This window comes from Ranitomeya imitator, chromosome 8 (assembly GCF_032444005.1).
Source record: "Ranitomeya imitator isolate aRanImi1 chromosome 8, aRanImi1.pri, whole genome shotgun sequence".
Classification (NCBI taxonomy): domain Eukaryota; kingdom Metazoa; phylum Chordata; class Amphibia; order Anura; family Dendrobatidae; genus Ranitomeya; species Ranitomeya imitator.
This window is the reverse complement of record NC_091289.1, coordinates 37836834-37981012: the sequence shown is the minus strand read 5'-3', so window position 1 is coordinate 37981012 and position 144179 is coordinate 37836834.

The following is a 144179-nucleotide window of genomic DNA, read 5'->3' as shown; positions in this document are numbered from 1 at the left end:
TATTGATCAGAAATCTATGTTAGAACCAAGAATTCCTATTCCTGATTTGTTTTTTGGAGATAGAACTAAGTTTCTGAGTTTCAAAAATAATTGTAAACTATTTCTGGCCTTGAAACCTCGCTCCTCTGTTGATCCAGTTCAACAGGTTTTGATTATTATTTCTTTTTTGCGCGGCAACCCTCAGGACTGGGCATTTTCTCTTGCGCCAGGAGATCCTGCATTAAGTAATATCGATGCGTTTTTCCTGGCGCTCGGATTGCTGTACGATGAACCTAATTCAGTGGATCAGGCAGAGAAAAATTTGCTGGCTCTTTGTCAGGGTCAGGATGAGATAGAGGTATATTGTCAGAAATTTAGAAAGTGGTCCGTGCTCACTCAATGGAATGAATCTGCGCTGAAGCCCTTAAGGATGTCATGGTGGGATTTCCTATGCCTGCTGGTTTGAATGAGTCTATGTCTTTGGCCATTCAGATCGGTTGACGCTTGCGTGAGCGTAAATCTGTGCACCATTTGGCGGTATTACCTGAGCTTAAACCTGAGCCTATGCAGTGCGATAGGACTTTGACCAGAGTTGAACGGCAAGAACACAGACGTCTGAATGGGCTGTGTTTCTACTGTGGTGATTCCACTCATGCTATCTCTGATTGTCCTAAGCGCACTAAGCGGTTCGCTAGGTTTGCCACCATTGGTACGGTACAGTCAAAATTTCTTCTGTCCGTTACCTTGATCTGTTCTTTGTCATCGTATTCTGTCATGGCATTTGTGGATTCGGGCGCTGCCCTGAATTTGATGGACTTGGAGTATGCTAAGCGTTGTGGGTTTCTCTTAGAGCCCTTGCAGTGTCCTATTCCATTGAGAGGAATTGATGCTACGCCTTTGGCCAAGAATAAGCCTCAATACTGGACCCAGCTGACCATGTGCATGGCTCCTGCACATCAGGAGGTTATTCGCTTTCTGGTGTTGCATAATCTGCATGATGTGGTTGTGTTGGGGTTGCCATGGCTACAAGCCCATAATCCAGTATTAGATTGGAAATCCATGTCAGTGTCCAGCTGGGGTTGTCAGGGGGTACATGGTGATGTTCCATTTCTGTCAATTTCGTCATCCACCCCTTCTGAGGTTCCAGAGTTCTTGTCTGATTACCGGGATGTATTTGATGAGCCCAAGTCCGATGCCCTACCTCCGCATAGGGATTGTGATTGTGCTATTAATTTCATTCCTGGTAGTAAATTCCCAAAAGGTCGACTGTTTAATTTATCCGTGCCTGAGCATGCCGCTATGCGCAGTTATGTGAAGGAATCCCTGGAGAAGGAGCATATTCGCCCGTCATCGTCACCATTAGGAGCAGGGTTCTTTTTTGTAGCCAAGAAGGATGGTTCACTGAGACCTTGTATAGATTACCGCCTTCTAAATAAGATCACGGTTAAATTTCAGTACCCCTTGCCATTGTTATCTGATTTGTTTGCTCGGATTAAGGGGGCTAGTTGGTTCACCAAGATAGATCTTCGAGGTGCGTATAATCTGGTGCGAATCAGGCGAGGAGATGAATGGAAAACTGCATTTAATATGCCCGAGGGTCATTTTGAGTATCTAGTGATGCCATTCGGACTTGCCAATGCTCCGTCAGTGTTTCAGTCCTTTATGCATGACATCTTCCGAGAGTACCTGGATAAATTCCTGATTGTGTACTTGGATGACATTTTGATCTTCTCGGATGATTGGGAGTCTCATGTGAAGCAGGTCAGAACAGTTTTTCAGGTCCTGCGTGTTAATTCTTTGTTTGTGAAGGGATCAAAGTGTCTCTTTGGTGTGCAGAAGGTTTCATTTTTGGGGTTCATCTTTTCCCCTTCTACTATCGAGATGGATCCTGTTAAGGTCCAAGCCATCCATGATTGGACTCAGCCGACATCTCTGAAAAGTCTGCAAAAGTTCCTGGGCTTTGCTAATTTTTATCGTCGCTTCATCTGCAATTTTTCTAGTATTGCCAAACCATTGACCGATTTGACCAAGAAGGGTGCTGATGTGGTCAATTGGTCCTCTGCTGCTGTGGAAGCTTTTCAAGAGTTGAAGCGTCGTTTTTCTTCTGCCCCTGTGTTGTGTCAACCAGATGTTTCTCTTCCGTTCCAGGTCGAGGTTGATGCTTCTGAGATTGGAGCAGGGGCTGTTTTGTCACAGAGAGGTTCTGACTGCTCAGTGATGAAACCATGCGCTTTTTTTTTCCAGGAAGTTTTCGCCTGCTGAGCGAAATTATGATGTGGGCAACCGAGAGTTGCTGGCCATGAAGTGGGCATTCGAGGAGTGGCGTCATTGGCTTGAAGAAGCTAAGCATCGCGTGGTGGTATTGACTGATCATAAGAACTTGACTTATCTTGAGTCTGCTAAGCGGTTGAATCCTAGACAGGCTCGTTGGTCGCTGTTTTTTGCCCGTTTTGACTTTGTGATTTCGTACCTTCCGGGCTCTAAAAATGTGAAGGCGGATGCTCTGTCTAGGAGTTTTGTGCCCGACTCTCCGGGTTTGTCTGAGCCGGCGGGTATCCTCAAGGAAGGAGTAATTGTGTCTGCCATCTCCCCTGATTTGCGGCGAGTGCTGCAAAAATTTCAGGCTAATAAACCTGATCGTTGTCCAGCGGAGAGACTGTTTGTCCCTGATAGGTGGACCAATAAAGTTATCTCTGAGGTTCATTGTTCGGTGTTGGCTGGTCATCCTGGAATCTTTGGTACCAGAGAGTTAGTGGCTAGATCCTTTTGGTGGCCGTCTCTGTCGCGGGATGTGCGTGCTTTTGTGCAGTCCTGTGGGATTTGTGCTCGGGCTAAGCCCTGCTGTTCTCGTGCCAGTGGGTTGCTTTTGCCCTTGCCGGTCCCGAAGAGGCCTTGGACACATATCTCTATGGATTTTATTTCAGATCTTCCCGTTTCTCAAAAGATGTCAGTATTTGGGTGGTCTGTGATCGCTTTTCTAAGATGGTCCATCTGGTACCCTTGTCTAAATTGCCTTCCTCCTCTGATTTGGTGCCATTGTTCTTCCAGCATGTGGTTCGTTTACATGGCATTCCAGAGAACATCGTTTCTGACAGAGGTTCCCAGTTTGTTTCGAGGTTTTGGTGAGCCTTTTGTGCTAGGATGGGCATTGACTTGTCTTTTTCCTCGGCTTTCCATCCTCAGACTAATGGCCAGACCGAACGAACCAATCAGACCTTGGAAACATATCTGAGATGCTTTGTTTCTGCCGATCAGGATGACTGGGTGTCCTTTTTGCCTTTGGCTGAGTTCGCCCTTAATAATCGGGCCAGCTCGGCTACCTTGGTTTCGCCATTTTTCTGCAATTCTGGGTTCCATCCTCGTTTCTCTTCAGGGCAGGTTGAGTCTTCGGACTGTCCTGGTGTGGATACTGTGGTGGACAGGTTGCAGCAGATTTGGACTCATGTAGTGGACAATTTGACCTTGTCCCAGGAGAAGGCTCAACGTTTCGCTAATCGCAGACGTCGTGTGGGTCTCCGACTTCGTGTTGGGGATCTGGTTTGGTTATCTTCTCGTCATATTCCTATGAAGGTTTCCTCTCCTAAGTTTAAACCTCGTTTCATTGGTCCGTATAGGATTTCTGAGGTTCTTAATCCTGTGTCTTTTCGTCTGACCCTTCCAGATTCTTTTTCCATACATAACGTATTCCATAGGTCATTGTTGCGGAGATACGTGGCACCTATGGTTCCATCTGTTGACCCTCCTGCCCCGGTTTTGGTGGAGGGGGAATTGGAGTATATTGTGGAGAAGATTTTGGATTCTCGTGTTTCTAGACGGAAACTCCAGTATCTGGTTAAATGGAAGGGTTATGCTCAGGAAGATAATTCCTGGGTTTTTGCCTCTGATGTCCATGCTCCCGATCTTGTTCGTGCCTTTCATGTGGCTCATCCTGGTCGGCCTGGGGGCTCTGGTGAGGGTTCGGTGACCCCTCCTCAAGGTGGGGTACTGTTGTGAATTCTGTGGCAGAGCTCCCTCCTGTGGTCACAAGTGGTACTTCGGCTGATTCTCTCTGTGAGCTTCTGTTGGTGGAGGGAAGTGGTACTGCGGCTTCTGAGTTTCCTCCCTCAGGTGATCTGGTGAGGTCGTTAGGTGCTTCTCTACTTAACTCCACCTAATGCTTTGATCCTGGCTTCCTGTCAATGTTCCAGTGTTGGACTTGCTTTTCCCTGGATCATTCCTGTGGCCTGCTTCTCTGCATAGCTAAGTTCTTCTTTGCTATTTGTTTGCTATTTTTTCTGTCCAGCTTGTCTAATTTGTTGCTGGAAGCTCTGGGACGCAAAAGGTGTACCTCCGTGCCATTAGTTCGGTACGGAGGGTCTTTTTGCCCCCTTTGCGTGGTTTTCTTTAGGGTTTTGTGTAGACCGCAAAGTTATCTTTCCTATCCTCGCTCTGTTAAGAAAGTCGGGCCTCACTTTGCTGAATCTATTTCATCTCTACGTTTGTCTTTTTATCTTAACTCACAGTCATTATATGTGGGGGGCTGCCTTTTCCTTTGGGGTATTTCTCTGAGGCAAGGTAGGCTTATTTTCTATCTTCAGGCTAGTTAGTTTCTCAGGCTGTGCCGAGTTGCATAGGCAGAGTTAGGCGCAATCCACGGCTGCCTCTAGTGTTGTTTGGAGAGGATTAGGGATTGCGGTCTGCAGAGTTCCCACGTCTCAGAGCTTGTTCTATGATTTTGAGTTATTGTCAGATCACTGTATGTGCTCTGATCGCTATGTCCATTGTGGTGCTGAATTGCCTTTCATAACACTACAGGTTCCCCAGAGGGCAGATTTGGAGACCGGGACAGGAAGGAAGCCGGGCAGAGAGCGGGAAAGGCGCGCGCATAAGGGTCAGAGCAGCAGTCAGAGCAGCGTGAGCAGTGGTCAGAGCAGGACGCAGCTGCACTCCGGAAAAAAGAGAGAGAGCTCCCGGCCAGAGGACAAATACAGAGAGATTGTCCAAAAAGACTGCATCTTGTGAGTGCATGAAAGCGGGCTCTGCTGTGACTGGAGAGGGGGGCTTTGACACCCGTGCAGAGACAGTGGCCCGTGCAGAGACTGTGACCCCTGGTACCCACGGTACCAGTGCAGAGCCTTTCATTTCTTTTGAGAGACTTAATAATAGACTGACCATTGTTTTCCTGGGATAGGCTGTGCTGTAAAAGCTAAAGACTGAGAGCAGGTGTATATCACATTAACTCCCGAAACCCCAGGCAGCGGGTTCCTACAGACTACTCAGCCCACGGACAACGGAGGGACGACAAGTGCCGCTGTTTCTCGGCGCCTACGTTGGAGAAGACGACCCTTCAAGCAAGTCCTCATCAGACTGATAAGTGTTTTTGCCAAGAAATTCCATTTTCTACTGTTACATTGTTTGACTCCCATATTTTTACACTGTTATATTGTTAGTTATATTCCATTGCTTCCTCCCTGCGAGGAGAACCTGATTCCTGTTAATAAACCCCTCAACTGTTGGTCTGTCTGTTCCGTGGTGACACACTCAGTACCTGCATACTATTACATGTTCAATAGCGATTCTTCCGTAGATAAAGAAGTGTAACTTGCAAAATGAGAATGTGCGCAGAAATAAATATTTATAATGTGACATTTTTTGTTATATATTTAATTATTTATTCATTTATTTATGTATCATTTTTCTATTTGGAGATAAACTCTTTTAATCTAACCATGTCAAAGACTTGACCCATTTTAAAGAGATTGTCCATAAGCGAGCAGCGCTACGGTCTGCACACTTTCGGTGGTAATTTCAGTAGGTAAGCAGCAATGTGGACACAGTGGCTCTCTGTTGGATTTCTACGTGTTTGTTCTATAATTCTTACACTGTGCCTGGTTACTGTCCTCCATGCTACTCCATGATATATTTTAGATCTTTTCAAGGATTTTTGTAGTTTTTTTAGTCCCTTTTTAACAGAACATTACTTGGCAGAAACTTCTGCGTGTTATGTCTCCTCCTAGTGGACAAATGTAAACGCTACAATCAAAATGAGCAGATTTGGTAGCTATTAGGTCAGGTTAAAGAGTTCCTGTCAGCTCTCTCTTACCCCAGTCGAAATGGTGCAATTTATGTTTGCCAGCATTGATTAGACATAGACAGTGTCAGAGAGTACAGGGACAACTTCGACTGGTAACAGCTATTTTTACCACGACTTTTACCACCCAGCTCATTCATATACAGTATGTCTAGGAGGACTGATAGAGGAACAGAACAATGCAGAGTTCCATGAAAAGAAGGTTCAGAAATGTTATTTTATGAGGAATGTCTAAAATAGATATATCAGGAGGGATGACAGGTCTTGTTTGACTCATGGTCCTTTTGTTTCAAAGGGTCTTCTGTTCCTGTAGTTATATTAATTGGCAAATTTGCTCACATACCTATAAATGAAATATGCTGCCATGGTGTTAAAACACTATTTTTCTCCAGGTTGTTGTTTGCAGACCGTTAAATTCATTTACTACTTGCAGAAAGCTACTGATATAATGGAAACTTGTAAAAGTGTAGAATCGAGAAGTCGTTCCACCACCCTTCACAATAGCCTCGTCGTATTGTTGAGTTGGTGAGTCTAAAATAACTGCAAAACTAGAGTCATCTTCTATCGCCTAATTGAGTGATCGCACAAGCCTGCATGCCCGAAGATCTGGTGAGACAGTATGAGACAGCAACAGAGACTGTGGGCTGTGTGTGAAGTGAGTTGTGGTCTGAGACAGATAAAGAACCTGTATCCTAGATGATGAGATGGACTGTTACCTGAGTCAGTAGGTGAAACTGTAGCTGGCGGTGGTGAACCCTCCTTGCCTTGGACCCTCTATGGCAGGGATCCACAACCTGAGGCTTGAAAGCCACATGTGGCTCATGATGAGTAGCTAGCGGCTGTCTACCAACTTGGTGCATTGCATTGCTCGCATAGCTTTTATTCCCACACTAAACCACTTTCGTGGTTATCTGACATTAACTTTGGAGAGGAACACCTGAGATTTTCTGTACTCATAATGCATCAGTTATTTACGTACTGCATTTCCTATGGCAGTACCTATGGTCTCATGCATCACACTAAAAAAAACACACCCCATACAACCTAAATCAAAAAAACCTACACAGACAGACTTTAGCCACTGTATATTATAATAAGGGAGGATATTGTATATAGTAAAGGAGGGCACTATATTCAATAGATGTCCCAATAGCAGAGAGAAAAAGTCTGATGTGAGCAAGTGATAGGAACAATTTGGCGCAACTCACAAGGCATGGCAGACACATTTCTCAACCGTATGCCATCTCTGAGGAATCTTTAATTTTGGCACGCATCTTAAAGGGAATCTGTCAGCAAGTTTTTGCTATTTATTCTGAGAGCCAGTAGCGTAATTAGAGTCTGATGGGTCCTGGAGCAAATTTTGGACATGGGCCCCACTTTAGATGCATGGGCCCTTGTAGTGTTCTAGATCTTATAAAGACATGTGTGTTCGCTATCCATGTAATAATGTCTCCGATTGTCTGTTCGTGGTGTAATGTCCCCCATCGTGGTTTAATGTCCACCATTCTGGTATAATACCCACATCCTGATAAAATGTCCCAAATCCGGGTCCTTTCCAGTAATAATGCCCCCCATCCAGGGCCCCATGCTATAATATTTTCTCTCATCCTGTGTCCCTTCATAGTATAATGTACCCCATTCTGGTATAATGACACAATTCTGGTATAATGTCCCCAATTCTGGTTTAATGCTCCCATCCTGGTATAACGTCCCTACTCACCGTCTACTGCTCCGATGCTGTCTGGCATCCTCTTCTGTAGCCGATACAGCAGTTGGCAGCTGATACAGAGAACATAGACACTTGTCTTCACCCTGTGGCAGAGCCCGGGAACCACCGCTCTTATGCCTCTTTGATTTGAATACATTTCTTCCCATCGGCGTGTGGGTCAGCGATTGGAGCAGCAACCATTCATTCTTACATATGTGGAGTTGTGCCAGGTCGTAACCCAGGCAGGTGAACAAGTACAATGCCTTGATCCATTGGGGGGTAACACACTTGGAGCTCTTTTTCTCTTTTTCTTTTCACTTTGTAAAGCAGAGGCAGGGAATGCAGCAGCCATTTTGTGGTGAATCGGGTTAGTGAATGGACATCACAGCTTAGCAATAGAAATAGGGAGAGAAAGCTATAAAACACTGAATTATCCTTACATCTACTATCCATCTCCCCATAGACGTATGCTGAGATTGCTTTGACATTACTAGGGCTGTGGTTGTGTTACAGAGCTTGAAAGACGCCTCAAAGAAGCCCTAAGAGAACTCACAGTGTTACAATCATGTTTTTAGGGCACTTGGAGGGCAGCGCTGAGCTCTCGTCTCTCAAGATCTTGGTGCCAAGATCTCCATCTGCGCATGCGCTGCCCCCGGCCGGCAGCCGTTTTCCCGGAGTCCAGTCCACCACATAGGAAACCATGTCACTGCGGGGGCTCTGGGATTTCACAAGATGTCGGCAGAGCCCCCGCATCCCCGGACACCAGCAGCACCGAACACCCACAGCGGCGCGCCACATCGCACATCTGAACACCCCATCATCCCAGCCTGCGGCCGGGTACGGTATATCCACATTATAAGACGCACCCCCATTTTCCCCAAAAAATTTTTGGGAAAAAAGTGCTTCTTATAATCTGAAAAATACTGGTTTTTGCATCTGTCTGAGTATAGGTCTTTTTACTCTTTATCATGAAAAGTTAGGTTTTATATTAAAAGGTTGAAGGTAGACTTAAGGCCATCAAGTTCAACCTATAGTTTAACATGTAAATCCAGAGGATGGGGCAGGCCCTAATAGCTTCATATAGCTGATAAATTCCTACCCAACTCCAGATCCAACTCCAATCAATTCCAATTTTGGGGAAAAATTCATCGAAGCTGTCAAATTCGAATCTCAAAAGATTTGCTCATCTCTTGTTTATTTCCTTGTCGTTGTGTGCAGTTTAGCGACTCCTTTTGAGACGAGATAGATGAAGTTCACTATTATCATAACTCTCTCTGGATGACTCAGATGAGTTTATTTTCATTAGAGTGGCTTGTGCTAAAGCTGGCGAAACACCAAGAACATTACTAAAATAATATTGTCAGTCACTGTAGGTGTTCCTCGCTGATTAGACCACAAGTAACTAAATCCTGATTGCAGACTATGATAGGTTAACGACAAGTGAAATGTGGCACATTCATGTCGCTCAAGACTAATCACTCCGGACTGGGAAATTACACAACTAAATTGAGTTATTCAACCTGTTAAGGCTGATGATCGTTTTCTGAGAGATCTTAAGGAAATTGAGTTGAACGCAGTCCAGAATACATACCGCATCGCACAGTGTCTGAGCGTGTCAAGGATGTTACAATTAAACCTTCACTTATCCTTATTGAAAACTTTCAAGATCTGTGCGTTTATTTTGTCAAGAAATATACCCATTTCTCCCTCCGCACGGACTGACTCAGGATTCATGCTTGATGGATGAACGGAGGAACTATTTCAGAAGACATAAGCAGTGAAGTAGGAGACCTTAGGTTATGTAGACCCTGGAATCTGCAAAAGCTGGTGCTGGTTTAAAGGTGGAGAACAGCATATAAAAGAGACAAACAATCGTAGAAGAAACAAACATACCGGTGTCCCTTGTGCTTCCATTTTGATGTATGGACACATTTTTTACTTGGGAGAAGACAAAGCCATAATGTTGGGTAAGGAATGTAAACTTTGTTCAAGGCTGTTCAAATGGAAGGGAAATAGAGCGAATAAAAACAATCTACAAGACAAAGAGATAAACGAAAGCTGCAAATTTAAATAACTCATTATTATTTTGTTGATTTAACCTATATTTTACTGTATTTTACCCATTGCTGATTTAAAACTGTCACCGAGCTCCTGTTAAAGAGGTTATTTTGGACATTAACATTAATGGATAGGTCATTAATGTCTGGTTTTTGGTGGTCCGACACCCAGAACCCCACCAATCAGCTGTTCCTGTTTTCTGTATAGTGGCCACGGCTGAGTACTGCACATCTGCCACCTATTCAAATCAATAGGGGGCAGATGTGCAGTACCCGCACGTGGACACTACTCCGTTGACATAGCTGTGTTGTGCAGCTCAATAATTAAGCTGTACGGTCCGCCGCCAACATTGAGAAAATCTGTTATTCTTGTCATTGTCTTTTAATTGCTTTGAAAAGATAAAGGTGTACTTCTGTAAATGCACATATGAAATAATAAGGGTAATATCACCTTAAGGACTCCTTCACACGTCCTTGTGATTCCTGTACAGGGAAAACCAGTACTGGTGAGATCCATGGTCCGTGTCCGTGTACCATCCGTATGTCGTGCCTCCGCTACAAAAATGCCATGAGGCCCATCTACAGACTGTGACACCCATCAGTCTCATCAAGCCAGATATACTCAAAATAGAGTAACGTGAAGTCTAGCAGGGTGTAGGGTATGCACAGCATGATGCTGGCTGACCTATGGACTGTAAGGGTGAAGTCATTCCAGAGTCAGACCAGTAAGGCGACATTGGGATAGGCCGACACCTGAAGACCGGTAATGACATGACCACAGAGATTATACATAGCAAAAAGACTTTAAAAACAAAAGACTTTGTTTTTGACAACAAAAAGACTTTGATTAAGATCCAAGAAAGAAGAAGAAGGTGTACTCTGTGGATAGAGATGTGGGTTACGGTGAACAGCAGGGAAGAACTGATGGCAGTGTGGATGATGTCTAGGTATCTAAGTGCAGAATTATGCTTCATTCCACCCTGAACTGTCACTAGTTATAAATGGGGTTGAGTAGGCAAATAAATCCCAGCACAAAGCGTCCCTCAAATTTCATTGTCGTGTTCTCGACAACAGGGGGAATGTAGAAGGGGAGTGCTCCAAAACATATATCTTTACGTAGAGATGTGTTTAGTGATATATAATTCCCCTACATGTACTCAGTAGCCCCCTCCTCAAGCTGGTATATCAGGTTTCATTTAGGACTTAGGCCAGTGGACAATAGATTTGTGACCTCATCCCCACACACCTGGGGCTGGACACACCTCTTCTAGCTGGACATAAAAGGCTCAAGACACATGTGCTCAAGATTGCCTTGTGCAGGCATGTACTATGGAGGACAGAGAATGAACTTCAATCCAATATTGCAGCCAGCATGCAGCCAGCGGGTAAGGAAAGGGTGAATCAAACACCCAAAAAAACCCGCCCCTGTGGCAGAAGATTGTTCCCTCCAAATTCAGGTGACAGAGTCCCTTTAAGTATACTCTATATCCCCTTTTCTTAATAGGCCCAGTACTATTCATTAGGGTTAGCTAGCCATAGGTGGGAGGACTGATATTGTATGTGTGATTTGGGTAATCGGGCAGTTAATTGATTGTTGTGATATTACTGGGTATTGTGGGTTATTACTGTGTGATATTGTTGGGATATCACTGTATACTGTAGTGATATTACTGTAATAGAGTTGTAATATCCGTATATTGTGTATATATATATATATATATATATATATATATATATATATATTTATAGTTGCCAGCTTGGGTATAAATATATATGTACGTTATAGACTGCAGATGTGTGTGAGTAATAAATACCCTTTATAGATACACGGTTTTGTCTCAGTTAGTATATAGTATAAGGAATAGATAACAGTTAGTGTATAGTATAAGGTAAAGATAACGTTTTGGTATTAAGTGGATATTATTAGTAGTCAATTTTGGCATTAATAGTTGATATCGGACCTCAATAGAGGTGTAGGGAGAGTTCCTCCTTTGGTAACTATAAGTTTAGTAAATTGTGGAGGAAAACCCTGTCCTTTTACACACAACGAGGCAACAATGATGGGAGTTTTATGCTGATAAAAAACTGACATGTCTGTGGGTTTTTCACACAAACACATGGTCCGTGTGTAAAATCTGACATGTGCACACCACCATTGAATACAATGGGTGTGGGTGTGTCCGTATTGGACCACACAAGGACACAAAAAACAGATGTGTGAAGGGGACTTAAAGAGAATCTGTCAGCTGTTTTTTGCTATGGAATCTGAGAACATCATTGTGTAGGGTCAGAGAGCCTGATTCCAAGTATGTGTCAATTTACTGGACTCCTTGGTGTCATTTTCATACAATCCCTGTTTCTATAGATGCACCAGTTCTCTGAATGCTGAACTATGCATAACCCCGCCCACGCCACTGATTGACAGCTTCCTGTGTACACTGTCGGCAAGCTGACAATCAGTGCTGGGGGTGAGGTTACACAGATAAGCTGGACTGCCTGGCACATGACAGTCCTCTAATAAATATCTCCTGCTGATAAAACACTGATTGTATTGAAACCACAGCAAGGACACATCACTGGAATCAGGGTCTCTGCTTTTACCCTCAGATTAAATAGCAAACACCTGCTGAAAGTTTCCCTCTAAGGGTGCCTTTACACACAGTATTTTTAGTAAAATGTTATAACCTGGCGTTTTTTCCACTTTACAAAAAAGTGTTGTCTGGAAGTCGACAGCGAGATACGAAAAACACTTTTGTGGGTTTTTTGTCGTCCTTATGCTTTTTAGCTTTGTAGTTAAAAGAAGCGACTTCCAATATTGTGGCCCTTGTTGATTAAAACTGGCACTGTGTACACCACAGCATTACAATAGATGCTCCAATTCTGGCGCTTAGCCTTGGTAACATTTTTGGGTTTGATGGCGAAGTGTACGTATTAGTATTGGAGAGGCGTGCATTTTTCGTGCTTTTTTTTACCTGTTTTTTGAATGACGCAGTGTACACATATCCTAATACCGGCTTCCAAGCAGTGTTATGTGCTAGGCTTGGGATGAATGTTCGCTGAGCTGCTTCGCGCTACTTTGTCCCCACCTTTCTTGGTGGTGTGTGAACATGATCATACAGACTTGTTCACTGTGCAAGTAGCCCATGTGTTCCTGTTTCCATGATTGTTCTCTTGTGTCTACAAGACTGGGGAGTTCCATCACTCCTCTTGGGCTATCTGCACAAAAGCTGTTCTACCCTGTATGCACACATGGATTTTTCCTCTCTGAACCCTGTTCACACAGGTTATATACAGATGATCAGGTTTTTAAATACATCAGATAGGGATTGCATACATTAGTTAGGACTGCTCTGATAAGGGTATACCGTGAAGATTGGTAGAGCAGCTTAGTATACATTTTTTGCAAAAAACGTATCAACCAAATACCCTGTTTTTTACATCTTTTACTAGCACTTGCGGATTACTGCAACATTTTTTCAAACTGAGTGTTTTTGGTTTTACTATTCTCTTTTGTGTCTTTTGTCCCCACCTATCAAAGAGACTGAGCTTAGGCTAGTTTCACATTTGCGTTTAAAAACGCAGCGTTTAAAACACAAACGCAGGTGGTGAAAAAAACGCATGTAAACGCATGCAAACGCTGCGTTTTTTAGACTCATGCGTTTTTGCATGTGGTAAAAAAAGTGGTGTTTTGACGCGTTTACATGCGTTTTTTCCTGCGTTTCTGTGTTTGAAATGCATGATGAGAAGTGTGTGACAGATGCCAATCATCAAAATCAACTAGAAAACCCACTATAAACAGAAATAGCTAGGGTTAGGGTTAGGGTTAGGATCCCTAGGGTTAGGGTTAGGATCCCTAGGGTTAGGGTTAGGATCCCTAGAGTTAGGGTTAGGATCCCTAGGGTTAGGGTTAGGATCCCTAGGGTTAGGGTTAGGATCCCTAGGGTTAGGGTTAGGGTTAGGATCCCTAGGGTTAGGGTTAGGATCCCTAGGGTTAGGGTTAGGGTTTGGATCCCTTTATCACCTTTATGGTGGGGGGTGGCTTATCAGTGTGTATTCTTGTTTTTTTCTAGTGAAACGCATGCGTTTAAAAACGCAAGCAAACGCATGTGCTTAAAAACGCATGCGTTTACATAGACAGCAATACGTTTTTTTTGCCGCAAAAAAAGCATGCATTTCTTTGCGGCAAAAAAAAGCCTCTAGAAATTACTACATGTTGCATTTCCGCAACAAAACGCAAGCATAGAAACGACGCATGGGTTGTCAAATGCGGCAAAACGCATGCAAAAAAAAGCATGCGTTTTTAATGTTAAGTATAGGAAAAAAACGCATGTGTTTTTTTGCGCTAAAACGCAGCGGCAAAAAACGCAAATGTGAAACCAGCCTTAGTGGGGAAGCAACCCTTTGGACATTTCTTACTGAGAACAGTATGTAATTCTAGTGCATAAAAATCATACATTACAAAACGCTTTTAATAGCATCATGGGACCTACCACTAAGTCCTTGCTGACATGTTCCCTTTATGCACAGGACTGTCCAGTTTTGATAGCATTTCATTTTTAAAAAAATGTATAAAACTCTATATTGGGTATATAAATGGATTAATATAACTGCTAAGATTAAAGTCACTTTTCATAAGAGCATAGGAGAATAATAATCTCTGTGTACATTTGCATTCTCCCATCAAATTTCAATGCGCACTAATTATACTCTTTCATCTCAGAACATCTAATGAGCAAATTATAACCACAAACTCCTTTGAAATATAACTGGTTATTCAGACTAACATTAATCGGCGTGTTTTTATTGCTATTAAGGACATGATGTCCAGAAAGGTGCATCGTATTTCACATTGAATAACCTACCAGCAGCACTGCGTCATCACTGCTGCTATGTGCAGAAATTATACAGAACTGTTAATGCTGCCATTATTTTGACCCTCAGCCCACTAATGATTAAAGTTTTTGTAGTCTGTTATTTTTCACTTGTTGCATAAGTTAGAAACGCTGCAGGAAATGGGTGACAACTCCTGAGCGACTTCTTTTGGTATGTCTGAAACCTGCAGAAGTTTTTTTTTTTTTTTTAACTATATCGTCAATACGTTTTCTTTTCCAGAACAGAATTAAATAGGATATAGAAACGTAAATACACTCCTCAACATTATGTACAATGACAAGTTATATTGGGGTACCGTGTTAGCCAGAAAAAAATGATGTAAACACTTTTATACCCAATGATGACAAAAGTATTGTCGGAATGATTTATTGGCTAACCAGAAAAAGTTATATGTTTGCAAGATTTCAGAGCACAGAAGCTCGTTCTTCAGGCAGGATTACAAATGAATTAATAAGACAAAAGCACAACATTTAAGAGATATTACAGCAGGACATTTGTTCATGAGGTGGAAGGGGTGATGCCTCCTAAATATAAGCCAAAGAAATCAAATTAGGCATTATGTTACAAATGGAGAGGCGGTGGGAATGTTCCCTTAGGTATCTGGAGTCTGTCTGGTGGAGCTGTGAATTGTTTCCATGTAGTGAGTCATAAATCCAGGTGTTAAATTATTATTATTTGTTTATATAGCACTATTGATTCCATGGTGCTGTACATGAGAAGGGGTTAAATAAAAATACAAATATCACTTACAGTAGACAAACTAACAAAGGTAGTCTGGTACAGAGGGAAGAGGACCCTGCCCTTGCGGGCTTACATTCTACAGGATGATGAGGAAGGAGACAGTAGGTCGGAGGTTGCAGCATGCGGCATCGGTGGTGTTGAGGTGGCCGTGTGGTCATTGCAAGTTGTAAGCTTTCTTGAAGGGATGGATTTTCAGGTTCTGTCTGAAGGATCCAAATGTGGTGGATAGTCAGACGTGTTGGGGCACAGAGTTCCAGAGGATAGGGGATATTCAGGAGAAGTCTTGGAGGCGATTAGGTGAGGAGCGAATAAGTGTGGAGAGAACGGGGTCTTGGGAGGACAGGAGATTACGTGAGGGAAGATGTTGGGAGATTAGTTTGGACATATACGGAGGAGAAAGGTTATGGATAGCTTTGTAGGTCAGTGTTAGTAGTTTTAATTGGATACGCTGGGAAATTGGGAGCCAGTGAAGGGCAAAGGGAGGAAGCAGGAGTGTAGCAAGGAAAGCGATTAATTAGTCTGGCAGCAGAGTTAAGGATGGACTGGAGAGGGGTGAGAGTGTTAGAAGATAAGACACAGAGGAAGATGGTGCAGTAGACAAGGCGGGAGATGATTAGGGCACTCACAAGCATTTTGGTAGAGTGAGGGTTGAGGAAAGGACGGATTCTGGAAAAAATTTTGAGCAGAAGGTGGCGAGAGCTTTGATGTGAAGTTTGAAGGACAGGCCAGGTCAAGTTTTACTCCGAGGCAGTGGATTTTCAGAACAGGGGAAAGCGTGATGTCATTTATTGTGATCGATAGATCAGGTAGGGAAGATATGTGAGATGGAGGAAAGAGAATTATTTCAGATTTGTCCACATTGAGCTTGTGAGGAAGTGAGAGGAGAAGGAGGATATGGCTCATAGACACTTTGGGATTCTGGACAACAGAGAAGCGACATCTGGGCCAGAGAGGTAGATCTGAGTGTCATCAGCATATAGATGGTACATGAAGCCATATGACATTATTAGTTGTCCCAGGCCAATGGTGTGGATAAAGAATAGTAGGGGTCCTAGGACAGAGCCTTTGAGGGACACAGAGAGAGGGCAAAATGAGGAGGTAGTGTGGGAGTGGAAAATGCTAAATGTGTGGTTGGTAAGGTATGAGGAGATCAGGCCAAGGTCTTTGATGCCAAAGTAAGAGAGGATCTGTAGTAGGAGGCAGTAGTCAACTGTATCGAAGGCAGAGGACAGGTCTAGAAGGAGGAGTATAGAGAATTGTCTGCTAGCTTTGGCTGTAAGTAAGTAGTTAGTAATTTTGGTCAGGACAGTTTCAATGGAATGGTGGGGATGGAAGCCAGATTGTAGGTTGTAAAAGAGTGAGTTAGATGCAAAGTGAGAGGAACGTTCAGCATGGATGTGCTGCTCAAGGAGTTTGGAAGCAAATGGGAGCAGCAATATGGAGTGATAGCTGGACATAACGTTTGAGTCAAGGGATGGCTTTTTGAGGACAGATTTGATTGTGGCATGTTTGAAAGCAGTGGGGAAGGTACCAGAAGTTAGTGATAAATTGAAGAGATAGGTTAGGGATGGGATAAGTGTGGTGGTGAGGTTGGGGAGGAGGTGGGATGGGGTCAACTACACAAGTGGTGAGGTGTGATTTGGAGAAGAGATGAGTAAACTCTCCTTCAGTGATTTTGGAAAGGGAAGTTATGGGTTTAGAGCATTGGTCTGGTACACAAAAGAATTGTGGAGATCAAACAATAAAGACGTGCCTAGCTTGGTCTACCTTATTTTTGAAGTTTGTGGCAAAGTACTCGGCAGAGATTAGGGAAGTCGGAGGGGGTAGTGGCAGGTGGAGGAGGGAGTTGAAAGTATTGAATAACTGTTTGAGTTGTAGGATAAGGAAGATACGAGGGATGTAAAGTATGCCTGTTTAGCAGAGGTGATCACTGATTTGAATGCGTGTGTTGCTTGTTTGAATGCAGTGAAGTCGTCTTGCAAATTAGTTTTTTTCCAACGCCACTTTGCAATTCTTGATACTTGTCGAAGCTTTTTAGTGATATTATTGTGCCATGGTTGTCTATTGATTAGTCGCACTCTGCTATGCATGAGAGGGGCAACTGAGTCGATAGCCGATGCGAGAGTGGCATTGTTGAAACTAGTGGCAGTGTCTGTGTTGTGGAGTGAAGATATGGAAGACAGTGGTAGAATAGAGTCAGAGAGTGTGTGAGTGTCTAGCTGTGCGAGGTTTCTGCAGGGATGTGCTGGTTGTTGGACATGGGTAACAGGTGAGGAGAACAGTGATGAGAACGTAAGTAGATGGTGGTCAGATAGTGGGAGAGGAGAGGTTGTGAAGTTAGATAGGGAGTAGAGACAGGTGAAGACCAGGTCTAATGTATGTCTGACTGTTGGTGGTTGAGGAGGACCTCTGAGTAAGTCCAAAAGATGAAGTGAAAGACAGGAGTTTGGAGGCTGCTGACTGGCAGGTGTCAATGGGGATGTTGAAGTCACCCATGATGATGGAGGGAATGTCAGCAGAGAGAAAGTGGAGAAGCCAGGTGGAGAACTGGTCAATAAATAGAGTGGTCGGACCTGGAGGTCGGTATACAACAGCCACTTGGAGGTTGCAGGGATAATAGGTGCGGACAGAGTGGACTTCAAAAGAAGAGATAATGAGGGAGGGAAGAGGTGGGATTGGGTTATAGGTACAGTTGGCAGAAAGGAGAAGGCCCACTCTTTCACCATGTCTGTTGCCAGTGCGAAGAGTGTGGTTGAAGTGGAAGCTGCAGTAACATAGTGCAGTACTATTGTCAAAGAACTGAACACCTTTATATGCGACCTGCCTCTACATTCTTTTCTAACTGGCCCACACAGATAGAGTAGTTAAAGGGGTTGTCTGGTGAAAAATTACCGTCCTCAGAATCGGTTTGGGTCGAACCGCTGGGTCTCCATTCATCAGAATTGAGAATTTGTATCCCCGATGGAGCACTTTTATCCCCATTACAAAACGGAGCTGCAAGTCGGATGCCCACACTCTAATCATTTGTAAGGGGTTGAGAGCCTTACCCCCTTAAATCCCCATGCTGCTACTGTACATATATATTTACCGTATACTGTATTACCAATGTATATTCCATGTTGCACCATGTATTTAATAGGGACACTACTGTTTTGGTTATGACCAATAGATGGGGACATAGAGGTCATTACTCTGTATTTAGCACTGTAGGAGTTAACTGTAGGAGGGATTAGCTGGGAATAAGCCAGGAAGGTCTTCCTGTATTAGTGAGTCAGGGGTGAGACCCCTTAGTGCTCGGGTGGGCTACATGCCCAAGCTGCCAAATAACCTCGTAACGTTCAAGTGTGTGCCCAGCCATCCAGGGTACATAGAGGAGAGCATAGTACAGCAGATCCTACAGTAGAGGAAGGAAGGAAGCAGAGGAAGACAAAGAGGTCACCGTAAAAGTGTAAGGGCAGGTCACTCCAGAAAGTGGCGGATAACTTTCCATGGTGAAACAGGCAGACGGATGCTTCACCGAAGTAACCCTTTACAGGGGGGACACTGAGGGGTTGTCTGAAGTGCCCCGACCTGTGGAAACACTTAGTGACGCAGGAAACAGAAGGGAAAGATGAAGTGATATGCTGTATCATCTGTGATGGAATTGCTGAAGACTACTTGGATGAGCTGTGTTCTGAAGTAAATAAATTTGTTCAGTTGAGAGTCGCCCTGGACTGTGTCTCTATTCATTGTGATCCAGAAGCAGCCGTTTGCCAGCTTAGCAAAGGGGACACCGACAGCACAGTTAGTACTGAGCACAAGATGCAACATAAGGAACACCTTTTCCCTGTAGAGGTAGGCCAGGGTACCAGACACCCGAAAAGTTCAGCCACGACTACTGCCCTGTCCTACCTTTACAATTCAACCCCTTACACATTCTCTATGAGATCGCAGAAAAAAGCTGAGCACTGTGCTCTATAGCCCCATAGGAAATGAATGGAGCAGAGGTCGGGCTTGTGCAATGTCACTTCATTCTAATTGGGATGAAAGTGCCCACGAAAGTGTAAAATGGTGCCATGGGTAAGGTGATTGTCTCCTGTTCCCTGGCACATTCCATGAAAGTGAAGGTCACCCTGACCGAATACCACAGGTGGCGTCACGAACACTATCCCTTTAAAGATCTTTCCCCCATTAATCAACGGACGTCCCCTAGGGCCACGGACCGGGTCAGCCACCGTGACATCCCCACTGAGAACAGAATGGCCCGGATCCGAGTACCCCACTGCCCTACTGGAGTGCGATCCATTACCCCGCCACCAACACGCCATGGATTAGACCTCATGGAAGTGCCTGACACATGAGCGCCTTGTTGCTGCACTATCTTCAACACTATGCCGGTATTCTTAGGGTTAGAAATAGTGCTAACTACTGGGATGCCACTCTGTTATATCCACGGTACAAGAGTAAATTTAGCCAGAGGGATGCATGCATGCTGGAGTATCGAAACACACTTGAAACAATCTTAAGAGTAGTTTTCCTCAAGACAGCAGTGAGGTACACAGTGTGCATCCCAGTTCTAGACTTCCAACCCTGGGAATGTCAAGGCGTCATCTCAAAAACATTAGCAGCAGCAGTGTAAGTGGCATAAGCAATTTCTGTCAGTCATTTCACAGATTTTATTAGCACAGCCCATGCACCAGCAGAACAGAGTACAAGTCTGACACATTGTGAACTGGAGAGGATGGTGCAGGAGTATCTGGAGCTCAATATCAATGCCATCCAGGGGGTTTGGACTCTTTTGCATTTTGGTCTTCAAAAATGGAAGAATGGTCTGAGCTCGCCTGTCATGCCTTAGAGGTTTTGTCATGCTCAGCAGCCAGCGTTCTCTCAGAACGTGTCTTAAGTACTGCTGGTGGTGTCTTGATTGATAAGTGCATCCGACTGTCCTCTGAAAGTGTAGACTGCCTAACTTTCATCAAAATGAACAAGTCATGGATCTCTAATGACTTTTGCACCCCAGTCACAGACTTGGCAGACTAGGCGATGGTGTAGTATTTAGTGTCATGCATTGATCTCGCATTATTGCAGTCTGTGCCACCTTTGTGGTGTCTTGTGTGGCTGCTGTTTTTACTGCTCCTGATGTTACAAACTATTTTTTGAAAAGTGAAGACTCCAAATTGGGTTTCCATCTGGTGGGTTGTCTGTAGTGGAAAGTGTGTGTCGTGCTCACGCCCTGACTGGTAGGGCGTGAGCTCGGGGGGTATGTGTCCCACTGTGCTACAAACCAGACTACCCTGGAAGGGGCGTGACTATGACAGCTGCCTGGGTTTTCACTGGAGCCTCTGATGGTGAGGACAGGCTTGTGCAGCAGGCAGCTGCCAGGTGCTACTCCAGGGTGGTGTCTGGCTGTGGCTGCTGATCCCACTTGGGAGACAGGAACACCAGGATTGGTGCAGGCATCAGGCAGGACTGGCAGAAGAGCACGGCTGAAACTAAGATGAGTAGGTTGGTACGGCTGAAACAGGGTTGGCAGAGACACGGCAGAGAACACAGTGCTGGCAGAGACACGGCAGAAAACAGGGCTGGCAGAGAACACAGGGCTGGCAGGAACACGGCAGAGAACACAGGGCTGGCTACGACGGCAGGAAACACAGGACTGGAAGGAACGGCAGGCCTGGCAGGAACACTGGATTGGAAGGCACGGTAGAGAACTCAGGACTGGTTGATGTGGTGTATGAAGGAACAGGTAGGGGCCTGTTCACACTGGAGGTTCAGGTACGGATATGTAGTTAGGAGGAACAGGTAGGGACCTGTTCACACTGGAGGTGCTGGTACAGAAATGTAATATGGAGGAACAGGTAGGGACCTGTTCACACAGGAGGTGCAGATACGGAAATTTAGTATGAAAGAAGTAAGAGGGAACAGGTTGGGACCTGTTCAGACTGAAAGGCTGCAAATAGGAGCGGTAGAGCAGCAAGAGATAGCACAGCAATAAAAGCTAAGCAGAGCAGAGCCACAAGGAATGTGGAGAGGAGCTGCAGCAAGAGATACTGCAGAAGCTAAGCAGAGTGGAACCGCAAGAATTGCGGAGAGGAACTGCAGCAAGAGTTTAGTGCAGCAACGGGAGCGGAGCAGAGCAGAATGGAGCAGAACCGCAGGAGTGCGGAGTAGAGATCAAGCCACAAAGGTACAGAGCAGGCAGAGCCGCAAGAGTGCGGAGCGTAAGCTGACTGAGAACACAAGGAAGACACAGCAGGGAAGGAAGCCACAGACAAGGAGACCGAGATAGGACAAAGTACAGACATGGCACTGGAACAAGACACAGGGACAAAGACACAGGGACCAGGATATTCTGCCTCCTGGAGGGCGGACTACAAGAACAAGGCAAAAGCACAGAGAAAAGCCTCCAGAGAGGGAGTAACTCAGAGCAAGGCCTGGCAAACTCAGAAGCTAAACAGTAACTGAGCTAACACATTGCACAGGCCCAGACCACAGGGTGGAGCTGCACTATATACAGGAGGCCTCTTGGTAATTGGTCAGGAACAGATTAGACAGATGCACCTGATTCCTATAAGAACCAGAGAGTTCAGGCGCCGGCCCCCTATACACATAGCCATGAGGCATGCAGAGAGCAGAGACACAGAACATGGAGCTGGCATGAAACAGAAACCACATCATGGCCTGGAGCAGTGGGTAAGATTGTGTGAGAAATGAGAGGCCATGCCGTGATGCCAGCAGAGTTGTTACAGTGTGTCAGAGGTCTATTATAATATTTCTTCTCTGTGGAAATTGATACCACTTTAGTGGTGTGTGACAATTATTTTTTGAAATTTGGAGACTCCAAGTTGGGTCTCCATTGTGTTGCCTGTAGTACTATTTCTACTCTGTGGAAATTGATGCCAATCTAGTAGTGTGTGACAATTATTTTTTGAAATATGGAGACTCTAAGCTGGGTCTCCATCTGGTGGGTTGTCTGTAGTGGAAGGTGTGTCAGAGTCCTATTATACTGTTTCTACTCTGTGGAAATTGATGCCACTTTAGTGGTGTGTGATAATAATTTTTTGAAATGTGAAGACTACAATTTGGGTCCCCATCTGGTGGGCTGCCTTTGTAAGTAGGGCTCATAGACAGGCAGGCTTGCACTCACTTTCAGTCAACTACCTATGTTACTTTCCTTACATTTTTGTACCAATAATACAGTATGAAACTAATGTTTGTGCCATCTGAGCGTGGCTGAAAAAAAACAACAGGTTTTGCATGAGGTATCAGGGCTCCCAGATAAGAAGGTTTACACTGCTCCCTTAAGGTACCTTCACACATAACGATATTGTTAACGATATCGTTGCTATTTGTGACGTAGCAACGATATCGTTAATGAAATCGTTCTGTGTGACAGCGACCAACGATCAGGCCCCTGCTGGGAGATCGTTGGTCGCTGAATAAAGTCCAGAACTTTATTTCGTCACTGGACTCCCTGGAGACATCGCTGGATCGGCGTGTGTGACACCAATCCAGCGATGTCTTCACTGGTAACCAGGGTAAACATCGGGTAACTAAGCGCAGGGCCGCGCTTAGTAACCCGATGTTTACCCTGGTTACCATGCTAAAAGTAAAAAAAAAACAAACACTAGATACTTACCTACCGCTGTCTGTCCTCCAGCGCTGTGCTCTGCTCTCCTCCTGCACTGGCTGTGAGCCGGAAAGCAGAGCGGTGACGTCACCGCTCTGCTTTCCGGCTCCCAGACAGTACAGGAGGAGAGCAGAGAAGCAGAGCGCAGCGCTGGAGGACAGACAGCTGTAGGTAAGTATCTAGTGTTTGTTTTTTTTTACTTTTAGCATGGTATCCAGGGTAAACATCGGGTTACTAAGCGCGGCCCTGCGCTTAGTTACCCGATGTTTACCCTGGTTACCAGCATCGTTGGTCGCTGGAGAGCGGTCTGTGTGACAGCTCTCCAGCGACCAAACAGCGACGCTGCAGCGATCCGGATCGTTGTCGGTATCGCTGCAGCGTCGCTTAATGTGAAGGGGCCTTTAGTCACCACGTCATAATTGAAACCTAAATTCAAAGCGCTAAATGCTGGCCCAGACCCTGATACCTCATTCATATCACATGGCTGACTTCTGCTGTGCCATTATCAAATTTCAAATTTCTGTTGTAGGTAAATTGATGCCAATTCCTGTTCTCTGCCCCTAATTTTGGGAAATACTTGTACTCTAAGTTGGGTCTCCTTCATGTGTGGTGCCTACTGCAGTATGGCTCCCAGACCGGCAGGCCTGCACTTTTAGTCAACTACTAGTGTTACTATCCAGGCTCGGACTGGCCCACCGGAGAACCGGAGGATCCTCCGGTGGGCCCTGGCACTGACACCTGCTGGCAGGGCCCCCACTGCTCCAGGGCCCCCCCCCGAACGCCCGCCCCTACCCACCCTCCTTGAAGACGATACTCACCCTGCTCCAGCGATGGTCTCGGCGTCTGGTCCTGAATGAGCGGTCATGTGGTACCGCTCATTAAGGTCATGAATATGCCCATATTCATGACCTTAATGAGCGGTGTCACATGACCGCTCAAGCAGGAAGAAGGTGCTGGGCCACCGCCTGGAGTCGGGACAGAGCGCGAGGGATGTCGGCACGGCCGTGCAGTGGGACAGGTGAGTATGAGGGACGGGGGGATGAAGGATGAAGGAGGACATAAGCCGGCGCGCCGTGCAAGATGGGAGCAGGAGCGGGTGCGGAGAGATAAGCCATGCATGCAGGGGCGGACTATGAGCCATGCATACAGGGGGGAATATAAGCCATGCATACAGGGGCGGACTATGAGCCATGCATACAGGGGCGGACTATGAGCCATGCATACAGGGGCGGACTATGAGCCATGCATACAGGGCGGACTATGAGCCATGCATACAGGGGCGGACTATGAGCCATGCATACAGGGGTGGACTATGAGCCATGCATACAGGGGCGGACTATGAGCCATGCATACAGGGGGGAATATAAGCCATGCATACAGGGGGGAATATGAGCCATGCATATGCAGTGCCCCAGAGATCTGGTCGTTGCAGTATGACACTCTGCCACTAAGGGGAGTGATGGTACATCTGATGGCACTGAAGGAATTCTACTGACCAGGTATCACCAGCACACATTACACTTCACACTCCGGCCACTAGGGGGAGAAAAAGGCTTTATTTATTGGGCCACTCCTCACACTGGTAAAACTAGGGGTTGGATAGGAAGTTAGTCAGAAGCTGAATGGGTTGGATTCAGGCAACATCCCGTGGCAAGGGGTGTTGCAGGGAGAAGACACAGGGGGGTCCCTGTCAGGCGTGGGAACCTGGCAGGTGCATAGCGAACAGAGCAGAACGTTATGGAACCGCGCCTGCACACCCCGCGGCGGTATCCTAAGAAAGCGACACGAAGGGAAGGATATTGTGGAACAGTGAGAAACGAGATCAAGCACAAAGGAGAGCCAGTAGGAGTCGTGCCGTGAGACCGAGGCAACATCCTACTGAGGCGCGTAGCCGGTGGCCGGAACACCGCGGGAGTAACTGACTCTAGGCCTTACTTCGAACTCTGCAGGACAGTTAATTATAGGTTGGCTGTCTACCTTAAATTTCCTATGAAGACATAGGGGGCAACGCGTGGAGAGGGGCGTCTCTAGGGTCCCGAAAGAGCTCCGAGCCTTCCCGTCATACGGGTGCGTCCTAGCCATAACATACTGGGGGAAGAGAAACTAGTAACATCTGGAACAAGCGAGAGAGAATTAGAAAGAACGAACGAGAACAGCAGTTGTGAGGACTATTCCGAATGCTCAGCAGGGTAGCACTACAACACACAGGCGCTAGTGGTAGGCAACGATTTCCACCTGCAAAGGGAACTCTGGATGTGCCCATCGGACCGGCCGGTCTCAGACAGCCCTGTTAAGCCTGCTCTGGATTGAGGATCCTGAAGTCTTCAGTAAAGAGGTAAAGAGACTGCAACCTTGGGTCCTCATTATTACCTGCACCTCACACCATCACCATCTACCTTACTGGGAAGCCCTGGGGACATACTTCACCTGTGGGAAGGTATACCATCCAGCTGCCATTCCATCAACCCAGCGGACCCCACAGCAGCATCGGTCACCCTGACCGAACACCACAGGTGGCATCACGAATCCCTGACAGACTGTACCACCTTTATGGGACGCCCCTTAGCAGGGTCGCGGACCGGGTCTAGCCACCGTGACAGCCTCAGAACCGAACAAGAGAGGCCTGGTACCGAGAACTCGTGGCCCTGTGTCTGGGGGCGCTCCACATACAGGGGCGGACTATGAGCCATGCATATAGGGGCGGACTATGAGCCATGCATACAGGGGCGGACTATGAGCCATGCATACAGGGGCGGACTATGAGCCATGCATAAAGGGGGGAATATAAGCCATGCACACAGGGGCGGACTATGAGCCATGTATACATTGGGGAATATGAGCCATGCATACAGGGGCGGAATATGAGCCATGCATACAGGGGGGGATATGAGCCATGCATACAGGAGGGGGATATGAGCCATGCATACGGGGGGGGGGGGGGGAATATGAGCCATGCATACAGGAGGGGGGAATATGAGCCATGCATACATGTGGGGGATATGAGCCATGCATGGGGGGGGGGGAAATATGAGCCACACATACGGGGGGAATATGAGCCATGCATACAGGAGGGGGGAATATGAGCCATGCATACAGGAGGTGGGAATATGAGCCATGCATACAGGTGGGGGGATATGAGCCATGTATACGGGGGGGAATATGAGCCATGCATACAGGAGGGGGGAATATGAGCCATGCATACAGGTGGGGGGGATATGAGCCATGCATAGGGGGGGATATGAGCCATACATACAGGGGTGAATATGAGCCATGCATACAGGTGGGGGGGATATGAGCCATGCATAGGGGGGGAATATGAGCCATACATACAGGGGGGAATATGAGCCATCCATACAGGAGGGGGGAATATGAGCCATGCATACAGAAGGGGGGAATATGAGTCATGCATACAGGTGGGGGGGATATGAGCCATACATACAGGAGGGGGAATATGAGCCATGCATACAGGGGGAGATATGAGTCATGCATACAGGAGGGGTAATATGAGCCATGTATATGGGATGGGAGGGAGATGAGCCATGCATACAGGAGGGGGGTCATTATACAGTATTGAGCATCATGTGGGATCATTATACAGTATGGAGAATTGTGTGTGGCCGTTATACAGTATGGAGCATCATATGTGGCCAATGGACATTATACAGTATGGAGCATCATGTGTGGCCGTTATACAGTATGGAGCATCATTTGTGGCCATTATACAGTTTTGAGCATTATGTGGGATCATTATACAGTATGGAGAACTGTGTGGCCGTTATACAGTATAGAGCACTATGTGTGGGTGGTCATTATACAGTATGGAGCACTGTCTGGCCATTATAGAGTATGGAGCATTGTGTGGCCATTATACACTATGGAGCATCATGTGTGGCCATTATACACTATGGAGCATCATGTGTGGCCAGTATACAGTATTGAGCATCATGTGTGGCCATTATACAGTATGGAGATCTGTGTGTGGCCATTATACAGTATGGAGCATCATGTGTGGTGGCCGTTATACAGTATTGAGCATCATGTGTGGCCATTATACAGTATGGAGCACTGTGTGGCCATATTTTTGTTTGCTTATAATTATTGTATATAAAACAGTGTGATCAGCAGTGCTAAATGGCTGTGGTTGGGACGTGGATATGGGTGTGACTAGTTCTGAAATGGGTGTGGTCAGAGGCGTGGCCTAAAATTTGCCGCGGCGCACTATGCGCGCCGCAAACTTTATACCTCCTTCCCTTTTTCAAAAGTTGGGAGGTATGGTACCGCATTTGCCAGATCACGGCAAGTGCCGCAAATCCCATAGGGAATAAATGAGGCCGAACGCAGTGTTGCCATAAGTGATCCGTTACGCGGCAGATGCAGAAAAACTGCTGAATCTGCTGCAAAAGGCGACTTTCACATCAGCGATTCTTGCCAAAGTTACTGCCGATAGTGTCATACTCACCAAAGAGGGAGGCAGCGCTAAAAGTGCCTAGGGCAGCAGAAACTCTAAATACGGCCCTGGGGGGATACATTATATTTTGTGGGGGGACTGCATTATACTCAGGGTACTACATTATATTATGGGGGGGCTACATCATACTATATGAGGGGTTACAGTATACTCTATGGGGGGCTGCATTATATTTTGTGGTGGGGCTGCATTCTCTCAGGGGACTACATAATATTATGGGGGCTAAATCATACTATATGAGGGGGCTACAGTATACTCTATGGGGGGGCTGCATTATATTCTGTGGTGGAACTGCATTCTCTCAGGGGACTACATTATATTCTGTGGTGGGTTGCATTATACTATATGAGGGGGGCTGCATTATACCCTATGGGGTGCTACATTATATTCTATGGTGGGGACTGCATCATACCTGAGAGGGTTGCATTATATTTTGTGGGGTGCTGCATTATATTCTATGAGAGGGGACTGCATTATATTTTATGAGGGGGCTACATTATATTCTGTGAGGGGGCTACCCCAACCCTTGCTACATTATTAAAACGTGAACTACCTTATATTATACCCTGGTATTAGCGCTTTTTACCTCACAATTGGTGGTCTTGTATCTATTTCTATGTAGCTACATAGTGGGCCCCAAGAATGATTTTCTCTGGTGGGCCCAAGGTGCTCCAGTCCGACGCTGCTACTATCCTTACATTTTTCTAACATTAGTTTTCTACCAAGCTGATATTTGTGCCACCTGAGTCTGGCTGGGAAAAAAATTGAGCTGTTGCATCAGGTATCAGGGCTCCTAGCAAAGAAGGCTTACACCAGTCCTTTAGCCACCTTGTATTAATTGAAACTTCAATTACTTCTTCTAAATGCTGACCCTGAGCCTGATACAACAAGCATGGCCTATTGCTGACTGCATCTGTGCCATTATAAAATGTTCTACTGAGGGTCAATTAATCAGTCACCTACCTGTGTTACTATCCTTACATTTTTCTACCAATATTAGTCTATGAAACTGATGTTTGTGCCACCTGAGTGTGACTGGGGAAATAAAAAAAATTGAGCTGTTGCATCATGAGGTATCTGGGCTCCTGTGGCACCCCAGGAGTCCGGTTGCCACAGTGGCATTGCCTCCCTCACAGGGGGTGATGTCATGCCTGGAAGCAAGGAGGAGTTCCCTTACCATGTAACACCAGCATACTCCAAACCAGAAGGGGGAGCTCTAACACCCGGTTTTAGGGGAGCTTCCCTATAAGTTATGGCCTGGAGGCAGAGTTAGTCAGTAGTCTGAGTCTGAGAGGAGAGGAGGGAAGTCGAGGAGAGCCTGGGGAGTTTAGCTGTGACCAAGCTCACCCCCGAGCTGAGCACCAGAAACCTGACACTGGAGTCTGTGATTGTGCGGGTACAGAAGTCCCGGTAGCTAAATCCAGAGGGCAGGAGACTGCAGGGCTCCTGGCCCATCTATCATGCAGCAGCACAGCAGCATATCAGAGCCCGGAGCCGCCACCAAGGAGCGACACCTGGAATAGGCTCAAGCGGCATGCCATGCGGGTAACGTTTTACATAAATTGACAGTCAGTGAGAGGGACTTGTGCAGAGTTTCAGTCAGCAAGAACCTAAGAGAAGAGCGCAGAAGGAAGGCCTCCAAACCCACCTGGCTAGGTGGATCCTAAACTGCTTCCAGGCTGCCTGGACCCCCTATCATCACCTGTTACCCATGCCCCGGACTGCACCTTCTACTACCAAGTAAAGGTAAAGAAAACTACAATCCTTGTGTTCTCCAGTTTTTTCACCCTCAGTCCTGCATCCCAACGGTCACGATTCCTTACAAAACTATACCGGCAGCCCTGGCGCCCCGCTCCACCTGTGGGGAGCAGAACCATCCCAGCTGCATCACCATTGACCCCAGCGGTCTCCCTAAGCAGCGTCAGCCATTCATTGCTGAACATTACAGGTGGCGTCACGTTAAATCCCCTACAACTTTCCCTCATCATTTTTATTGGACGCCCAGGGCCACGGACCGGGTCACAGCTGCTGTGACAACCCCCCTGAAGAACCGTTGGACCCAGGACGAGAACCCCACGGCCCTAGCGGATGCTCCATTTTGGTGTCATGTACAAGATTTCGCTACCCGGTGCCACCAAGTCCTGTGTACCATAGACTTTATTGAATTATGGTAGCCACGTGGTGTGCGAGAAGTGGAGTAGGGGGGTTGTCATGGGCAGAGCCCAAGAAAGGGTTCGTAAGAGAAGCCCTGCCACACACTGTGAAGTCAGCCGGCGGGGAGCAGGCGGGGAGGCCCCGACTTGGACACCCTCGGGAGCTCAATCCACCCTGCCTGTGGAACAGCCGCTTACTACTTTAATGATGAAGACACAAAAGAGCACAGTGAGGTCAAAAATACTCTGTTGTAAAAAAAATCACAGTAATAAGCAAGTGCTAGTCAAAAGATGGAAAAAACAGGGTATTTAGTTGATACTTTTTTTTCTAAAAAAAATGTATACTAAGCTGCTCCACCAATCGTCAAGGTATACCCATATAGAGCAGTCCTAACTAATGTATATAATCCCTATCCGATGTATTTAAAAACCTGATCACATCTGTATAGTACCTGTATAAGCAGGGTTCAGAGAGGGAATATCCATGTGGACATGCTGGATGGAACAGCTTTGATGCAAATGACCCATAATAAGTGGTGGACTCCCTAGTCTTGTAGAAACAAGAGAACATTTACAGAACCAGAAACACATGGGCTACTTGCACATTGAACAAGTCTGTAGGAACCTGTTCACACACCACCAATAAACTTGAAGACACAAAAGAGCACAGTGAGGTCAAAAATACTCTGTTGTAAAAAAAATCACAGTAATAAGCACGTGCTAGTCAAAAGATGGAAAAAACAGGGTATACTCAGAGCCTGGCTGAGGTTCACTAGGGGGGAAGAAAGTGTCCAACCCAGGTGAAGATCCAGCGGCGGCCACAGCTGCAGCTCCCGTAATGCCACTATCAATGTCGTACATACCGGGAGCGGCCTGGTTGCCACAGTAATCAGGGGAGTCGCACACCCTTAGCGATTTCAAGGAGAGACTGTGTAGTTTGTTTGAAGTGTACCCTCTGAGACTAAGCTACGCTGCAGCGATATAGACAACGAGCCGATCGCTGCAGCGTCGTTGTTTAGGTCACTAGGAGACGTCAAACACGGCAACACCAGAACGATGCAGGAGCAATCCAGTGACGTACTTATCGTTCTCGCTGGTTGTTAGCTCCATGTAAAAACATTGCTGGCATCATTGCTTTTGCTGTCAAACATGACGAATCACGCCGACCTGATGACCAAATAAAGTTCTGGACTTCTTGTTCCGACCAGCGATGGCACAGCAGGATCCAGATCACTGCTGCGTGTCAAACACAACGAGATCGCTATCCAGGACGCTGCAACGTCACGGATCGTTGTCGTTCTTGTTTTAAAGTTGCTCAGTGTGAAGGTATCTATACTGGCCAGTTAACTGGTGTGGCCCAGAGGGAGGTAAAGTCCTGGCAGGACACTGATAAAAGAACTGTCAAGCAAATCTTGGCCAGGCTAAAGACACCTTTAACACTCGCACTGCAGCAGAGATAAAAATGAGATTCTTTGGGTGCAAACAAAGGGTGCAGGACAGTATACGGGACTATGTCCTTAATCTTCATGAGGCACTGCGGGACATTAAGCCGGTTGACCCCGACAGCGTGCAAGATGAGGATAGATTGCTAAAGGAGCAGTTTATTGAGGGACTCCAGTCCAAGACCCACAGGACACAGCTGCGCATCATGGCCCTACAAAACCCTGAGCTGGACTTTGCGCACTTTAAAGATAGGGCCATCCGGGTGCTGCGTGAACCAAATTCCAGTGGCACAGTGCCCCCTAGGTATCCAGCAATTACATACCACCAAGAAGTGGTGTCCTTTCCCCATACCCTCGTTGAGGCCAATGCGCAGACCCTAGATAATAACTCCTCTGGAGACCCACATCTCCAGGTCCAGGAGTTGACCAAAAGTTTGGCGGCACTAACCAAAACCGTGCAGTCCATGCAAGTGTCTCCAAAGGAGAAGATTTAGCTGGCCTCCAATCCAGATGATGTTCCATGGCGACGACAGCAGAGAATCCCACCGACCAGAGGAAGAGACAGCGATCGATATGACGAGGACAGACAGCCCATCTGTCGCCGCTGCAACAAGGTAGGGCACATGATTCTGCAATTTAAACGAGCAACCCCTGGGGCAGAGGGCCAACCCCCGGGAGTAAGATGACCAGGCCCACAAAGCTGGCGAGACAAGTACGTGAAAGGACGGCTGGTCCTGCCCGTCGTGATTGATGGCATCCTGATGAACGCTTTACTGAACACCAGCTCCCAGGCGACGACTATGCCATATATTCTTTACAAACGGTACTGGGCTGACTCTGATATTACCTGCAGCCCAGATAATGATCTGATAATAGTCGACAGTAATGGTTAGCCTTTGTCACAAGTGGGGTATAAGGAGGTGACCATTAAGGTGGGGCGAGTAGAGTTGAAAGCCCAAGGTCTGATAATTGTAGATATTGATCAGCGAAAATGTGACCCAATGTGATAGAAAATTGTCTTGGTGAGGTTATTGTTTAATTGCAACAGGTAGCCGAGACCGCCAGTTCCAGTCAGCACCATCCAAGTACCACCTGTTGAAGCCCAGGGTGCAGTACGTAGGCCACGTAGTAAGCACAGAAGGTGTGGCACCAGATCCTGACAAAGTCACCGTTATCAGGGAATGGCCAAAACCAAACACCATTCATGAAGTATGGCAGTTCCTCGGGTTGGTAGGCTACTATCGGAGATTCATCAAGGGCTTCACCAAGATAGCCGCACCCCTGCAAGACCTTCTAGTGGGCCAATCCAAGAAGGCCAAGAACAAGAATCCTCCGTTCGAGTGAAACAGCAGAGAAAACACAGATGGCTAGCACTTGACTGGTGTGAATGTGACGGTGCTAGTTAACGGAGCCCATGGTTCCAGCAGTCATAAGGTTATGTAATCACTGCACTTGTACTATGAGATGTTCTTGATTCAAGTGAAAAGTTTATTCAAATAACATAGTAGTGGAGCGATAGGCGTATCGCTCCACTACTTCTATGTTATTTGAATAAACTTTTCAATTGAATCAAGAACTTCTCATAGTATGAGTGCAATGATTACATAACTTTACGAGTGGAACAGCAGGCTGGAAGAATCCTTCACCAGGTTGAAGTTGGCTCTCAATGGAGTTGAAGTCCTGGCCTATTCTGACTATGACCAACCATTCATACTTTATGCAGCGCCCCAGAGTCCTGGTCGTTGCAGTAATGTCGCTCTGCCACTAAGGGGAGTGATGTTATGTCTGATTGCACTAAAGGAGTTCACCTGACCAGGTATCACAGTCACACATTACACTTCACACTCCGGCCACCAGGGGGAGCAAAAGGCACTATGTATTAGGCCACTCCTCACACTCTGGTAAAACTGGGGGTTGGATAGGAAGTTAGGCAGAAAGCAGCCTGGGAGAGCTCCAGGGAGGACCTGTCAGAAGTGGGTTCCTGGCAGGTACCTAGCAGAAAGGACAGATCATTGCGGAGCCACGCCTGCACTACCTTGCGGCGGCATCTTAAAAAAGGACACGAAGCGAAGTATATTGTGGAGAAGTGAGAAACGGGATCAGAGTACGAAGGAGATAGAACCAGAAGGAGTCGTGCCCCTAAGACCACGGCAACATCCTTCTGAGGCGCGTAGCCGGTGGCTGGAGCACCGAGGAAGTAACAGACTCTACGCATTACTTCAAACAGCGGCAGGACAGTTAATTATAGGTTGGCTGTCTGACCTAATTCACCTGAACAGACATAGGAGGCAACCGTGGGAGAGGGGCATCTCTAGGGTCCCAGAATAACTCCAGGCCTAACTGTCATACGGGTGCGTCCTAGCCATATCATACTGGGGGACGGAGAGCGAGAAAGAACGGATACGACAGTTGTGAGGACTATCCCGTGGTGCTCAGCAGGGAAGGACTACAACACACAGGCGCTAGAAGGTAGGAAAAACAAAATCCAGCTCACCATACCGACATTCCCAGGAGAAATGATTAAGGGTGCTTAGTCACCGGAAACGCGTTGACCTTGTTTTTATAATTTTTTCTGTATGCTGATGTTTTGTCCTTTCACTATATTTTAAGTGAAATAAATTATGGATTTTTCACTATTTCGTTGAGCTGGATCTCCTTCTCTTTCCTGCTAGAAGGTAGACACTGATTTCCACCTGCAAAGGGAACTCTGGATGTGCCTTCGGACCGGCATGTCTCAGCCAGCCCTGTTAGCAGTGCTCTGGATTGCGGACCCCGAAGCCTTCAGTAAAAAGGTAAAAAGACTGCAACCCTGCGTCCTTGTTATTCCTCGTGTTCTGCACCACGCATTATCACCTTTCATTGGACACCCCTTAGCAGGGTCACGGACCGGGTCTAGCCACCGTGACAACCCTGGACCGAGTACCCTGCGTCTGGGGGCGCTCCACTTTACACTGACACCAGCAATGTTGGATTGGGAGCAGTGCTGTCACAAGTAGGGTTGAGCGACTTTTCTTTTTATAGGATCGGGTCGGGTTTCACGAAACCCGACTTTTTCAAAAGTCGGGTCGAGTGAAATTGGCCGATCCTATAGAAAAGTCGGGGTCGGGGTCAGCCGAAACACGAAACCCAATGCAGTGCATTGGGTTTCTAATGGTTCCCAGGGTCTGAAGGAGAGGAAACTCTCCTTCAGGCCCTGGGATCCATATTTAAGTGTAAAATAAAGAATCAAAATAAAAAATATTGATATACTTACTCTCGGACGCGCCCTGGTTCTAACCCGTAGCCTTCCTTCCTAAGAATCAGCGCCTGAAGGACCTTAGATGACGTCGCGGCTTGTGATTGGTCGCGTGAGCGGTCACATGGGCGTCACGCGACCAATCACAAGCCGCGACGTCATCTAAGGTCCTTCAGGCGCTGATTCTTAGGAAGGAAGGCTACGGGTTAGAACCAGGGCGCGTCCGAGGGTGAGTATATACCTATTAGGAATATACTCACCCTCGGACGCGCCCTCGGACGCTTCTTTCCTAAGAATTAGCGCCTGAAGGACCTTCTAAGGTCCTTCAGGCGCTGATTCTTAGGAAGGAAGGCTGCGGGTTAGAACTAGGGCGCGTCCGAGGGTGAGTATATACCTATTAGGAATATACTCACCCTCGGACGCGCCCTCGGACGCTTCCTTCCTAAGAATTAGCGCCTGAAGGACCTTAGATGACATCACGGCTTGTGATTGGTCGCGTGACGCCCATGTGACCGCTCACGTAACCAATCACAAGCCGCGACGTCATCGAAGGTCCTTCAGGCGCTCATTCTTAGGAAGGAAGGCTGCCGGTTAGTACCAGGGCGCGTCCGAGGGTGAGTATATCAATATTTTTTTATTTTTAGTCTTTATTTTACACTTAAATATGAATTCCGATACTGATTCCCGATATCTTAAACATATCGGAATTCCGATTCCAGATCAGAAGATCGCCGACCTCATGGCCGACCCCACACAGGGGTCGGGTCGGGTTTCATGAAACCCGACTTTGCCAAAAGTCGGCGACTTCTGAATCTGGCCGACCCGTTTCGCTCAACCCTAGTCACAAGTACAGAAAAGCAGAGAGAAAGTGATTGCCTATGCCATCAGAAAGCTTCGTCCCGCTGAAAGGAACCCCGACAACTATAGTTCCTTCAAATTGGAGTTTCTCACCTTAGTCTGGGCTGTGACTGAGCGATTCAAACACTACCTGGCTTCAGCGAAGTTTACCGTCTTCATGCAAAATAATCTGCTGACTCACTTGGAAACCACAAGTCTAGGTGAATTGGAACAGCGATGCATGGCCTGGCTGTCCAACTACGAGTTTACCATCAAGTACCGAGTGGGGCACAAGAATGCTAATGCTGATGCGCTGTCCAGGATGCCCAATTTACAAGATGGGGAGAAGAAACGGAAGTACCAGAAGAAATTGAGTTACTAGCCTTCCACCGCCATGAGGGGACCCAGTGCTCCCATTGCATGAGGAACAAGCGCTATGTTGTGCAAGAGGCCACATTTAACCCGTTGCCCCACCATGGATGGGCAGAGACGCAGGATAGTGACCTGGCAGTCCACTTAGTAAAGGAGTTGCTGATACAAGCTGACTCACACCCTGGCTTAGATGCTCCACAGGAAATGCAACAGTTGTGGAAGGAGAAGGGCAAGCAAGCTGTTCATCTATGAGGGTAAGCTGCATCAGAGGAACATCAACTTGCGCACACCCGAACTGGTCTGGCAAGTGGTAGTCCTGAAGCAGGATGCGCCAATGGTCTTAGAGGCATACCACGATGGAGCAGGACACTTCAGGTGGAAGAAGCTGGAGGTCCTACTTTGTGAGAGATTCTACTGGATTGGCATGAGGAAAGCCATTGAGAGGTGGTGCCAAGAATGTGGCCCATGCAACCTGCGCAGGAAAGACCATAACAGCCAGCGGGCCCCATTACAGCTGATCATCACAAAGCAGCCGCTTGATCTGGTAGCTTTTTATCACATGAAGTTGACTTCGAGTAGGACTGGCTACACCTACACTCTGACCATAGTGGACCATTACTCAAGGTTCCTGGTAGTCATGCCTGTCAAGGACCAAACCGCAAAGACAGCAGCCAACGCATTTCAAGAACATTTTTGTCAACCGCACGGTGACCTTGAACAAGTGCTCACCGACCAAAGCCCAGTCTTGGGGCCGAAGTGTTCCAGGAGTTCTGTAACCTTTACGGCTGCAAGAAAATCAAGATGACGCGGGACCATCTGCAGACAAATTGCATGTGTGAGAAAATGAACCAGGTGATAATTGATCTGTTGAAGACCTTGCCCCTGTAAGAGCGAAACCTGTGGCCAGAGAAGTTGCTGGACTAGGTAGATCTATACAACCATACCTTGGGAAACTCCACCAACTGCACTCCGGCCTACCTGATGAGAGCGAGACCTGGCAAGTTACTCATTGACTTGAACATGAGGGCCTTAATACCTGAAACGACATCACCAGATGCAGACTGGGATACAGAGCAGCAGCAGCAATACCACAAAGTGCAAGAGTGCGTGGAACAAAGCTTGTCCCAAGGCAGGCAGAGACAGGAAAAGAGCAACAACCAACAAGCTCTGGCTACTCCTTTAGTACCGGGAGAACAGGTCCTCAAAAGGAAGAGGAGGATGCACAAACTGGATGATCAGTGGGAGGCTGAGCCATACACCATTTTACCTTCAGACATTGATAACACCAAGGTGTGCCTCATCAGTAAAGATGGAGGAGAAACCTTTGCGGAAGTGTCGAGGGATAATCTAAAACCATGCCCTGACCAACTTAAGGAGAGGATTGAAGGTCAAGAGATTCCTCAACTAGTAGAAGAAGTGGAGGGAAAGATTAGCACAGTACTCGGCGAGTTCTCTCCAAATTGGACAAAAGTGAACCAGGCCATAGTCATACCCGTTTTGACGTTTCCCCAGCTAGTAGTGTCAGAAAGAGTTGTGACTCAAGACCAGCCTGAAGACCAGTGGGCTCAAGCAGCAGATGCCACCCCAGCAGTGGAGCAAGAGAATCCACCCCCTGCCAGCGGTGAATCTGTCATTTCCACAGTGAGCAGGAGTAGTCCTAGAAAATCAGGTATACCTGTGCTACGTAGAGTCACCCGTAGCGTAGCTAATAGAGAGTGCACTACACCAGTGGTAGCAAGCACAGTGAATCTGGTTAGGTCACTACCAGTACCAGCGCTATGAAGATCCACCCGCAGAACGAGCAGTCAGGTCCCAGCCTGGTATTGGGACTAATATGTAAATAAGTTAATAAAATGTGTGTAATTGCAACCGTTAAGCATGAGAGCCTACAGAGACTTGCTATATGAACTTTTAAATATTCATAATTTCCTCTTGAAGGACAATTGAGCCACAGGACTATGTGTGGCCAGCACCCTACTTGTACATAATTGCCCCAATTTGTACATAATTGGCCAAAAACCAGGCCCACCAATAGAGTGCCCTGTAGCCTCGCCCAGAGATGATGCACAAAGTGGGTTAAGGCGGTTCCCACCAACCAAACTCCAGGTACGCGGACAAAGACAATTCCTGGACAGCAGCGTAAGGACTAGGCGCTGCAGTAACTATATTGTTGTTTTTTGTTTTTGTGATTTTTACATTTTATTAATTGTTTACTTATTAATGTTTATGTTTCCTCAGTCCGAGAGTACTGAATTTCACTAGGGGGAATGTGGCACCCCAGGAGTCGGGTTGCCACAGTGGCATTGCCTCCCTCACAGGGGGAGATGTCATGCCTGGAAGCAAGGAGGGGCTCCCTTACCAGGTAACACCAGCATCTAACACTTTCCTACTCCAGACCAGAAGATTTCCTATAAGTTATGGCCTGGAGGCGGAGTTAGTCAGTAGTCTGAGTCTGGGAGGAGAGGAGGGAAATCGAGGAGAGCCTGGGGAGTGGAGCTGTGACCAAGCTCACCCCCGAGCTGAGCGCAAGAAACCGGACACCGGAGTCCGTGGTTGCGCGGGTACAGAAGTCCCAGCAGCTAAATCCGGAGGGCAGGAGACAGCAGGTGTCCTGGCCCATCTAACACCTAGCAGCACAGCAGCATATCAGAGCTTGGAGCCGCCACCAAGGAGCGACACCTGGAAAAGGCTCAAGCGGCCTGCCATGTGGGTATCGTTTTACGCAAATTGACAGACAGTGAGAGGGACTTGTGCAGAGTTTCAGGCAGCAAGAACCAAAGAGAACAGCGCAGAAGGAAGGCCTTTGAACTCTCCTGGCTAGGTGGATCCTAAATTGCTTCCAGGCTGCCCGGACCCCCATCATCAACTGTTACCCATGCCCCGGACTGCACCTTCTACTACCAAGTAAAGGTAAAGAAAACTACAATCCTTGTGTCCTCCAGTTATTTCCCGCACCCTCAGGCTTGCATCCCAACGGTCACGATTCCTTACAAAACTATACCGGCAGCCCTGGGGCCCCGCTGCACCTGTGGGGAGCAGAACCATCCCAGCTGCGTCACCATCGGCCCCAGCGGTCTCCTTAAGCTGCGTCGGCCACTCATTGCCAATCAACACTGATGGCGTCACGTTAAATCCCCTACAAACTTTCCCTCATCATTTTTATTGGATGCCCAGGACCACGGGTCAGGTCACAACTGCCGTAACAACCCCCGAAAAACCGTCGGACCTATCCCGAATACCCCACGCCCTAGCGGTCGCTCTACTCCCAGCAAAGAAGGCTTACACCGCTCCTTTAGCCAACATGTCTTAATTGAAACTTCAATTCAAAGCTTTAAATTCTGGGCCAGACTCATGCCCCATGGCTGACTGCTTCTGTGCATTATAAAAGGTTCTACTGTGGGTCAATTGATCAGTCAGCTACCTGTGTTACTTTCCTTACATTTTTCTACCAATAGTACTGGATGAAAGTTATGTTTGTGCCATCTGAGTGTGGATGGAATAAAAAAAAAAAATTGGAGCTGTTGCATGAGGTATCAGGTCTCACAGCTAAGAAGGCTTCACCGCTCCTTTAACCACCAGTCATCATTGAAACTTTAATTCCAAGTTGTAAATGCTGAGCCAGGTCCTGATACCTCATGCATGGCCCATGTCTGACTGCTGCTGTGCCATTTGCAAATTTCCTCTGTAGGACACATTTTATGGTGTCTTCCCCTAATTTTAGCTGTTTGGGAAGCTTTTGTCACCCCTTAGGGTGTTGTGTATACATTTGGTCTTGCCTCACATTGAATCTAGTGGGGTTCGTTGAACATGTTCGGCGAATGTCTAAACATTCGGCAAATCGAAACGAAACGAATCTTGAAAGGTCCACTCATCTCTTCTCTCAGATAGGTTTTCTGGGGGACAGGATAAATTTGTTGTATTCCATGAAGCCTGCAAGGTTTATTTTAAGCTTCATCCTCATTCATCTGGGAGTGAGGAGCAATGGGTTTGGATTGCTATTTCTCTCCTTCAAGGAGATACTCAATCCTGGGCCTTTCTCTCAGACTCACTGTATCTCCGGTTCGGTTGATGGTTTTTTTGAGGCTCTAGTCCTTGTATATTATGACCTGGACCATGTTTTTCTTGCTGAGTCTAAGCTACGTAAGCTCCAGCAGGGAGACAACCAGGCAGAGGAATTCTGCACTGAGTTCTGTAGATGGGCCATTGACACCTGGTGGAAGGATCCCGCTCTTCATATTGTCAGAGCCTGTCTGAAAGATTAAAAGACGCACTAGCGCTTTACGAAACTCCTGAGTCTTTGGAGGCCGCCATGGATAGATAGATGCCTCAGGGATAGATCTGTTGTGACTCTGCCCCCATGGTACTCCCTAAAGCCGAGGTTTTCCCTGTGTGCCCTGTGAGTCTCTTGCGGTTTGCCGCAAAACGGGGTTGTGTTTTTTCTGTGGTCAAAAGGGGCATTTCATTGGAGTCAGTACTTCTTTACCAAAGCACAAAAGGACCGTTGGAAAACATCTAACTCCAAGTTGCGTGAAGGATAAGAACCTGAATGTATATATTTCCTCCGCTTGTGTATCTTAACAAACAAACTACAAGAAAACTGGTACCTTCCTTGTATTTTTCACGATCCATCTTTCTCTCAACTCACACCATTTTCACTGTTCCTGCTGCTGAAAAACATCCCCTGGCAGCATGATGCTGCCACCACCAAATTTCACTGTGGGGATGTTGTTCCTGTTGTTCCCACTCAGATGGGTTTTGTGCCCTCTGTGTAAGGCCCCTTTCACACATCAGTTTTTTGCCGTCAGTCACAATCCGTTGGCTAGATGGATCAATGGATCCATTGCAGATTGTGAAAACTGATGCGACGGATTTGTTTTTTCGATGGATCCGACTAGAGGATCTGGCTAATTGGATCCTAAAAAAATTAGAGCATGCTCAGTTAAAAAACCATAATCCATCGCCAGATTCCGTCATTTGACCAATCCGGCGCCATAGGCTTCCATTCGAGCAAATGACGGACGGTGATGGATCCGTTGCTGTCCGTTTTTTCAACGGACACAAAAAAACATTACTTTGTCCGTTGTCTCCGGCCGCCGGACAAACAATTTTCGAAAGGATCTGGCGAACTGTGGATGAAATGTGAGGCCATCCGTCACAATCCATCGCTCATACAAGTCTATGAGAATAAAAAACGGATCCGACGGCATGAGTCGCTGGATTCGTTTTTTTCAAAATTCGACGGATTGCGACTGATAGCAGAAAACTGATGTGTGAAAGGGGCCTTAGACTTCTACCTATGATTTTATTATGGATAAAAGATAATTTAGGTTACATAAGATTTCCTTGTATGTAATAATAATAATCTTTATTTATATAGCGCCAACATATTCCGCAGCGCTTTACAGTTTAACAGTTTATGTAGAAAAACACATCTAAGGATATCAACTACATACACTGCATATTCTATGAATTCAACTGCATTGTTCATATTTTATTAAAAATGACAAGATGAAAAAGCTTCTCAAGAAACAACCAGCAAGCAAATGCCTGTTATTTAGGGGTCATTATTTACTTATACCACAAGAGGGCACAACGTGACTAATCAATGAAGGATCAAATACTGCGGAAGGGTTTCTTTGCTGGTTTTCTGCTTGGCAGTTCTGCTGACAGATTGTACAGTAGTTTTTACTTGAGATTGACCAGCAAAGTCGGTTATGGTGCATGATATTATGGTTCATTTGGGAGAACAAAAAATCAAGATATATTCTAGTTTCGCAAAATAAAACTTTTTTCATCACATAATTAAAAATTTTTTAATATACATTGCCATTTTATTCTTTTCTATTTTCAATCTCTCTACTTGGTATAAATGAATGCAAACTTTTTTCTTTCCATGCATAGACTGAAAAATGTGTCCTGATCAAGTGTAACCAACATATATAGGGTCTGTTAAAAGGATTCTCTACTTTGGACAATACCTACTTGTTCAAAAAGTGCCTAAAAGCTGTGTGCCCACGATAAGTTTTTGCCGCTGTATATTTTTGCTGCATCAAAACGCAGCATCTTACAGTTCCGGCAAAATTGATGGGATTTATAGAAATCTCGTGCCCATTGTGCTTTCTTTTTAACCCCTTAACAACTGCCGATATGCCTTTTAATGGTGACAGTTAAGAGGCTTTATTCCACTTTTTAACGGCACTGAGAAATAAGGGTATAGAGCCCCCAGCTTAGGAAAATCTCTTGGGGCTTGGCTACTGGGGGTAGCTGAGACCCTGGAGAACATGATTTGGGGCGGTTTTCATCATCCCCAGTGTTGTGATCGCCGTTAATCACCATATAACGGCGACCGCAAAAAAAAGTCAGATTTCCCATTTCTCCTCTGATATGATCTAGTATACCAGAGGAGAGAAAACTGGGGTCACACGAACCCCCCCCATTACCTCCGGCATCCCCGTACCCTCTTGCTCTGTCCCACCGCCCTCCAAGTCATCTTCCCGGAAGAAAATGGCAGGTGCATGCGCAGTGCGTTCATCGAGATCTGCCGGCCGGTACCCAGCAACAATAGGAGATTTTTCCTATTGGTTAATTTTGATTAATGTGATAGACCCTATCACAGTGATCAAAATAAAAAAATAGTAAATCAAACCTCCCTTTATCATCCCCTTAGTTGGGCAAAAATAATAAAATAAAATAAAAAATGTTTTCTTTTCATTAGGGTTAGGGTTGGGGTTAGAGCTAGTGTTAGGGTTGGGCTAGGGTTAGGGTTGGGGTTAGAGCTAGGAGGGTTAGGGATGGGCTAAGGTTAGGGTTGAGGCTAAAGTTAGAGCTAGGTTTAGGGTTGGGCTAGGGTTAGGGTTGGGGCTATAGTTAAGGTTGGGGCTAGGGTTGGGGCTAGGGTTGAGGTTAGGGTTTATTGCTTGGAAATTCGGAAACATGTCAGAAGTTTATAGAATAAAAGAACAATTTACATTTTGCTCAAAAATATACCTATAAAGAGAAAAATCAGAAAATCAGATAAACTGAACATTTTGCAGTGGTCTCTTAATTTTTGCCTGAGCTGTATATTATACATAAATAACATGTAATTTTTTTGGGGTGTAAATGCTGCTGCTCTATGGCTATGCTGGAAAGATAAAATAATGATAATTCTTAGAAGAGGGAAGGAAGAGGATGATGAAGGTACAAAAACAAAAAATGGCTCGCGTGAGTCTCTCGCCTCAATTCCTGGCATTGCCGCCAGCACTCAGGACCGGAGTGTGCGGCTACATGTATTTCTATGCAGCATGTATTTCTATGCAGCTTCACTCTCTGGTCTGAGCCGCCGGTGGCAGTGCCAGGAAGAGACTCGCGAGAGTTTCTCGCATTGCACTCGCAAGTGTGTCACCGGCCTTACCCATAGACTATACTGGTGGACATTTTTACATAGACACCATATTTTGGAACTCTCCATCCCTGCAAGCGTTGTAGTATTCAGCAATACATTATAGTAAAGGACAGCTTCAGGTCTCTGCCATTGGTATAAAATGGAAATGGAATATTTTAAGCCCTATTTCCATTTGCAAGAAAAATCAATGGAATAGTAAACTTATTACAGAATGTTTTTTTTTATTATTGATGTGCATTACACATTGCACACTGATGTCAGACTCAGACACTTCGTGCACCGTCCTGCACCGTTCATACCCAGACAGGGAAACATTGTATTGAAAGTTCACTATCCGGCTCAGGGAGTTGGTCAGCAACAATATTATGGTAATGCCATTTCTATACTGCATTTTTGTGCTATGCTGGAAGGGAAAAGCAACTTGATGGTCAATATATGCGATTCAGCCCTAAGAAAAAACATTTACTAATTGATATGTGTCAAAATTCTGTCTCAAATTGATCTAGATTTTTTCTGCACCTGTTCCACATTTATTAACCCCTTTACACCCCTCCCCCCAGCCTGTTTTCACTTTCCAGATCAGTCCAATTTTTTCAATTCTGACCAGCATCGCTTTATGTGGTAATACCTCATATCACAGTGATGTTGTACTTCATGTTAGTGGTAAATTTTGGTTGATATTTTTTGGATTTATTTTTGAAAATATCAAAAATTTGACAAAAAAATAGAAAATGTTTGAAATTTTCAAACTTTACATTTTTTTACACCCTTAAACCAGATAGTTATGTCACACAAAACAGATAACAAATAACATTTCCCACATGTCTACTTTACATCAGCATCATTTTTTTTAAACATACTTTATCTTTGTTAGGAAGTTATAAAGGTTAAAATTTTACCAGCAATTTCTCTTTTTTTCCAACAAAATTTGCAAAACCAAAGAGACCACATCCCCTTTGATGTGACTTTGAAGGCCCTATGTGACAGAAAATACCCAAAAGTGACATCATTTTAAAAAAAGCACCCCTCAAGGTGCTCAAAAGCACATTCAATAAGTTTATTAACCCTTTAAGGGCTTCCTCAGAATTACAGCAATGCAGAATGAAAAAATGAAAATGTTACTTTTTTCCCACCAAAATTTTGATTTAGCCCCAAATTTTGCATTATCACAAGGGTTACAGGAGAAAGTGGACCATACAATTTGTTGTGCAGTTTCTCCTGTGTATGCAGATACCCCATATGTGGTGGAAAACTACTGTTTTGGGACACAGCAGGGCTCAGAAGGGAAGGAGCACCATTTGAGTTTTGGAGTGCAAAATTGGCTGAAATCGATAGCAAACACCATGTTGTGATTGTAAAGTCCCTGATGTGCCTAAACAATGGAAACCCTCCACAAGTTACACCATTATGGAAACTACACCCCCTCATAGAACTTATCTAGAGGTGTGATGACCATCTTGAACCCACAGGTGGTTCACCGAATTTTAGAACGTTGAGTCGTGTAAATGAAAAATAATTTTTTCCTGCAAAATTGTTGGTTTTGCCCTAAATTTTTCATTTTATTTTCACAAGAGTAAAGGAAGAAAATGGACCATACAGTTTGTTGTGCAATTTCTCCTGAGTAACCCGATACCCCATATGTAATGGAAAACTACTGTTTGGGCGCACAGCAGAGCTTGAAAAGGGAAGAAGCACCATTTGACTTTTGGAGTGCAAAATTGGCTGGAATCGATAGCAGATGCCATGTTGTGTTTGCAGAGCCCCTGATGTGCCTAAACAGTAGAAGCCCACAAAAGCCACTTCATTTTCGTAACTACATCCATCAAAGAACTTCTCTAGATGTGTGATAAGTATCTTGATCTTGCAGGTGCTTTGCAGTATTTTATAACATTGAGTTATGAAAATGAAAAACTTTTTTTTCCTGCAAAAATGTTGCTTTAGCCCCCAGATTTTTCCTTTTCATAAGGGTAACAGAAGAATATGGGTCACAAAATATGTTTGATTTCTCCTAAGGTCAACGGTACTCTATATTTGGTAGAAAACTACTGTTTGGTCACACGGCAGGGCTCAAAGGGAGGTAGTGCCAATTGAATTCTGGAGTGCAATTTTTGCTGGAATAGATTTTGGATGCCATGTAACATTTGAAGAAAGGAATGTCCAGCTTCACCGAGTCCGTAAAAAAGAGTTTTCTTTATTCACAAACTTTTTTTGGACCTTGTATGCCTGGACACAGCGGGTCCGTGCTCCCGAGGTTTGGTTCTTGCATCATGGGTGAGCTGGTTTATGTTCCTTCTTGCAACATTTGAAGAACCCCTGAGGTGCCAAAACAGCAGAAATACCCACAAATGACCCGATTTTGGAAACCACGCCTCTTCAGGAATTCATCTGGGTGTGTAGTGAGCATTTTTAACCCTCAGACGATTCACAGAATTGTATAACATTGGGCTGAGTAAAGAGGAAAATTATCATACCACTAAAATGTTGCTTAGCCCAAAGTTTTTAATTTTCAAAAGGGATAATAGGAGAAATAAACAATACAAGTTGTTATGCAATTTAACTGGAGTACGCAAATACATATGTGTTCGGAAACTAACTTTGAGGCACTATGGAAAGCTCAGAAGGGAAGGAGCCCCATATTTGAGTTCATATTTTGCTGCAATGGTTTGAGGGGTCATGTCCTATTAGCAGAGCCCCTGAGGTGCCAGAACAGCAGAACCCCTGATAAGTGACCCCATTTTACTACACCTCTCAATGGATTAATTTAAGAGTGCAGTGGGCATATTAACACCACATGTGCCTCACAGAATTTTAAACCATTGGGCGGTGAAGAAAGAATAATTACATTTTTACCACTGAAATGTTTTAGCCCCAAGTTTTTAATTTTCATAAGTGCTAATAGGTGAAAATGGACCTCACAGTTTGCTGTGCAGTTTTCGTTTTTTGAGTGCACCAATATTCTACATGTATTCGGGAACTACTTTTCAGTCACAGACTTGCACTGGGAAACCAAGGACCCACCAGTCGCCAACTTCAGGGCCTCACTTTTCAGCTTCACGCAAAGTAACATCCTCAATCACAAATATATATAACAATGAACTGGGTAGATTGTTAAATGCATAAGATGTTGCCGTTTTTCTGTACATAGTGATTTGTGTATTGTGCCAAGTACTGCTCATGTAAGAGGGTGGTGGTCAACGCTTGCATAGGGGGCAAACTGAAAGATTCTCCTGTTCTCCTATGGGCCAGTCCAAGCCTGGCACAGTGGAAAGCTTAGAAGGGAACATTCGCAATATTGTAGTTCTGAATTTTACTCTTATGCTTTTCAAATGTCATGACCCACTAGAAGAACCCCTGAGGTGCCAGAACAGCAGAACCCCCCATAAGTGACCTCAATTTATAATCTACACCTCTCAATGAAGCCATCTAGGGGTGCAGTGATCATATTGACACCACGGATGTGTCAGAGAATTTTGTACCATTGAGCGGTGAATACAGAATGATTACATTTTTACCACAAAAATTTTGTCTCAGCCCCAGATTTTACATTTTCACATGGGGTAATGAGTAAACCTAGCAACAAAATTTGTCACACAATTTGTGCTGACCGTAGCAATACCCAATATATGGCTGTACAGTACTGCTTAGCCACAAGGCAAGACTCGGGAGTGATGGAGCACTGTTTGACTCTCGAAAAACAGAATAGTTTGCAGACTCCGTATACAGAACCCCTAAGTGCCAGAAGAGCAGAATCCCCCCTCAAGTGACTCCATTTTGGAAATTACGACCCTCTGGGAATTTATTTTCAGATGCATTGAGGATTTTGATTCCATGGGTGTTTGGCAGAAACAAGCAGCAGTCGATGTTGGTAAGTGAAAATTGCAAATCTTCCACTGTAGTGCTTGTACATAAATTAGGTGGTCTCTCATCGCTACAGAAATGCCAAACATGTGGGCACTAAATATGGGTTAGGCACAATGTGGGGCTCAGAAGAGAGGGGATAATTTGGATTTGGGAGTGCATAATTAGCTGGATTTCTTTTGGGATTTGAAGACTCACAGCGCTTTTCCAGAGTCTTTGCGATACCAGTAACGTGGAAACCCATTATATTTACGCTAACAGATAACAGACGTGAGTGGGGACTTGCTTTTTTCCTAGATTAAGTTGACGCTTTTGTTGGGAACAATTTTACATAACATTTTGGATCATGCTTATCCTGTGCTCTACGCTGAGCGCTTACAGTGGAGTTTCCATCTAAATCTCCGAGTGACGTGAAACGTGAGAGTGATATAAAAAGTGTAAAAAAAATATCCAAAGTCTAAAAAAAAAAGTTAAACATAAAAACCTGTAGTAGTTTTCTAATTAAACATTCCCATTAACAGTTTTAGACAGCTTCTCTGCATCACTATGCCATGGGCACAAAGTCGCTTAAAAGTGTCTAATCATTTAGGGCCCAAATACTGGGTCGTTAAAGGGGTAATTCACTGATATATCAGTGTCATTTTATACCTTAAGATCTTATATGACATATAAACGATTTTTCCATTTGTTTTTAAAGAAAAAAGTGAAAAGTTGAAAAGCAGATTCATCGGTAGCGGTAATATGTCACCCATCCCTTATATGTTATCACACATCAAAGAAAAATTACAGACACTTTTAACATATCTTGGTATGTGTGATTATGTGCTTTCGCAATAACATTTAACTATTTTGCAGTATTTCTTTTAGAAATCTATTTGTTTTAGATATTTGCCTTATTTAAATATAAATTGAATCAATTAAAGAGCAGTTATATATTGTGTAAAAGTATGGTCATTATTAGTGTTGAGCGATACCTACCGATATTTGAAAGTATCGGTATCGGATTGTATCGGCCGATATCCAAAAAATATCGGATATCGCCGATACCGATATCCGATACCAATAGAAGTCAATGGGACGCAAATATCGGAAGGTATCCTGTAATGGTTTCCAGGGTCTGAAGGAGAGGAAACTCTCCTTCAGGCCCTGAGATCCATATTCATGTAAACAATAAAGAATAAAAAAAAAAAATATCGATATACTCACCTCTCCGACGGCCCCTGGCTATAAGCGGTGTAACCGGCAACCTCCATTCCTAAGAATGCAGGGTGAAGGACCTTCGATGACATCGTGGCTTGTGATTGGTCGCGTGACCGCTCACGCGACCAATCACAAGCCGCGACGTCATCGCAGGTCCTACACTCGCTCATTCTAAGGAAGGGAGACTGCCGGTTACAGCAGTTTCAACCAGGGCGCGTCCGAGGGTGAGTATATCAATATTTTTTACTTTTATTCTTTATTTTACACATGAATATGGATCCCGATACCGATTCCCGATATCGCAAAAATATCAGAACTCGGTATCGGAATTCCGATACCGCAAATATCGGCCGATACCCGATACTTGCGATATCGGAATGCTTAACACTAGTCATTATTGAATTTTGGACTTATAAGGCATGTGGAAGAATGAATGTAATCTATCCAAAAGTAGTGCACATGCAACTTTCTAAAAGTTGCTGATTTTTTAAATTTTTAAATTTTTTAATTAATTTAAAAAAAAAATAAACATAAATATATATAATTATTTTAAAATTATTAGATTAGTTAATATTTATAACGATTATACCAATATATATATGCATATATATATATATATATATATATATATATATATATATATATACACAGTATATATAAATAAATATATATTTCTTAATCTATATAAATATATATATATAGTTTTTGTTTGTGCAATGATTTAGTAATTTTGGTGTATATATATATATTTATATATATGTATATTTAGCATCTATATATAAATATATTTTCTGTAATCAATATATTTATATATATATATATATATATATATATATAAAATCAGATAATCAGATGCAGAATGACGAAACCATAGCACAAGCAAAAAACTAACTTATTGCAAGAGAAGGAAAAGAAATGTAGCATTTGGCACATTTTTGCTTGAGAATGAAAGTAAATACTTTTCCGAGAACGATCCTATATATCATATCACTGTGTGTAAGGCGACTTGATGCATCTGTACTATGTAAATCTTGTTTAACACGGTCTTTACGACTCAATCCGCTGTTCTTCCCAAAACATTAATGTTCCATTCATACAAATGTTGCTGTCACTTTTTCCAAACACCTTGCACCTCCAAGCGAAAGGTTTCCTGAGTTTCACATGCTCTCATCTAGAAACTGAACACAGGCCTGATTTTCGAAAGGAGCTACAAGAAGAGAGAGAGAAAAGCCAAAAAAAAAAGCCCAGGAAGATTTTAAGCAAATTTAACAAGAAACAAAATTGTTAAAAAAAAAAAAAAGTGTCTCAGAATTGCAAAAGATGGTCAGAAACTGCTAACTTCCGCCTTTCAGATGCCCTGAAGTGCTTGGTGATGGCCCAGAATAGTACCAAGGTCAGTACCAATTACATCCAGATGCAGGTCAGGTACCGAGAGGAAAAGCAGACTCGGATAATCACCCTCTCGCAGTACCTGCCAGGGTCATAGCTCAGGGGCACAACTGGCAAAAACTTCATTAAACTATTTACAAATAGACATTATCGTTAACTGCTCTTTGTCTCAAGTGTTTTATCCCAGGAAAGAAAGAATCTTGTATCTTGCAGGTTTTTTCTTACCCATGCTTTAACACTTAAATCTACTTGAAAATTGAAAAAAAAATGGAAGCAAATAAAATATAAGCTTGACCCGAAATTTTACTTAAATTCGTTTTTGATTAATTAGTAATGAGAAAAATAATTCTAAATATATAAATGCTAATTTTGTATATATATTAAATCTTTATACGGTTTATATATATATATATATATATATATATATATATATATATATATATATATATATATATCTATTCATCTATATATAGATATCTATCTATAAATATATTTATTTAACACAAAAAATTGACCAGCAAGTGGTATCAGGTGCAAGCTGCGTAATGTACGAATAAAAGCATACTGCAGTATTCTATGCGCTGACATGTGTGCAGACATTGAACATATAAAATTTGGACTGCATTACTGCTATATACAATCAAGGTTTTAGCGCACAGTTTGGCCACTTCATGAGGACCAACCAGCCATGACAAGGCGTACCTTTTTGTTATGGGGCTTTAAATCTAATATTTACCAAATATGCCTCTTCCGGGCTAAGAACCTAAAAATTTATGGTTTGATCAAAGAAATGTGCGCCTTGTCATGGCTGGTGAGTTCTCATAAATTGGCCAATTTATGCGCTAAGTACCTTCATTTTATAACTATATTTTTTATAGCAGTAACGCAGTTGAAATTTCCCGTATTCAATGTCTGCGTCTCATCCAATGGAGCACTGCTGTATTCTTTTGATATATACAGTGGGGCAAAAAAGTATTTAGTCAGTCAGCAATAGTGCAAGTTCCACCACTTAAAAAGATGAGAGGCGTCTGTAATTTACATCATAGGTAGACCTCAACTATGGGAGACAAACTGAGAATAAAAAATCCAGAAAATCACATTGTCTGTTTTTTTAACATTTTATTTGCATATTATGGTGGAAAATAAGTATTTGGTCAGAAACAAAATTTCATCTCAATACTTTGTAATATATCCTTTGTTGGCAATGACAGAGGTCAAACGTTTTCTGTAAGTCTTCACAAGGTTGCCACACACTGTTGTTGGTATGTTGGCCCATTCCTCCATGCAGATCTCCTCTAGAGCAGTGATGTTTTTGGCTTTTCGCTTGGCAACACGGACTTTCAACTCCCTCCAAAGGTTTTCTATAGGGTTGAGATCTGGAGACTGGCTAGGCCACTCCAGGACCTTGAAATGCTTCTTACGAAGCCACTCCTTCGTTGCCCTGGCGGTGTGCTTTGGATCATTGTCATGTTGAAAGACCCAGCCACGTTTCATCTTCAATGCCCTTGCTGATGGAAGGAGGTTTGCACTCAAAATCTCACGATACATGGCCCCATTCATTCTTTCATGTACCCGGATCAGTCGTGTCGTCCTGGCCCCTTTGCAGAGAAACAGCCCCAAAGCATGATGTTTCCACCACCATGCTTTACAGTAGGTATGGTGTTTGATGGATGCAACTCAGTATTCTTTTTCCTCCAAACACGACAAGTTGTGTTTCTACCAAATAGTTCCAGTTTGGTTTCATCAGACCATAGGACATTCTCCCAAAACTCCTCTGGATCATCCAAATACTCTCTAGCAAACTTCAGATGGGCCCGGACATGTACTGGCTTAAGCAGTGGGACACGACTGGCACTGCAGGATCTGAGTCCATGGTGGCGTAGTGTGTTACTTATGGTAGGCCTTGTTACATTGGTCCCAGCTCTCTGCAGTTCATTCACTAGGTCCCCCCGCGTGGTTCTGGGATTTTTGCTCACCGTTCTTGTGATCATTCTGACCCCACGGGGTGGGATTTTGCGTGGAGCCCCAGATCGAGGGAGATTATCAGTGGTCTTGTATGTCTTCCATTTTCTAATTATTGCTCCCACTGTTGATTTCTTCACTCCAAGCTGGTTGGCTATTGCAGATTCAGTCTTCCCAGCCTGGTGCAGGGCTACAATTTTGTTTCTGGTGTCCTTTGACAGCTCTTTGGTCTTCACCATAGTGGAGTTTGGAGTCAGACTGTTTGAGGGTGTGCACAGGTGTCTTTTTATACTGATAACAAGTTTAAACAGGTGCCATTACTACAGGTAATGAGTGGAGGAAAGAGGAGACTCTTAAAGAAGAAGTTACAGGTCTGTGAGAGCCAGAAATCTTGATTGTTTGTTTCTGACCAAATACTTATTTTCCACCATAATATGCAAAAAAAATGTTAAAAAAACAGACAATGTGATTTTCTGGATTTTTTTTTCTCAGTTTGTCTCCCATAGTTGAGGTCTACCTATGATGTAAATTACAGACGCCTCTCATCTTTTTAAGTTGTGGAACTTGCACTATTGCTGTCTGACTAAATACTTTTTTGCACCCACTGTATGTCTGAAGCACATGAATTGTAACAACTTCGTTATACCAAGAAACAGAAAGATGATCGGCACAGAGCTTCACTATAGCGCAATTGGAGATTCGCTTAAACGATCTGTTTCAGAAGGACAGATGAGGTCTCCCTTGCTGTGAGCTGCGGGTGGTTCAATGCAATCGTCAGAGTTTTGTACAAGACCATATAATGAGAAGAAAAATGATGCAGCACTCACCCTTGCGCTTCTTCCAAGTGTGCTCTTTATTCAGCAAAACATACTATGCATAGTATGAACCGGCATACGCAGTGATCTGTGAGGGAGCGGGAGTGAGGAGAGACGGGACTGTCCCGTCTCTCCTCACTCCCGCTCCCTCACAGATCACTGCGTATGCCTGTTCATACTATGCATAGTATGTTTTGCTGAATAAAGAGCACACTTGGAAGAAGCGCAAGGGTGAGTGCTGCATCATTTTTCTTCTCATTACGTGAATTGTAAGGAACCATCTATATATATAATTGTCTAAGGGGTACTTCTGTCTGTCTGTCTGTCTGTAACGGAAATCCCGCATCGCTGATTGGTCACAGCCGCCAGGCCGCAACCAATCAGTGACCAATCAATCTGACCGAGAATTAGTCCCTCCCTACTTCTGTCCAGTCAGTTCCCAGCGCCCGCTCCATACTCCCCTCCAGTCAGCGCTGACACAGGGTTAATGACAGCGTTAACGGCCCGCGTTATGCCGCGGGTAATGCACTCCGTTAACGCTGCTATTAACCCTGTGTGACCAACTTTTTACTATTGATGCTGCCAATGCAGCATCAATAGTAAAAAAATCTAATGTTAAAAATAATAAAAAAAGCAAAAAGCCTGCTATTCTCACCTTCCTTCATCCGCCGATGCGTGCGTGGCTGCCGCCAGCTTTCGTTCCCAGAGATGCATTGCGAAATTACCCAGAAGACTTAGCTGTCTCGCAAGACCGCTAAGTCATCTGGGTAATTTTGCAATGCATCGCTGGGAACGGATACTGGTGGCAGCAGCGCGCGCATCGGGACAGCTTCACTGGACGCCGGTGGGTGAGTATAGAACTATTTTTTATTTTAATTATATTTTTAACAGGGATATGGTGCCCACACTGCTATATACTACGTGGGCTGTGTTACATACTGCGTGGCTGATATATACTACGTGGCCAGTGTTATATACTGCATGGGCTGTGTTGTATACTGCATGGGCTGTGTTATATACCATGTGGGCTGTGTTATATACTGCGTGGCTGCTATATACTACGTGGGCAGTGTTATATACTGTGTGGGCTGTGTTTATATACTGCGTGGGCTGTATTATATACTGCGTGGCCACTGTTATATACTGCGTGGCCTGTATTATATACTGCGTGGGCTGTGGTATATATACTGCATGACCTGTGTTATATACTGCGTGGGCTGTGTTATATACTGCATGGGCTGTGTTACATACTGTGTGAGCTGTGTTATATACTGCGTGGGCTGTGTTATATACTGCATGACCTGTGTTATATACTGCGTGGGCTGTGTTATATACTGCATGGGCTGTGCTATAAATTACGTGGGCTGTGTTATATACTGCGTGTCTGCTTTACACTACATGGCTCCTATATACTACGTGGCCTGTGCTATATACTATGTGGCTGCTATATACATACATACTGTACATAGATATTCTAGAATACCCGATGCGTTAGAATCGGGCCACCATCTAGTATGTAATAAATATGCAGAGTACATGCATTACTCTTACATACACATTATTACTACCACTATTATAATTTCAGTCTTATTTTATTTTGACATATTTGGTCGATCGGCGTAACCACCGATCGACCAAACCGCTACATGACCATCTCTACCCTCACCTACTGTATTCTCACCCATCCCTTGTAGATTGTGAGCCTTCGCGCGCAGGGTTCTCATTCCTCCTGTACCAGTTATGACTTGTATTGTTTAAGATTATTGTACTTGTTTTTATTATGTATACCCCTCCTCACATGTAAAGCGCCGTGGAATAAATGGCGCTATAACAATAAATAATAATAATAATAATTGTGCATAGTAAAGTTTAGTGAATTATACAATTGAAGTTTATTTGCGAGATGTGCTTTTTAGGTTTTACAGGTTTTGGCCAGTGTATGTATAGTAGAGCACTTTTATGGTGATCAAAATTTTTTATATTTAATTTTTGCAAATTTTTTTTTGTAAAGAGATGGAAAATGTAAATATTTAGATTTAGGCTGTGTTCACACATTGCGGTTTTTTTGCGGGTTTTTCCCGATAAAAACGCTATAAAACCGCAAAAAAAACCGCATACAATAAGCATCCCATCATTTAGAATGAATTCCGCATGTTTTGTGCACATGATGTGTTTTTTTCCGTGAAAAAAATGCATCGCGGCAAAAAACACAGCATGTTCATTAATTTTCCCTTTTTTTTTGCATTTCCCACTCCAAAATGCATTGGGAAGTGTCCGGAAAAAACCGCGGCAAAAACGCGGCAAAACCGCGGCAAAAACGCGGCAAAATTGCGGCAAAAACGCATGCGGTTTTCTTGCGGATTTCTTGCAGAAAATGTCCGGAATTCTCAGGAATTTTCTGCAAGAAATCCTGAACGTGTGCACATAGCCTTAGACTTTCTTCCAATTTTACCTAACTTGCAACTTACACAAGGGAACTTCAATAGCAAGCAAGCTTGAGTAGCCTAACTAACCAATGTCTTTTGACGTTGAATTACAGCATGCCTAAACAGGGAATCTTGCAGGTCTGGTATCTGGCTTTTGAGACATTCCAATATCTAGTATTTTTATTCAGATTCACTACAATTACGTGTATTGGATATATGCATATTCAGCACAGCTCTGATTTTGTACATTTTTAGTGTTGCTTTCCTTGTAATTGGGAAACTATGGTAGGAAAATAATGTAGTATTAAAGATGAACTAATGTTTCATATATATATAGTTTCCTCCAGCATAGAAAGTTATCAAACTTTGCAAATCAATTTATTAGGGGACTTATCACTTTATTAGTGGAAATATCTTCATTCCTGAAAAAAAAATTACATGTAAATGGCTTCCTTCTCCAGTCTGTTTGCCTGCCTTCAGCTGCACAGATATCAGAACGTACTCCTTTGGAGTACAGATGATGTTAGTGATGGGTCAGCTCCTGTCTCATCCTCTGAGTGATCTGCTTATCTGAACAATCCCCTGCTGCAGCTTATCCCCAGAGTTAGTGACACAAGGACTGAGCTGACCCATCATTGCCATCTAGTGATGAGCGTGTTAGGTTAAATATACAAAAAAGGTTGCACTCTATCATGCAAAAGCATGTCTAATATGAAATATATGAAATATGAATAGCAAAATGGCTTTTGAACATTAGGAAAATATTTAAGAGACGCTTTGCACAGAATTTGATATAATCAAATAGTGTGAGCCCATCAACCAATCGTCAAGGTGGTCTCATAAAACTGATGGGTCCCTGATCTCCCTGTCCAAATGTGAACACTTACCGAAGGCCAATGTCTGTATGCCTGGGTGAATGTGGATACCTCTGTTTGCTGAACAGAGGTATCCACATTCACCCAGGCATACAGACATTGGCCTTCGGTAAGTGTTTGCTGAACAGAGGTATCCACATTCACCCAGGCATACAGACATTGGCCTTCGGTAAGTGTTCACATTTGGACAGGGAGATCAGGGACCCATCAGTTTTATGAGACCACCTTGACGATTGGTTGATGGGCTCACACTATTTGATTATATCAAATTCTGTGCAAAGCGTCTCTTAAATATTTTCCTAATGTTCAAAAGCCATTTTGCTATTCATATTTCATATATTTCATATTAGACATGCTTTTGCACGATAGAGTGCAACCTTTTTTGTATATTTATGTATGGAGGTAGCTGCTCCTGGTATGCACCTATTCACACTAGTTTGGATGTGCGAGTCTTTTTTCTGTCATTTCCGTGTTAGGTTAAAATTAGGGATGGGCAAACCCGAACTGTAAAGTTTGGGACCATACCGAACATATAGTGTTCAGTCACACGGTCCTGAACATGAGTTTCCATGGGAAACCCATGTTACAGTTCGGGTCCAGTTTGGGCTGTAAAAAAAGGAGAAAATTAATGATAAATATTACAATTATACTTACCTGTCCAGAGACGCGTCCTTCCGTCCCGCTGTCTCCTGGCCACATCTGCTTCCGGGGCCGCTCATTACCTTCTGCCGGTATTCACTGCACTTGGCAGTCTTTAGCTTTTTCCAGCAGTGTTCATGTGGTAGCGTCACCGCACGAACACTGCCGGAAACAGCCGAAGACTGTCGAGTGCAGTGAATACTGCCGGCAGTTAATGAGCTGCCCCGGAAGCAGATGTGGCCAGGAGACAGCGGGACGGGAGGATATGTCGCTGGACAGGTAAGTATAATTCTAATGTTTATTATTAATTTTCTGCTTTTTTACAGCTCCCCCGCCCCATCCCATATATGAAAAGTCCGAGTTCGGGGTTCGGACGCAAGTTCTTGTCATCTCCGGCCCCGAACTTTACAAAAAACTCAGGCGAACCCGCCGATCCCAAACATCGGGGGGTGCGCCCATCATGAGTTAAGATGTTATTCAAGCATGCTCGGGTGCTCGAGAAATATGTTTTACTCCCCGTGGCTGCATGTCTCGCGGGTGTTCAACAGCCACAACACATGCAGGGATTACCTGTTTGTTAGGCAATAACTCCATGTATTGTGGCTGTGGAACAGCCGCGAGACATGCAGGAGCGGAGACTCAAACAAATTTTTCGAGCACGCTGCAGTCACTTAGTTAGCACTCGAGCATGCACGGATAACACCTTATCCGAGCACATTCTCTCATCACTACCGCCATCATATGTACTCCAAATGGTTATGTTGTGATATCACTGTTCTACAGTCAAATTGGTGCAGACATGAAAACAGTTGCACTTAACTAATTTTGTGGTGCTGAAAATTAATATTATGCTTAAATTTGCTGATTCAAGATCCAGAGGAGATTGTAATTACTTATGACACCTTTCATACAGGCTTGAAGAAACACTGTGTCTTTATTATTTCGTCATTATTGAATTGTTATTAGCAAGTCTATTACATCTATTTAGCCTATTGAGACTTCAGTATGCTATCATCTTAGGGTGACCAATCAAAAAACGACAACTCAACTCCAAAGACATAATCTTTATTACAGTTGCATCTCCTACTTTTATAAATGCTCTCTGTGTAAGGTATACAGTTTTAGGATTTCTTAACTTAGCTTCTTAGCATATTTACATTTTTCTATATGTTTTTTTTTCAGATACTCCTCAATCTTGCATTAACAAAGCAGATAGATATTAGCACATATACAAAGTACCTTTTCCGTCACAAAGGCGAAATTTGACTACCATTATAGGGAAAACCTACAACCTGTATTTTGGCTACAAAATAGGCGATCAGGAAAAGAGTTGGGCTCCACACATATGCTACGATAGAAGTGCATCACATCTTACCCAGTATTTACATGGGAAGAGGTAATCTAGGCCCTTTACAGTTCCAATGATCTGGAGAGAGCCAACAGATAACACTACCATTTGCTATTTCTGCATGGTGTCTACTATTAGGAAGAGAGTTTCAAGGAAGAAGAATTGGACTATACGGTATCCAAACATGCCAATTCCAGCTGCACCAGAAACATTTTCAGTTAAGTCAAGTGAGGAAGAAGAACAAGCTTGGTGTCATGAAGCATCGTCATCTCACGACCCAGACTTTCTGTTAGCAACCTCAACTGAACCACAGCTAATAACACAAAGTTAACTGAACAATCTTGTCAGAGATTTGGATCTGGCCAAAATTATGAGCCCCATCGGGGACAGTGACGTAAATGTCTGTAAAGCGCTGTGGAATTAATAGCACTATATAAATGAGTAAAATAAGTAATAAATAAAAATAAATAACGATCGTATCCAATACTTCTTCATGTAGGGTGATTTTGTGGCATGCAACAACATCAACAGTTTAAAGGGAGTTCTAAAGATAAGTCATAATCCAGAGGAATGGAGGTTCTTCATTGATTCATCGAAACTAAGCCTAAAAGCCGTCTTGCTGCATAATGGCAATGAGCTACCTTCAATTACAGTTGGTTATGCAATCCACATGAAAGAAGCGTATGTCAACTAGGGATGAGCAAATGTGCTCAGTGGTACTCAGCTATCACTCGAGTATCATGGTGCGCTAATGTGCTCATTACTCGGCGAGTAATGGGCGATGCTCGATGTAAAACTCAAATCCCTGCCCCGCACTTTTGGCACCTGTTACTCGGTCAATAAGCATGCAGGAATTGCCTGATTGTCATTGTAATGTCATAGACATCTTGGTTGTGACATTACTGTGATTGGTTGTCCATCTGACATAATCAGGGATTATAAAATAACATGCACCACCTCACTCAGTACACTGACGCCATTGCACAGCTCTGTGACATTTTGTATTGGAAGGAAAGAGTGCTTGCCTAGACTTATGTGCACAGTGTAATGAATCAGAGGACTGTAGTCTTGATACTAGTGCTGAAGCTGAGCCATCATTCTAACAGCCCTTCTAAGGGCTAATCATTTGCATTGCTGTTTGTATCACATACCATCTGCATTTAGCCTAGGTAGGGAGAGAGAGTCGCAGGAGCAGAGAGAGTGACAGAATCCAGACTGTAGACAAGAATTAGGCCTGTGTAGGCCATTGGCAAATATATATCTGCAGTTTTTTTTGTGGGGGCTGAAAAATTTGAATATATTTTGATCCATCAAGTAACACGTGCTTTGAGGTCCTTTTTTGTGTTATATAACACACCCAAAAATCGTTGAACCATTTCCTGGGGTACATTTCTCAGCCATGCACTATACCGTAGTGTGGAGTACATTTCTGTGATCTCTAAAACTGAGACAAAGCTTTTAAAAATGTTGTAGGCTTCTATTTCTCAGCCCTATACTGTAGTGTTACATGGTCTGTGAACATTTCTGCGATCTCTGAAACTGATAAAAAGCTTTTCAAAATTTGGTAGGCTTCCATTTTTCAGTCCTACAGTTTTACGTGGTCTATGAACATTTTTGTGATCTCGAAAACTGATAAAAAGCTTTTCAAAATTGTGTAGGCTTCCATTTCTCAGCCCTACAGTGTTACGTGGTCTGTGAACATTTCCTTGATCTCAAAAACTGAGAAAAAAACATTGAAACATTTTTCTGGATTGAATGTGATTGTCAGCAATACATTTTTGCTTTTTTTTATTACGTTATGGTGGAGTAAACTCCCAAAACCCACTTTGATTGCTGCAGATGACCAATTCTTTCCTTTTATTAAAATAAACTTGGTTTCAAGAGACCTAGCAATTACAAGATGTGTAAGGCATGTGTTAAGGGACGGGGAAGTGGAAGTGCTGATGATGGTGCATGCAAATGCTGAGAACGTGGGGCAGGTGTGGCTACGCCTGTTGCTGGAGCACAATAAACGCCCATCCACAATGCATGGATTCCTGTCCCACCTTTCAGGGAGGCACGGTAAACCACTTCTGAAGCCATAGCAGTGCGGACAGGTTGTCAGTTGGATAGCAGATAAAGCTTCCAGCAGGCTTGGCAGCACCACATAGTCCTTCATGAGGTCAAGTCTCGTCAGCCTAAAGTCTGGATCACTTAATTCTCATTCTAATCCTCCTTCCTCCCACCATGGTAAGTCCCAGGAGACTAGTGATCCCACACTAGGACACTCTGAGAAGCTCTTTAGCACAACATTTCTTGATTGTGGCCTCTCAACCTGCATGCTCCAAAAGGGAAAGGAGGACATGCTGATTAGTGATGCACGAAATTAAGAGCAGCCATAGCCACAAGAACATGACTGTGGTGAAGAGCAAAATTTAGATAAGGAGGAAGTTGATGAAGTACAGTTTCCGCTGAGTCTTGCTGTTAAGTCACGAAGTTAGGAGGACTAGGGTGCGGTGGTGGAAGACGAGGTGGTGGATGATGACGTCACCGACTCAACCTGGGAAGCTGGCATGCAGAGCGAAACCAGCAGTGCTGAGAGAGAAAGATCAGCAGCATGGAAACAGACACGATCAGGCAGTGGGTGTGACCAGAGAATCATCTAAGTACCCAACTCGGTAGGCCAAATGCCTGGGTCCACGATAGGCATGGACCAATTTCATGACACCAGCCCAGCGCCCAGGGCCTGATGTCTAGGTATTTTTGACAAGGAAGGAAAAGTTTTTAAAGATGGTGAAGTAATACCTGGCCGACCAAACCAACTTACTCCCTATTTCTACTGCGACTTTCAACTATTGGGTCCCAAAGCTGGACACCTGGCATGAGCTATCCCTATATGCCTTGATGGTGTTGTACTGCCCTGCCACTATCTTCTTTTCTGAGTGAGTTTTTAGTGCTGCCTGGGGGGCATCATAACAGACAGGCACTTTCGCCTGTCAACAGAGAATGCAGACAGGTTCACTTAATAATAATAAACAAAGCCTGGATTATAGAAATCTTTTCCACACCACCAGATGACAGCAGCACTTAAAGTGTTTGTAACATTCAATATTTTAATGAGGCCCACCAGTTGTTGCCTTTCAGGGGTCTGTGGAAGACTGTTCTCATAATTTCTGTCTGACTTTGCACTTTCTGCAAAGCCTTTATGACTGTATCAGTACATCAACTACACTTTCAAAATATTTTATTTCAACATTTTGTTATGGATTCAATGACTTATCCATGCAGTTTAATATGGTTATTGTTGCATTATGGTGGAATCTAAAACTTACAAAAAGCGTAGAAAAATATTTCAGGATTAAATTACTCATCCACACAGTATTATGTGCTTTCTGTCGCATTTTTGTGGTATATAACAGTACAAAACAGCTTTTGAAAAATGTTTCTTGTTTGTTCACATCTCTTACCCATACACTATTCCGTGTTCTGGCATACATTTGTATAATATATAAGACTCAAAAAAACATTACAAAATTTTGCTGGGTTACAGTTCTCAGCCACACACTATTTTGTATTCTTGGGTACATTTCTATGGTATATAACACTCAAAAAACTTGTTCAAAATTAAATTGGTATTATATTGCTCATCCATGTGGTGTTACATCTTCTTGGATACAGTTCTTTGCTATATAGCCCTCAAAAAAGTATTAGTATTATATTTCTCACCCATAGGGTATTACATTTTCTTGGGTACATTTTTTTTGCTATATAAACCTCGTGGAGAGTGGCATACCATCTCTGGCTTGTCAAGGTAAGGAGGCTTATTCCCCATGCAATGCTCCTCTGGGAAATTTAATATGCAAATTGCCTCTTCAGAGAAAAAGAGGACTTGAACTCTACAGCACCACCTATTGGAAGTAGCGATCCTACAAATCACAATCAACCCTTTAATGAGTCTTGCAATATGACTTAGGATAAGAGCCAAATCAGTATCTCAATTCCCAGACACTGTGTTTCGGGCTGTTGGCCCTCGTCACTGCGAAGCATGAAAACTGATTTGGCTAGGTGAGAGGCTCTGGACTGAGGTCTAAGGCTAGTATCACATTTGCATTACAATCCACAGCGTTTAATCTGCAACCTCAAACGCCCGAAAACCCGCATGCAAACGCGTACAAACGCAGCGTTTTTAGACACATAAGGTAACGCATGCGGTTTAAAAAACATGGCGTTTACATGCTTTTTCATGCATTTTGCATGCGTTTGCGTTTTCTGTGCGCATGGTGGAAAAGTTAACAGGAGAAAAATCTAGATAAACAGACATCGCCAATGGGACTACGGTGGGTGTGTATTATGGGATATCTATATATAGACCCTTGGACTGCTGAAATCTTGTATCCTGTGTCATGATGGATCTTCGCATGGAGCGCTTTTATTTCAAGCTGTTTCTTGCCTGTGCGTTTGCTTGGGAGCAATAAAGAAATAGAGAGCGACAGAGAAGGACAAGGCATAGGCGTTTTTGCTGACACCCCATTATTGAACTCCGGGAGAGCCGTGGAGCCTATCACACACTATATGGCGAGCTTAATGCCAACTCGGACAAATTCCCGGAATATACCAGGATGTCTCAAGACTAGTGTTGAGCGATACCGTCCGATACTTGAAAGTATCGGTATCGGATAGTATCGGCCGATACCCGAAAAGTATCGGATATCGCCGATACCGATATCCGATACCAATACAAGTCAATGGGACACCAAGTATCAGAATGTATTCTGATGGTTCCCAGGGTCTGAAGGAGAGGAAACTCTCCTTCAGGCCCTGGGATCCATATTAATGCGTAAAATAAAGAATTAAAATAAAAAAATATTGATATATTCACCTCTCCGGCGGCCCCTGGACATCATCGCGGGTAACCGGCAGGCTTCTTTGTTTAAAATGAGCGCGTTTAGGACCTGAGGAATGACGTCGCGGCTTCTGATTGGTCGCGTGCCGCCCATGTGACCACGACGCGACCAATCAGAAGCCGCGACGTCATTCCTCAGATCCTAAATTCCTAGAATGAGGAGTTTAGTGCCTGAGAATGACGTCGCGGCTTCTGATTGGTCGCGTCGCGGTCACATGGGCGGCACGCGACCAATCAGAAGCCGCGACGTCATTCCACAGGTCCTAAACGCGCTAATTCTAGGAATTTAGGACCTGAGGAATGACGTCGCGGCTTCTGATTGGTCGCGTCGCGGTCACATGGGCGGCACGCGACCAATCAGAAGCCGCGACGTCATTCCTCAGGTCCTACGCGCTCATTTTAAACAAAGAAGCCTGCCGGTTACCCGCGATGATGACCAGGGGCCGCCGGAGAGGTGAATATATCAATATTTTTTATTTTAATTCTTTATTTTACACCTCACTATGGATCCGATACCGATACCCGATACCACAAAAGTATCGGATCTTGGTATCAGAATTCCGATACCGCAAGTATCGGCCGATACCGCAAGTATCGGCCGATACCCGATACTTGCAGTATCGGAATGCTCAACACTACTCAAGACTCTTTCCGGGAATTGCTTGGCTGTGTCCAAGGAGCCATCCAGGGACAGGACACCCAGCTCCGTAGAGCGATTCCAGCAGAGGAACGTCTCCTGGTTACATTAAGGTGCGTAATAATTCTAAACAAATGCCAGTCATAATTATTGTTGGTCTGCCATGTATTATTTGTATTTTCCTTTATGGCTTTAGCTAAACACCACCATAAATGGAATTGATTGTAGTTTTATTTTTTTATTTTATTTCAGATTTCTGGCAACCGGAGAGAGCTTATCATCCCTCCACTTTCAGTACCGGCTTGGAATTTCCACCCTGTCTAGAATAGTTGCAGACACCTGCCGGGCTTTGTGGAACGTTCTCCGGGATAATTTATACCCCTATCCACAGAGGACATGTGGATGGAAATTGCAGAAAAATTCTGGAGTGTGTGTGATTTCCCCAACTGTTTGGGAGCGGTGGATGAAAAGCACATACGCATTATCTAACCCGCCAGAACTGGATCAGAGTACTTCAACTACAAAAAATATTTTTCTGTTGTGCTCATGGCAATAGCAGATCGGACTGTCGATTAATCGCCGTGGACATTGGAGCTTTTGGCTGTGGCAATGACTCACAGACTTTCAAGAAAGCAGATATGGACCGACGTGTGTATGGCAAAATTTTTAATTTTCCACTGCCACGACCTCTCCCCAACACTCAAGGCCCACCGATGCCATTTGTTATGGTTGGGGATGAGGCCTTTCAGATGCGTGAAAACCTACTGAAGCCATATTGCAGTTGGGACTTGAACCACACTAAAAGGATTTATAACTACAGACTGACCAGGGCCCATAGAACAGTAGAGTGTACCTTTGGGATTCTAGTCTCAAAATTGTGCATTCTTGCGACAGCCATTAATCTAAGCATGGAGACAGTCGATGAGGTGGTCAAAGCCTATGTGGTTCTCCACAATTACATAATGGCTAAGGAGCGACCCAACATTGAACTGGATGAACCAGTTGCAAACCCATTGCCAGATTACCAGCATCACCCTCTGCGGTCAATTGTTGAAGTTGGCAGCATGCGAAACCAATTTGCTGCCTATTTTGATTCTGATATTGGACATGTGGCATGGCAAGACAATATTGTGTAAAATGTCCTGTTGGGTTTGGGTCTGTACCAGTTATGTTTTAAATGTTAATAATATTTTTTGTTAATAAAATTTGTGTTTTGATATCTTGACCGAGTCTCCTATGTATTTCCTCTAAAAACCACTTATGTTGTTAGTGGTAAGGTAGTTGACATCATTATGTCCTGATTCTGTACTGCAGTATCTATTGGACGCAGACTGAAGAGACAATGGAGGTATAATACAAAGCAGATCTACACTCATCAAGTCAGGTGTCATAAATAATGAATTCATGATGCACAAATAACAGCCTCATGAATTCACTATTTCTGACATATATTCAGGTGAGTATAGATATGCCTTGTATGACCTCCATCATCTCTTCGGTGTGTGTGAAATAGATTACGTACACTGAAGAAAAAGTGGAGGTTATACAAGGCAGCTCTCTACTCACCAGGTCAGGTGTCATAAGGCGCATAGTTTTGTGCATCATGAACTCACTATTTATGACACATGACCTGTTGAGTATAGTTCTGCTTTGTATTACCGCCATTTTCTCTTCAGTCTGCGACACAGATTAATCCGACTGAAGAGATTATGGAGAAAATACAAGTTATATTTATTTTTTGCCACCTCGTAGTTCTATACCAAACACACAAAGCTGCACTCTTGTACTTAATAACTACTGGAGCTATGAGTTGGCAAAACAATATAGTGTGCGGCGCAGTGTTTTATTAGGCGCACGGTGTGTGATGCCGGTGGTGAAATACACTAATAACCAAACATTATAGGGGGCCAAAAACATTATTATTTATTTTGTTAACAATAAAAAAATTGAACTGCACCTGCCTGGGGTAGAGTGATGGAACTGTGGGGTGTGTAGCTGTGAGGCCTGGCTAAGTGTGGACGATGCAGGGGTGGCAGGAGAAGGGGCAATTAAAGTAGTGGGGTCTGGGAGTTCGGGGATGGGGCTTGACGCATGAGAAGAAGACAGAGACACACTGGAAGGGTGAGACAAACCTGACATTACAGACACATTGGGAGGTGAGAGGGGAGGAATTGAGATAGTCCGCTGTTTCTTTTTCCCTTTTTGGGATCGGCGCTGCAGTCTGGGGAGCCTCGGTGGGCTCATTTCTTGCGGCCTGGTCATAGTGACTGACCTGTCAGGGTCCGTGTGCCGCTGCTGATGCAGGCTTGCAGTGGGAGAGCAGAAGGCCATGCCAGGGTCCTGCTGCTGCATGGTGGTGGGGAAGGCCATGCCTGGGTCCTGCTGCTGCTGCTGCATGGTTGTGGTTGGAGGTTCGGAGGCCATGCCAGGGTCCTGCTGCTGCATGGTGGTGGGGAAGGCTATGCCAGGGTCCTGCTGCTGTTGCATGGTTGTGGTGCGGAAGGCCATGCCAGGGTCCGGCTGCTGCATGGTGAAGGCAGTGGAGGACGTCAAAGCAGGAGCAGCAGTTGTCATGGTGGTGGCGGTGGGCCGTCTAACAGCACTCGGCATGGTGGTGGTGATGTAGTGGTGTCTGGCAGTGCTTGGAATGGAGGTGGCCATGCAGTGGTATGCAGCAGAGCTCAGCATTGAGGTCAAGCGTGACAGTGTTGGCACAGGTGGATATGCCCCCACTGTCTGCTGAAAATACTGACTCAGCTGCATAGCTTGCATGTAAGCAGCATTGCAGGCCTGCATGACACTAAGCTGGAGATCAGGAGTAAGGTGTTCCGACATGCCCTGTTCAATTTGATTAAAAAAATGATGTGCTGGCCTCTGGAGGTCGGCTTTCACTTGGTCAAGGCTTTTGGTGACCTCCTGGATACATGTATTCATATGGTTTATGGCACTATTCAGTCTATCACCCATCGCCTTGAGTCCATCATGAAAGACCGAGCTCAAGTGCAAAAACTCAGGCATGTGTGACCTGTCCGAGGCCCTCTGCTGCTTCTGGGAAGAGCCCAAAAAAAGAGGCCGAGGCAGAGGCAGAGGACTGGGACAGGGGAACACCTGATGGACCAGCTTCCTGGTCTCCAGTCTGTTTGGCAGGTCCACTTGCTACAGCGCTGCTGGAAGGCTGGGACGGGTCCGTGGCTGTTTGATGAAGGACCACTCCAAAACCAGGGTCAAGAGTGCTGCTCCATGTGCTGTGAAAAAAGAAGAAAAAAACACATTACTACAAAACATTTACAACAGTAAAGTGCCAACTCCTTTTGACTAGAAAAATACAGATTAGGCAATCCAACACAACCCATTACACCACAAAAAATACGTACGTTCACTGGGCAAGGACTGGTCTCAAAAATGCAAGGATGCGGTGATAATTGTATTTGTGGGTCCTTGCTCCAGAACCACTAGGAACCCGGCTCTCTTGACGAAGGTCCTTGTTGAAGTGATCCTTCATCGAATGCCAACAAGTCAAAACTTTGAGCACTGTTGAAAAATATAAATAATGGTTAGACAATGCACTTTTGACCGTGATCACACAACTTGAGTTTCTCTCATCACACACAGTTGTGTGATCCCGGCCAAGGTCACTGCTGCAGCACACCGCATTGCAATACTTACAAAATGCATTTCAGACCTGAGTCGGGGCGTTGTCCAAGCCATCCCACATCGCTTTGGCCACATCATTCCATAGCCGCCGAATCGTCATGTTGTCCGAGTGCTGCGGAACACGGGTGTCTCACAATCGCTCATGGACAAGGGAGATGAGGAGGTAATTTTCCATGAGGTCCTCATCCCGTTCTGGAACCTAAAAAATAAATAAAGACATTAATGTTGGAGAGATTAACATAAGGAAAAGAAAGAAGACAGAGACAGGTCATTTTCCATGAGGTCATCATCCCGTTCTGGAACCTAAAAAATAAATAAAGACATTAATATTGGCATGAATATTGAAAGTCAAGAAAAAAAAAAGAAGTCAAGAAGAAAAAGGTAAAGAAAGAGGAAAGTAAAGAAATGAACATTCAAGAATAGTAAAGTCAGGATACAATAGTCAGCCAGGTATACGTACACGCTGCCGCCTTGCCACCCGGGCGTCTCCACGCTGCTCCTGCTCAGCCTCTGCCACAGTGGAAGAACTGCTCTAAAAAAGGAAAAAAAAATTGACTTGTAGATGTGACAGTGAATACTTACCAATCTGAAGAGGTGAGTACTCACTTCACTGCATGTTCGGCTTGTGCAGGCCCAGGCCGTTGCTAGCCAGATGAAGAAGATGACATTCTGATGCATGCAGAAAGAAAAAAAATGACAGAAATTAGGACATATAGAGACAGAAAATAGAAAATAAAGGCATTGGCTTTGATATTCACATTGTTCAAAGTCTTGTTTCCTCCAAAGTGCTTTCCTCTGTCTGGTCTGCTTCCCAGTCTGCTGTGTAGTGACCTGCCAATGCCCACTCCTTCCTTTTATCAGTTTGTATGTGGGGGGTGGCTAATCAGTGTCTAGACATGTTTTTCTGTGGTGCTACGCATGCGTTCACAAACGCAAGCAAACGCATGTGCTTGCGAACGCATGCGTTCACTTAGACCGTAATGCGTTTTTTGCCGCATTCCTTCCGCTTAAAACTGCATATGTTTAGAGGCGGCAAATTGACACCTCTAAAATTACTACATGTAGCGTTTACCGCGCCAAACCGCAGACGACGAAATGAGGCATGCGTCGTCAAACGCGGCAAAACGCAACCAATCACAGACATCTGCATCCCTAATGTTAAAGATATGAATACACGACGCATGTGGAAAATTGCGGCACAAACGCTGCGGACACAACCGCAAATGTGAAACCAGCCGTAGGGGTAAGTTTTATCCTTGTAGAGAGTGACATACCAGCTCTGGCTTGTCAAGGTAAGGAGGCTTGCAATGCGCCGTGCAATGCTCCTCTGGGAAATTTAATATGCAAATTGCCTCTTCAGAGAAAAAGAGGACTTGAACTCTATAGCGACACCTATTGGAAGTAGTGATCCTACAAGTCACAATCAACCCTTTTAACGAGTCTTGCAATATGACTTAGGAGACCAGAGGAGCATTGCACGGCAAATAAGCCTCCTTACCTTGCCAAGCCAGAGCTGGTATGTCTCTCCCACAAGGAGAAACCATACTCCTTAGACCGCAGTCCAGAACCTCTCACTTAGCCAAATAAGTTCTCATGCTTCGCACTGATGAAGACCAACAGCCTGAAACACCGTGTCTGCAAATTGAGATACTGATTTGGCTCTTATCCTAAGTCATATTGCAAGACTCGTTAAAGGGTTGATTGTGACTTGTATGATCGGTACTTCCAACAGGTGGCGCTATAGAGTTCAAGTCCTCTTTTTCTCTGAAGAGGTAATTTGCATATCAAAATATATCAGCATTATATTGATCACCCATAGACTATTACATGGTCTGGAGTACATTTCGTTGGTATGTAATCCTCAAAAAACGTATTCAAAATGTATCAGTATTGCTCACCCATAGGGTATTACATCTTCTTGGGTAAATTTAGTTGCTATATATGCATGAAAAACTTGGTCAAAATTTATCAATATTATATTACTCACCTATAGACTATTACGTTCATTTTGTTGGTAGAAAAGCCTAAAAAAACTTGTTAAAAATGCATCGGTATTATACAGTATTGCTCAACTGTAGACTATTCCATGATGTGGATTACTTTTGTTAGTATGTAACTCTCAAAAAACTTGTTCACAATTTATTGGTATTATCCCTGGGATAAACAGTGATAAAAGTTCCCCATTCTGCTGATTGGTGCATGTCCAAGCAGTTGGACCCCCACCGATCAACAAATTATGGGATCTTGATAACTTGTATCCTCCGAACAACCCTTTTAAGTAAGACAAAAGTACTGTATATATTTTTGTTAATTTAATGTAAACTACTAAAATAATTAAATTAAATAAAAAATAAAATGAATAGCATTAAAATAATTTCACCCTATCTGGTAAACAATGTATAGGGTAAAGTGATTGTCTTGATATTATATTATTTTGTCAAAATAATAAATATTAGTGGTATTCTATAACATTATGGGCTTGTATTATTTGGTTTTAATTGCTTTGAATCAACAGAGCAATGTGAGGCCGGTTCCTTGTGACATTACATATTCTTTTCTTGCTATTCTTGCATAGTTGGTGCCAAGAGCATTTTAACTGCTTCATCTCTGATACATTGTGTTTCTAAAATGAAAAGTGTTTATAAATTCATAAAGACCTCTCGAGAGGGCCGTCATATCACCCTCACATTGAACATATGAGAATAATTATAACTTGGGAAGTGAGAGAGAGAGATGATACTACAACCCCCATTGAAGTAGGACCTCCTAGAAAGACCAGGTAATTACAACAAGGAGATTTGCTCTGAGAACCAAACATTAAGCCTAGGCTCTCAGACTTTCTTGAGACAGTGGTTAGTGATGAATATTGGGGTTTGCATTTATCCAATATTTATGGGAGATATATAATTAGCGTCGTAGTCAAGGGGCAAAAATAACGTATTCACTCACATCACCGTAAGGTCATTCTAACACCTCCAACTTTATATCAGATGGATGATGCTATCCATGCCATGTTTCATCTCAATAGAAAGGTAAAATATTGACAGGAAACATGACAATGATATCTTCAGCCTGTGACTTTCAAGGGCAAAGATATCCTGGAAGTTGGGGATCTCAAAATCTTTTAAAAGACCAAGTACATCCCACAACCAGCCCCCATATGAGCTTATCAAGGGGAGGCATGTGGGTGTAACCTTGATTTAATAAAAATCAGAATTTGGGTTTTTGTTATTTTTCTTTTCTGAAAGACACAGTTTGCTGTGAGACTGTTCTATGTTCCTAATCAGAGCGCTTTTCTCCTAAAGAGCCATTCCTGCAACATCACAACATCAGGTTTAGTACTTCTCTTTGATTATTCCTTTTTATCTCATGCAATTATATATACTGTTTTGTTTTGTTTCCATTTTGTATCATCTTTGTATATTTTTTATAAACACTGTCTACCATTCCAGATTAAATATATAAAATATAATAACTCTGTTCATCTTGCTCTGAGAACCGCACTAGTATAAACCATACACTACCTGTAACAGGTGTCCATTTTGTATTGTGGAGTTAGCCACGAATGTATCGGCGCATATATATATTGTAAGGGTTACACTCGCTCAAGTGCGACGGCTGACACTCAGGAGGCTTGTTCCATTAAAAGTTCAAAGGGTTTATTGCTCCATAAACCACATAGTAGATAACAGAAATCAAATAGCCTTTTGCTCAGGAACAGAAAATACAAGTGTCCAGTCCTTCAGGCTCAGTCCTGGAGCCTTAACACACTCTGGAGGCTTTCACCTCCACACACACCTCCTGTGTAAAGCATTAGCCTGTCTTATATGGATCTAACCACACCCAGGAACCCATCACATGATTAGACATGTGGTTATGACATCACCACAGGTCCTGAAACACATATAGATAGGCGGGGTTATGTGCATCAAAGAAAACACTCCGGGTTACATCACAGCGACAAGCCACCTATGTGACACATACCTCCCGTCGACTACACAACCTTTAGCCATGCTACAATATATATATAAATATTCCATTAGCTGGAATCAGAGGTGTATATATGATACGCTCACTGTGAGTTCTCGAATAACCGGCCTAGTAGTGGAAACAACCGCGACCTCGTCCATCACTTGTCAGTCAATTGCATAATTGTTCTGGAGATTGGTGGCAGCAGTAGGATGGGTGTGATCTCTGGTGTTATCCTTGACAGAAAGTCATATTGAGTGACTAATAAGGACCCGCCTCACACATCTAGCTGACACGCGCAACTTCAGTATTTCTAAGCAATTGAAATTCAAGTGCCCAATACTCAAACACATTAGATCAAGGTGTTTCCAAGACTGTGACCTAATATAATGCTGCCAATTGAAAGTACAGCATAAGTACCCTGGATACACGCGGCATATCGTAAATGGAACCAACAAAATCACACAACGGAGACAGAGGCTACCAAAGGACCTCTTTGACTTGAAATGCGGTTCATCGAGGTCAGTTGCTTTTAAATAGTAAGAATAGTGCTGAACGTTACGTCAAAGATGGAGAAATCTGTGAGTAGTAACTACAAATGCACAGCTGCCAAGAGGAATGACTAGAGATGAGCAAATAAATATTCCACTGCGATTGAATTCAACTCTCATTTGACAAACATCTGCATTCTTCAAATTGCATATATTTCTCTGAACTGTGGAAAATGTTCCCAGGATGAGCTTTTGGTGAGTTTTTGATGGTGCAAATTCTCTTCATCAGTTCTGCACCTAAAATAGGTTACTTGTATTTTTTTTTTTTTTTAAAAAGATGCAGCATAAAAAACCCACCAAAACCTCATTGTGAGAGCACAGCTTAAGAAAACATTGAAATGTCGAAGCAAATAAGAAAAAAACCTTATACTCAACTCACCGTTCACCTTTCTGGCCCTGCCGCTCCTTACCGTCACCTCTCCAGTTCTTGTCACATGTTCAGATTGCTGCCTTTCATGCCGAGCTAGGACTTTCAGGTTTAAGTAGGCTTGAGAAGGGTTCCTTTGATGCGCATTTCCGCAGAACCCTCCTGGGCCTCATCAGTTCTAGAAGTGTAGCACAACAATCAGAAGACGTGACGAGGACCAGACGGGTGACAGTGAGGAGCGGAGGGGTCAAAGAGGTGAGCAGTAAAGCATTTTAGTTATTTTTCACATATTATGTTTTGGGGTCTAAAGCAGGGGTGTCAAACTGCATTCCTCGAGGGCTGCAAACAGGTCATGTTTTCAGGATTTCCTTGTACTGCACAGGTGATAATTTAATCACCAACTCATTATTTGTGTAGGTGATTAAATTATCATCTGTGCAGTACAAGGAAATCCTGAAAACATGATCTGTTTGCAGCCCTTGAGGAATGCAGTTTGACACCCCTGGTCTAAAGAGATCCCAGCGCTCAATAAGGGACATGAAATTTGTTAAAAATAAATAAAAAAAATCCAGGCAAACAGACCAACTCAAGTTTTGTCTGATGGGATCATCTCTAGGATTGACCACAATTTTGTTTGTCATAACGCAAAATAAGGAAGAAGGCCACAATCCTGGAGCTTTGAATACAGGAATCACAAATATGTTATGATGTACAGTCGAGTTTATTATTGATATTGCATTCATGTGTGATAAAGGGGGTCATGCCCTTCTCCTCAGCCACTCTAGCATGTACATCGGAAATTTCTTTTAAAATATCTTTGTTTTTTAAAAACCCAAAGTAACAGACTTATTTTTATTCTTTGTGTCATTTTTACCTAATTGCAGTATTGAAGCATCATCCGTGCTGTACATTGCACACCAAGAGCAGAGCTCCAACACCCTTCACCCAGTCCTAGAATTAAATAACGACATTTTGGCTGCCAGCAGCTGTACCTAGGAGCTGCTAACTGCTTATGGCTGCATTTTCACACTACAAAGGAACAGGGTGCGAGTCAAGGAGCTGATGCGGCTTAGGCTACGTTCACATTAGCGTTGCGCGCCGGTGCGTTGGCGACGCAACGGCGACGCAACGCGCGACGCACCAAAAACGCGCGCAAAAACGCTGCGTTTTGCGACGCGTGCGTCGTTTTTTGACGAAAATCGGACGCACGAAAAATGCAACTTGTTGCATTTTCGTGCGTCCGACGCTAGTGTCGAAAACGACGCACATGTCGAAAAACGCAAACAAAAAAACGCACGCGTCCCCTATGTTAAACATAGGGGCGCGTCGCTGCTGCGTCGCCGCTGCGTCGCCGACGCAACAGCGACGCACATTAGCGTAACGCTAATGTGAACGTAGCCTTACTGCAGCGCTGCTGATATATTCGATTGCATCTGCGTCCTCCTATATTACACTGGGCACAGTATTTTAACTCTGTATTAAGAGGCTACAGTGGCTTTATGTCAAATGTAGCCGACATAGTGACTTCATATTACATTCAGGGGCTTCAGTGGCTTCATGTCATATTCAGGGGGCACAGTGCAGTCATGATATATTCAGGGGGCACACTGTCTTGTTATATTTAAAGGACAGTGGACTCATGTTTCATTCAGGGAGCACAGTAATTCCTGTTAATAGTCAGGGGGCATTGTAGCTTCATTTTCTATTCAGGGGTACAGTAGCTTTATGTTATTTTAAAGTGGTACTGTGGCTTCATTTTATATTCCGAGGGTGCAGTGACCTTATATTCAGGAGGCATAGGGGCTTCATGTTATATTCAGGTTGGCACAGTGGCTTCAGGTGATACTCATGGGGCACAGTGGCTTCAGGTGATACTCAGGGGGTACAGAGTCTTCAGGTTATAATCAGGGGGGACAGTGGCTTTAAATGATATTCAGAGGGCAGAGTGGCTTCAGGTGACACTCAGGGGGCACAGGTGCTTCAGGTGATACTCAGGGGGCACAGTGGCTTCAGGTGATACTTAAGGGGCACAGTGGCTTCAGGTGATACTCAGGGGGCACAGTGGCTTCAAGTTATACTCAGGAGACATAGTGACTTCCAGTGATACTCAGGGGGAGCAGTGGCTTCAGGTGATACTCAGGTGGCACAGAGGCTTCAGGTGATACTCAGGGGGCACTGTGGCTTCAGGTGATACTCAGGGGCACAGTGTCTTCAGGTTATACTCAGGTGGCACAGTAGCTTCAGGTGATACTCAGGTGGCACAGTGTCTTCAGGTGATACTCAGGGGGCACAGTGGCTTCAGGTTATACTCAGGGGGTACAGAGTCTTCAGGTTATAATCGGGGGGACAGTGGCTTTAGATGATACTCAGAGGGCACAGTGGCTTCAGGTGACACTCACATGGCACAGTGGCTTCAGGTGATACTCAGGGGGGCACAGTGGCATCAGGTGATACTCAGGGGGCACAGTGACTTCAGGTGATATTCAGGTGGCACAGTGGCTTCAGGTTATACTCATGGGGCACAGTGGCTTCAGGTGATACTCAGGAGACATAGTGGCTTCAGGTGATACTTAAGGGGCACAGAGGCTTCAGTTGATACTCAGGGGACACAGTGGCTTCAGGTTATACTCAGGAGACATAGTGACTTCCAGTGATACTCAGGGGGAGCAGTGGCTTCAGGTGATACTCAGGCGGCACAGTGGCTTCAGGTGATATTCAGGTGGCACAGAGGCTTCAGTTGATACTCAGGGGCAACTGTGGCTTCAGGTGATACTCCGGTGGCACAGAGGCTTCAGTTGATACTCAGGGGCAACTGTGGCTTCAGGTGATACTCAGGTGGCACAGTGGCTTCAGGTGATACTCAGGGGGCACAGTGGCTTCAGGTGATATTCAGGTGGCACAGAGGCTTCAGTTGATACTCAGGGGCAACTGTGGCTTCAGGTGAAACTCCGGTGGCACAGAGGCTTCAGTTGATACTCAGGGGCAACTGTGGCTTCAGGTGATACTCAGGTGGCACGGTGGCTTCAGGTGATACTAAGGGGGCACAGTGTCTTCAGGTGATACTCAGGGGGCACAGTGGCTTCAGGTTATACTCAGGGGGTACAGAGTCTTCAGGTTATAATCAGGGGGGACAGTGGCTTTAGATGATACTCAGAGGGCACAGTGGCTTCAGGTGACACTCACATGGCACAGTGGCTTCAGGTGATACTCAGGGGGGCACAGTGGCATCAGGTGATACTCAGGGGGCACAGTGACTTCAGGTGATATTCAGGTGGCACAGTGGCTTCAGGTTATACTCATGGGGCACAGTGGCTTCAGGTGATACTCAGGAGACATAGTGGCTTCAGGTGATACTTAAGGGGCACAGAGGCTTCAGTTGATACTCAGGGGACACAGTGGCTTCAGGTTATACTCAGGAGACATAGTGACTTCCAGTGATACTCAGGGGGAGCAGTGGCTTCAGGTGATACTCAGGCGGCACAGTGGCTTCAGGTGATATTCAGGTGGCACAGAGGCTTCAGTTGATACTCAGGGGCAACTGTGGCTTCAGGTGATACTCCGGTGGCACAGAGGCTTCAGTTGATACTCAGGGGCAACTGTGGCTTCAGGTGATACTCAGGTGGCACAGTGGCTTCAGGTGATACTCAGGGGGCACAGTGGCTTCAGGTGATATTCAGGTGGCACAGAGGCTTCAGTTGATACTCAGGGGCAACTGTGGCTTCAGGTGAAACTCCGGTGGCACAGAGGCTTCAGTTGATACTCAGGGGCAACTGTGGCTTCAGGTGATACTCAGGTGGCACGGTGGCTTCAGGTGATACTCAGGGGCACAGTGGCTTCAGGTGATACGCATGGGGCACAGTGACTTCAGGTGCTAATCAGGTGGCACAGTGGCTTCAGGGGATACTCAGGGGGCACAGTGTCTTCAGGTGAAACTCAGGGGGCACAGTGTCTTCAGGTGATACTCTGGGGCACAGTGTCTTCAGGTGATACTCAAGGGGCACAGTGGCTTCAGGTTATACTCAGAAGACGTAGTGGCTCCAGTGATACTCAGGGGGAGCAGTGGCTTTAGGTGATAATCAGGTGGCACAGAGGCTTCAGGTGATAATCAGGTGGCACAGTGGCTTCAGGTGATACTCAGGGGGCACAGTGGCTTCAGGTGATACTCAGGGGGCACAGTGGCTTCAGGTCATAATCGGGGCACAGTGGCTTTAGGTCTTGCTCACGGGGCACAGTGGCTTCAGGTAATACTCACGGAGCACAGTGGCTTCAGGTGATACTGAGGTGGCACAGAGGCTTCAGGTGATACTCAGGAGACATAGTGGTTTCAGGTGATACTCAGGGGGCACAGTGGCTTCAGGTCATAATCGGGGCACAGTGTGTTATGACCTGGTGGTTAGGACAATACTGGACCTAGTGGGTAAGAGCACACGGAATGACCTAATAGTTACTAATAATATAGGACGAGCTCTGAGATGTGGGAACTCTGCTGACCGCAATCCCTAATCCTATCACACACACTAGAAATAGCCGTGGATTGCTCCTAACGCTCCCTATGCAACTCGACACAGCCTAGGAAACTAGCTAGCCCTAGAGAAGAAAAATAAAGCCTACCTTGCCTCAGAGAAATACCCCAAAGGAAAAGGCAGCCCCCACATATAATGACTGCGAGTAAAGATGAAAATTACAAACACAGAGAAGAAATAGATTTAGCACAGTGAGGCCCGACTTACTGAACAGACAGAGGATATGAAAGGTAACTTTGCGGTCAGCACAAAAACCTACAAAAAGACCACGCAGAGGGCGCAAAAAGACCCTCCGCACCGACTCACGGTGCGGAGGCGCTCCCTCTGCATCCCAGAGCTTCCAGCAAGCAAGACAAAAATCAAAATAGCAAGCTGGACAGAAAAATAGCAAACCAGAGAAAAACAAGCAGTAACTTAGCTTCAGATGGGAAGACAGGTCACAAGAACGATCCAGGAGAGAGCAAGACCAATACTGGAACATTGACAGGTGGCGTGGAGCAATGATCTAAGTGGAGTTAAATAGAGCAGCCAGCTAACGAATTAACCTCGTCACCTGTAGAAGGAAACTCAGAAGCCGCAGCTCCACTCACAACCACCAGAGGAAGCCCATGGACAGAACCAGCCGAAGTACCATTCATGACCACAGGAGGGAGCTTGACAACAGAATTCACAACAGTACCCCCCCCTTGAGGAGGGGTCACCGAACCCTCACCAGAGCCCCCAGGCCGACCAGGATGAGCCAAATATAAGGCACGAACCAGATCGGCAGCATGAACATCGGAGGCAAGGACCCAGGAATTATCTTCCTGACCATAACCCTTCCACTTGACCAGGTACTGGAGTTTCCGTCTCGAAATACGAGAATCCAAAATCTTCTCCACCACATACTCCAACTCCCGCTCAACCAACATCGGGGCAGGAGGATCAACGGATGGAACCACAGGCGCCACGTATCTCCGCAACAATGACCTATGGAATACATTATGGATGGCAAAAGAAGCTGGAAGGGTCAAACGAAACGACAAAGGATTGAGAACCTCAGAAATCTTATACGGACGATTGAAACGAGGCTTAAACTTAGGAGAGGAAACCTTCATAGGAACATAACGAGACGACAACCAAACCAAATCCCCAACACGAAGTCGGGGACCCACACAGCGCCGGCGGTTAGCGAAACGTTGAGCCTTCTCCTGGGACAATGTCAAATTGTCCACCACATGAGTCCAAATCTGCTGCAACCTATCCACCACAGTATCTACACCAGGACAGTCCGAAGACTCAACCTGCCCTGAAGAGAAACGAGGATGGAAACCAGAATTGCAGAAAAACGGCGAAACCAAAGTAGCCGAGCTGGCCCGATTATTAAGGGCGAACTCAGCCAAAGGCAAAAAGGACACCCAATTATCCTGATCAGCAGAAACAAAGCATCTCAGATATGTTTCCAAAGTCTGATTAGTTCGTTCGGTTTGGCCATTTGTCTGAGGATGGAAAGCCGAGGAAAAAGACAAATCAATGCCCATCCTAGCACAAAAGGCTCGCCAAAACCTCGAAACACACTGGGAACCTCTGTCCGAAACGATGTTCTCCGGAATGCCATGTAAACGAACCACATGCTGGAAAAACAATGGCACCAAATCAGAGGAGGAAGGCAATTTAGACAAGGGCACCAAATGGACCATCTTAGAGAAGCGATCACAAACCACCCAAATGACCGACATCTTTTGAGAGACAGGGAGATCCGAAATAAAATCCATAGAGATATGCATCCAGGGCCTCTTCGGGATCGGCAAGGGCAAAAGCAACCCACTGGCACGAGAACAGCAGGGCTTAGCCCGAGCACAAGTCCCACAGGACTGCACAAAAGAACGCACATCCCGCAACAAAGACGACCACCAAAAGGATCTAGCCACCAAATCTCTGGTACCAAAGATTCCAGGATGACCAGCCAACACCGAACAATGAACCTCAGAGATAACTCTACTAGTCCATTTATCAGGGACAAACAGTTTCTCCGCTGGGCAATGGTCAGGTCTATCAGCCTGAAATTTTTGCAGCACCCGCCGCAAATCAGGGGAGATGGCAGACAAAATTACCCCCTCTTTGAGAATACCCGCCGGCTCAGGAACACCCGGAGAGTCGGGCACAAAACTCCTTGACAGGGCATCAGCCTTCACATTCTTAGATCCTGGAAGGTACGAAACCACAAAATGAAAAAGGGGGGAAAAATAGCGACCAACGAGCCTGTCTAGGATTCAACCGTTTGGCAGACTCGAGATAAGTCAAATTCTTGTGATCCATCAAGACCACCACGCGATGCTTGGCTCCTTCAAGCCAATGATGCCACTCCTCGAATGCCCACTTCATGGCCAACAACTCTCGATTGCCAACATCATAATTGCGCTCAGCAGGCGAAAACTTTCTAGAAAAGAAGGCACATGGTTTCATCACCGAGCCATCAGAACTTTTTTGCGACAAAACAGCCCCTGCTCCAATCTCAGAAGCATCAACCTCGACCTGAAACGGAAGCGAAACATCTGGCTGGCACAACACAGGGGCAGAAGGAAAACGACGCTTCAACTCCTGAAAAGCTTCCACAGCCGCAGAAGACCAATTGACCACATCAGCACCCTTTTGGTCAAATCAGTCAACGGTTTAGCAACACTAGAAAAATTACTGATGAAGCAACGATAAAAATTAGCAAAGCCCAGGAACTTTTGCAGACTCTTCACAGATGTCGGCTGAGTCCAATCATAAATGGCCTGGACTTTAACAGGGTCCATCTCGATAGTAGAAGGGGAAATAATGAAACCCAAAAATGAAACCTTCTGAACACCAAAGAGACACTTTGACCCCTTCACAAACAAAGAATTCGCACGAAGGACCTGGAACACCATTCTGACCTGCTTCACGTGAGACTCCCAATCATCCGAGAAGACCAAAATATCATTCAAATATACAATCAGGAATTTATCCAGGTATTCTCGGAAGATGTCATGCATAAAGGACTGAAATACTGATGGAGCATTGGAAAGCCCGAATGGCATAACCAGGTACTCAAAATGGCCCTCGGGCGTATTAAATGCTGTTTTCCATTCATCGCCCTGTTTAATACGCACAAGATTATACGCACCACGAAGATCTATCTTGGTGAACCAACTAGCCCCCTTAATCCGAGCAAATAAATCCGACAGCAGCGGCAAAGGGTACTGAAATTTGATTGTGATCTTATTAAGAAGGCTGTAATCAATACAAGGTCTCAAAGAACCATCCTTCTTGGCCACAAAAAAGAACCCTGCTCCCAATGGTGACGACGACGGGCGAATATGACCCTTCTCCAAGGATTCCTTTACATAACTCCGCATAGCGGCGTGCTCTGGCACAGATAAATTGAACAGTCGACCCTTAGGAAACTTACTACCAGGAATCAAATTGATAGCACAATCGCAATCCCTATGAGGAGGTAGGGCACTGGATTTGGGCTCATCAAATGCATCCCGGTAATCCGACAAAAACTCCGGGACTTAAGAAGGGGTGGATGACGAAATAGACAAAAATGGAACATCACCATGTACCCCCTGACAACCCCAGCTGGACACAGACATAGATTTCCAAACCAATACTGGATTATGGACTTGTAGGCATGGCAACCCCAAAACGACCACATCATGCAGATTATGCAACACCAAAAAGCGAACATCCTCCCGATGTGCAGGAGCCATGCACATGGTCAATTGGGTCCAGGACTGAGGCTTATTCTTGGCCAAAGGCGTAGCATCAATTCCTCTCAATGGAATAGGATACTGCAAGGGCTCCAAGAAAAAACCACAGCGCCTAGCAAACTCCAAGTCCATCAAATTCAGGGCAGCGCCTGAATCCACAAATGCCATAACAGAATAGGATGACAAAGAGCAAATCAGAGTAACGGACAAAAGAAATTTCGACTGTACCGTACCAATGGTAGCAGACCTAGCGAACCGCTTAGTGCGCTTAGGACAATCGGAGATAGCATGAGTGGATTCACCACAGTAAAAACACAGCCCATTCCGACGTCTGTGTTCTTGCCTTTCAGCTCTGGTCAAAGTTCTATCACACTGCATAGGCTCAGGCCTATGCTCAGAGAACACCGCCAGATGGTGCACAGCTTTGCGCTCACGCATGCGCCGATCGATCTGAATGGCCAAAGACATAGACTCATTCAGATCAGCAGGCGTGGGAAATCCCACCATGACATCCTTAAGGGCTTCAGAAAGACCCTTTCTGAAAATTGCTGCCAGCACACATTCATTCCACTGAGTAAGCACAGACCAATTTCTAAACTTCTGACAGTACACCTCCGCTTCATCCTGACCCTGACACAAAGCCAGCAAGATTTTCTCTGCCTGATCCACTGAATTTGGTTCATCATAAAGCAATCCAAGCGCCAGAAAAAACGCATCAACATCACGCAATGCAGGATCTCCTGGCGCAAGGGAAAATGCCCAGTCTTGAGGGTCACCATGCAACAAAGAAATAATGATTTTTACTTGTTGAGCGGGGTCACCAGAGGAGCGGGGTTTCAAAGCTAGAAACAGTTTACAATTATTTTTGAAATTCAAGAACCTAGATCTATCCCCAGAAAATAAGTCAGGAATAGGAATTCTAGGCTCTAACATCGGATTCTGAACCACAAAATCTTGAATGTTTTGTACCCTTGCAGTGAGATCATCTACACAAGAGGACAGACCTTGAATGTCCATACCTACACCTGTGTCCTGAACCACCCAAAGGTCTAGGGGAAATGAGAAACAAAACACAGTGCAAAGAAAAAAAAATGGTCTCAGAAGTTCTCTTATCCCTCTATTGAGATGCATTAATACTTTGGACCACCTGTACTGTTATGACCTGGTGGTTAGGACAATAATGGACCTAGTGGGTAAGAGCACACGGAATGATCTAATAGTTACTAATAATATAGGACGAGCTCTGAGACGTGGGAACTCTGCTGACCGCAATCCCTAATCCTATCACACACACTAGAAATAGCTGTGGATTTCTCCTAACGCTCCCTATGCAACTCGACACAGCCTAAGAAACTAGCTAGCCCTAGAGAAGAAAAATAAAGCCTACCTTGCCTCAGAGAAATACCCCAAAGGAAAAGGCAGCCCCCCACATATAATGACTGTGAGTAAAGATGAAAATTACAAACACAGAGAAGAAATAGATTTAGCACAGTGAGGCCCGACTTACTGAACAGACAGAGGATAGGAAAGGTAACTTTGCGGTCAGCACAAAAACCTACAAAAAGACCACGCAGAGGGCGCAAAAAGACCCTCCGCACCGACTCACGGTGCGGAGGCGCTCCCTCTGCGTCCCAGAGCTTCCAGCAAGCAAGACAAAAATCAAAATCGCATGTTGGACCGAAAAATAGCAAACCAGAGAAAATCAAGCAGTAACTTAGCTTCAGCTGGGAAGACAGGTCACAAGAACGATCCAGGAGAGAGCAAGACCAATACTGGAACATTGACAGGTGGCGTAGAGCAATGATCCAAGTGGAGTTAAATAGAGCAGCTAGCTAACGAATTAACCTCGTCACCTGTAGAAGGAAACTCAGAAGCCGCAGCTCCACTCACAACCACCAGAGGAAGCCCATGGACAGAACCAGCCGAAGTACCATTCATGACCACAGGAGGGAGCTTGACAACAGAATTCACAACAACAGTGGCTTTAGGTCTTGCTCACGGGGCACAGTGGCTTCAGGTTATACTCACGGGGCACAGTGGCTTCAGGTGATACTGAGGTGGCACAGAGACTTCAGGTGATACTCAGGAGACATAGTGGCTTCAGGTGATACTCAGGGGGAGCAGTGGCTTCAAGTGATACTCAGGTGACACAGAGGCTTCAGTTGATACTCACGGGGCACAGAGGCTTCAGGTTATACTCAGGAGACAAACTGGCTTCAGGTGATACTCAGGGGGCGCAGTGGCTTCAGGTGATACTCAGGTGGCACAGAGGCTTCAGGTGATACTCAGTTGGCACAGTGGCTTCAGGTTATACTCAGGAGACATAGTGGCTTCAGGTTATACTCAGTTGGCACAGTGGCTTCAGGTGATAATCAGGGGGAGCAGAGGCTTCAGTTGATACTCAGGGGTCAGAGAGGCTTCATGTTATACTCAGGAGACATAGTGGCTTCAGGTGATACTCAGAGGGAGCAGTGGCTTCAGGTGATACTCAGGTGGCACAGTGGCTTCTGGTGATAATCAGGTGGCACAGTGGCTTCACGTGATACTGAGGTGGCACAGAGGCTTCAGGTGATACTCAGGTGGTACAGTGGCTTCAGGAGATACTCAGGTGGCACAGTCGCTTCAGGTGATACTGAGGTGGCACAGAGGCTTCAGGTGATACTCAGGTGGCACAGTGGCTTCAGGAGATACTCAGGTGGCACAGTGGCTTCATGTTAAATTCAGGAGGTAGAGTGGCTTCATATTAGATTCAGGGAGCATATGGGCTTTATATTAAATTCAGGGGGCACATTATTAGTCATGTTATATTAGGATGGCACCATGGCTTCATCTTATTTTCAGGAAGCAAAGTGGCTTCAGGTTATAGTCAGGGAGCACAAAGGCTTCAGGTTATAATTAGGGAGCACACAAAGGCTTCAGGTTATAATTAGGGAGCACAAAGGCTTCAGGTTATAGTCAATGGGCACCGTCTTTTATGAGATCAACCCATGTTCTTCTTTCAGGTTGAACTGAGAATTTGGAAAACTGTAAACACCTTTCTGATTTGAGCTTGCCATACGATTCCAGCAGGAGCGGGCAAAGATTCCTACAAATTAGAAATAAGTATTGGGGGTAAACACAGCAAAAAGTTGACACATTGTGGCCATTGTAGTAACCAACGATTCTGCTGATAGCCAGTAGTGATTTATAGGTAGAGTGCATTGTTTTTTAGATGTATTTGACATTAGAAAAAAAAATGTGATAATGGTGCTCAAAGGCCAAAATGGTTGGAAAAAAACGGTATATGAAGTTAAAAACTATGAAACTGAATGGGTGCTGTAAAAATCTTTATGCAATGATCTGCGGCAAGTGCTAGGAAGTGCTATGACTGTGTTTCATGGAGCACTTGCATCCTAGGACCCTCTTACCAGAGACCCCAGAAGAGTCATATTTCCCTGACAGATGGATTGAACACAAGTTGTAACCTATAAATGGATTGTGAAGAATGGATCCCTCGTAGCTATGACTGATACCGTTTTTTTTAACGGGTATGAGAATTAACTCAGCCTATAGAATCCCTGACATTTATTCTAAATACTTCCGTTACCCAACCTGTTACTCCGTTATTCCTCTTAGAAATGTAGAAAAAAACTTTTAGCTGGTGTTACCATACCCAGGGTCCAAGGGATGTGTCACTATACAGTCTGATATTATCAGCACTGATTGGATAGTAGGAGACTATGGAGTTACACCCCTCCAAATAGTAACGCCCACTTGTCCATTTATTGTCTTGTACTTATCTGTCTCTGCTCACATAACCAGATGCCTCCACTGTCAGGCCCTCCATGCTAACTCTAGGAGTGCTGCAGACTGCTGGGAAGATGGGGTTGATGCCATTGCTGGGCACTGACGTCAACCATCAGCTCTTCTGCATGGTGAGAGTTCACCTGTACCACAATGAATAAAATTGAAGGTTCTGCAGACCAGCCAATTACTGGGGCCAGTCAGTAAATCAATGGCAGGCTGGATTCATTGTATTGTGGGTGCTGTTTAGAGTTTTAAGATGCTTTTTCCTAATTCATTAATGGCCACCTTTTGAAAAGTCACAAAATTTGTTGCAAATCTACCCCAGTCCCACAAAATGATCTTAGGTATGCCTGAAATTTTGGCACAATCTTTGCAACCTTTTAGGAGAACTTATTTGCAACTTTTTGCACTGAATAGTCACAAAATAGGTTAAAGCCAAAAACAAACAGCAATTTTATTTTTGCGCAAAATTCAGGAACCGCGTGAACCACGTGAATTAATTTGGTGCAAAAAAAAAGTCACCGAAAATTGCAAGACAAAAAAAAAAACGCAAATGATGAATCCAGCCCAGAGTTCTAAAAAAAAACAACGCTCCAACATTATTACATACGGAAAACAAATATTGACCATAGGTGATATGTCATGGGAGATGACAGGTCCACTTTGGGTTTGATTGTGCTGATGGACACGTCAGTGATTGAGCAGACAATACAGAGGTGCATTGAGCATATGGGCAATTCCACATTCAATGTCATCATAACCTGCTCAGATCAAGAATCCACTAACGTGACTGACGCGTTTCACAATCACCTCTAAAGAAAATAATCACAGTTCACACATGGATGTGATGGCGCGTTGACAGAAAATCCAGCACGTAGACACAGACATGTCTTTATACAATGACTAAATGTTTCTTTAGCACAAAAAAGACCTAGAAGAACAACAAACATTGTCAATGGCGAGAATATTACACTACACTAGAGAAACAACCTGGGCTCTGTATTGTGATATTCCTGAAATATTTTATCATCGTTCATTTTTCGAAGTTCTGTATTGTTTGACCTTTTGGAAATGTTTCTACCATATACACTGAATGTACGTATAACCTGGATGTATGCAATTCTGTAGGCAGCACAGTTGCCTACGTCCCTCATTGAGATGCATTGTAAAAAAATAGTATACATTGTTGTTGGATTCTCATGATATAGCACTTGACCAAACGCCAAAATGACAATCTGTTACACCCACTGACAATTTACATGGTTACCATACATAATAATACCCAAAACGAAGGAAAAACATAAACCATAACTAAACTAAGTCACAAGGAGCTACTTTTTTTTTTAGAAATACTTATAAATGAAGCTATTAATAATAATATTAATAACAATATTGATAATAATAATGATATATATAATTAGAAAAATGCCTCTTTCCCCCCTCATCATCCCACTATCATTCATTTCTTCCCTTCTGTACTGATTAGAGATAAGTAGGACAATCCGCGGAGGATCGCGTTCGAGTCAAATTTCATAAAATTCGCATTTTCAATCAAATTAAAACATTTTGAGATTCGATTCACGGTTTGCAAAACAAAAAAAAAACTTGACCTAACTTTTTCCACAGTGCTGAAGCATCAAAGTGCGGGCGATTGTCTTTCTTTGTAGCCCCATGACTCTCTCCATAACTCCCTGCATCTATGATGTCTTGCGGATTAGCAAACTGTATCGGGAGTGGTGGAACCACTGTGCCATGGTACGAGGAGAGCCTGGATAGGTGGACGCCTGACTTTTTACTAGAGCCCTGGTGGTGGGGTTAGGCTTGGGGCTTGGTACACAATGGACACCAGGTGCTACTCCAGGACAGATCTCAGTGCACGGCAGCTGACCCCCAAGGGACAGGTAGCTGGAATGGCCTAGTAGGAGAGTATGGCTGATATATAGACTGGCATGGCAGGTGAAGGCGGGTCCGGCTGATATACATACTGGCACGGCAAGCGGAGGTGGGTCTGGTTGATATAATGACTGACACAGCAGGTGCAGGCAGGTCTGACTGATATACAGACTGGCACGGCAGGTGTGGACAGGTCCGGCTGATATTCACATTGGCATCGTAGGTGCAGGCAGGTACCAGCTGAAATTCAGACTGACAAGGCAGGTACTAGCAAGTAGGATAGGGATGGACAGATGGAATCTATCAGAACTAGTAGGTACTAGCAGACAGCGACCTGAAAACTAGCAAGCATGCAGGTGGAGGTGCCTTAAATAGTAGGTGTCTCCCAGCCATTGGCTGGGGACGCTTTAGGATGGCGCACTCAGCCCCTTTAAGAAGACGAGAGCATGCATGAGTGGGCCATAAGCAGAGGGCCCGGAGTTGTGCACACCATGCGTGCACACCAGGCAGCATCAGATGGGGAAGGAAGAGGAAGAGTGGGACGAGGGCCATGGCAGTGAGTGAGTAGGCATCCATGCCAGAGAGAGGGGCCTCACGCAAGGACGCCAGCACTACATATACATTGTACAGTGGTTCAAAATATAGAAGTGGAGTATAAAAATCCCACAAAACATAATCATCGTTAGAAAAAAACATTATTTAAACAAAAGCAAATACAAATCACTGTATAAAAAACAATGTAACCGATACAGTGAGGAGATATGGAGGAGACATGAAGGTAAGCTGGTTTAGGTAGGAAAAGCTAAATACATCCTGAGCAAGCTATCCATGAATGACAATGGTTACACAATACCACCCACATGGCAGAGGATTCTAGCAGAATAAATGGGTGCAAAAAGCAGTACCCCACAAATCACTTTCAACTACTAAAATATTTAGAATTGAGAGTCCTCAGTGGTTGATACCTTTTAATGGCCAACTGAAAAGGTGGTAACAAATTGTAAGCTTTCGGCTACAAAGAAACAAAGGTATCAACCACTGAGGACTCTCAATTCTAAATATTTTTCTATCTACTGGCTAACACGGTACCATGATATACAGTTAGGACCATATATATTTGGACAGAGACAGCATTTTTCTAATTTTGGTTATAAACATTACCACAATGAATTTTAAACAAAACAATTCAGATGCAGTTGAAGTTCAGACATTCAGCTTTCATTTGAGGGTATCCACATTAAAATTGGATGAAGGGTATAGGAGTTTCAGCTCCTTAACATGTGCCACCTTGTTTTTAAAGGGACCAAAAGTAATTGGACAGATTCAATAATTTTAAATAAAACGTTCATTTTTAGTACTTGGTTGAAAACCCTTTGTTGGCAATGACTGCCTGAAGTCTTGAACTCATGAACATCACCAGACGCTGTGTTTCCTCCTTTTTGATGCTCTGCCAGGCCTTCACTGCGGTGGTTTTCAGTTGCTGTTTGTGGGCCAGGACTATATTAATTTTTAACTGTGGGCGTATGAGCCAACAAGCAGGTAGTTGCTAACCGCCTGTCTGTTCTGTCCAGCACAAATCTCTGCTCGCACAAAGTGGCGTCCGCTGACGCTAAGTCCGCAGATCAGTGGCTTCTCTTCCGCTCTGCTCTGTCAATGAGGCGTTGCTGCTGATGTCATCCTAATTGACAGCCGGTTCCCCGATGCCTAACTGCAGGGAGCCAGCTATCAATCAGCATGATGTCAGCAGTCACGCCCCATCGACAGAGCTGCCCGGAAGAGGAAGAGCTGCTCTGTTGATGACGAGCAGCTGAGTCGCCGACAGGAGTGGTAAGTGAGCGCTCTGTGCCAGCGGCGCATAGAAAAGGCGAGAAGTTACCAATGACTTTGAAACTACCTGCATGTTAGATTTTTTGACTCATAGTAAAAAAAATAATTTAGGCCTGGACAACCCCATTTAAGATAACATTGCACAAGCCTTAGACTGATGTCAAATTAGGTGCCCAATTACACTTTTATGTGCCCTTTTGTTTGAGTCATGGTAACCTTTGTTAGATCTGTATTTAGCCAACAAAATCTTGTATTGACTGGATACAATTATAAGTTCTTATCTTAGCAGGACTAAAGGTACCGTCACACTAGACGATATCGCTAGCGATCCGTGACGTTGCAGCGTCCTCGCTAGCGATATCGTCCAGTGTGACAGGCAGCAGCGATCAGGCCCCTGCTGTGCTGTCGCTGGTCGGGGAAGAAAGTCCAGAACTTTATTTGGTCGCTGGACTCCCCGCAGACATCGCTGGATCGGCGTGTGTGACACCGATTCAGCGATGTCTTCACTGGTAACCAGGGTAAACATCGGGTAACTAAGCGCAGGGCCGCGCTTAGTAACCCGATGTTTACCCTGGTTACCATCCTAAAAGTAAAAAAAAACAAACACTACATACTTACCTACCGCTGTCTGTCCTCCAGCGCTGTGCTCTGCACTCCTCCTGTACTGGCTGTGAGCGTCGGTCAGCCGGAAAGCAGAGCGGTGACGTCACCGCTCTGCTTTCCGGCCGCTGTGCTCACACAGACAGTACAGGAGGAGTGCAGAGCACAGCGCTGGAGGACAGACGGCTGTAGGTAAGTATGTAGTGTTTGTTTTTTTTACTTTTAGGATGGTAACCAGGGTAAACATCGGGTTACTAAGCGCGGCCCTGCGCTTAGTTACCCGATGTTTACCCTGGTTACCGGCATCGTTGGTCGCTGGAGAGCGGTCTGTGTGACAGCTCTCCAGCAACCAAACAGCGACGCTGCAGCGATCCGGATAGTTGTCGGTATCGCTGCAGCGTCGCTAAGTGTGACGGTACCTTTACTGAGTTAGCAATGAGCAGCTACAACAGGACAAATTTACTAACACTTTCCACTATCTAGATCTCATTTACTACAGCTGTTTCTTCACCCCATCTCCAGCTGCCGGCCCTTGGATGCTGTTATTCCCGCCTAAGCCGTGAGCGGTTCATATGGAAATAACTTATGAAGTTTTATTATCATTAGATTATAGCAGAAGCGAACCGTCCTCCTGATTTGTGCAATGTTTAGTTCCCTATATTATGATTTCCCAAGAGACGGGTGCCAAAGCCGTATCTGGCATCCATCTGTTAGTATTTAGGAACATTGCTTCTTTATCTATAATTTGACACATTCCCCACTCTGTAAGTCACTAATTTCATCTCCTTAAAGAACAGAGGTTTCCATAGAAAGATATTAAGTCCTCAAAGCATTAGTCTTTACAGGTTAATAGCAAATGACATTTCTGGCAGATGATGTTTTCAGGATGAACAGGTTACCTTGGTCTGCGCTGGAGACTCCAGGAACGGGAGCTGACGGGTAGAAGAGGTGGCATGTGGAAGAAATTAGGACGAGTGCAGGATCAGACTACACAAATTGGAAATTTTTTTTAATCAAAGTCATCGGACTTTATATTTTATGTCCATTTCAGTGTAAATTTCAATGCAAAGTGTATTTTTATTTTCCTGTTTCTGACTATGTTTGCTCATATTTTCTTGGTTTTTGTTATATTAGTTGTGTCTGGTCAGTTCTATTATGCCTGAACTTGACACCATAGATGCCAAAGTTTTGCACTTTTTGCAATGGTCTGACATCCATAGTCACATCAGAAACTCTTCTGTCTGGGTTTTTTGTAGTGTTTTCGGTAGGTTAAAACTGCGCTTTTTGGCCACATTTGCTAAAGAGGAATACCAGACACTCGACAGTGGTCACAGTCTGGGTGGATGCCTGGGCATTAGAGATTACCGGATCGATCCACGGAGGAAGTTCTCTCTTTCTCCTTTTTTCTGTAGCGTAAGCAAAAGGTAGGAAAATAAAACTTAACATTTAATAAGATCGTAAGAAACACACAAGACACTTATTTAAAAAAGGTTAAAACTAAACCTGCCTTCCATACTTTCAGGTCAGAGGAACTGCAAATAATAGAAGTTGGCTACGTATGTCCTTGACAAAGACTGTTCCGGGTCGAAACGTTGAACCACATCTTTTTTTGACTCTTTGCCGGATCAAAATAAATTTACACTGCAGTAAGACTTACAGTTTCATTTTCTTTTGTAGTCCAGAGGTTCCTACTAGTGATGAGCGAGTGTGCTCGTTACTTGAGTTTTCCGAGCATGCTCGGGTGTTCTCCGAGTATCTTGGGCGTGCTCGTAGATTATGTTTGTGTTGTCGCAGCTGCATGATTTTCGGCTGTTAGACAGCCTGACCTCATGCAGGGATTGCCTGTTAGGGAATCCCAACATGTGTTCAGGCTGTCAAGCAGCGGCAAATCATGCAGCTGCGGGGAGACAAACATAATCTACGAGCACGCCCAAGATACTTGGAGAACACCCGAGCATGCTTGGAAAACTTGAGAAACGAGCACACTCGCTCATCATTAGTTCCTACCTCTATTAGTCTGAAACACGAGTCCCTTCGTCGAGTTCACAATTCTTTTAAAAGGACAGTGTGCTGGTCTTTCTCCTTCCAGGTCACAGTGTGGTCAGATGATGCCTAGATCAGACACATGAAACAACAAATGATGACTATATCATTACGCATACAAACATGAACAAAGCGGGAAATAAAAAAAAATCTCTGGAGTTCTCTTTTAAGTAAACAATATCCAGATACATAATGACCAGGTGGAGGTCAAAGAAAAGAGAATACCTGCAAAAACTCCTGATTATTGATGAGCGAGCATGCTCGGGTGTTATCCAGGTATCTTGGGCATAGTCGTATATTTTGTTGAAGTCCCCGCGGCAGCATATCTTGCTGCTGTTAGACAGCCTGAACACATGCTGAGATTGCCTGTTTGTTAGGGAATCCCTGCATGTGTCGAGGCTGTCTAACAGCTGAAAATCTTGCAGCGGCAGGGACTTGAACATAATATACGAGCATATCCAATATACTCAGATAACACAGAGTCTCTACCGCTGCATGATTTGTGGCTGTTGGACAGCCTCAACACATGAACGGATTCCCTAATGAACAGGCAATTTCAGCATGTGTTCAGGCTGTCTAACAGCCGCAAGATATGCAGCCACGGGGACTCAAACTAATATACTAGTACGCCCAAGGTACCAGGATAACACCCGATCATGCTCAGAAAACAAATTATCTAAGCACGTTCGCTCATCACTACTAGTGATGGGCAAACCCCCCGATGTTCGGGATCGGCCAGTTCGCCCGAGTTTTTTGTAAAGTTCAAGTTCGGGGCCGGAGATGACACAAACTTGTGTCCGAATCCCGAACTAGGACTTTGCATACATGGGATGGGGAGGGGGAGCTGTAAAAAAAAGAGCAGAAAATTAATAATAAACATTAGAATTCTACCGACAATTAATGTTGGACAGCCTCAACACATGAACAGATTCCCTAATGAACAGGCAATTTCAGCATGTGTTCAGGCTGTCTAACAGCCGCAAGATATGCAGCCACGGGGACTCGAACTAATATACTAGTACGCCCAAGGTACCCGGATAACACCCGATCATGCTCAGAAAACAAATTATCTAAGCACGTTCGCTCATCACTACTAGTGATGGGCAAACCCCCCGATGTTCGGGATCGGCCAGTTCGCCCGAGTTTTTTGTAAAGTTCAAGTTCGGGGCCGGAGATGACACGAACTTGTGTCCGAATCCCGAACTAGGACTTTGCATACATGGGATGGGGAGGGGGAGCTGTAAAAAAAAGAGCAGAAAATTAATAATAAACATTAGAATACTACCGACAATTAATGAGGGCAGCTCATTAATTGTCGGTAGTATTCACTGCTCTTGGCAGTCTTTAGCTTTTTCAAGCAGTGTTCGTGCGGTAACATCACCGAAGACTGCCGAGTGCAGTAAGGTAATGAGCGGCGCCGGAAGCAGATGCGGCCGGGAGACAGCGGGATGGGAGGACGCGTCGCTGGACAGGTAAGTATAATTATAATGTTTATTGTTAATTTTTTGCTTTTTTTTAATTCATAGCCTGAACTGCACCTGAACTGTTCGGGACCGTATGACCGAACACTGTGTTAGGTACGGTCCCGAACTTTGCAGTTCTGGTTCGCCGATCCCTAATCACTGCTCCTGATGCATACTCTAGGCCAGTGTTCCCCAACTCCAGTCCTCAAGAGCCACCAACAGGTCGTGTTTTTAGGATTTCCTTAGTATGGCCCAGGTGATGGAATTGATGCCTGTCTAGATTATGGAGTTCTCACCTGGGCATTACTGAGGAAATCCTGAAAACATGACCCATTGGTGGCTCTTGAGGACCAAACTTGGGGAACACTGCTCTAGACTGTGCAGTGTGAACTTAGTCTAATTTTGTATTGAATGCCCATAATTCCATTTTTTCTAAAATCAGATAACCGATTTCAGAAAAACAGTTCTGCGCATGCTCCTTGCTACACCAGCTTCTTCTTCCTGTACCTGAAACAACTACGTTATAGCAGCTATGAAGTTATCATTTAAAGGCAAAAAATTTTGATAAATCAATAAAATTTAGACACATGAAGGTAGTCAAGCTTTCCACCATTTCGAAGCATAGTCTACACTATTTTTTGAGCACTCTACGCAGTATAGGAATGTTCTACATGAAAATAACATAGGAAATTAATTTTATTGGGGCAACTCAGGAACAGAGCAGTTATTCAAAATATTAGCTGAGCTCACCTGAAAGTAAACAAAGTTAAAAGTACAGCGAGCCTGGGCTCCAAAATGATTTATTCTGGCAAATGATTAATAAAATCCATTTCCCGAAATGTCCGTTTTTACTCATTTATGTCAGATCCATAGTTGTCCACGATGGACACTCACTTAATTTGCCATTAGTGTAATTTCTTGTATTTGTGGAATGGGCTTTTAGTCATTGACTATGATAATGAATTATGATTTTTGCACACATTGCTGTAACGTAATGTGTTGCTGCAAATGGTGTCAGTTGGCTCCGGTATAGCAACAGTAAATAAGTAGATGTGAAGTCAGCACAATTATAGATTAGATTATGGCGTAAAAGCTATGTATAGTAGAAGTGCTTCCTACGATGTGACATATTTGCAATTGTCCCCATGAAATGACTGCTTATGGAAGAGAGGAATAAACACACCTACTGTATATCCCTCCCCTATTTCCTTTCCAAAATATAAAAATTTAATAAGGTGCTAGAGGCCCCGGCACTAACTAGTGTCCTTGCCATTATAAATCCTGACTTTACACAGGCAAAGATGAATGGGAGTCAAATAAAACACACTTTTCCTCCAAAATATGGTGTTATTTTTATCATTGAATTTATGATGTAAAATTGTAAATATGGCCACAACTATCACATTCACCATCTCCTTCCATCACAGGTCTTTTGAATATAAATTATTAGGAACACTTTGTTCATTGATGTAAAACAGCTGTTCTAATTTGTTAAACATTTACAGCAGCGAGTACAGAAGTCGATGGTAGCCGACGGCACTGTTCTCCTCACCGGTGCTAGCGCAATTGTGTTATTGGCAGTAGCCTGGACCTGTAGACATAGCACAGTGATGGGAGGCCGATTTCTTACTGGGCCATTGCTCTGCAACTGGAAACAAGGTGTCACGCCATAAACGGCGATAAAGGAGCAGGACGGCGTACTGGAACCCACACCTGTCCCTACCACTTAAATGGGGCCCTGGCTTTCCCTTATCTCGGGGGTACCTATGATGGTTAGGAGGCCTGAGCCGCCAGTGTATCCCTGTCTCCTGTGCAGGCCCTATCAGGGGCCCCCTCTCCCCCCAAAGGAGGTGGACTGCACCAGTGTAATAAGGTAACTAAAAGTCTCAAACTCACCAAATGCTCACACAACCACAGAGGGTACACAGAGAAGGGAAGAGAAGGAATAAACTTAGGAAGGAAAACAGGTTTAACATGCAACCAAAACTGCAGACACCAATCTCTGTAAATAAACCTTCAACACCAACACTACGCTCCTTCAACCTCCAAGCCAGGCAGTAGAACTGATCACTGACACTAGCTGAAGTCAGGACTGGTTCTATATAGAGGATCAGATTACAAAATCCACTTCAGCTGAGAGACACAGCTCTCAGAAATTTAGCAATAAGGTTAACTCCTGCACTGCTGGCACAAAGCAGCTAGGTCAGAATACAGGTGAAGAGCTTCTGTTCACTGTGTGTGAACGAGGCCCAGAGCGCTGCGGTTCTCTGGAACCTCTCTGTTGTGGTAGCCCCGTGACACTAGGGCACTAACGTGTCTATCTTGCCCATATTTATTAAGGAGACTGTCCTTGAAGTCATCAGTGATATCCATTAAACTAGGCAAAAATGTGAAGACAAATGCTGTAGAAGGGACTTTCTTCAATGGAAGGGGTGCTGGTAAGAGTCTGATGGATTCAATGGTAATCTGCCACCAGGTTTTTATTCCCTCATCTGAGAGCAGCATAATTTAGGGGCAGAGATATTGATTCCAGTGATGTTTTACTTACTGGGCTACTTGCTGTGGTATTGATCAAATCACAGTATCATCAACCAGAATGCTGAGCTGTGTATAACCCCGCCCACACCACTGATTGGCAGCTTCCTGTGTACACAGAACCAATCAGTGGTGGGAGCGGAGTTATAGAGAGCTCATGAATATGGAGGACTACCTGGCAGCAGGTTTACTAGTCCTGAAAATCTGCTCATAAAACAGGGACTTTATCAAAATTACATCAAGCAGCCCGGTAAGTAGAGTTGAGCGACCTTGACCTTTTTAGAGTCGAGCCGGGTTTCGCGAAACCCGACTATCTCAAAAGTCGGGTCGAGTGAAATCGGCCGATTATGACGTAAAGTCGGGATCGACCGAAACACGAAACCCAATGCAAGTCAATGGGGCAGCATAGTCGGCAGTGAGTGGGGGCCAGGAAAACACCTAGAGTGCCCATTTTAATGTCAAAACCATCCATTCTTCTTAATGAAGCTTGTCAAGCGTAATTTACCTTATAATAATTGTAAGGCATTTGAAATTGGGGGTCATTTGGCTAAAGTTGTGGTGGGTAGGGCTGGTTCAAGAAATTAGTGGGCCCAGGAAATCTGGACCACGTCACGGCAGTGGAGCAGGGAGAGGTAAGTATTTCAACTTTGCAAGTGCTGTGAACCTGAGCAAGCAGGGGGGGGCCACTCGTTGGCATTGGCACTGGCACAGGGCCCCTCAAAGTACAGCGGTGTGTTTGCACGGCGGGGGCGCCTCCCACCGGCAGCAACACTTTTGCGTACTATGAGAGGCCCTGTGCCAGTGACGTCGCCAACTAGTATTCCTCCCCCCACCTGATGAAGGAACCTGCACTTTCATCTGCACCTTCCTCTTTGTCCCCGTGTAAGGTGGTATGGTATGCGGGAAGAGCAACCTGACTTTCAGCAGGGTCACAATGTTGTTGTGTAGCGTGCACGGGGAATGTTGCGTTATGGGTCAATGTACCAGCAGACTCATCTATCACTGGCTGGGCAATGGGCAGGATGAGGAGGAAACACAGATATAGGCCCAAAGAATAAAGTTGGCTAAATGCAGTTCAAAATTGGTAACACAGGAATAACCAGGGGGCATTGCAGTGGAGGACAACTGGAATGAGAGCCTGACACAGAGAGTAGGCCCAAATCAGTAAGTAGTCGAAATGCAGTTCAAAATTGGCAACCGTAGTAAACAGGCGGCACAGCTTTGTTCAGTGGAGGAGAACAGCAAGGAGTGGCAGACACCGATAGTAGGCCCCAACCCAACTAGTAGGCCAAATGCAGTCTAACATTAACAACTACTTAACGAGCGCCTGAAAATGGAATTTCAGGACAGGAAACCAGGAGAACAGCAAGGAGTGGCAGACACCGATAGTAGGCCCCAAACCAACTAGTACGCCAAATGCAGTTGTTCCGTTTAACCACAATTTAATGAGAGCCTGAAGATAGAAGTTCAGGAAAGGCAACCTGGAGAACACCTTGGAGTGGAACACACCATCTCTCTACACCCCATACCCAATTTGTAGGCCTAATGCAGTGTAGTTTCCAAGAACTACTAAACGAGAGCCGGAAGATCGAAGCTCAGGAAAGGCAACCTGGAGAACACCTTGGAGTGGAACACACCATCTCTCTACACCCCATACCCAATTTGTAGGCCTAATGCAGTGTAGTTTCCAACAACTACTAAACGAGAGCCGGAAGATCGAAGCTCAGGAAAGGCAACCTGGAGAACACCTTGGAGTGGAACACACCATCTCTCTACACCCCATACCCAATTTGTAGGCCTAATGCAGCGTAGTTTCCAACAACTACTAAACGAGAGCCGGAAGATCGAAGCTCAGGAAAGGCAACCTGGAGAACACCTTGGAGTGGAACACACCATCTCTCTATACCCCATACCCAATTTGTAGGCCTAATGCAGCGTAGTTTCCAACAACTACTAAACGAGAGCCGGAAGATCGAAGCTCAGGAAAGGCAACCTGGAGAACACCTTGGAGTGGAACACACCATCTCTCTACACCCCATACCCAATTTGTAGGCCTAATGCAGTGTAGTTTCCAAGAACTACTAAACGAGAGCCGGAAGATCGAAGCTCAGGAAAGGCAACCTGGAGAACACCTTGGAGTGGAACACACCATCTCTCTACACCCCATACCCAATTTGTAGGCCTAATGCAGCGTAGTTTCCAACAACTACTAAACGAGAGCCGGAAGATCGAAGCTCAGGAAAGGCAACCTGGAGAACACCTTGGAGTGGAACACACCATCTCTCTACACCCCATACCCAATTTGTAGACCTAATGCAGTGTAGTTTCCAAGAACTACTAAACGAGAGCCGGAAGATCGAAGCTCAGGAAAGGCAACCTGGAGAACACCTTGGAGTGGAACACACCATCTCTCTACACCCCATACCCAATTTGTAGGCCTAATGCAGCGTAGTTTCCAACAACTACTAAACGAGAGCCGGAAGATCGAAGCTCAGGAAAGGCAACCTGGAAAACACCTTGGAGTGGAACACACCATCTCTCTACACCCCATACCCAATTTGTAGGCCTAATGCAGTGTAGTTTCCAAGAACTACTAAACGAGAGCCGGAAGATCGAAGCTCAGGAAAGGCAACCTGGAGAACACCTTGGAGTGGAACACACCATCTCTCTACACCCCATACCCAATTTGTAGGCCTAATGCAGCGTAGTTTCCAACAACTACTAAACGAGAGCCGGAAGATCGAAGCTCAGGAACGGCAACCTGGAGAACACCTTGGAGTGGAACACACCATCTCTCTACACCCCATACCCAATTTGTAGGCCTAATGCAGTGTAGTTTCCAAGAACTACTAAACGAGAGCCGGAAGATCGAAGCTCAGGAAAGGCAACCTGGAGAACACCTTGGAGTGGAACACACCATCTCTCTACACCCCATACCCAATTTGTAGACCTAATGCAGTATAGTTTCCAAGAACTACTAAACGAGAGCCGGAAGATCGAAGCTCAGGAAAGGCAACCTGGAGAACACCTTGGAGTGGAACACACCATCTCTCTACACCCCATACCCAATTTGTAGGCCTAATGCAGCGTAGTTTCCAACAACTACTAAACGAGAGCCGGAAGATCGAAGCTCAGGAAAGGCAACCTGGAAAACACCTTGGAGTGGAACACACCATCTCTCTACACCCCATACCCAATTTGTAGGCCTAATGCAGTGTAGTTTCCAAGAACTACTAAACGAGAGCCGGAAGATCGAAGCTCAGGAAAGGCAACCTGGAGAACACCTTGGAGTGGAACACACCATCTCTCTACACCCCATACCCAATTTGTAGGCCTAATGCAGCGTAGTTTCCAACAACTACTAAACGAGAGCCGGAAGATCGAAGCTCAGGAAAGGCAACCTGGAGAACACCTTGGAGTGGAACACACCATCTCTCTACACCCCATACCCAATTTGTAGGCCTAATGCAGTGTAGTTTCCAAGAACTACTAAACGAGAGCCGGAAGATCGAAGCTCAGGAAAGGCAACCTGGAGAACACCTTGGAGTGGAACACACCATCTCTCTACACCCCATACCCAATTTGTAGGCCTAATGCAGCGTAGTTTCCAACAACTACTAAACGAGAGCCGGAAGATCGAAGCTCAGGAAAGGCAACCTGGAGAACACCTTGGAGTGGAACACACCATCTCTCTACACCCCATACCCAATTTGTAGGCCTAATGCAGTGTAGTTTCCAACAACTACTAAACGAGAGCCGGAAGATCGAAGCTCAGGAAAGGCAACCTGGGGAACACCTTGGAGTGTAACACACCATCTCTCTCCACCCGATACCCATTTTGTAGGCCTAATGCAGTGTAGTTTTCTACAACTACTAAACGAGAGTCGGAAGACCGAAGCAATGGCAAGGAAACCTGGGGAACACCTTGGAGTGTAACACACCATCTCTCTCCACCCCATACTCAATTTGTAGGCCTAATGCAGCCTACTTTCCGACAACTACTAAACGAGAGCATGAAGATCGAAGCTCAGGAAAGGCAACCTGGGGAACACCTTGGAGTGTAACAAACCCTCTCTCTACACCACGGAAGGGCTGATTCTTAGGAAGGAAGGCTGTCGGAAAGAAGCAGGGCGCGTCCGAGGGTGATTATATTCTTATTAGGTATATACTCACCCTCGGACGCGCCCTGCTTCTTTATTTGTAATGAATGTTTATTTGCAATGTGGTTTTGACTTACTCTATTTTTTTGGTAAATAATGATTTTATTATTTTCATTGTTTTGCATCTTCTTGGCAATAATATAAAGAAGACGCGACAGGACAACACTCGGTGGATGCCATATCTGTGTTTTAAATTGAAAAAAACTTTCAGTTAACTACTTGCAGGAGAAAGTTATTGTAGCTGGTGGCCATTTTTAGTACTGTACCAGATTTTTGTTGTATGTGTTTGTTTTTAATGTTAAAATGTCTGCATTTGATATCTCTCCAGTATTTTCTTTTTTATAAGCAAAATACTTATTTTTATATTTTCTGATGTTGGTTCAAGGGGTACACGGGCAGCAGTAGACAGGTCAGTGGAGGCCTAGTGGAAGGAGGGACCGCAGACAGGCTTCGAAGCCCTAACATAATAAATTGGGCTGGCTGTAGGCAATTTAAAATTGGTTCCAGGGGAACACGGGCAGCAGTAGACAGGTCAGTGGAGGCCTAGTGGAAGGAGGGACCGCAGACAGGCTTCGAAGCCCTAACATAATAAATTGGGCTGGCTGTAGGCAATTTAAAATTGGTTCCAGGGGAACACGGGCGGCAGTAGACAGGTCAGTGGAGGCCTAGTGGAAGGAGGGACCGCAGACAGGCTTCGAAGCCCTAACATAATAAATTGGGCTGGCTGTAGGCAATTTAAAATTGGTTCCAGGGGAACACGGGCGGCAGTAGACAGGTCAGTGGAGGCCTAGTGGAAGGAGGGACCGCAGACAGGCTTCGAAGCCCTAACATAATAAATTGGGCTGGCTGTAGGCAATTTAAAATTGGTTCCAGGGGAACACGGGCGGCAGTAGACAGGTCAGTGGAGGCCTAGTGGAAGGAGGGACCGCAGACAGGCTTCGAAGCCCTAACATAATAAATTGGGCTGGCTGTAGGCAATTTAAAATTGGTTCCAGGGGAACACGGGCGGCAGTAGACAGGTCAGTGGAGGCCTAGTGGGTGGAGGGACCGCAGACAGGCTTCAAAGCCCTAACATAATCAATTGGGCTGGCTGTAGGCAATTTAAAATTGGTTCCAGGGGAACACGGGCAGCAGTAGACAGGTCAGTGGAGGCCTAGTGGAAGGAGGGACCGCAGACAGGCTTCGAAGCCCTAACATAATAAATTGGGCTGGCTGTAGGCAATTTAAAATTGGTTCCAGGGGAACACGGGCGGCAGTAGACAGGTCAGTGGAGGCCTAGTGGAAGGAGGGACCGCAGACAGGCTTCGAAGCCCTAACATAATAAATTGGGCTGGCTGTAGGCAATTTAAAATTGGTTCCAGGGGAACACGGGCGGCAGTAGACAGGTCAGTGGAGGCCTAGTGGAAGGAGGGACCGCAGACAGGCTTCGAAGCCCTAACATAATAAATTGGGCTGGCTGTAGGCAATTTAAAATTGGTTCCAGGGGAACACGGGCAGCAGTAGACAGGTCAGTGGAGGCCTAGTGGAAGGAGGGACCGCAGACAGGCTTCGAAGGCCTAACATAAGAAAAATGTCAATACAATGGTATTGACAGTGCCAGGCATTGAAGGATGTCAGCGCATAGACTAAACATTGGTGGAGCTGTGAGAGAAAATTTTGCAAGTCGTAGAGCACTGTTTGACCTGGGGGGGGACTGTCTTGTGGCCGGCGGTACAGGCCCAGGGCCCCTCATATTACAACGGTGTGTCTGACGTTGGGTGCGCACCACCACCGCCAGACACTTTATTGTACTATGAGGGACCTAGTGGCAGTGCCGTCGACCAAAAGCGGGCACACCCACCTCTTCAGACAAACAGTACTCTCACGGGTGCTGGCGCCAAGTGGCGATACCACGGCCCCGTGTGGGGACTTTGGCCATTTAGGGAGGTGTTAACATGTCGGATGCTGGAAAATCAGGTGCTGCAAATTACGAGATTGGAAAAGTCGTTCAGAATAGTCCACAGGCAAGACCTTTACATAGGAAAGCTAGGTGTCAGCCGGGCAAGGTGGGGCAAAAGATTTCGAAATCCAGTTGTGGTTCATTTTAATGAAGGTTAGATCATCTACATTTTGGGTAGCCAGACGAGTCCTTTTTTCTGTTAGTATTGAACCTGCAGCACTGAATACTCTTTCTGATAGGACACTAGCTGCCGGGCAAGCAAGCTCCTGCAATGCATATTCTGCCAATTCTGGCCAGGTGTCTAATTTTGATGCCCAGTAATCAAATGGGAATGACGGTTGAGGGAGAACATCGATAAGGGATGAAAAATAGTTTGTAACCATACTGGACAAATGTTGTCTCCTGTCACTTTGAATTGATGCTGCAGTACCTGTCCTGTCTGCGGTCATAGCAAAATCACTCCACAACCTGGTCAGAAAACCCCTCTGGCCCACGCCACTTCTGATTTCTGCCCCTCTAACTCCTCTGGTCTGCTGGCCCCTGCAGCTCGTGTGAGAACGATCACGGGCGCTGTGTGCAGGGAATGCCAGAAGCAAACGGTCAACAAGAGTTGATTGTTTGGTTGCTAATATTAGTTCCAAGTTCTCATGTGGCATTATATTTTGCAATTTGCCTTTATAGCGAGGATCAAGGAGGCAGGCCAACCAGTAATCGTCATCGTTCATCATTTTAGTTATGCGTGTGTCCCTTTTGAGGATACGTAAGGCATTATCCGCCATGTGGGCCAAAGTTCCAGTTCTCAAATCTCCGGTTGTGCTTGGTTGAGGGGCAGTTTCAGGCAAATCCACGTCACTTGTGTCCCTCCAAAAACCAGAACCCGGCCTTGCCGCGCCACCAATTTCCAGTGGCCCCGGAAAAGCTTCCTCATTACAAATATAATCATCCCCATCATCCTCCTCGTCCTCCTCCTCCTCTTCACCCGCTAACTCGTCCTGTACACTGCCCTGGCCAGACAATGGCTGACTGTCATCAAGGCTTTCCTCTTCCTCAGCTGCAGACGCCTGATCCTTTATGTGCGTCAAACTTTGCATCAGCAGGCGCATTAGGGGGATGCTCATGCTTATTATGGCGTTGTCTGCACTAACCAGCCGTGTGCATTCCTCAAAACACTGAAGGACTTGACACATGTCTTGAATCTTCGACCACTGCACACCTGACAACTCCATGTCTGCCATCCTACTGCCTGCCCGTGTATGTGTATCCTCCCACAAAAACATAACAGCCCGCCTCTGTTCGCACAGTCTCTGAAGCATGTGCAGTGTTGAGTTCCACCTTGTTGCAACGTCTATGATTAGGCGATGCTGGGGAAGGTTCAAAAAACGCTGATAGGTCTGCATACGGCTGGAGTGTACGGGCGAACGGCGGATATGTGAGCAAAGTCCACGCACTTTGAGGAGCAGGTCGGATAACCCCGGATAACTTTTCAGGAAGCACTGCACCACCAGGTTTAAGGTGTGAGCCAGGCAAGGAATGTGTTTCAGTTGGGAAAGGGAAAGGGAGATGGCAGCCATGAAATTCCTTCCGTTATCACTCACTACCTTGCCTGCCTCAAGATCTACAGTGCCCAGCCACGACTGCGTTTCTTTCTGCAAGAACTCGGACAGAACTTCCGCGGTGTGTCTGTTGTCGCCCAAACACTTCATAGCCAATACAGCCTGCTGACGTTTGCCAGTAGCTGCCCCATAATGGGAGACCTGGTGTGCAACAGTGGCAGCTGCGGATGGAGTGGTTGTGCGACTGCGGTCTGTGGACGAGCTCTCGCTTCTGCAGGAGGACGAAGAGGAGGAGGAGGGGGTGCGAACGGCTACAGCCAACTGTTTCCTAGACCGTGGGCTAGGCAGAACTGTCCCAAACTTGCTGTCCCCTGTGGACCCTGCATCCACCACATTTACCCAGTGTGCCGTGATGGACACGTAACGTCCCTGGCCATGCCTACTGGTCCATGCATCTGTTGTCAGGTGCACCTTTGTGCTCACAGATTGCCTGAGTGCATGGACGATGCGCTCTTTAACATGCTGGTGGAGGGCTGGGATGGCTTTTCTGGAAAAAAAGTGTCGACTGGGTAGCTCGTAGCGTGGTACAGCGTAGTCCATCAGGGCTTTGAAAGCTTCGCTTTCAACTAACCGGTAGGGCATCATCTCTAACGAGATTAGTCTAGCTATGTGGGCGTTCAAACCCTGTGTACGCGGATGCGAGGCTAAGTACTTCCTTTTTCTAACCATAGTCTCATGTAGGGTGAGCTGGACTGGAGAGCTGGAGATCGTGGAACTAGCGGGGGTGCCGGTGGACATGGCAGACTGAGAGACGGTGGGAGATGGTATTGTTGCCGCCGGTGTCCTAGATGCAGTGTTTCCTACTACGAAACTGCTGATTCCCTGACCCTGACTGCTTTGGCCTGGCAAAGAAACCTGCACAGATACTGCAGGTGGTGCGGAAAATGGTGGCCCTACACTGCCGGAAGGGATGTTGCGTTGCTGACTAGCTTCATTGGCCGAGGGTGCTACAACCTTAAGGGACGTTTGGTAGTTAGTCCAGGCTTGCAAATGCATGGTGGTTAAATGTCTATGCATGCAACTTGTATTGAGACTTTTCAGATTCTGTCCTCTGCTTAAGGTAGTTGAACATTTTTGACAGATGACTTTGCGCTGATCAATTGGATGTTGTTTAAAAAAATGCCAGACTGCACTCTTTCTAGCATCGGATACCTTTTCAGGCATTGCAGACTGAGCTTTAACCGGATGGCCACGCTGTCCTCCAACAGGTTTTGGCTTTGCCACGCGTTTTGGGCAAGATACGGGCCCGGCAGATGGAACCTGTTGCGATGTTGATGCCTGCTGCGGCCCCTCCTCCTCCGCTTCAGAACTGCTGCCGCCTGCACCCTGTTCCCCCAATGGCTGCCAATCAGGGTCAAGAACTGGGTCATCTATTACCTCTTCTTGTAGCTCGTGTGCAACTTCGTCTGTGTCACCGTGTCGGTCGGTGGTATAGCGTTCGTGATGGGGCAACATAGTCTCATCAGGGTCTGATTCTTGATCATTACCCTGCGAGGGCAATGTTGTGGTCTGAGTCAAAGGACCAGCATAGTAGTCTGGCTGTGGCTGGCTGACGAAGGATTAGCGTCCGAAACGCGCGTCGGGGTGCTCTGTATCTTGGAGGAACGGACACTTATAGGTAATACCACAATCCTTTTTTTTTTTTTTTTTTTTTATTTTCGCCATCAATATATTTACTGCTATTCCTTTCAGGTTATACTCTGTCCAGTGTGACTTTTTTCAATTTACCACGGCATAGCGTGCACTTTTGTGCACCTAGGTTTATCTATATTGCCATATTATGCACGTTTACATATTCAGTTATATTGTGTAACCTGACTCTATTCAGGTATAGTGTGCTTTCTTTTCCTGCACACATTTGTATCATGTGGTGCACCTGCATCTGCCATAAGTTGTTCTAGACCACTATATTACATTGTTTCACTATTGTATTCATTTACCTTTTATAATATATATATACATTATTTATTTATTTTTTATATATTGCCAGACACTTGATATTTTTTTATATATATATTTTTTCATATATTCATATATATATTTTTTCACTTTTTTCTTCAAATATTTACACTATATTTGTGTGACCCCTTTTTTTCACTATTATTATTTTTTCTTTATTCATTATTATTATTTTTTTATATTTTTGTTTTTATGCACTTTGTTGCATGGCTGCACATATTTTAATATCAGTTTTTGTCTAGACCTTGGTGGATATCGGTATAACCTTATGGTATAATGAGATAGTGTATATGGTATACCTAGTGATCTGTTATTTTCTGTTGTCCGTTTATATATTTTATTAGTATTATTTTATCTATATTATTTTCCTCCAAGTACAGGCACATTGTTAGTGCCATTGCCATATATTTGAATAAAGGCATTTTTATATACATTACTTTGTCCCTTTATTATTCTTATATCATATTTATCATCATTTTTTTAGGGTTCTGTTTGTTGTGCTCTGATATGTGGCTGTGCATCAGTGCACTCCATGTCAGATTCAACTTGTAATGGGCATGGACTGTTAACTGCTTCACTTTCTAAGCCAGGGATGGTATGTGTAACGAGCTCCATGGAGTAACCCGTTGTGTCGCCTGCTGCATTCTTCTCTGTTGTTGTTTTTGCTGAAGAGGACAAGGAAGCGACTTGTCCCTGACCGTGAACATCCACTAACGACGCGCTGCTTTGACATTTACCAGTTTCACGAGAAGAGGCAAAAGAGCTAGAGGCTGAGTCAGCAAGATAAGCCAAAACTTGCTCTTGCTGCTCCGGCATTAAAAGCGGTTTTCCTACTCCCAGAAAAGGGAGCGTTCGAGGCCTTGTGTAGCCAGACGACGAACCTGGCTCCACAGCTCCAGACTTAGGTGCAATATTTTTTTTCCCACGACCAGCTGATGCTCCACCACTACCACTACCCTCATTACCAGCTGACAATGAACGCCCCCGGCCACGACCTCTTCCACCAGACTTCCTCATTGTTTTAAAAACGTAAACAAACTAACGGTATTTGTTGCTGTCACACAAATTACACGGTGAGCTATAACTTCAGTATGATTTAGCTACCCCTTTACAGGTGAGTGAGACCACAACGAAAATCAGGCACAATGTTACACACTCTGTTGTTGGTGGCAACATATGAGAGAGATGCCACACACGCAGGACTGTCACTGAAGCACAAATGTAAATATTAATCTCCCACTGATTTGATTTTTTCTTTTTTCAGGGAGACTTTAGGAAAAAAAAAAAATAGAATAAAATGATTTTTTCAGGAAGAATTTAGAAACCAAATAAAATAAAATGATTTTTTCAGGGAGAATTTAGAAAACAAATAAAACAAAAAAAGGCTCTCTATGGCCCACTGAGTGAGAGATGACGCACACAGGAGTCAGGAGTGGCACACAAGCCCAGAGGCCAATATTTATCTCCCACTGATTGATGTAGTGATTTTTTCAGGTAGATTTTGGAACCCAAATCAAGCAAAAAAAATAATAGGCTTTCTATGGCCCACAATTGGAGAGAGAGAGAGATGGCACACCCAGGAGTCAAGACTGGCACACAAGCAGAAAGGGCAATATTAATCTCCCACTGATTTGATTTTTTTTTTTTCAGGGAGACTTTAGGAAAAAAACTAATAGAATAAAATGATTTTTTCAGGAAGAATTTAGAAAACAAATAAAACAAAAAAAGGCTTTCTATGGCCCACTGAGTGAGAGATGACGCACACAGGAGTCAGGAGTGGCACACAAGCCCAGAGGCCAATATTTATCTCCCACTGATTGATGTAGTGATTTTTTCAGGTAGATTTTGGAACCCAAATCAAGCTAAAAAAATAATAGGCTTTCTATGGCCCACAATTGGAGAGAGAGAGAGAGATGGCACACCCAGGAGTCAAGACTGGCACACAAGCAGAAAGGGCAATATTAATCTCCCACTGATTTGTTTTTTTTTTTTTTTCAGGGAGACTTTAGGAAAAAAAAATAATAGAATAAAATGATTTTTTCAGGAAGAATTTAGAAACCAAATAAAATAAAATTATTTTTTCAGGGAGAATTTAGAAAACAAATAAAACAAAAAAAGGCTTTCTATGGCCCACTGAGTGAGAGATGACGCACACAGGAGTCAGGAGTGGCACACAAGCCCAGAGGCCAATATTTATCTCCCACTGATTGATGTAGTGATTTTTTCAGGTAGATTTTGGAACCCAAATCAAGCAAAAAAAATAATAGGCTTTCTATGGCCCACAATTGGAGAGAGAGAGAGAGATGGCACACCCAGGAGTCAAGACTGGCACACAAGCAGAAAGGGCAATATTAATCTCCCACTGAATTGTTTTTTTTGTTTTTTTCAGGGAGACTTTAGGAAAAAAAAATAATAGAATAAAATGATTTTTTCAGGAAGAATTTAGAAACCAAATAAAATAAAATTATTTTTTCAGGGAGAATTTAGAAAACAAATAAAACAAAAAAAGGCTTTCTATGGCCCACTGAGTGAGAGATGACGCACACAGGAGTCAGGAGTGGCACACAAGCCCAGAGGCCAATATTTATCTTCCACTGATTGATGTAGTGATTTTTTCAGGTAGATTTTGGAACCCAAATCAAGCAAAAAAAATAATAGGCTTTCTATGGCCCACAATTGGAGAGAGATAGAGAGATGGCACACCCAGGAGTCAAGACTGGCACACAAGCAGAAAGGGCAATATTAATCTCCCACTGATTTTTTTTTTTTTTTTTCAGGGAGACTTTAGGAAAAAAAAATAATAGAATAAAATGATTTTTTCAGGAAGAATTTAGAAACCAAATAAAATAAAATGATTTTTTCAGGGAGAATTTAGAAAACAAATAAAACAAAAAAAGGCTTTCTATGGCCCACTGAGTGAGAGATGACGCACACAGGAGTCAGGAGTGGCACACAAGCCCAGAGGCCAATATTTATCTCCCACTGATTGATGTAGTGATTTTTTCAGGTAGATTTTGGAACCCAAATCAAGCTAAAAAAATAATAGGCTTTCTATGGCCCACAATTGGAGAGAGAGAGAGAGATGGCACACCCAGGAGTCAAGACTGGCACACAAGCAGAAAGGGCAATATTAATCTCCCACTGATTTGTTTTTTTGTTTTTTTCAGGGAGACTTTAGGAAAAAAAAAATAGAATAAAATGATTTTTTCAGGAAGAATTTAGAAACCAAATAAAATAAAATGATTTTTTCAGGGAGAATTTAGAAAACAAATAAAACAAAAAAAGGCTTTCTATGGCCCACTGAGTGAGAGCTGACGCACACAGGAGTCAGGAGTGGCACACAAGCCCAGAGGCCAATATTTATCTCCCACTGATTGATGTAGTGATTTTTTCAGGTAGATTTTGGAACCCAAATCAAGCTAAAAAAATAATAGGCTTTCTATGGCCCACAATTGGAGAGAGAGAGAGAGATGGCACACCCAGGAGTCAAGACTGGCACACAAGCAGAAAGGGCAATATTAATCTCCCACTGATTTTTTTTTTTTTTTTTTCAGGGAGACTTTAGGAAAAAAAAATAATAGAATAAAATGATTTTTTCAGGAAGAATTTAGAAACCAAATAAAATAAAATGATTTTTTTCAGGGAGAATTTAGAAAACAAATAAAACAAAAAAAGGCTTTCTATGGCCCACTGAGTGAGAGATGACGCACACAGGAGTCAGGAGTGGCACACAAGCCCAGAGGCCAATATTTATCTCCCACTGATTGATGTAGTGATTTTTTCAGGTAGATTTTGGAACCCAAATCAAGCTAAAAAAAATAATAGGCTTTCTATGGCCCACAATTGGAGAGAGAGAGAGAGATGGCACACCCAGGAGTCAAGACTGGCACACAAGCAGAAAGGGCAATATTAATCTCCCACTGTTTTTTTTTTTGTTTTTTTCAGGGAGACTTTAGGAAAAAAAAATAATAGAATAAAATGATTTTTTCAGGAAGAATTTAGAAACCAAATAAAATAAAATGATTTTTTCAGGGAGAATTTAGAAAACAAATAAAACAAAAAAAGGCTTTCTATGGCCCACTGAGTGAGAGATGACGCACACAGGAGTCAGGAGTGGCACACAAGCCCAGAGGCCAATATTTATCTCCCACTGATTGATGTAGTGATTTTTTCAGGTAGATTTTGGAACCCAAATCAAGCTAAAAAAATAATAGGCTTTCTATGGCCCACAATTTGAGAGAGAGAGAGAGATGGCACACCCAGGAGTCAAGACTGGCACACAAGCAGAAAGGGCAATATTAATCTCCCACTGATTTGTTTGTTTTTTTTTTTTCAGGGAGACTTTAGGAAAAAAAAATAATAGAATAAAATGATTTTTTCAGGAAGAATTTAGAAACCAAATAAAATAAAATGAATTTTTCAGGGAGAATTTAGAAAACAAATAAAACAAAAAAAGGCTTTCTATGGCCCACTGAGTGAGAGATGACGCACACAGGAGTCAGGAGTGGCACACAAGCCCAGAGGCCAATATTTATCTCCCTTTTTTTTTTCAGGGAGAATTGATAAAACCAAAAAAAAAAAAAAAATAGGCTTTCTATGGCCCACTATTTGTGAGAGAGATGGCACGCTCAGGACTGGCACACAAGCCCAGAGGCCAATATTAATCTCCCACTTTTTTTTTTTTGTTCCAGGGAAAATTTATAAACCCAATAAAAAAAATAATAAATAGGCTTTCTATGGCCCACTATCTGAGAGAGAGAGATGGCACGCTTAGGACTGGCACACAAGCCCAAAGGCCAATATTAATCTCCCACTGATTGATTTATTGATTTTTTCAGGTAGAATTTAGAACCCAAATAAAGCAAAAAAAAAAAATGGGCTTTCTATGGCCCACTGAGTGAGTGATGATGCACACAGGAGTCAGGAGTGGCACACAAGCCCTGAGGCCAATATTTTTCTCCCACTGATTGATGTAGTGATTTTTTCAGGTAGATTTTAGAACCCAAATCAAGCAAAAAAATAAATAGGCTTTCTATGGCCCACTATTTGTGAGAGAGATGGCACGCTCAGGACTGGCACACAAGCCCAGAGGCCAATATTAATCTCCCGCTTTTTTTTTTTTTGTTCCAGGGAAAATTTATAAACCCAATAAAAAAAATAATAAATAAGCTTTCTATGGCCCACTATCTGAGAGAGAGAGCTGGCACGCTTAGGACTGGCACACAAGCCCAAAGGCCAATATTAATCTCCCACTGATTGATTTATTGATTTTTTCAGGTTGAATTTAGAACCCAAGTAAAGCAAAAAAAAAAAAATGGGCTTTCTATGGCCCACTGAGTGAGTGATGATGCACACAGGAGTCAGGAGTGGCACACAAGCCCTGAGGCCAATATTTTTCTCCCACTGATTGATGTAGTGATTTTTTCAGGTAGATTTTAGAACCAAAATCAAGCAAAAAAATAAATAGGCTTTCTATGGCCCACTGACTGAGAGATGGCACACACAGGGATGGCACTCTAGCAGAAATGTCAATCTTAATCTCCCACAAAAAAAAAACAGGGAGTGTCCTTCAATTACTATCTCCCTGCAGTAATCTCAGCCAGGTATGGCAGGCAGCAATAAGGAGTGGACTGATGCACAAATTAAATAAAAAGTGTGTACAAACAAAAAAGATAGCTGTGCAGAAAGGAAGGAACAAGAGGATTTGTGCTTTGAAAAAAGCAGTTGGTTTGAACAGCGGCGTACACACAGCAATGCAGCTATCAGGGAGCCTTCTAGGGCAGCCCAATGAGCTACAGCGCTGAGGGGAAAAAAAAAAAATGCAGCTTCCACTGTCCCTGCACACCGAAGGTGGTGTTGGGCAGTGGAAATCGCTACAGCACAAGCGGTTTGGTGGTTAATGGACCCTGCCTAACGCTATCCCTGCTTCTGACGAAGCGGCAGCAACCTCTCCCTAAGCTCAGATCAGCAGCAGTAACATGGCGGTCGGCGGGAACGCCCCTTTATAGCCCCTGTGACGCCGCAGACAGCAAGCCAATCACTGCAATGCCCTTCTCTAAGATGGTGGGGACCAGGACCTATGTCATCACGCTGCCCACACTCTGCGTTTACCTTCATTGGCTGAGAAATGGCGCTTTTCGCGTCATTGAAACGCGACTTTGGCGCGAATGTCGCGTACCGCATGGCCGACCCCGCACAGGGGTCGGATCGGGTTTCATGAAACCCGACTTTGCCAAAAGTCGGCGACTTTTGAAAATGAACGACCCGTTTCGCTCAACCCTACCGGTAAGTGACACATCGATGGAATCAGGGTCTCTCAGATTACGTGGAAGAAAACCCTGGTGACTGATTCCCCTTTTGTATGGTAGCTTTCGAAGAACTGAATGAACTGAATGGAATGATCTGTGCATGGAAGGCAACATCTTCTCTAACAACGGCACGGCACCACATCTATCAGACATTTATTGTGTATCCCATCTGTATGACATGAACATAAACAATGGGACTAAGCCCTTAATGCATCAATGTATAATGCGGATGCGTAAGATGACTGGGTGAGTGGTGAGACACTTGTGTTTTGTACTCTCCTTACCTGAATATCATAACTTGAAAAACAAAGATGTGAGATTACAAGTTTTTAGCATTTTCAAAATGCAGTTTTATTTCTCAGAGGTAATTGTCAGCTTGGCAGTTACACATGTGGCACAACTCTTACTGGTAAGGCTAGCCTCACACTAGCGTTCTGCAGGGCTGCGGATGGCAGCCTTCTTCCTCAGTGAAGCCCCGCCCACTGTCACGCCTCTTCCTTCAGCTCCGCCTATGTCTGTATGCGTTCTGCGTACCCTATCTTTAACATTGGGTACGAAGGCCATGCGGATGTATAAGGATGCCTCCGCATGTGTCGTTTTGATGCTGCGCTGACGGCAACAAAATCTAACATGTTGTGTTTGATGCAGGTCAGCGCAGCGTCAAGACGACACATGCCGAAGCATCCGCATACATCAGCATGGCCTGCGTACCCAATGTTAAAGATAGGGTAAGCAGGACGCATGCAGATGTAGGCGGAGCTGAAGGAAGAGGCATGGCAGTGGGCGGGGCTTAATGGAGGAACTATGCAGTCCTCTGCAAAGCCCTCATCCACAAATGTGAAACCAGCCTTAGTCTCACCATGATGGGCACAAAGATGAGCCTAATAACTGCTGCATATCGTCAGCAGTGGAGGCTATCTCCATGTTGCAGGGTCTTTCTATTACTTGAGTTTGCTTCACTAATGTGCATTTGGTCTTAGGACATTAACAGGCTGGCGCTTTGCTACTACAGCTATATAAGGTCTCTATAGTGACAAAAACAGCGATCGCTCAGAGCTACCACTGCAGCTACAGTCTCTGTGTGGCACTCATCTGCAGCCACTTCACAATGGATGGACCTTCACTTTTCCTTGTTACTAGAGTTGAGCAAATTTGTTCGGATTTGGTTGCCGAATCTGAATTTGCCATATTCATGCCATATTGATGCCCTATTAGTGGCGAATTTATGTTTGATTATCGGTTCTGAACATGTTTGGTAATTTCTCCTCTCATTGACTCGATGTTCAGCTGTGTTCGACGAATATTGCAAAAATAATATTTGCTGCCGAACATATTCGAACCCAAATCTGAACAAATTAGCTTAACTCTAGTCTCAGTGTCCACCAGCTTGTCTCACAATTTTGATTCCATTTCCTTCATTTGCCTCTCCTAGCTTGTCTGAGATAACAGTATTCTGACATGTTTCTCATCAGTCATGCTTCCTGGCTCTTTGTGTATTACAGCCTGTGATCCTGACTTCCCAGACACTCTGTGCCTTTACAGACACACATTAACTAACTTCCTCTTTTACAGCCCATTTTAAAGTCTGTGACTCTAATGCAGCATCTAGTGACCAGAAGTAATATTACAAGCAAACATTTACTATATGATTTACCCTTCAGATGCAAATAGTCTGGCACATTTTTTTTAACTGGCTTCACCTCGATCTTGAGCCATGGTGACTGTCATGGGGCTACCGCGACAGAGAGGTTCCAGAGAACCGCAGCGCTCTGGGCCTCATTCACACACAGTGAACATAAGCTCTTCTCCGGTATTCTGACCTGGCTGCTTTGTGCCAGCAGTGCAGGAGTTAACCTTGTTGCTGAGTTGCTGAGAGCTGGGTCTCTCAGCTGAAGTGGATTTTGTAATCTCCTCCTCTATATAGACCCAGTCTTGACTACAGCTATTGTCAGTGATCAGTTCTGCTGCCTGGCTTGGAGGTTGAAGGAGCGTGGTATTAGGAGCTTGGAGGTTTATTTACAGAGATTGGTGTCTGCTGTTTTGGTAAACAAGAAAAGAGAAGCAGCGTCAAGCTATATAATAGGGACCACCACTCATATAATAGAAATATAAATGTATTTGTCAACCAAAAAGAAACACACAAACACTAACAATTAAAAACATTTAAAACCTCGACTCCAATGAGTCCTGGGTACCAACAAAGGAACCACCACCCCTGGACATGGGGAATAGAGTAAATGTACAGATGATAGGCACACTATGCAAAATACAATTATATAGCTTATGTGGTAGTGGATACAACTAGTACACAGATATGTTGATCCTAGACACTTGTAGAAGCATGGCACAGCTCGCTTATAACAGAAATGTACATATGGTAAAAATACCAATATATAAATACAAAATTATATTGTGTTATACACAGGCTATGTACACAATATCACCCATATGATGAATAAATGAGAGAACTAGAGCTAGTGCTAGAGGAGTTTAAACATACATATATATCATAACCATATGCGCATTGTAGATAGGTCAAACTAATGACTCAGTCAAAAAAACCAAAGTTATAAGATGCCATAAAAAAAACCCAGCATGTATACCAAATCTTATAAGGTCTATAGCCTAGATGCACGCACATAGAGATCACAGGACTGTGTCATGTATAACACATATAGTCATGCTGTGAGAACAGAACCATTACCACCTAACACCAGAGGTCCAGGGGGCAGGAGGCCCGACGCGTATCGCCACCTAGCGTGGCTTCGTCAGGAGCAAGTCTTGGTACCCAGGACTCATTGGAGTCGAGGTTTTAAATGTTTTTAATTGTTAGTGTTTGTGTGTTTCTTTTTGGTTGACAAATAAATTTATATTTCTATTATATAAGTGGTGGTCCCTATTATATAGCTTGACGCTGCTTCTCTTTTCTTGTTTACTGTACCCATTATGTCAAGCTTGGGTTGACCCCCCTCTTTTACTTAATATGATTCTTTATATGGATGGTGTCCTCCACCCTTTTTGTATATGTCTGCTGTTTTGGTTGCATGTTAAACCTGTTTTCCTTCCTAGTTTTTTCCTTCTCTTCCCTTCTCTGTGTTACGTCTGTGGTTTTGTGAGCATTTGGTGAGTTTGAGACTTTTAGTTACCTTGTCTGTATACCCTGTTAATTGTTGTATTTATACACTGAAGCGGTCCACCTCCCTTGGGGGGAGAGGGGGCCACTAATAGGGTCTGCACAGGAGACAGGGATATGCTGGCGGCTCAGGCCTCCTAACCATCATAGGTACCCCTGAGATAAGGGAAAGCCAGGGCCCCATTATAGTGGCAGGGACAGGTGTGGGTCCCAGTACACCGTCCTGCCCCTTTATCGCCGTTAACGGCGTGACAGTTACTTGATAGATGAACAATTTGTAGGAATATCAATCTTGGGCAAAATATATGGTACATATAAGATCTGAGAATGGCTTTGTCCAGCATATAGTATTGGAGTATGGCGACCAGACAACAGTTATGCCCAATATGTGCAAAAATATTTTTTTTTGCTCTGATGACATAGCATCTTTTTTTAATTGTGCCAGACGTAAATTCCATAGGCACAGAATCATTGTTATGGCTGGCAATCAGGCAACACAGCGTGCAGTAATCAGCGCACATACAGAGATCTGGCAATAACCAAAAACAATAGGACGAGCTCTGAGACGTGGAATCTCTGTAGACTGCAGTACCTGATCTATCCTCACACAACTATAAGCAGCAGTGGATTGCGCCTATCACTACCTATGCAACTCGGCACTGCCTGAGGAGCTGACTAGCCTGAAGATAGAAATACAAGCCTGACTTACCTCAGAGAAATACCCCAAAGGAATAGGCAGCCCCCCACATATAATGACTGTTAGCAAGATGAAAAGACAAACGTAGGAATGAAATAGATTCAGCAAAGTGAGGCCCGATATTCTAGACAGAGCGAGGATAGCAAAGAGAACTATGCAGTCTACAAAAACCCTAAAACGAAAACCACGCAAAGGGGCAAAAAGACCCACCGTGCCGAACTAACAGCACGGCGGTGCACCCCTTTGCTTCTCAGAGCTTCCAGCAAAAGTTAATAGCAAGCTGGACAGAAAAAACAGAAAACAAACTAGAAGCACTTATCTAGCAGAGCAGCAGGCCCAAGGAAAGATGCAGAAGCTCAGATCCAACACTGGAACATTGACAAGGAGCAAGGAAGACAGACTCAGGTGGAGCTAAATAGCAAGGCAGCCAACGAGCTCACCAAAACACCTGAGGGAGGAAGCCCAGAGACTGCAATACCACTTGTGACCACAGAAGTGAACTCAGCCACAGAATTCACAACAGTACCCCCCCCTTGAGGAGGGGTCACCGAACCCTCACCAGAACCCCCAGGCCGACCAGGATGAGCCACATGAAAGGCACGAACAAGATCTGGGGCATGGACATCAGAGGCAAAAACCCAGGAATTATCTTCCTGAGCATAACCCTTCCATTTGACCAGATACTGGAGTTTCCGTCTAGAGACACGAGAATCCAAAATCTTCTCCACAATATACTCCAATTCCCCCTCCACCAAAACAGGGGCAGGAGGCTCCACAGATGGAACCATAGGTGCCACGTATCTCCTCAACAACGACCTATGGAATACATTATGTATGGAAAAGGAGTCTGGGAGGGTCAGACGAAAAGACACCGGATTGAGAATCTCAGAAATCCTATATGGACCAATAAAACGAGGTTTAAATTTAGGAGAGGAAACCTTCATAGGAATATGACGAGAAGATAACCAAACCAGATCCCCAACACGAAGTCGGGGTCCCACACGGCGTCTGCGATTAGCGAAAAGCTGAGCCTTCTCCTGGGACAAGGTCAAATTGTCCACTACCTGAGTCCAGATCTGCTGCAACCTGTCCACCACAGAATCCACACCAGGACAGTCCGAAGACTCAACCTGTCCTGAAGAGAAGCGAGGATGGAACCCAGAATTGCAGAAAAATGGAGAGACCAAGGTAGCCGAGCTGGCCCGATTATTAAGGGCGAACTCAGCCAACGGCAAAAATGACACCCAATCATCCTGGTCAGCGGAAACAAAACATCTCAGATATGTTTCCAAGGTCTGATTGGTTCGTTCGGTCTGGCCATTAGTCTGAGGATGGAAGGCCGAGGAGAAAGATAGGTCAATGCCCATCCTACCACAAAAGGCTCGCCAGAACCTCGAGACAAACTGGGAACCTCTGTCAGAAACAATATTCTCAGGAATGCCATGTAAACGAACCACATGCTGGAAGAACAAAGGCACCAAATCAGAGGAGGAAGGCAATTTAACCAAGGGCACCAGATGGACCATTTTAGAAAAGCGATCACAGACCACCCAAATGACTGACATTTTTTGAGAAACGGGAAGGTCAGAAATGAAATCCATCGAAATATGTGTCCAAGGCCTCTTCGGGACCGGCAAGGGCAAAAGCAACCCACTGGCACGTGAACAGCAGGGCTTAGCCCTAGCACAAATTCCACAGGACTGCACAAAAGCACGCACATCCCGTGACAGAGATGGCCACCAGAAGGATCTAGCAACCAACTCCCTGGTACCAAAGATTCCTGGATGACCGGCCAGCACCGAACAATGAAGTTCAGAGATAACTTTACTAGTCCACCTATCAGGGACGAACAGTTTCTCGGCCGGACAACGATCAGGTTTATTAGCCTGAAATTTCTGCAACACTCTCCGCAAATCAGGGGAGATGGCAGACACAATGACTCCTTCCTTGAGGATACTCGCCGGCTCAGATAACCCCGGAGAGTCGGGCACAAAACTCCTAGACAGAGCATCCGCCTTCACATTTTTAGAGCCCGGAAGGTATGAAATCACAAAATCAAAACGAGCAAAAAATAACGACCAATGGGCCTGTCTAGGATTCAAGCGCTTGGCAGACTCAAGATAAGTAAGGTTCTTATGATCAGTCAATACCACCACGCGATGCTTAGCACCCTCAAGCCAATGACGCCACTCCTCGAATGCCCACTTCATGGCCAGCAACTCTCGGTTGCCCACATCATAATTACGCTCAGCAGCAGAAAATTTCCTGGAAAAGAAAGCACATGGTTTGAACACTGAGCAACCAGAACCTCTCTGTGACAAAACCGCCCCTGCACCAATCTCAGAAACATCAACCTCGACCTGGAACGGAAGAGAAACATCAGGTTGACACAACACAGGGGCACAGCAAAAACGACGCTTCAACTCCTGAAAAGCTTCCACGGCAGCAGAAGACCAATTAACCAAATCAGCACCCTTCTTGGTCAAATCGGTCAATGGTCTGGCAATGCTAGAAAAATTACAGATGAAGCGACGATAAAAATTAGCAAAGCCCAGGAATTTCTGCAGACTTTTTAGAGATGTCGGCTGAGTCCAATCCTGGATGGCCTGAACCTTAACCGGATCCATCTCGATAGTAGAAGGGGAAAAGATGAACCCCAAAAATGAAACTTTCTGCACACCGAAGAGACACTTTGATCCCTTCACGAACAAGGAATTAGCACGCAGTACCTGGAAAACCATTCTGACTTGCTTCACATGAGACTCCCAATCATCTGAGAAGATCAAAATGTCATCCAAGTAAACAATCAAGAATTTATCCAGATACTCACGGAAAATGTCATGCATAAAAGACTGAAAAACAGATGGAGCATTGGCAAGTCCGAACGGCATCACCAGATACTCAAAATGACCCTCGGGCGTATTAAATGCCGTTTTCCATTCATCTCCCTGCCTGATTCTCACCAGATTATACGCACCACGAAGATCAATCTTAGTAAACCAACTAGCCCCCTTAATCCGAGCAAACAAGTCAGAAATCAATGGCAAGGGATACTGAAACTTAACAGTGATCTTATTAAGAAGGCGGTAATCAATACACGGTCTTAGCGAACCATCCTTCTTGGCTTCAAAAAAGAACCCTGCTCCCAATGGTGACGACGATGGGCGAATATGTCCCTTCTCCAGGGACTCCTTCACATAACTGCGCATAGCGGTGTGTTCAGGTACGGACAAATTAAATAAACGACCCTTAGGGAATTTACTACCAGGAATCAAATCGATAGCACAATTACAATTCCTATGCGGAGGTAGGGCATCAGACCTGGACTCCTCAAACACATCCTGAAAGTCAGACAAGAACTCTGGGATGTCAGAAGGAATGGATGACGAAATAGACAAAAATGGAACATCACCATGTACTCCCTGACAACCCCAGCTGGTTACCGACATAGAGTTCCAATCCAATACTGGATTATGGGTTTGTAGCCATGGCAACCCCAACACGACCACATCATGCAAATTATGCAGTACCAGAAAGCGAATAACCTCCTGATGTGCAGGAGCCATGCACATGGTCAGCTGGGCCCAGTACCGAGGCTTATTCTTGGCCAAAGGTGTAGCATCAATTCCTCTCAACGGAATAGGACACCGCAAAGGCTCCAAGAAAAATCCACAACGTTTAGCATAATCCAAATCCATCAGATTCAGGGCAGCGCCTGAATCCACAAACGCCATGACAGAACACGATGACAAAGAGCACATTAAGGTAATGGACAAAAGCAATTTGGACTGTACAGTACCAATAACGGCAGAGCTATCGAACCGCCTAGTGCGTTTAGGACAATTAGAAATAGCATGAGTAGAATCACCACAATAGAAACACAGTCTGTTCAGACGTCTGTGTTCTTGCCGTTCTACTTTAGTCATAGTCCTGTCGCACTGCATAGGCTCAGGTTTACTCTCAGACAATACCGCCAGATGGTGCACAGATTTACGCTCGCACAAGCGACGACCGATCTGAATGGCCAAGGACATAGACTCATTCAAACCAGCAGGCATAGGAAATCCCACCATTACATCCTTAAGAGCTTCAGAGAGACCCTTTCTGAACAAAGCCGCTAGTGCAGATTCATTCCACAGAGTGAGTACTGACCACTTCCTAAATTTCTGACAATATACTTCTACATCATCCTGACCCTGGCATAAAGCCCGCAGATTTTTCTCAGCCTGATCCACTGAATTAGGCTCATCGTAAAGCAATCCCAGCGCCTGGAAAAATGCATCAACATTACTCAATGCAGAATCTCCTGGTGCAAGAGAAAACGCCCAGTCCTGTGGGTCGCCGCGCAAAAAAGAAATAATAATCAAAACCTGTTGAATAGGATTACCAGAAGAATGAGGTTTCAAGGCCAAAAATAGCTTACAATTATTTCTGAAGCTCAGGAACTTAGTTCTGTCACCAAAAAACAAATCAGGAATCGGAATTCTTGGTTCTAGCATCGATTTCTGATCAATAGTATCTTGAATCTTTTGTACATTTACAACGAGATTATCCATTGAGGAGCACAGAGCCTGAATATCCATGTCCACAGCTGTGTCCTGAAGCACTCTAATGTCTAGGGGAAAAAAAAGACTGAAGACAGAGCTAAGAAAAAAAAATGATGTCAGGATTTCTTTTTTCCCTCTATTGGGAATCATTGGTGTGGCTCCTTGTACTGTTGTGGCTGGCAATCAGGCAACACAGCGTGCAGTAATCAGCGCACATACAGAGATCTGGCAATAACCAAAAACAATAGGACGAGCTCTGAGACTTGGAATCTCTGTAGACTGCAGTACCTGATCTATCCTCACACAACTATAAGCAGCAGTGGATTGCGCCTATCACTACCTATGCAACTCGGCACTGCCTGAGGAGCTGACTAGCCTGAAGATAGAAATACAAGCCTGACTTACCTCAGAGAAATACCCCAAAGGAATAGGCAGCCCCCCACATATAATGACTGTTAGCAAGATGAAAAGACAAACGTAGGAATGAAATAGATTCAGCAAAGTGAGGCCCGATATTCTAGACAGAGCAAGGATAGCAAAGAGAACTATGCAGTCTACAAAAACCCTAAAACGAAAACCACGCAAAGGGGCAAAAAGACCCACCGTGCCGAACTAACAGCACGGCGGTGCACCCCTTTGCTTCTCAGAGCTTCCAGCAAAAGTTAATAGCAAGCTGGACAGAAAAAAACAGAAAACAAACTAGAAGCACTTATCTAGCAGAGCAGCGGCCCAAGGAAAGATGCAGAAGCTCAGATCCAACACTGGAACATTGACAAGGAGCAAGGAAGACAGACTCAGGTGGAGCTAAATAGCAAGGCAGCCAACGAGCTCACCAAAACACCTGAGGGAGGAAGCCCAGAGACTGCAATACCACTTGTGACCACAGAAGTGAACTCAGCCACAGAATTCACAACAATCATAGAGTATTGTCTGAATTATTGACTCTTCTTGTAGGTTGTATTTATATTTGTAAATTGATGAATGGTTGTTATTTACCTCTTATATCAGCTCCTACAGTGTATGGTACTGTTATCTTTGCAAAACAGGGGCGTAAGATCACATAACAATGATATTTGCTAATATGTTGATTACACATTATACCTGGCCATGCAGTTTGTTGCAAACATTGAAGGATAAACTGTAAACAAACAAAGCGTGTTAACCTCATAACCCTTTCCCCATGACCTGTGATTGAAGGCTTGAAGGACAGTTGGGAACTATATAAGCAGATTTTGCCTCTGTTCCAGTGACTCTACAGGATGTCAGCTTAGGGGACCATGGCCCCAGCTGGAAGAACACAGATCTGTTCCATTGACCATCGCTGTACCCTCAGAGACATCTTCAATAATCCAGGTTGGGACAATCAGGTCATGTGGACAAATACCTCACTGTTCTTGGTTAGCTTCTTAATCTTGTCATTGCCTCCTCTCTGTGGGTGTACAAAGCACAAAAAGAAAAGAGACATACCAAAACCTGGGGACCACCCTAAATATAAATATATGTATAAATTTTATTTATATGAATCCGAACAACACATACCACATAGACAGTAGAAAGAATATAAAACCAAAAGGATTAAAAACACCAATACTAGAAAATTTCTTTATGTACTACTTCCACTTGATGTTCACCTTTGGGAGGGTGGCGCTAGTCTTATTCATGTGGGCATGTTGGTATCCTTCACTTGTCATAGTGGGGAGGATTCGTACTGCTGTACATGTGTCTTCTGCTAATTGGTACTGATGTAGCATGCATATTTGGACTTAATGCGGTCATCTACTGATTCATGGAGCAGATACCTCCACTATGACAGGAGTTATGGTCTAGATCCATCTGCACAGGTGTGGTACTAGACTAGTGTAGTTTCTCGCATCCAGCTCTGGTCATTCTATATTTGGGTGCCTTGGTGCTGGATGCGAGATTTCTTGTATATATGCTTAGGTTGTTTCTATTGTGGGACTCCTTACTGTAATAAGTGCCGCTATCTCCGGTCTGTTCTGGCTCTGTGTATTACGTTACTGCAGGTGGGCGGGCTCCATCTAAGCTGACTGTGATGTTTGCGCACGCGCCCTGTGTCTGCCTATTCGCCATCTTTGTACACCAGTATTATAGCCGCTACACCTGCGTTTATTTCCGGCTTGACATCACTGCGATCTTTGCGCACGCGCATTGTGTCTGCTCGTCCGCCATCTTTGTACACCTGTTTTGTAGCCGCTACACCAGTGTTTATTTCCGGCTTTACATCACTTCCGGCTGTATGCTGCGCCTTTTCTCACAGCTGTTCAGGATCCCTCATTATCGGGTAAAGTACTTATACCTGTATCGGAATCCAATGGCTCATACCACTTCCTACCCCTGATGAAGCCACAGATGTGGCGACACGCGTCGGGTGTTTAACCCCCCCCGGACCCCTCCTTCGGGTCTCGCACTTCCTTTTTGTTCGGACATGGGACTTGGAGCATGATTTTTTAGATCAGCAGCCGTTATTGGTCTTCTCGGGCTCCCCTGCCACGCTTCAATAGGTTATGTATCCACTCTCTCTCCATGTGTATATGCGCTGTGGATGACAGCAATCTACTCTGTTATTTATTTATTGTTATACATATTCTGGCCTTACAGCGCATTTTCCTCATGGATAGTTTTGTGTGGGTACTACACCTTTTGTCTTTTGTGGTTTGACACTATGCATCCGACTGTGGTAGATATATTTGGCATTTATTTGTACTGATGGGGTTAGTTCCCCACTCTTCATGCATTACAGCTATATGCTGGATATATATGTATGTGTCCTCTAGCAGTTGAATCAATTTATTCAGTTGTCAATACCTGGGTACTGGATGTTTTTGTACAGTTTGGCTGGTTATATAAGGTCTACCATTTATTTATTTATTTATTTATTTTTTTTGGGTGGGCTTTTCATATATGTGCATATAAATGTTATTGTAGCACTTTGATCAACCAACCACTTTGTTGTATTGGTTTTCATTAGGTTTATGGGCATAATACTCTGTCCATACTGACATTACCAGTACCCCCTTTTTTCTTGTCCCATGTCCTACAACTATTTATTGTATAGCTACTCATATATGATGTATTCTTTGTCAAGTGCATACTAGACCCATTGTTTGGGGTCCAGGGGGTCTTATTTTCACCTTCTCTCTTTGGGATGGTCTCTAGTATTGGTGTTTTTAATCCTTTTGGTTTTATATTCTTTCTACTGTCTATGTGGTATGTGTTGTTCGGATTCATATAAATAAAATTTATACATATATTTATATTTAGGGTGGTCCCCAGGTTTTGGTATGTCTCTTTTCTTTTTGTGCTTTGTATACCCTTATTTGACATATCTCTGGGTAGATCCCCTTTATCGTCTTTTTTACTAGTGTTGATGGTGCCCTCCCTTCTGTTTTTGTTCTCCTCTCTGTGGGTGCACGCCAAAAGCAGGGTGTCACTGGTGAGAGTAGTTGGCCCTGGAAGGGTCTCCAATCACGGTGAGTCAGCGGAAGGGTAGAACTCTGTCATTTGGGTATTTTGCTGGGACTGTTCTATGTGCTATTTGACTGTTTTATGGTTCAATAAAGTATTGCCACACTGTTTTACCCTCAACCTGTGTTGTCTGAGTAGTATTACGCCCATAGTTAAAGGTGAGCGGAAATTCAGTGGAATGAGCCCTGGTCCATGTGGTTTTGGGCCAGTGGACTAGAGCACTCCCTGACCCCCCGTATCTCCACAATTGCTCCTTATAATTTATACTAGTAGAGAAAGAAAAATGTTGAGCAAGCAACTATAATAGCATTAAAAATAGTTTTGTCTATAAAATTAGAAATAGGAAACTGTACAACGTTACAGTACATATTAGATGGTCATGTACTGTACCTTCTTGGACGTTAAAGGCTAGAAAAACTGTCTATTATGTATTGAAACCTGCATCTTCACACAAAACAAAACAAATGAACACTCAAAAGTTTTTTGTCGAATCACATTTAATGAAGAAATAATAAAAAAAGTGAAATATTTATTAATTTATATGATGTAAGTACTAAATAAAGTTACATAGAATATGATAATTGTATAATGTTGCTGCATCTAGCATTATTTTATAACTTTTTCAATTACCCCCTAAACTTTTGCAGCCGTTACCTAATACAACATAGACAGCATTGTATCATTAATAACAATATAAACACTATTACAGAGCAGTCAGTAAATGGATATAGGAAAACTATTTCTTCTGTATAGACTGGAGGGCTGTGAATATAAGTCTCCATTCAGTATGTAGACAAGTAAAATATCTCATTTTTAAAGCTGTTTGCAGTCATTTTGGTGGAAAGTGCATATTTGCCCGAAGGCAACAGTTACTATTGAAGGGGCGTTAGTTAAAGATTGACTCTATGGATGCCAAATCATCATCGCAGGTCTTCCTAAAATAGACACATAGACACTGTAGTTTGTATATTTAGCTTCGTAAAATAATATTATTTTAAGCATGAAGCTACAGGCCGCAAGTATTTTACTGAAACAGAAAAGCAGTGAAAATAAGTAATAGTTTTTGCAGCCGTTAGAATTAGACCTTTCGTTAATAAAAAATAATAGTATTTTTGAATTTCTTCAAAATGGATATTCCAGATGCCAGAAATATGTATTCTAGAAGCTTAGGAAGCCCGCAGCAGCAGAAATTCTCTTGGAGTGATGCTGTCAATCATTTACTTTCTATAATTTATACTTAAAGACATTCACTTTTTTAATTTTATAGATGTGAAACTTTATGAGTCACTTCCAGCTATTTCTACAAGTGGTGGTAAATGGACGTTTTGGTGAGGTAATGATTTTGGTAGAAGCTTAATTTTGAGGCTTTCAAAGTTAATGTCATGTAATGTCACACAAACAAAAGCATTGTTAAATGCCCTCTCAGAGCATTTTGAGGTAGGAGATTGAGGTCCCCCTCTATAAGTCAGAATTAAAGAAAAAAATGTGTCTCGGTGCTTTGGTGTTGATGTTGAAAATGTGTCTCGGTGCTTTGGTGTTGGTGTTGAAGCACAGCTTGGGTGAAAACTGAAATAGAAGTCACTTTCTGGGTTGTTATAATGAGCAATATTTGGGCATAAGATGATGTGGAATTCAGACATCGATATATCTGAATGGAGTGACCAAAGTAGAAAAATTAGTAATTCCCTGGTTTAGAGTATCTGGTGTGTCTATTGAAATTAAAGGAAAAACAGAAAGCGGTGAAATGGAATATAAGTTGGTATGCATGTAATGTGTAGGAGCATGTTCACACTTGCCACTAAACAAACCAAACCCAAGATAAAAACAAAATGAGCATATACTCTGCAGTAAATAAATAGCAATAATGCAAGGAAACCACATAGGGAACTTAATTAACATAATTTTGATCAATAAAAGATAAAAGCCATCCCACCGCGTCAAGGCGACCCTATGGATGGTACTAACCTCGAATATTAAAACCATACCATATGTCAAATGATGTAAATATGAATAACAACCGAGCAGGATTGAGATCCCAAATAATGGACACCCAGCCATGGGGAGCTATATCAACATAATGTCCTGCTGGGCCCCTATTCCCTTTTTCGTCATTTGACATATGGTAAGGTTTTAATACTAGAGGTTAGGACTGTCCTGAATAGGGTCACCTTGACGCAGTGGGATGGCTTCTAAGTTTTTTTTCATTAAAATTATGTTAACTAAGTACCCTATGTTATTTCCATGCACTATTGCTGTTTATTTACTGCAGAGTATTTTCTAATTTTGCTTTTCTCTTAGTTTTTGAAATGAAAGAAGTTGTCTCATTCACGTTCCCTGTTAGGTTTCCTTCAGATATGGAGATCATTGGTCCAATCTTGGCTCACAGTGCATGGACTGGCCGTGAGTCTCCTGACACTGAATGTAACAGCTTCATATATTTCTATGAGGTTGTCCCGCTCAGGTTGAGAGACACATTGCCAGTCTGTGCATTGTGATCCGAGACCGGACCGATGGTCACAGATGTCTGTAGGAGCTCTAAGGGAATACAGACCTAATAAAAAATAATCCTCTATTCATTATCCGAAGTCTTGAAAAAAATGCAGAATGGTTACACAGAGCGTCTTGTTATGTATGCTAATGACAGGTGTTATGAAGGCAATCCAGAAACACAGTGTGCTTAGCGATCAGAGCGCACACAGTGATCTGACAAATACCCAAAAATACAAGAACGAGCTCTGAGACGTGGAAACTCTGTAGACTGCACACCTGATCCTATCCTAAACACAACTAAAAGCGGCTGTGGATTGCGCCTAACAACTACCTAGGCAACTCAGCACAGCCTAAGAAACTAGCTAGCCTGAAGATAGAAAAATAGGCCTGACTTGCCCCAGAGAAATTCCCCAAAGGAAAAGGCAGCCCCCCACATATAATGACTGTGAGTAAGATGAAAAGACAAAACGTAGGGATGAAATAGATTCAGCAAAGTGGGGCCCGATATTCTAGGACAGAGCGAGGACAGTAAAGCGAACTTTGCAGTCTACAAAAAACCCTAAAGCAAAACCACGCAAAGGGGGCAAAAAAAAAACCCACCGTGCCGAACTAACGGCACGGCGGTACACCCTTTGCGTCTCAGAGCTTCCAGCAAAACAAAAGACAAGCTGGACAGAAAAAAAGCAACAAAAAAGCAAAAAGCACTTAGCTATACAGAGCAGCAGGTCACAGGAACAATCAGGAGAAGCTCAGATCCAACACTGAAACATTGACAAGGAGCAAGGATAGCAGCATCAGGCGGAGTTAAGTAATGAAGCAGTTAACGAGCTCACCAGAACACCTGAGGGAGGAAGCTCAGAAGCTGCAGTACCACTTGTGACCACAGGAGTGAATTCAGCCACAGAATTCACAACAGTACCCCCCCCTTGAGGAGGGGTCACCGAACCCTCACCAGAGCCCCCAGGCCGACCAGGATGAGCCGCATGAAAGGCACGAACAAGATCGGAAGCATGAACATCAGAGGCAAAAACCCAGGAATTATCTTCCTGAGCATAACCCTTCCATTTAACCAGATACTGGAGTTTCCGTCTAGAAACACGAGAATCCAAAATCTTCTCCACAATATACTCCAATTCCCCCTCCACCAAAACCGGGGCAGGAGGCTCAACAGATGGAACCATAGGTGCCACGTATCTCCGCAACAACGACCTATGGAATACGTTATGTATGGAAAAGGAGTCTGGGAGGGTCAAACGAAAAGACACAGGATTGAGAACCTCAGAAATCCTATACGGACCAATAAAACGAGGTTTAAATTTAGGAGAGGAAACCTTCATAGGAATATGACGAGAAGATAACCAAACCAGATCCCCAACACGAAGTCGGGGACCCACACGGCGTCTGCGATTAGCGAAAAGTTGAGCTTTCTCCTGGGACAAGATCAAATTGTCCACTACCTGAGTCCAGATCTGCTGCAACCTATCCACCACAGAATCCACACCAGGACAGTCCGAAGACTCAACCTGTCCTGAAGAGAAACGAGGATGGAACCCAGAATTGCAAAAAAATGGAGAAACCAAGGTAGCCGAGCTGGCCCGATTATTAAGGGCGAACTCAGCCAACGGCAAAAAGGACACCCAATCATCCTGGTCTGCAGAAACAAAACATCTCAGATAAGTTTCCAAGGTCTGATTGGTTCGTTCGGTCTGGCCATTAGTCTGAGGATGGAAAGCCGAGGAAAAGGATAGGTCAATGCCCATCCTACCACAAAAGGCTCGCCAAAACCTTGAAACAAACTGGGAACCTCTGTCAGAAACAATATTCTCAGGAATGCCATGCAACCGAACCACATGCTGAAAGAACAAAGGTACCAAATCAGAGGAGGAAGGCAATTTAACCAAGGGCACCAGATGGACCATCTTAGAAAAGCGATCACAGACCACCCAAATGACTGACATCTTTTGAGAAACGGGAAGGTCAGAAATGAAATCCATCGAAATATGTGTCCAAGGCCTCTTTGGGACCGGCAAGGGCAAAAGCAACCCACTGGCACGAGAACAGCAGGGCTTAGCCCTAGCACAAATCCCACAGGACTGCACAAAAGTACGTACATCCCGTGACAGAGATGGCCACCAGAAGGATCTAGCCACTAACTCTCTGGTACCAAAGATTCCAGGATGACCAGCCAACACCGAACAATGAAGTTCAGAGATAAGTTTATTAGTCCACCTATCAGGGACGAACAGTTTCTCTGCTGGACAACGATCAGGTTTATTCGCCTGAAATTTTTGCAGCACCCGCCGCAAATCAGGGGAGATGGCAGACACAATGACTCCTTCCTTGAGGATACCCGCTGGCTCAGATAAACCCGGAGAGTCGGGCACAAAACTCCTAGACAGAGCATCCGCCTTCACATTTTTAGAGCCCGGAAGGTACGAAATCACAAAGTCGAAGCGGGCAAAAAATAACGACCAACGGGCCTGTCTAGGATTCAAGCGCTTGGCAGACTCGAGATAAGTCAAGTTCTTATGATCAGTCAATACCACCACGCGATGCTTAGCTCCTTCAAGCCAATGACGCCACTCCTCGAATGCCCACTTCATGGCCAGCAACTCTCGATTGCCCACATCATAATTACGCTCAGCGGGCGAAAACTTCCTGGAAAAGAAAGCACATGGTTTCATCACTGAGCAATCAGAACCTCTCTGTGACAAAACCGCCCCTGCTCCAATCTCAGAAGCATCAACCTCGACCTGGAACGGAAGAGAAACATCTGGCTGACACAACACAGGGGCAGAACAAAAACGACGCTTCAACTCCTGAAAAGCTTCCACAGCAGCAGAAGACCAATTAACCAAATCAGCACCCTTCTTGGTCAAATCGGTCAATGGTTTGGCAATGCTAGAAAAATTACAGATGAAGCGACGATAAAAATTAGCAAAGCCCAGGAACTTTTGCAGACTTTTCAGAGATGTCGGCTGAATCCAATCCTGGATGGCTTGGACCTTAACTGGATCCATCTCGATAGTAGAAGGGGTAAAGATGAACCCCAAAAATGAAACTTTCTGCACACCGAAGAGACACTTTGATCCCTTCACAAACAAAGAGTTAGCACGCAGGACCTGAAAAACCATTCTGACCTGCTTCACATGAGACTCCCAATCACCTGAGAAGATCAAAATGTCATCCAAGTAAACAATCAGGAATTTATCCAGATACTCACGGAAGATGTCATGCATAAAAGACTGAAACACAGATGGAGCATTGGCAAGTCCGAACGGCATCACTAGATACTCAAAATGACCCTCGGGCGTATTGAATGCAGTTTTCCATTCATCTCCTTGCCTGATTCTCACCAGATTATACGCACCACGAAGATCTATCTTAGTGAACCAACTAGCCCCCTTAATCCGAGCAAACAAGTCAGATAACAATGGCAAGGGATACTGAAATTTAACAGTGATCTTATTAAGAAGGCGGTAATCAATACACGGTCTCAGTGAACCATCCTTCTTGGCTACAAAGAAGAACCCTGCTCCCAGTGGTGATGACGATGGGCGAATATGTCCCTTCTCCAGGGATTCCTTCACATAACTGCGCATAGCGGCGTGTTCGGGCACGGATAAATTAAATAATCGACCTTTAGGGAATTTACTACCAGGAATCAAATTGATAGCACAATCACAATCCCTATGCGGAGGTAGAGCATCGGACTTGGGCTCTTCAAATACATCCTGATAATCAGACAAGAACTCTGGGACCTCAGAAGGGGTGGATGACGAAATCGACAAAAATGGAACATCACCATGTACCCCCTGACAACCCCAGCTGGATACCGACATGGAATTCCAATCCAATACTGGATTATGGGTTTGTAGCCATGGCAACCCCAACACGACCACATCATGCAGATTATGCAACACCAGAAAGCGAATAACTTCCTGATGTGCAGGAGCCATGCACATGGTCAGCTGGGCCCAGTATTGAGGTTTATTCTTGGCCAAAGGTGTAGCATCAATTCCTCTCAATGGAATAGGACACCGCAAAGGCTCCAAGAAAAACCCACAACGTTTAGCATAATCCAAATCCATCAGATTCAGGGCAGCGCCCGAATCCACAAACGCCATGACAGAAAACGACGACAAAGAGCATATCAAGGTAATGGACAGAAGGAATTTGGACTGTACAGTACCAATGACGGCAGACCTAGCGGACCGCTTAGTGCGTTTAGGACAATCAGAAATAGCATGAGTGGAATCACCACAGTAGAAACACAGACCATTCAGATGTCTGTATTCCTGCCGTTCAACTCTAGTCATAGTCCTATCGCACTGCATAGGCTCAGGTTTAACCTCAGGCAGTACCGCCAAATGGTGCACAGATTTACGCTCGCGCAAGCGTCGACCGATCTGAATGGCCAAAGACAAAGACTCATTCAAACCAGCAGGCATAGGAAATCCCACCATGACATCCTTAAGAGCCTCAGAGAGACCCTTTCTGAACAAAGCTGCCAGCGCAGATTCATTCCACTGAGTGAGTACTGACCATTTCCTAAATTTCTGACAATATACTTCTATATCATCCTGACCCTGGCACAAAGCCAGCAAATTTTCCTCAGCCTGATCCACTGAATTAGGCTCATCGTACAGCAATCCGAGCGCCAGGAAAAACGCATCGACACTACTCAATGCAGGGTCTCCTGGCGCAAGAGAAAATGCCCAGTCTTGAGGGTCGCCGCGCAAAAAAGAAATAATAATCAAAACCTGTTGAATAGGATTACCAGAAGAATGAGGTTTCAAGGCCAGAAATAGCTTACAATTATTTTTGAAACTTAGAAACTTAGTTCTATCTCCAAAAAACAAATCAGGAATAGGAATTCTTGGTTCTAACATAGATTTCTGATCAATAGTATCTTGAATTTTTTGTACATTTATAACGAGATTATCCATTGAAGAGCACAGACCCTGAATATCCATGTCCACACCTGTGTCCAGAATCACCCAAATGTCTAGGGGAAAAAAAAAAAAGTGAACACAGAGCAGAAAAAAAAAAAAAAAAAAATGATGTCAGAACTTTTTCTTTCCCTCTATTGAGAATCATTAGTTAGGGCTCCTTGTACTGTTATGTATGCTAATGACAGGTGTTATGAAGGCAATCCAGAAACACAGTGTGCTTAGCGATCAGAGCGCACACAGTGATCTGACAAATACCCAAAAATACAAGAACGAGCTCTGAGACGTGGAAACTCTGTAGACTGCACACCTGATCCTATCCTAAACACAACTAAAAGCGGCTGTGGATTGCGCCTAACAACTACCTAGGCAACTCGGCACAGCCTAAGAAACTAGCTAGCCTGAAGATAGAAAAATAGGCCTGACTTGCCCCAGAGAAATTCCCCAAAGGAAAAGGCAGCCCCCCACATATAATGACTGTGAGTAAGATGAAAAGACAAAACGTAGGGATGAAATAGATTCAGCAAAGTGGGGCCCGATATTCTAGGACAGAGCGAGGACAGTAAAGCGAACTTTGCAGTCTACAAAAAACCCTAAAGCAAAACCACGCAAAGGGGGCAAAAAAAACCCCACCGTGCCGAACTAACGGCACGGCGGTACACCCTTTGCGTCTCAGAGCTTCCAGCAAAACAAAAGACAAGCTGGACAGAAAAAAAGCAACAAAAAAGCAAAAAGCACTTAGCTATACAGAGCAGCAGGTCACAGGAACAATCAGGAGAAGCTCAGATCCAACACTGAAACATTGACAAGGAGCAAGGATAGCAGCATCAGGCGGAGTTAAGTAATGAAGCAGTTAACGAGCTCACCAGAACACCTGAGGGAGGAAGCTCAGAAGCTGCAGTACCACTTGTGACCACAGGAGTGAATTCAGCCACAGAATTCACAACAGCGTCTGTCATTCAGGAGGACGTATCTTCTGTTGTATTACTAAAACAACACATTGATTTGAATGGGAACTGTTTAATACCTCATATTCCCTGTGGTGGTGCTCTATGGAAATTGAAAACTTATTGGCAGGTTTCTCGAATGATTACAACTGATTACTAGGGATCTAAACAGGAAGACATTGTGTGATCAATTTATTGTCAATGGACCCTTCTAACAAGGGAGGACTTCCAAAACAGACATACCTTTCACTGGATGGCCCGTTTTTTTCCATGTGACAATATGTAATGCTTTTACTCATCTTCAGGCTTGAAACAGAAGAAACTAATATTATTACTTAACTAAGAGTGAAAAATTACTGCAGCAAGGGCCTTGTTACTCAACTTGGTGTCTGGGGGCTTATGGAAACAAAAGGGCTGTCCAAAATTGTTGTGACTCCACTTTGCTTTCAAAACAGCATCAACTCAACAGTTTTCCTAGGTACACTTGCACATAATTTTTGAAGGAACTTTGAATCTTTTCTTGTGAGAGACCTTGCTGATGCAGTATAATTACCTTGTGTTTTATCGCTAGGCTCAGGCAGTCTTGCCATGGTGTATAACCCCTGCAACATGAAACTGTCTTCCAAACGGTCTTCCAAAACCTATCCTTTTGTAGCAGTTTTAAGCCTCCTGTGCAGCTTTTTCTGTTTTAGTTAATGACTCTGTTTTAATCTGCATATTTTAAAAAAGCATCCTTACTCTGCTGCATTTTTCCACTCCTGCCTATATACAGTATATACAGTGGGGAAAATAGGTATTTGATACACTGCCAATTATGCAATTTTTCCCACTTTCAAAGAATTGCTAGGTCTGTATTATTTATCGTAGATAAACTCCAACTGTGAAAGACAGAATCAAAAATAAACAACAGAAAATCACATTGTGTGATTTTTAAATAATTACATTGCATTTTATTGCATGAAATAAGTATTTGATCACCGACCAACCAGCAAGATTTCTGGCTCTCACGGACCTGTTAGTTTTTCTTTGAGAAGCCCTCCTACCCTGCACTCATTACCTGTCTGAACTCGTTACCTGCATAAAAGACACGTGTCCACACACGAACTCAACCACACTCCAACCTTGGCCAAGACCAAAGAACTCTCTAAGGACACCAGGGACAAAATTGTAGACCTGCACAAGGCTGGGATGAGCTACAGGACAATAGGCAAGCAGCTTGATGAGAAGACAACTGTTGGCACAATTATTAGAAAATGAAAGATGACTGTCATTCTTACTCGGTCTATGGCTCCATGCAAGATCTCGCCTCATAGGTAAGGATGATTCGGAGAAAGGTCAGGAATCAGCCGAGAGCTACATGGGATGACCTGGTTAATGGCTCGAATATAGAGCTGGGACCACAGTTTCAAATATTACTGTTAGTAACACACTACACCGTCATGGATTAAAATCCTGCAGGGCACGCAAGGTCGCCCTACTCATGGCAGCACATGCTCAGGCCCATTTGAAGTTCGCCAATGACCATATGGATGATCCAGAGGAGACATGGGAGAAGGTTATGTGGTCAGATGAGGCAAAAATAGAACTTTTTGGTATCAACTCCACTTCCCATGTTTGGAGGAAGAAGAAGGATGAGTACAACATCATGAACACTGTCCCAACTGTGAAGCAGTATATATATATATATATATATATATATATATATATATATATACAGTACAGACCAAAAGTTTGGACACACCTTCTCATTTCAAGATTTTTCTGTATTTTCATGACTATGAAAATTGGACATTCACACTGAAGGCATCAAAACTATGAATTAACACATGTGGAATTATAAACTTAACATAAAAGTGTGAAACAACTAAAACTATGTCTAGGTTCTTCAAAGTAGCCACCTTTTGCTTTGATGACTGTTTTGCACACTCTTGGCATTCTCTTGATGAGCTTCAAGAGGTAGTCACCGGGAATGGTTTTCACGTCACAGGTGTGCCCTGTCAGGTTTAATAAGTGGGATTTCTTGCCTTATAAATGGTGTTGGGACCATCAGTTGTGTTGTGCAGAAGTCTGGTGGATACTCAGCTGATAGTCCTACTGAATAGACTGTTAGAATTTGTATTATGGCAAGAAAAAAGCAGCTAAGTAAAGAAAAACGAGTGGTCATTATTACTTTAAGAAATTAAGGTCAGTCAGTCCAAAAAAAAATGGGAAAACCTTGAAAGTGTCCCCAAGTGCAGTGGCAAATATATATATAGTTGAAACCCGAAGTCTACATACACTGCTGTATATAAAAAACATATCTGCATGTTTTTCCTCAATATCTGACATGAAATCAGAATAAATCTTTATCCTTTAAGGTAAATTAGGGTTACCATAATTATTAATATTTGCCAAATGCCAGAATAATGAGATAGAATGTTTTAAGGCATTTTTATTACTTTCTGCAAAGTCAAAAGTTTACATACATTTCATTAGTATTTGGTACCATTGCCCGTAAACTGAATAACTGGGATCAAAAGTTTGGGATATCCTTCCACAAGCTTCTCACAATAGTTGGTTGGAATTTGGGCCCATTCTTCCTGACAAAACTGGTGTAACTGATCCAGGTTTGTAGGTCCCCTTGCTCGCATTGGCCTTTGGCTTTGCCCATACATTTTCAATAGGATTGAGATCAGGGCTTTGTAATGGCTTCTCCAAAGCACTGACTTTGTTATCCCTAAGCCACTTTGTTACCATTTTGGCAGTATGCTTCTGGTCATTGTCTATTTGGAAGACCCATTTCCGCCCAAGCTTTAACTTTCTGGCTGATGTCTTGTAATGTTGCTTCAGTATTGTCACATAATCTTCCTTTCTCATGATGCCATCTATCTTTTGAAGTGCACCAGTTCCTCCTGCAGCAAAACAAACCCACAACATGATGCTGCCACCCCCCGTGTTTCACAGTTGGGATGGTGTTCTTAAGCTTTCAAGCTTCTCCCTTTTTCCTCCAGATGTAACGATGGTCATTATACCCAAAAAGTTAAATTTTAGTTTCATCAGACCACAGGACAGGTCTCCAAAAATTAAGATCTTTGTTCCTGTGTGCATTGGCAAACATTAATCTGTTTTTTTATGTTTCTTTTGGAGTAATGACTTCTTCCTGGCAGAGTGGCCTTTCAGCCCATGTTGATACAGTACTTGTTTCACTGTGGATATTGACACAATTTTACCAGCTTCTGTCATCATCTTCACAAGGTCTTTTGCTTTTGACCTTGGGTTGAAATGCACATGTCGTTCATCTCTGGGACACAGAACCCGTTTCCTTCCTGAGCGGTGCGCTGGGTGGACAATTAACATCTTGTTTGTACTTGCGTATAATTGTTTTTACAGATGAACGAGGCACCTTCAGGTGTCTTGAAATTGTACCCAAGGATGAGCCAGACTTGTGCAAGTTCACAATTCTTTTCCTGAGATATCTTGGCTAATTTCTTGATACTTTCCCATGATGCTATGTAAAGAAGCAGTGTGTTTCAGGTGTGCATTAAAATACATCCACACGTGTGTCTCTAATTTACTCAGATGTTGCCAAAAAACCTATCCGAAGCGTCCAAACACATGATATCTTCATATGGGCAGTTCAGAATTGTTTAAAAGCATAGTAATCTTAGTGTATGTAAACTTTTGACTTTGAAATAATTAAGAAAAATGCCTTAAAACATTCTCTCTCTCATTATTCTGGCATTTAGCAAATATTAGTAATTTCAATAATTATGGTAATCCTACTGGACCTAAAACGGGAAAGGTTTATTCTGATTTCATGTCAGATATTGAGAAAAACATGCATGAGTGTCTTTTTATATAGTGTATGTAACCTTCTGGTTTAAACTGTATATATATATATATATATATATACTGCATATAGACAGAGAGAGAGAAAGGAAAAACAGCACAGTACAGTTTTAAAAGACGGCGCAGAGCCTCACAGGCACATACGAGTCCTTGTGTATAAGGTCAAAAAGAGTGGAAGCAGCACACGATATTGTAGTTGTAAGATGCTCTTCATTAGTCCATATGGCGACATTTCGGTCCTACGTGTGGACCTTTCTCAAGCTGAACACCTATTACTGAAATGTCACCACATGGGTTAATAAAGAGCATCTTACAACTACAATATGGAGTGCTGCTTCCACTCTTTCTGACCTTATTTATATATATATATATAATATATATATATATATATGTATAAAACATATATGTATACCCTTTAAATCACAAAATTATTTTATACATTTTTCACATTACAAAATAAATGCAAAAACATATAAATAGCCCCTCCTCCCATCCCAACAAAGCTGCAATTCAGTCTCATATCAGTCAGTCCATAAACTAGAAGATTAATACAACTTTCACCAGTTGGGTAAAACAGGGAGACAATGACCGCAAATGGGTTTATCCGGTAGAAGGTGAAGCAACAGAAAAATGCTCACCTTCTGGGGTGGTAAAACCCACAACTTAGGTATCAAGGTGAATTCAGCTGCTTAAGCGCCCCCCCCCCCCCCCCCCCCAGGGCAGAACCGATTATCATATAGAACAATGCTTGGAGGATGGGAGTGGTGATCTGCGATTGCTGTGATGTTTAAAATGAGATCCAATAGACGTGATGCAAATAACCGTATTATGCAGACTATAAGATGCGCCGGACCATAAAACGCACCACAAATTTGGGGAGGAAAATGGGAAAACTTTTTTTAATAAAATGGTGGTGCGTACTATAGTATGATTTCATGGTAGTTTACTGAGGGGGGGGCGGCTGTGGTGAAGAGGGAGATGAGCTCTTAATCTGAGCATGCGCTGCTTCCGGCAGCTATTTTCCCAATGTCCAGCCCTTGAGAAAGCAATGGGAATTGTGAGGACTCCGCTTAGGGCCCGCCGCAGCCTCGGACTGCAGAACACACCCTACTCCCAGTCCGAGGCCCACAGCCGCTGCCGCCATCAGCTTCCTAAAGCAACAACACTGCCTCCTGTGACTATACTCCAGAGCAGCCTCAAAGCTACATTTGGATTATAAGACGCACCCCCATTTTCCTCCAAAATTATTTGGGAAAAAAAGCGTCTTATAATCCAAAAAGTTCAGTACTCCTTACTCCCATATGTAACCACTCATTTTCCTCTATTTAGTTTTCTGCCACTCATTTGGTGCATGTTAATACCCGGCACTGCCGCTGGCACTCAGGAGTGGAGCATGCGGCAGCATACAAATACATGCAGCCGTACGCTCCGCTCCCGAGTGCCGGCGGCAGTGTCGGGTATGAACATGCGAGACTCGGACGTGTTTCTCGCATGTGTTATCCCGGCCTTAGAGTTCATGTGGCGAGTTCCCCTTTCTCATAGAGTCCACTCCATTAAGTCAATTAATTAATTTAATTAATCTTTTAAATGCATGTTTTATATTTTAAATTGATAAAAAAAATAATTGCTGTTATTAAATTTTGCAGACGCACATTTTTATTTTAAATCCACAGTACAAATAAAAATAATTTATATATTTCTTATACACATAAAATGTATTTTCCAATTTTTATAACTGCACAGATTTCTCATTAAATGATTTTACACACGCGCTTTTTTGAGTGTTTTTATAACTTTATCAACACAAAAGCAAGTCTTCAGCCACATGTACCACATAAGGGCTGTTCTGTTTCATTTTAAATTGGCAACCCTTTTTCTACATTTTGAAGTATTTAAACATTCTTTGTTCTATTATGTTCTGTAATTGTGGGACTCCTGATGAAGGCATTAGACCAACTGCGAAACGCGTCGAGAATAAACCACTTTTGAATAAATCTTGCATCACGTCTGTTTGATCCCATTGGAAACATCCCAGCAAGTGCAGATCTCCAGTCCCATCCTTCAAGAATTGCACAACTTCCACCAGTGACACACATATACATATGCAGACACATAACATACAGTCTCAATACAGTAGGATTACTTACATCCAAAATATACAGAAGAGAAACGCTTTGTATTATACCTTTCTGATATATTCATTTAGTTAAGACTGTGAAATGCAGAAGAAATATTAATGCATTTTAGGACCATCAACTTGCAAACATTCTGTATTTTAACAATATAAAAGATTCTAACATAGATGTAGCCGACAGTAGAGTACAGAGTTTGGCTATTTCCAGCAGTACCATGGACCATGGTTGGACAATCTGCGTGATTCAAAGCAAGGCTCCTCATAGTGTGGTTCCTTTGATCCACAGGCACAGTCTTGGGGTCACGGGGCAGGGGGAGTCCAGAGATCGCACCAAAAGTGATCACACTATTATTACCAACATAGGCAGCACTGAGCAAACACATAGGCAACACTGGGTACAAATTCTACCAAGGATAACATCTAAGAGAACAAAATCAATGCATGACTAAACTATTAAGTAGCAGAAAAACTTGGCTGCAAAAAGCAACTGCATAACAGAACATTGAAAAAGCAGAGAACAAAAATGGAATTTAATGCGTAATACATATGAGTTTATTAATGCAAATATTTATTTAAAAAAATGCAATGACTGTAATACAAGACAAAAGGAACAGTACATAGGTAGACAAACAAAACAAGCAAAATAAACACAATGGTCCCAAACCTAAAATTCAGGCATAAAAAGTGACACTACTTCAGGGAGGTGCCACCTCTCGTCTCTGAAGAAGCTGTATACTTTAACTCTCGAAACATGCGTTGAGGTCCTTCTCTTCCTGGTAGCCTTCACTCAGCACACCTCCATAGGTATGGAAAAAGTTTTTTTTAAGCATTAATGCAGTAGTGTCACTTTTTTATGCCAGCATTTAAGGTTTGGGACCATTGTGTCTATTATGCTTCTTCCTACTTTATATAATGCAGGCATTTCTTTAATACCATACACACTTTTTGGTTGTGTTGTTTTCTTTGGCTACCTATGTATGATTCAATTTGTCTTGCATTATTATGCATTTTCATATTCTATGCATTTTTTTATAAATATTTGTATTAATAAACTTATATTTATTAAGAATTATACTCCAATTGTTTCTCATATTTTTTAAAAGGTAACATCTGCAAACAGTTTGTATGTTCTTCCCATGTCGGTGTAGGTTACTTTTGGGTTCTCCAGTTTCCTCCCACATGTTAGACTGTGATCCCCAACGGGGATTGTGATGATAATGTCACTAAAATGCTGTGGACTATGATGGTGTAACGCTCGCGCCGAGACTGGTTGGCGCAGGCGTCTGGGGGTGTGGCCCCACTGGACCACAGACAAAATTTCCCTGGAAGGGGCGCAACTAAGTAGCTTCCTAGGTGTTCGCTGGAGCCTCTGATGGTGAGGTCAGACTTGTGCAATAGGAAGCTACCAGGTACCACTCCAGGGTGGAGTCTGACTGTGGATGCTAATCAAACCGGGGACAAGACACAGGCAGGCAGTCACGGCTGTGACACTGGCTGATGGATGGGTATGGCAGAGGCCCTGATGGGCAGACTGGCTTGATGGAGATACAGGCAGACGGGCATGGCTGGCACTCTGGTAGGCACTCGTATACAGGCGGGTGTATGAAAACAGGTAAGAACTTGTTCAGACTGGAGAACATAAAGAAACAGGTAGAGACCTGTATGGCAAGTTGCTGAACAGAGGTAGAGCAAGAGCGGATGCAAAGCAGGATCACAGGAGGCGGAGTAAGAGCAGGAGGTGGAGCTAAGAGCAGAGAAGGAGAAGGCAGAGGAGGAGGTGGAGCTAAGGATGGAGCTGCTGGGGGTGGAGCCAAGAGTGTAGCTGCTGGAGGCGGAGCCAAGAGCGGAGACGCTGGAGAAGGAGCCAAGAGTGAACTGCAGGAGGCAACGCTAAGAGCCAGAACCACAGGAGGCAAAGCCAAGGGCCAGAGGGTGCAGAGCCACAGATTGTGGCGAGCAAAGCTGAGAGTCACAGAACCACAGGTTGTGGCAGAACTGAGCAGAAAAGCACAGAACCACGGGTAGTGGCGAACAGAGCAGAGAGATGCAGAGCCACTGATAGTGGCAAGCACAGCCAAGAGGTAACGCAGAGGTAAACAGCAGGGTGAGAATGGTAAACAAACAAAGAAGGAACAGGAACGGACATAGACCAGAGAACAGAAACAGAAGTAACGGAACACAGATGAAGGCTGCGTATTGCAGCCCTCAGAGACAGGAAGCAGACACGACCTGGCAGCTCAGTAGCAAGGGCTAACTGAGGGAAATAGTTTGCTCAGGTGTCCTCCAAAGGGTGAGGATGCCTTAAGTATCAGAGGCCTCTAGGCCATTGGCCAGGGACATCTTAGGGAGGTGCACACAGTTTCAGTAAGAATCCGGAGTTGCTGGCGCCGCCCCCCTATGCACACAGACAGGAAGTGTACACAGAGTAAGCGGCCATGGAGCACACGGCATGGAGCCGGCAGCAGACAGATCTCACAGCATGGCACAGGGTGAGTGAGTTGATGTAACAGGCAGGTGGGGAATGGAAGGCCATGCAGTGATGCCGGCAGGGTTGTTACAGATGGCGCTAGTGGGAAAATAAGTGGGAAAATAAGTGTTTGATACGCTGCCGATTTTGTAAGTTTTCCCACCTACAAAGAATGTTAAGGTCTGTAAATTTTATCGTAGGTACACTTCAACTATGCCCGATAGAAAATCTTTGGAGGGAGCTGAAACGTAATGATGCCTAGGACAGTCCCAAAACCTGAAAGATCTGGAGAAGATCTGTATGGAGGAGGGGGCCAAAATCCCTGCTGCCGTGTGTGCAAACTTGGTCAAGAACTACAGGAAATGTCTGACCTCTGTAATTGCAAACAAAGGTTTCTGTACCAAATATTATGTTATTTTTTTCTATTGTATCAAATACTTATTTCATACAATAAAATGCAAATTAACTTTGTAAAAATCATAAAATGTGATTTTCTGGTTTTTTTTAATTGTAAGATTCTGTCTCTCACAGGTGAAGTGTACCTACGATAAAAATTACAGACCTCTCCATTCTTTGTAGGTGGGAAGACTTGCATAATCGGCAGCGTATCAAATACTTATTTTCCCCACTGTAAGTAAAATAAATACAAAAGATAACATTTTGTGAACGCTTTAAGACAACTGTCCTATAGATTTGAAGTCTAGAATAACTCCATTGCATGTGAAAAATAACTGCACCTTCTGCGCACGCAGGCATTTTGAGCCCACACCTGTCATTCTTCTAAATAAGATATTTGGTGACTTTTAGAAAAAAGAATACTGCAATAATTTTTAAGAGTCACATTTTGAGATTTTGGGAACAAAATCCAATATAGAGAACCAAACTTAGTACTCTATGGGGTTAGTGTCTGTCTCCCACTTTTCTTTGGCAGGTAATGGATATCTATCAAGGTATAAAATAATTAAGCCATTCGCCCAAACAATAGCATACAGTTTGGTCCAGAAATATTTGGAAAGTGACACAAGTTTTGGCATTTTAGCGGTTTATCAAAACATAGTCCAGATACAGTTATATAATCAATATGGGCTTAAAATGCAGACGCTCAGCTTTAAATTGAAGGAATTCACATCCTAATTGGTGTAAGGGTTTAGGAATTACAGTTCTTTAATATGTAGCTGTCTAATTAGACAATTATGTCAAAACCGTTTTAACCCGTTTACGGCCTTGGACATACAAAGCAGCAACTGAAGTCAGCTGCAGTAAAGGTCTGGCAAAGCATCACAAAGGAGGAGACCCAGCGTTTGGTGACATCCATGGCTTCCAAACTTCAGGCAGTCATTGCCTGCAAAGGATTCTCTACAAAGTATTAACAATAAATATTTTATTTATGGTAATGTGAATTTGTCCAATTACTTTTGAGCCCCTGAAACGAGGAAGTTTTGTAGAAAAATGGCTGCAATTCCTAAACGTTTCACAGGATATTTTTGTTCAAACCCTTTAAGTAAACCTGAAAGTCTCCACAACATAGTAACATAGTAACATAGTAACATAGTTAGTAAGGCCGAAAAAAACATTTGTCCATCCAGTTCAGCCTATATTCCATCATAATAAATCCCCAGATCTACGTCCTTCTACAGAACCTAATAATTGTATGATACAATATTGTTCTGCTCCAGGAAGACATCCAGGCCTCTCTTGAACCCCTCGACTGAGTTCGCCATCACCACCTCCTCAGGCAAGCAATTCCAGATTCTCACTGCCCTAACAGTAAAGAATCCTCTTCTATGTTGGTGGAAAAACCTTCTCTCCTCCAGACGCAAAGAATGCCCCCTTGTGCCCGTCACCTTCCTTGGTATAAACAAATCCTCAGCGAGATATTTGTATTGTCCCCTTATATACTTATACATGGTTATTAGATCGCCCCTCAGTCGTCTTTTTTCTAGACTAAATAATCCTAATTTCGCTAATCTATCTGGGTATTGTAGTTCTCCCATCCCCTTTATTAATTTTGTTGCCCTCCTTTGTACTCTCTCTAGTTCCATTATATCCTTCCTGAGCACCGGTGCCCAAAACTGGACACCGTACTCCATGTGCGGTCTAACTAGGGATTTGTACAGAGGCAGTATAATGCTCTCATCATGTGTATCCAGACCTCTTTTAATGCACCCCATGATCCTGTTTGCCTTGGCAGCTGCTGCCTGGCACTGGCTGCTCCAGGTAAGTTTATCATTAACTGGGATCCCCAAGTCCTTCTCCATGTCAGATTTACCCAGTGGTTTCCCACATATATTTCAACACATATTGGGCTTCTGGAGACAGATTGTGTGTTTTTTGTTTCTTCAGCATTTTTTTTAAACTATTTAGATCCTGAAACATTATCTGTCATTTTGAGCTGATATCAGTAGTTACAAGTCCTGACCTATTACACCATCTCTGTCTGCTAATCAGTATTCTTTAGATGACCTATGTCATCACTGTACTCCTGGAAAAATGTAGGATGATGGTTTACACTAGTAGAGATAAGAAACCCATCACTTCCCAGTCTACAAGCGTCACTGTTCCAGGCAATAGATATCTTGTAGGATAATGAAAAGGAACCAGCTCACCATCTTTAGCTTTTCTTATGATTCGAGCAGGAAGGCCATTTCTGCCTGGATGCCGGATATAGCAGTGGAAGTGCAGAGAATCCAGCTTCACAAACTCATAAAACGTTTTCTTTAAAGGGAGTCTGTCACCCCAAAAATCGTAAACATGAGCTAAGGCCACCTGCATCAGGGGCTTATCTACAGCATTCTGTAATGCTGTAGATAAGCCCATTGATGTATCCTGAAAGGTGAGAAAAACTCACCCAGGGGAAAGTACACCTGCACCGGAGCCCCAGCAAGAAGACAAGAAGAGGACATGATCATATGAAGATGGGAGGTGCTGGACCCGCACCGCGACACCCATCGGACCCGTACCGCAGCGGGACCGCCCCTGGGTGAGTATAATAAAACCTGTTTTTCTTACCTTTCAGGATTCATCGGGGGCTTATCTACAGAATTACAGAATGATGCCGGTGGCTTTATCTCATATACAATTTTTGGGGGTGACAGATTCTCTTTAATAGTGAAGATAGCAATCCAGTGCAAAAATAATTCATGGCATAAAGCTAGAGCTACGAAAAGTACAATTCAAGGTTGAGGACATCCTTTCATCTATGTATTTTGGATACGTTAACCATTAGTCATGACTAGGGATGGGCAAACCCGAATGGTAAAGTTCAGGGTCATTATCAAACAATTAGTTTCCGTGCATGGACCCCAAACACAGACTCCTCCCTGAAGTCTGTTACTGTTCATGTTCGGCAGCCCGAATATCCGGCGTTTCCCATGCTGTCATGCGTGTGACAGCGCCAGACTCACCGGCTCTGATCAGCGGTAAGTTCCTATGCTGTCATACAGATAACAGTGTGTGAGCGCAGTGTGACCCGCAGTAAAACGGTTACCACCGATCACAGGTGTTGGCTGATCAGAGTACTACTCGCTGAAGGAAAGCCGACAGCTGAGACTGGTGTTCCTATTCTGGAAAGGGGCCAATATCAATTAACCCCTTAGCGACCGCCGATACGCCTTTTAACGGCGGCCGCTAAGGGTACTTAAACCACAGCGCCGTTAATTAACGGCGCTGTGGAAAAAGTCCATAGCGCCCCCCAGAGGCCGATTTTCTCCGGGGTCTCGGCTGCCGAGGGTAGCCGAGACCCCAGAGAACATGATTCGGGGTTTTTTTTAACCCACCCCGCATTTGCGATCGCCGGTAATTAACCGTTTACCGGCGATCGCAAAAAAAAAAAAAAAAAGCGATCTCTTTTTAATTTCTCTGTCCTCCGATGTGATCGCACATCGGAGGACAGAGAAAAGGGGTCCCAGGTGGCCCCCCAATACTCACCTAGCTCCCCCGATGCTCCTCGTGTCTCCCGGTGGGCGCTGCCATCTTCAAAATGGCGGGCGCATGCGCAGTGCGCCCGCCGGCCGGCACCGGGAGAATCTTTGGGGTCTCGGCTGCCGGGGGTAGCCGAGACCCCAAAGAGCACGATCGCGGTCGGTATTACCGACCCCTGTTTTGCGATCGCCGGTAATTAACTGTTTACCGGCGACCGCAAAAAAAAAAAAAAAAAAGTAAAGTGTAATTCTCTGTCCTCTGATGTGATCGCACATCAGAGGACAGAGAAATAGGGGGATTCGGGGACCCTAGCATACTCACCTAGGTCCCCGGATCCTCTTGCTGCTCCTCCTGGCCGCCGGCAGCAGAACATGGCGGACGCATGCCCAGTGCGCCCGCCATCTGTCTCCATCTGCCGGCCGGCAGGAGAACAGCAGTTGGGGCTAAAATTAGGGTTAGGGGTAGGGTTAGGGGTAGGGTTAGGGTTAGGGGTAGGGTTAGGGTTAGGGTTAGGGGTAGGGTTAGGGGTAGGGTTAGGGTTAGGGGTAGGGTTAGGGTTAGGGTTAGGGTTAGGTTAGGGTTAGGTTAGGGGTAGGGTTAGGGGTAGGGTTAGGTTAGGGTTAGGGGTAGGGTTAGGGTTAGGTTAGGGGTAGGGTTAGGGGTAGGGTTAGGGGTAGGGTTAGGTTAGGGTTAGGGGTAGGGTTAGGGGTAGGGTTAGGTTAGGGGTAGGGCTAGGGTTAGGGCTAGGGTTGGGGCTAAATTTAGGGTTAGGGTTGGGGCTAAATTTAGGGTTAGGGTTGGGGCTAAACTTAGGGTTAGGCTTCTTTCACACTTACGTCGGTACGGGGCCGTCGCAATGCGTCGGCCCGACATACCGACGCACGTTGTGAAAATTGTGCACAACGTGGGCAGCAGCTGTAGTTTTTCAACACATCCGCTGCCCAATCTATGTCCTGGGGAGGAGGGGGCGGAGTTACGGCCACGCATGCGCGGTCAGAAATGGCGGATGCGACGTACAAAAAAACGTTTCATTGAACTTTTTTTGTGCCGACGCTCCGCCAAAACACAACTGATCCAGTGCACGACGGACGCGACGTGTGGCCATCCGTCACGATCCGTCGGCAATACAAGTCTATGGGCAAAAAACGCATCCTGCGGGCACATTTGCAGGATCCGTTTCTTGTCCAAAAAGACGGATTGCGACGGAATGCCAAACGACGCAAGTGTGAAAGTAGCCCTAGGGCTAGGGTTAGGGTTGGGGCTAAAGTTAGGGCTAGGGTTGGGGCTAAAGTTAGGGTTAGAGCTGGGATTAGGGTTAGGGTTTGGATTAGGGTTGGTATTAGAGTTAGGGTTGGCATTAGGGTTACGCTTGGGATTAGGGTTAGGTTTGGGATTAGGGTTAAGGTTAGGGTTGTGATTAGGGGTGTATTGGGATTAGGGTTAGGTTTGAGGTTAGGGTTGAGATTAGGATTAGGGGTGTGTTGGATTTAGGGTTTTGATTAGGGTTATGGTTAGGGTTGACATTAGGGTTGTTTTGGGGTAAGGGTTGTGATTATGGTTAGGGTTAGTGATTAGGATTATGGATGAGGTTGGGATTAGGGTTAGGGGTGTGTTGGGGTTAGGGTTGGAGCTAGAATTGGGGGGTTTCCACTGTTTAGGTACATCAGGGGGTCTCCAAACACGACAGCC